Source organism: Budorcas taxicolor, chromosome 8 (genome assembly GCF_023091745.1).
Source record: "Budorcas taxicolor isolate Tak-1 chromosome 8, Takin1.1, whole genome shotgun sequence".
In the NCBI taxonomy this organism is placed as follows: Eukaryota; Metazoa; Chordata; class Mammalia; order Artiodactyla; family Bovidae; genus Budorcas; species Budorcas taxicolor.
The window spans coordinates 62775915-62877470 of record NC_068917.1 but is presented as its reverse complement, the minus strand read 5'-3'; the positions used below and the strand labels follow the sequence as shown (position 1 = coordinate 62877470).

Genomic DNA, 101556 nt, shown 5'->3' with positions numbered 1-101556 from the left:
ACAGATGAAGGAATTCACTTTACAGGAAAAGAATTATTTCCTCTTAGACTGCAGGGGAGGATGGCACAGTGGATTCAAGGATGGGTTTAGTGATAGATCAATGTAACTGTTGGTTGAGCATTGAACTCAGATGGGTATAAACACTCCCACCCACCCCATAAGAGTCTTCCTCTGTGCCTTGACATGTCTCACAACAGCACAAACAGATTCCACGTCTCTCTGCTCCATTTTAGTTTTGTGAAAGCTTGGTCCAACCCAACTCATTTAAACTCCAGTCTCAGATCCAACACAGATATCATGTCCTTCCCTCTTCCAGCCCAACCTGAGCCATGGCTGAAGGACCCTGAAGTAGAGAGCCTGTTCCCTCCTATGGCTTCTCCATCTCCTCTTCTACTTCTCTAGAAGGTTCTCTAGAAGGGGGTCTAGCTTCTAGGTAATTGTTACTGCAGACCACTGTTGGCTGTGGATAACAGGCCAGCCCAGCCTGTTGTTTGACAGACATCAAAATGCCAGACCTCTTATGGCACTTGTGAGATCTCTCCACTGAGTTGTGCCCCAGTGTAGACCATCCTGCCCCTTTAACCCTCTTAGCCTCTGTCCAGCAGGGAGCCTCTTGCATGGACTACCAGCAGAATGGCTCAAGTCCAGCTATCTTCCTCCATGTCCCCAGAACCACAAGAAACTCACATGCCCATGCTAAGACAAACAGAAGGAATGCAGGCTATTCTGCTGCTAAGCCCCTTCTCTGTCTTTCCACACTTAATTGCCTTTCTTCTTAGATAAATGCGGAGCTAAATAAGTCCATTGTCCAAACAGAGAGTCTAGCCAGGGAAACAGAAATTAGTCTCTTTCTGTAGACTCTCTTTGATACCCTCCTGCTTGGTCTGGGGGGCAGAGAGGGGAGGTATTGGCTGCTCGGCTCATGACTCCCTCCCTTGAGTCATCGAACACCTTACACAGACTGGAATCGAGGTGAGGTGATGACGTGATGAGGGATGGGTGGGGTTAGTGCTTGGAGGTACCAGGACCAGTTTGGCTACCTCGAGAGGGTGGCTGACCCAGGGCATTTGCACCTCTCACCAGGATGTGTGATGCTTAGTATTTCTTTGTCCTCATTTTTGACCCTAGTCACCAATTCCAGGGCAATAGGAACTCAATATCGTCTACAGAATGTTGAAGTGAAGGAAAAGTTATATGAAATAAAGAGCTCAACTGCATTCCAAAATGAAGATGCAGAGCTATCTTCTGAGTGAGGGAAAGAACTGGGAGTTGAAGGTTTAGGCAGAATAAAGAAAGAAGACAGAGATAGGCTGGGGGCAGAACACTGAATGAAAGCCACGGACACCTCTCCTCACCCCCACCCTCCCCAAAAAGGCACATATACATATTACACACAAAATTTTGCATGATCATTTTGGGGACGCATGGACCCAGGATCTTCTGAAACCCTTGAAGGCCAAAGGACCCCAGATTAACAAATCTTAAGCTAAGAGAAAGCGGTCAGGAAGAGACAGTTCACTGTTGTATATGTAGGATGAAGGAGTGGTATCTGTGCAGATAAAGCAAATCCTGGAAGGTCAGACATTTAGGGACGGGCATACACTCAGAAGCAGTCTGTGCTAGATGTCAGTTTTCTAAATGAAATGTTTAATCCAAACTATTCTGATTGCTTAACACTATTCAACTTATTTTTCAGTATCATGCCATGATATCCACATACATGCAGATTTTTTTTTTCAGTTATATTGGTACTACAGTACTACACAGTTGGTTGAAACCACAGATGAGGAACCACACATGGAGGGCCAACTATATAGTTATGCATGAATTTTAGACTGCCTGCAGGGTTGGCTCCCAAAAGCCCCGCATTATCCAAGGGTCAACTGTACATATATACATATTTGGATGAGAATAGGGCTCTAAAAACAACAGGTGTGCTTTATATGACTGCATAGACTTTATGTGAGTATATGAGACAGTCACTATCCTCAAACACCTGCTAGATCTGAGAGACAAAGATGGAGCAGTAATGTGATTCCAGTCTCTCCCACCAAACAGCAGCTGAGAACATGACCCACCAACTACCGAAAGTAACCAGACTGTCTATTAAAAAGGGCAAGAAGATGGTCCACCATCTGTGATTCAGAAGAAAACAAGAAGAGAACCCTGGTGTTTTTCTTTCAAACCTAAACTTTATGGTAATCTGACAGAGGACAAATAAACGGATTCCAGGATCCCCAGATTAAAACCTACTCATGATGAAAATAAATGTAAAAGTGTGTTGTAAGTTGTATAGGTTGGTATACATGTTCATTATTATGGTAATCATTACGGATATTTCCTACCCAAAGAAGAGGAACTAGACCCCAGCATCAGCAGTTTGAGGTCATATTCTGGAAAGGTGAAATCTTTGAAAAGAATGAGTCTGCTTGTTTTCATAACAAATGTGCAAAGGTTTTCAAAATTTTCATCTCCTCATTGAAAAGCCTATGAAAAGGAGCCAGTCAGTGATAACGTGACCAGGAGTTAGAAACTCTAGTTTAAATTTGGTTCAATATAACAAATATTTCATTGAGAGGTCTTCAGAGGACACAAAAATAAGTCAGAATATAGCTCCCTGCCTGACCCTCCTACCCTCCACAAGAAGTGTGCTAACTAGGAAGGACAAACACCAGTTGGTGTGGCAAAGTGCTGACATGCTCCTTCCTGCCCTACTCACCCCTTTGTCCTTGGCCTATTTCTTATCAGATCCACGCCGCTCCCTCTTCAGCAAGTCTGGCACTCACAGACTGAGCCCTTGGCTCCTGGAGTCCCTGCTGAATCCCGTCAGCGAAGGGCACTGGCAGAACAGAACTCAGTAGGAAGTGAGAGAGCGAGAGTATTTCCTTCCCTTCTCCTTCCACCTTGGCCAGCATCTTCTGCAGAAGCTGTGTGTTCCCTGTGGCTGCCGCTGCCCTCAGGTAGGTGCTCCCGAGTTCCAGCTTCTAACTCATCCTTGTTCCCCCAGCCTAGGGATGACAGAAGATTCCTGCTGTTGCTAATCTCTGGCTTGCCTTGCCTTCCCTTGAATAACATCCCAGGTCTTCCTTCACTTGTATAGCTAGTTCTCTGGATGAAATTCCCTCTAATTAAAACACTTACAGAAGTTTCTGTTCTCCTGGCTGAACATGACATGTGGCAGCTAAACCAAAAGTGAACTGACTGCTATTGAGAGCAAAGACCCTGATTTCACCATTGCTAAATTCAAAGCTCACTGCTATTGGTGTGGGTCCAGACTGAATTACACAGAGGAATGAAGAGATAGAATTGATTTTCCTCTTCTCCCAAAAGAACACACAAGAGTAAGAGAGAAAAAGAATTGGGGGAAAGAGAGAGGAAGAAGCATTATGGACTTACTACTTACCTGTCCTCAGGATAATTTGGGGAAAAGGCTGCTGACAAGGACAGGGAATATCTCCCTCGCTCCTAAAATTCCAATAAATTAAAGAGAATGGACCTGCACACAGCTAGCTTAGGGTCTTTAGAAACCCTAAACACTAAAATTTAGATTATGGTATTCCAACCTGCCAAAAGTCAATCCTTTATACTTATAATACAACACAATGTAAGTGTGAATATTAAGTACAATAAATTTGACTTTTTCCCATAGTAACTGCTTGCACATTAAAATATATATATATATGTATATATCTCAAAATCTTTTCCTCCAAATCTATTTGGGGGCCCTGCTTTGTCCTAAGCACACACTTCGCCCACTGGATCATCCAGTGATGGGCCTGGGCAGCCTGCCTTGTCCAGAGCTCCAGTGGCCAGCCTCTCAGGGACGGTGCATGTATTATTATGGGCGTGTGAGGTGCTGGAGGCTGAGTGTCCTGAGGACCCAGGAGTGTAGAGAATTCTTAAATTCATATGTGCCTGGGAAAACTGAAGGCTTTAGAAGGGAAAGTGAGCCGGAGCACTAACCCTAAGAGTCTCTGAAAGAGCGAGAGGATGCACAGGGTTCACCTGCCGGTGGTGAGGTGCACAGCGGATGTGTGTCCAAGAGGTTATCTATGAGCCCTCCATCAAACCACCACTGGCCATCATCTTCTTAGAATCAGCTATGGGTACTCAGCCGTAAAAAAGAATGAAATAATGCCATTTGCAGCAACATGGATGGACCCGGAGATTGTCATACTGAACGAAGTAGGTCAGACATAGAAAGACAAATATCATATAATATTGCTTATATGAGAAATCTAAAAAAAACTGTACACATGAACTACTTACAAAACAGAAATAGAGTCACAGATGTAGAAAACAAAGTTATGGTTACCAGGAGGGGAAAGGAGGGAGGAGAGATAAATTGGGAGATTGGGATTGACATATATACAACACTATTAATAGAACAGTATAATATAATACATTAATATATAAAGTATGTAACTAATAATGACATGGTATAACACAGAGAACTCTTCTCAATACGCTGTAATGAACTAAATGGGAAAAGAATCTAAAAAAGAGTAGACACAGGTGTAAACTGGTCCACTTTGCTCTATACCTGAAACTAACACAAGATTGTAAATCAACTATACTCCTATAAAAATTTTAAAAAGTGTACTACTATACTCAAACATTAAAATCCACACAGCCCACTAAACACCATTTCAGAGATGTATGATATCAAAATTGTTCACCATACATCATTACATGAAAACATAAAGTTGAAAAATGTATGGAATGAGCCCAGCTTCATTAAACATGCACACATATACATACCTACTAGAAACTTGGGATGAATAAATCAAAATGTTAAGGATGACTATTCTGGAGAGATACTATGTTATAATTTATAAATTTTATGTATAACTTAATTTTCAATGATTATCACTTTTGTAGTAAGAAAAAATTATATGACAAAAATTAATTTTCTTTAAAAAAAACAAAAGGTATCATAGGGATGCAAGGATACCAAAAGATGTTCTTTAAATGTCACTGAACTATGTCTGTAGTTTGCATTTAACCAATACACCAGTCAAAATTGATGGAGTTTTTAATTTACAAGTTAACCAGGAGATTTATTTATAAAGACATATGACTTGGGACTTCCCTGGGGGTGCAGTGGTCAAGACTCCGAGCTCTCAAAGCAGGGAGCCTGGGTTCGATCCCTGGTCAGGGAACTAGATCCCACATGCCACAGCTAAAGATCCTGCATGCCACAACTAAGACCTGGCACTGCCAATAAATAAGTAAAAATAACCTTTAAAAAAAAAAGACATATTACTTTAAGACACTTTCTGCCTCTTTTATACAACCCCACCGCAGTTAGTATGCAGCTCAATAAATACTTGTTGAATAGAACTGAATCATCTAGTGTAAAATTTTTATAGATGGTTGAGATGAGGAAGAGCCCAGTGAAGTTCATACTTTACAGATGACAGTGAGTTCCTCCATTCTACTTCAAACACACCTGGCACTGTCTGTCAGCATCACCTTCTTGTTAAATCTCTTACCATGGCTTCCATCGCAGCTCATCCTCCCAGTCATCCTTCCGTTTCGTTGTCCACTGATCACTCACGGTGGTGGGGATCCTCTTCCTCCTTGGAACTGTGCTCTTCCCCTCCATGCTACCCGCATGCCCTAGCCTGCCGCTTTCTGCATTCTTCTTCCCATAAATCATTTCCTCGGTGAGTTCATCCACAGTCATGGCGTTATCTATCACCTCAGTTTCAGGTGGAACATGACCTTGTTTCCCTGGGTGTGCTCTAGTGTGCTGCCATTGTTACATATACAAGGCATTTTGACATTGCACAACACTGATGATTAGAATTTTACAGTGTAACTCACCAAGGAAAAGACTGTTTGGAGGATCTGAAGAAGAGTTGTTGGCATCAACAGCTGTAAACTCCTTCCTCCATGCCATAAAGTAAACCAAATAACAATACACAAATAGAAAAAGTAAGCAAAGCATGTGTTTAAAACTCTCAGGTTAATGATATCATACTTTATTTGGAGCAGGAAGAAACTAAGTAAATGAAACAATTAGCCAACAAAATATTTTTTAAAGGCCTTAGATTCTGTATTTATAAAACTCACTTATTATAAAGTAAAATTTTTAAAAACTCACTTATATGAACAAAGTATATATTTTTATTAATCATAACTCTGGTTTTTATTTTTATGGTGGCTGGTCCTAGTTGGCTGACCACACTACTCTTATGGATTCAGCTTCAAAACAAATCTCCTTAACTGCCTTTGTCCCCTTCCAACCAGATTTCTTCCCTTAAGATTCTATATAGAGATTGTAAGCCACCACTGGGCTTATAGATTCATTATTTAGACCCAGAATATGTAGATCATAGGTCCTGAAATAAGCTAAGGGTTACAGGCATCCCTCAGACCCAGTGCATGGAACATAGAGATTATAGACTTTTGGAATAGGAGGATGGCAATTTGGGGCCAATTTTTGAATAATCCTGGCAGGAAAGAAAGCACATGATAGAAAGCGCCACAGAATACTACTACACAGGAAAAGTCATCAAAAGCCTTAAGGCCATGAGTAAGACTGAGCCCACCTAATCTTACACCTAAAGCAGTTAGAAAAAGCAGAACAACACCCCCCACAAAGATCAGAGCAGAAATAAATGAAAAGATAAATGAAGACTGGGCCCAGATACTAATCCAGATTAATAGATATAAAAGCCAAGTTTCACTGAAAGGTAGAACCACTTTAACATAATAAATATGTTTCAGTCAAGCAAAACAGAACAGAAGGAGATGACTGAGAATAGAACTATCAAGGCCCAGAGCCACCAGCACCCCCAGAGAGGGTAAAGGAAATATCTACATTACCTAGGCCCATAGAACTGGGCTGTGCTCTGTGGTGACTGCTCATTAGGGGTGCATAAGGAGGTACCTTCCAGGGCTGGCCAGCCAAGCAGAGGGGTTATTAGAAATATGTATATATGTACACACTGCTACATTTAAAATAGATTACCAACAGTACCTACTGTACAGCACAAGGAACTCTGCTCAGTATTAATAACCTAATGAGAAAAGAATTTGAAAAAGGATACATGTGTATGTATAACTGAATGCTGTACACTTGAAACTAATACAACATTGTTAGTCAACTATACTCCAATATAAAATAAATTTTTTTTAAAACAGAGAAGTATGTATATATGGAGGCTACTTCTCAGAAAGGGCAAGCTAGCTAAACTAAATTAAAGATCAAGAACCAAGGAGAGGACTTCACTGGTGCCTCAGTGGTAAAGAATCTGCCTGCCAATGCAGGAGACTCAGGTTTGATCCCAAATCTGGGAAGATCCCACATGTCACAGAGCAATTAAGCCTGTGTGCAAAATAAATAAATAAAATTATTTAAAAAAAAAAAGAATCAAGGGGAACCAACTGGGCATCAGGTCAGAGTGGTGAAGACAGAGAAAAAAAATGAGACTACAATTCTAGGAAGTGGTAAGAATGCAGCAAAATCTGTGGGAGGTCTTGGGTCCATAGACCAGGATTCACTCTGATTCTTCCGAACTTCTCACCAGGTTAAAGGCAGAGCCTTGAGAGGCACACACCTGTGTGGGAATGATTTCCTTCTTCTGAGTCCCTGCTATCTCCTGGAGTCCAGGTTTCTTCAGATTTGACAGGCAGAAGGCTGCCAGGTCACTAAGGTAGGCAAGGAGCTCCAGCTGTGCCCTTCTGGTCCTCTGTAGGTCACCTACCCCATCAGACATTATAGGTAGCCTCAGCACCATCACAAGTCCAGCCAAATGCTAACACGTCTCTAGAGTCATCTATAATAGCACACCTTCTGTGACACCACACTGCGAGCTTCTTCCAACTAACAGGCAGTTCTCTCCCAGTTTCTAACTGACTCTTTCTTCTCTTGGGTCGATTAGTGTTTCCTGAGGCTCTACTCTGATTTTCTCCACCCAATCCTCTGTCTACAATTATATCTATACTCATAACTCCAATGACCATTTCTACATGTTAAGGATGAATCACCAGTCCATTTCTGCCACATCTAAATTAACATATCCAGTTGTCTACTGGATCTCTTCACTTGATGGCCTTGCAAGCACTTTGAACTCTGATGTCCAAAACCTGACATGATTTCTTCACCAGATTCTTCCCACCAGAGTGTTCTTTTACTCAGTAAATGATACTACCATCCACTCACACGCTCAAACCAAAAACCCGAGTCATCATTGAATTCGCCACTTCCCTTACTTTCCACATCCATGTCTTGCTGGATATACCCTCACATATGTCCTCAAATCCATCCACTTCTCCATTGCTTCTACCCTATAGAGTCCAAACCACCATCATCTTTAATATGGACTGACGTAACAGCCCCTCAACTTGTCTCCCAGCATCTAGTGTTGATCCTCTCCAGCCCTCTGTGTGTAACACAGCCAAAATGCAGTGCTGGCAATGTCATTCCTCTGCGTAGAACAAGGATGAACAACAAACACCTACTCATGGACCTCACTGTGCACCATGATCTGACCTCTGCCTACCTCTTGAGCCTCATCTCACATCATATCCCTCCCCTCCCCGTCTAGACTCCAGATGCACTGAACTTTCATGCCTTTCGTATCTGTCACCGTTGCACATACTGTTCCCTCTTCCTGAAGCATTCTTCCCACCTCTCACCTGATCACCTCAGAATCACTCCTAAGATCACAGCGTAAACATCACTGCTTCCTTTGTAGACAAGATCCCCCCCCAAAAAATGTGTATTCCAGTAATGTCCTGTGCTTTCTCAGTAATATTTTCCAAACCTAATATTGCTCAAACTTTATTATAGTTACTTGTGCTTATTCCCTTATCTCTTACTAAAGGTTATATCCTCAGTGCCTAGCACACTGTATGGCATAAAAGACTCAGTTAATATTAGAATAAATGAGAAAATGAGTCAGTGACAAAATCTAAGTAATTTGGATATGACTCCTCAAAAAGTGGGCTCCTCAAGGTGAGTCAGATCAGATAAAAGGTAGATGCCAGTGGAAATAGCAGATCGCAGGAAGCTGTCCTCCCGTGTCTGACCAGGCTAGGTGAGTGGACGTGTTCCAGCTGTATGGTTCTTCCTTGGCGATGAGCGCACCAGTGCTGAGTCACTGGTGGTGCTGAGGCACGTGCACATGGGTAGGCATCTGAGCGCACAGAGCATCCATCCTAACCTACCTCAGATGGGCCCAATCAGCCCCTCATGGAAACATGTACACAGGCCTGCATCATCCCACAATCAGTCCCGCACTGCTCAGGCTTCCCCGGTGGCTCAGTGCTAAAGAATCCACCTGCCAATGCAGGAGACATGGGTTTGATTGGGAAGATCCCCTGGAGCAGATAATGGCACCCCACTCCAGTATTCTTGCCTGGTGGGCTACAGTCCATGGATTTGCAAAAGAGTCAGACACGACTTAGCAACTGAACAATAACAAAGATACTGCTGAGACTCTCTTGAATGAAAATATCTCCGTCTCTCACACAGTTGCCTCTCCCTGCTTCTTTAACCAGAGATGGATCTGGATGTTAGATGGGAAGGGGACTTCATAGCAGCAGGATAGAGTTGAGCAGGTGATCCTCCGGCTTCCTACATCTCTAGGACAATGTTCCTTTGCCCCTGTTTGCTGCATATTCTGCTGACTGGTGCAACTCTTGGGTCATTCTGAGCCTAGAAATAGCCTGAGTAGCACCCTCTGGCAGACTAAATTGCATTGTCTTTCCCAGCACTATCTTCCTGAGCCTGGTTGTAAAGCCTATCACAGTTCTCAGATACTTGTATTTTCAGCACAGATGCAACAGGAACCGTTCACAGTCTCTGTACCAACGGCTTCTCTGTTCCACATGGAGATGACCCACATCTTAACCTCCAGGGTCAAACATTTTCACTGAGCTTCTCTCCACTTAATGTCTACATTTTCCCCCTTATTATACAGTTCCAGTCCTACTGGGCTGTGTCCAGGCTCAGTAAGAATGAGGGCCACAATGGTCTAGACATCCACTATTGATAGATGAAGGCCACTGATGATACACATGGTGTGTGTGCTGGTCCTTAATCTCTCCTTTCTTGAATCCTTTAATCCAAATTAATCAACCCTCATTATTGATATCTGCCAAATTCCTACTTATCTTTCAGGTCTAGTTCAAGATTTGTTTCTTCTTTAAAGGTCAGCCTAAGCCACTGGTCACGTATGGTTGTGAGACCTGGACCGTAAAGAAGGCTGAGCACCAAAGAATTGATGCTTTTGAACTTTGGTGCTGGAGAAGAGTCCTGAGAGTCCCTTGGACAACAAGAAGATCAAACCAGTCAATCTTAAGGGAAATCAATCCTGCACACTCATCAGAAGGACTGATGCTGAAGCTACAGTGTTTTGGTCACCTGATGTGAACAGCCAACTCATTGGAAAAGTCCCTGATGCTGGGAAAGATTGAGGGCAGAAGAAGAAGGGGGTGTCAGAGGATGCAATGGCTGGATGGCATCACTGACGCAACGGACGTGAACTTGGGCAAACTTCGGGAGATGGTGAGGGACAGGGAGGCCTGGCGTGCTACAGTCCATGGAGTCGCAAAGAGTCAGACATGACTGTGTGACTAAACAACAACAAGCCAGAGTGATCTCATTCTGCTCTGAATTAATACCACGTCCTCTCTGGTTATCTAATGTTAGTGCTAGTTTATAAATGTTCATAGTAAGCGGTAATTATTACTGATGTTTGCAGTGGCTTGAACAATGGTGGAATAATTAACACAAATAAATTATGACTAGTTTTAAAGGACATATGAATGGTTAGTTATAGAAGATATCTGGCTCTCTGGCTATCAGGAAAGAGATTGAGGAGTTATTTGAAGATACAATTACTGAACTCTTTTGGCAAAGACATCAGAAGTAGGACTGGAGACAAAGATACTCCAAGATACTGTTCAGCTTAAACCAAGGCGGAGAACGTTAAGTGCAGTCACTATGCCTTAGTAGTAACAGGAGCGCGAGCCCGCTTACAAGTTTCCTTCCTGTGTTGCATTGTAGCAGGCTGTACACAGCCTGAGATTCCCTTTTCTCTACAGATCAGTGACCCTTTGTGGAAAGAGGTTCTTGCTCAATCATATAATAAGTATATTGCAAAGGATCTAATACTTGAGGAATCAGAGATGGAGGCAGTAATGTTTTCTTGACTTTGCCATGCACACAGTGGCTACTCACTAAAACATAGCCTCTCCCATTAATATGTGAACTCTGTGGAGCAAGGATGTCTAGTGTGTTTACTAATGTATCTCTAGTGCCTGATTCACACAGCAGGTGATGATACATATTTTACTAGTGAATAGTTAGTACACAATATTAGACGAAGACAAGACACAGAAGAAAAGTTTAATAATTCTGTCCTAGAGTATATCAGTTTTTGAGAGAGGTCTTTATTTTAGATTCTTCCTTTCCTACTGCATCTGCTGTGCAGTGAAGACAAAGTTAAGAAGTGACCAAAATGGATCATAAACATCAACAAACCCAAATGTGAAAGTTAAAACTATAAAACTTCTAGATACAGAGGAAAACACAGGAGAAAATCTTTGTGACTTTGGTATAAACAAAAAATTTTTATGCAAGGCACAAAAAGGACTAACTAGATAAGGAAAAAGTAAGAAATTAGACTTCATCAAAAATTTAAACTTCTCGTCTTCAAAAGATACCATAAAAAGGCAGGTCACTAACATGGGCAAATACTTTCAATTCATATACTCACAGAAGACTTGTATCCAAACTATTTTAAAACCTTTATAATAAAAAGAATATATAAAGAACTCTTGCAATGCAATAACAAGAAGCCAAACATTCCAATTCTTTAAATGGGCAAAAGATTTAAAAAGACTTCACCAAATTTAAGATAGGTGGCAACTAAACACATGAAAAGATGTTCAGTATCATTAGTCATTGAGAAAACGCAAACTAAAACCACAATGAGATACCACTACACACCTACTAAAATAATTTTTTTTAACTGACAATACCAAGTGCCGATGGAGATGCATAAACCTGGAATTTTCACAGAATGCTGGTAACTATAAAATCGTACAGCCACTTTGGAGAAATTTGGCAGTTTTTATCAAGTTAAACATTCATTTACCACAGGATCTAAGATTTCACTCCAAGTTCTGTCCAAGGAAAGTGCATACATATCCACAAAGACTTGTATGGGAATGTTCAAAACTGGAAGGTGGAAACAAATGTCCATCAACAGGTGAATGGATAAACTGTGGTATATTCAACAATGAAATACTACCCCACAACAGAAGGGATGAACTATTGATAAACACAGAAACATGGATGGATATCAAAAACATAACGCTGAATTAAAGAAGCCATACACGGGATACATACCATATGATTCCATTTATATGAAGCTCAACAGTAAGCAAAACTGATCTGCAGTGAAATCTGATCACTGGATGTCTGGGGTTGGGTGGAGACGATTGCAATGGGCAGAGGGAGATTTGGGGAGGGTGACAGAAATGTTCTACATATTGACTGCAGAGATGATTACACAGACGTAGATACCTGTCAAAACTCACTGATTACACATTTAAAATGGGTTCATCTTGTTTGAATTTTTCACAGATGCATATTACTTCTGCAGTTTAAAAAGATTTGTTGTCCTTTTAAAACTCTTCTAACTGGTCAGGCTTGGTTAGTGAGAGAAGCAGGTTTTTAAGATGCTTATATAAAAGGGATTACCGTGAGTAATTATATGAAGAAACTATAAGCACTGAAAGTTGGCTATGAGCCACCAGATATTACTAGCATGTTTTTCTCACAAAGTTAACAATACTTCTGTCAAACTCACCTGATAGACAGTTTAAAAAATTTTAAGCAAAAAAATAAAATTAAAAAAATAAATAAAAATGGGTGCATCTTGTATGTAAATTATATTTCAATAAAGTTGAAAAAATAATTATTTTACAACACTTAAGGAGTTAAGTCTTTTTTGTTATCAATAGTGGCTGGCCAACAAGTCATTACAAAAGTTAATCAGTCCATTGTAGCATAACGGTATCCTCGATCCATCAGCCTCTGAAACATACCAGAGGAACAGATTCTCTTACCAGCAGAAAATCAAGGAATTTGCTTTGCAATTCACAGAAGTTAGAGTGTGAATTTGTACGCCCTCCTGGGATTAACTGGAGTTGATTTTCAAAAAGTCAGGCCTGAGCTATGTTAAAGTGAAAGTGAAAGTCGCTCAGTCATATCCAGCTCTTTGCAACCCCCTGGACTATACAGTCCATGGAATTCTCAGGCCAGAATACTGGAGTGTAGCCTTTCCCCTCTCCAAGGGATCTTCCCAATCCAGGGATCGAACCCAGGTCTCCCGCATTGTGGGCAGATTCTTTACCAGCTGAGCCACCAGGGAAGCCCATGTTAAAAAGTGAAGAAAGGTATTTTTTATCAGGTTAATGCTTCAAAAGTAAAGAATCCCCACTGTGAGAAAAAATACTTCTGGCATATACTCTGACTGGCGCCTGGACCTTCCAAAGAGGGCAGCACACACACATGGCAGGCAGATGGACAGAAATGCCTCCCTGACCATACTCTATGTGGTTCACAGTGGAAGAATAGTTTCTCCATCAGAGGAGTAGGTTGTTAGAATAGCCAGAGGGATAAGGTTTTATTTGTAATTAGGCTCACAAATGTTTGTTATGATCTTTTAAAAAAAAACGAAAAACAAAAAACTGTCAGTCACTGAAAAGGCTTTCTCTGCAAGCACAGAAAGGGAAGAAAGCAAAGTAAATCTGCTAACTTCCCTCTCCACCTGCCTTACCTTACTCTTCTCCTTTCCCCCATCCTCTTAACTCATTACTCCTCCACTAGTAAAGGTTAAAACCACACCAGGGGGCTTGGTTGAACCTAAAGAAAAGGAAGGCCTAGGATCTGGATGTATTGATAGATAAGAAGTGGGGGAGGGTGACTGAATTCAATGAACTCTTGTCATTTCTAGTTTCAGCATCTTGCTGCTGCTGCTGCTGCTGCTGCTAAGTCACTTCAGTCGTGTCTGACTCTGTGCGACCCCAAGACGGCAGCCCACTAGGCTCCTCTGTCCCTGGGATTCGCCAGGCAAGAATACTGGAGTGGGTTGCCATTTCCTTCTCCAACGCATGAGAGTGAAAAGTGAAAGTGAAGTCGCTCAGTTATGTCCGACTCTTAGTGACCCCATGGACTGCAGCCCACCAGGCTTCTCCGTCCATGGGATTTTCCAGGCAAGAGTACTGGAGTGGGTTGCCATTGTGTAATAGTACACTAATGTCCTGTCCAGCAATTAACTCTTCTGCTCTGTACAAAGCCCTGTTGGGAGAATAAAATTAAATGTCTGTCCTCCCTTGACAGAAACCAAGGGATATGCTAGGGACTCCTTCCCCTAGACCCTTTCTCTCTCTATCCTGATAGAGATGGCCCTTGACTTAAGCTTGGCCAATCAAATAATCTCACGGAATTTTATTTCTTTGCAAGAAGCAAAGACATGGCTTGCAGTGGAGCCAGGCAAGACAACCAAGCAGTTTCTTTCTCTTGTCAGTTCCAAGCCTCGTTCCTTAGGTTTCCCATCCATCCTGTGAGGCTTTCCTCCGTGGTGAAATACATATTTTAAGTTTCCCACCTCCCTCCCCTACCCCTCATCCTTTTTTAATTCCCCCCCCCTCCAATCAGAGTTAATGTCTGTTACCAGTTGGGTGTTGTTGTTGTTATTGTTGTTCCAATTTCTATATATCCCTTTTTTGTTTTTAAAAAATGCATGTATGTGTCATATAAATTGGATTACATTATACATGTTGTTACACAACACGCTTTTCCTGGGCTGTGATCTTCTATTTCTTTTGTATCACCTCATCATTTCTGATTAAAGATGTACACAAAAATCATACCAAAGTTGGAGTCTATGGATAGGGTGGGACTCAGTTAATCTATTACATAGCCCATTTATTACTCATAAGAGAACGGGCTCAAGTTCATCTGGCTGAACAAGGATGCTAAAGAATGCCAACTACGTGTGAGGCTCTGAAGTTCTTACAGGAAACATAAGGGTTCTTGAGCAGAGAAATCTCATGATGAAGACAATGTTTCATGAAGAATAACACGGCAACAGCAAGTATAATAGACAAGAAGGAGGCCCCGGACAGCAGGGAGACTAGTTCAGTGGCTTATAGAGGAGTGGGTCTAAAGAAATAACTCTCTAGATTACAGTGGTGGTCAGAAAAACGGAGAGAAATTTTACTGAATTCTTAAGAAGGTAGACTAGTAGAGTGGAAAAAACAATGATTGGAATTAGAAGAGCTAGACTTGAGTTCCAAGACTGAAATTTATTAGCTGTGTGATATTTGGTAATATACTTTCGTGCTCCATATCTTTTTCTCTGTCAATAAAATGAAGAACCTCGAATAGCAGGGCTTTAAGTTTCAGGGTTTTTATTTCCCAGCAAAACCCCTGTTCCTCACATAGGGACAGGGTTCACAGCCCCAGCTCTCCTTAATTATACCTCCCAGCCACTTTGTTACACCTCTGAGGCATTCTTGAGAAATCAAGAGGACTAGGATACAAATTTGAGAAATCTTTAAAGGCTCTACTTAACTCTAATATTCAATGACTCAAGGGGGTAAGTTTGGCAGAGATGTCTAGAAAAACAGTAATGATTTTAATAGTTACCACAGAATCAAATTAGAAAGGATGAACTGACTGCTGATAAATCTACCTGTTTCTCTTTACATGCAAATCCAGCTTAACATCTACATCTTGTGCAAATGGTAATCCAACCTCTATGCGAGCATTACAGTCACAAACAATTCACTGCCTAACGATTCCGCTCACTCCCATTTGAGATCCTCTAACGGTTCAAATGTTCTTCCCTGTTAAATCAAAACTGGTTCCCCATCACTGTCATCTGAAATGAAGGTCCTTATTCCACCTCGTGAAGCTCAGTTCAGTTCAGTCGCTCAGTCGTGTCCGACTCTTTGCAACCCCATGAATTGCAGCACACCAGGCCTCCCTGTCCATCACCAACTCCCAGAGTTCACTCAAACTCACGTCCATCAAGTCGGTGATGCCATCCAGCCATCTCATCCTCTGTCGTCCCCTTCTCCTCCTGCCCCCAATCCCTCCCAAAATCAGAGTCTTTTCCAATGAGTCAACTCTTCACATGAGGTGGCCAAGGTACTAGAGTTTCAGCTTTAGCATCATTCCCTCCAAAGAAATCCCAGGGCTGATCTCCTTCAGAATGGACTGGTTGGATCTCCTTGCAGTCCAAGGGACTCTCAAGAGTCTTCTCCAACACCACAGTTCAAAAACATCAATTCTTTGGCACTCTGGCGCTCAGTCTTCTTCACAGTCCAACTCTCACTTCCATACATGACCACAGGAAAAACCATAGCCTTGACTAGACGGACCACTGTTGGCAAAGTAATGTCTCTGCTTTTGAATATGCTATCTAGGTTGGTCATAACTTTCCTTCCAAGGAGTGTCTTTTAATTTCATGGCTGCAATCACCATCTGGAGTGATTTTTGAGCCCCCCAAAATAAAGTCTGACACTGTCTATGCTCTCTTCTTGAGAAGAGCTCTCATGTCTACTTTATTCCCACCCCCCACCACCCCACTTATTCTCTCTTGTTCTGGCCTGCCAGGAATGTTCCACAAAGGTGGCTGGCTCCACTTCTGAATCAAATCAACATTTTCTAAGCATCTACCTAAAAGGAGATCTGCACTTCTTCAAGGCTTTAAAGAGTTAATCAAATCAGATGGTCTTCCTGGAAACAAATGACTAGCTCTATAATAAAGTGTAAATAGAACCTACATTCATTATCTGGAAACCATTATTTTCTTACTAAACTTAGAAGGAAAGTTATGACCAACCTAGACAGCATATTAAAAAGCAAAGACATTACTTTGTCAACAAACGTCCATCTAGTCAAGGCTATGGTTTTTCCAGTGGTCATGTACGGATGTGAGAGTTGGATTGTAAAGAAAGCTGGGCACGAAAGAATTGATGTTTTTGAACTGTGGTGTTGGAGAAGACTCCTGAGAGTCCATTGGATTGCAAGGAGATCCAATCAGTCCATCCTAAAGGAAATCAGTCCTGGGTGTTCATTGGAAAGACTGATGTTGAAGCTGAAACTCCAATATTTTGGCCACCTGATACGAAGAGCTGACTCATTTGAAAAGACCCTGATATTGGGAAAGATTGAAGGCAGGAGGAGAAGGGGATGACAGAGGATGAGATGGTTAAATGGCAACGCTGACTCAATGGACATGAGTTTGGGTGGACTCTGGGAGTTGGTGATGGACAGGGAGGCCTGGCATGCTGCGGTTCATGGGGTCATAAAGAGTCGGACACGACTGAGCGACTGAACTGAACTGAACTGAACTGAACCATTAGCTGGTCCCAGTATGTCAGAAGTAGATTGCTAAATCTTTTAACCCAAAGCAAATTGTGAAAACATCTAGCTAGGGATTCAAAAAGATCTAAGACTCAAGCTCCAAAGAAACAAGTATAAATAACATAAATAAATGGAAGCAGCCTGACTCCAAGCTTGTAATCTCATCAGTTCTCAGGGGAATGTAATTCTCACAGGTAACAAAATTTAATTATCACCAAGGTGACCTGGAATACCAATGTTAGTAAGAAAGCTTCATTCACAATTCTTCATCCAGCCATTCCATATTCTACCATGAGGTCTGCAAAATCAGGGTGTGTAGCTTAGGCCTGTGTTTCTTCCAGTCTGGGTAATCTGGGGATGGGGATTAGGAAGTAGGACTGAGTCCCTAAGGAGAAAGCAAGCTGGCATAGCCAGTCTGTGATGCCTGTGGGAGTGCTGAGACTTTATGGTTTCCTGTGCCCTGGTTGTCCTAGTAACCTGAGGCCTCCCTATTTGTGTTGGCATTGTGGGGCCAAGAGCGGAAGCAAAGCTGAAGTACCAGGAAGACTTGCAGGGAAAAAATGCGGGTAATGCAGCAGTTATGCCACAGAGGGTCAAGCCTAGGGCATAAGAATTACCAGACTTTGGGGAAAGGGGGTAGTATCTTATAAAAACCAGATTTCCAGATTCTACTTCTAGCGTTTCTGATTCAGGAGATATAGGAAGAGCTCACGAACCTGAAATTTTAAGAAGCTACCTCCTAAGACAAAGACCACACTTTTGAAAACTCGGGCTAAGCAAACACATCAGCAGTTGAGGAGAAAAAGTATCACCATTGATCAATTTCAGAAAGCTGATATTCTAGCATGGTAGTTCTGTATGTGGCGGGAGTGAGGGACAGAATTTCCCTCCAGGGAACACTTGGCAATGTCTGGAGATGCTTTAGGCTGTCACATCTGAGAAGGTACCTCTAACATGCAGTGGGTAGAGGCTAAGGATGCTGCTAAACATCCAACAGTATACAGAACTACCCCTGCAACAAAGGATTATCCAGACCAAAACAGCAATGCCATGGTTGAAAGGATATTCTGCCCCTCAACCCCGTCACCTCCCAATCCACAGAAATCAATGCTACCCACATATTCTTAGGTCATAGTACAGAGACTGATGAGACCCCCTGGAATCACTTGAGACCCCTAAATGGTTATTTTAAATAGCGATTTAAAAAGAATGCAGATGGGGAGGTGGGCTTCCCAGCTGGTGCCAGTGGTAAAGAACCCGCCTGTCAATGCAGGAGTCATAAGAGACACAGGTTTGTTTCCTGGGCCGGGAAGATCCCCTGGAGGAGGGCATGGCAACCCACTCCAGTATTCTTCCCTAGAGAATCCCATGGACAGAGGAGTCAGGCGGGCTACAGCCCATGGGGTCACACAGAGCTGGACATGACAGAAGCGACTTAGTACACATGCAGATAAGGAGGAGATGAAAATAACAGATGATAAAGAGAGGCAGGTATGGACAACAATGGTGAGCTAAGAGGGGAATCAAGGGAGGACAAGGCAGAGTGACCACAGCGGGAAACGAACGCTGCACTCCTGGTGGATGTAGGCCATGAAGACCAGGGAAGAGAAGATAAATCTATCAGAATATCATAGAAGCAAAAAGAAAGAAGATGAAGAAACTGTGAAGAAGTAGTTTTAGAATTTGCCAAGAATAGATCTGGAATGAAAACAAAATGTTAGAGACACTTCTTCTAAACAGTGATAAATAAGGATTTCTCAGCAATGATTAAAAAAAAAAAAAAGAGAGAGAGAGGACCCTTAGAAAGAAATCAGGAATTATGTGAAGAAAGGGAAAATATAATTATTTATGACCTTCTAGCCCTAATCACCCCCCAAGAAAGCTGGATGCAGAAAAAGTTCCCTGGCTTCACTGAGCAGAGACAATGAAAGGGAAGGGGAGCTGGAGGAAGTGCACGCCCAGGAACCCTTCTTCAAGGAGAAGGGGGCAAAGGTGGTGCTCTAGCAGCATGGAGGAGCAAGGTCAGAGAGGAGAAGGAAGGGGAAAGGTAAGTGAGAGGGACTTCAGGGGCTCTTGGGGACAGAGACTAAAGGAGGGATTTTTGTTTTCATTGTTGCTTTTGAAATATAGGAGATGAGATATAACCTTCCTCTTCTATCTCTTCTAAGCAACGTCCAGTAAAACTGACATTACTCATCAGGGCTTTGGGGTTGGGTTTGTGTTTCTTTTCCAGTTGTGACCACATGTAAGACTGGCCTCCAGACAGATAAAGAGCTCAGTTACACATGTTTTACTGTGTCTGAGGTGACCATAAGATTCCTGGAGCAGCCGAAAGACAGCCAGTCGTGTGACAGTGTACTAACTCGTGGAGTTTGGAACTACACTAACACAAGAGTCACATCTGGCCATTTAAATTTAAATTAACTAAAATTTAAAATTCCAGTCCTCAGTCACACTAGCCACATTTCAAGTGCTCAACAGGCACATGTGGCTTTGGCTACTGATTAGGCAGGACAGGTAGAGAACACTTCCAGCATAATAGAAAAGTTCTATTGAACTGTGCGAGAGTAAAGGAAAAAAGCGTAAATAGCTAACAAAAAACAAACTCTTTCAAATCTTTAAAGAGCTGCTGCATTGAAAAACTAGTCAATTTCCCCATACTGTTTCAAAGAGCAGAATTGTGGGAATGGATGAGATGCTAGCAAGGCAGACTTCGGCTGAACAACCCGCGAGTAACTTAAAGCTAGCTGACCACAGAATGGCCACTTCCACTACAGATGGCAGTAATCTGTTCCATTCAGTAGAGACAGTCAAGCAGAGACCTCCTTGGTCATATTTCAGAGATAATAAAGAAGCAGATGCCTTCTCAGTATCTAGTTTTGAGTCTATAACTTTAAGAAAAGAGCAATTCACAAGTGAGATTAAAATGAAAGTCATAAATGGAATTTCAAAGGTTACTATTATCACAAGTAGACTGTGGGGCAAGGTTGAAAAATTAAACCATCTAAATAGATAAGAAACTCAGAATTAATAGTGTTTAGCTGGGGGTTAATTATTAGTGGTGGAGGGTATCATTTACACAGCAATTCATAAGCAGAAAAAGTTAAAAAGAAAAATTTGGTAATAGTTCCAATGGTACAGCGACAACACAGGGCAATTTCAATATAGGTTATCAATGGAAACCTGCCTATGGTTGAAATTGGTACTACAACCAAAGAATCTTTATGAGTTGTCTGAGTACAGCAACTATTTATTCTTCAGACTCTGGTCCCTTCATCCCATCCTCTCGCCATTCACCACAGCCTTACAAGTCATGTCTCTCAACTCTTGAAACTCAGTCGCCTTCAAACTATCCCCTCCTCTCCAGAAGAATGATTCCTCTCCTCCTCATCTTAATATAGAATGGCAAAGGATATTGTCTCTTAAACTTCTATCCTAGCTATGAATCTACCCATGCTCACCTTCCACTCCCAAATGTATTTGGCTTGCTCATAATGTAAAATATACTGAATAGACATATTTATAGTCATATACTGACATATGGTTCTATTGTCTGTGTACTTTGGTATGTGCATGTATATGAGAACATTCATGCACACACACATGATAACACACCTGTTACTGGTAAGAATTTAGGAATCTGGCACCAGGCTAATGAAATGCACTATACACTGCCTAGCACAACACCAAGCTTAAGTGGTCACTCAAGGGACTTTCCAATAATAGCCCAGTCATGCTTCTGATGCAAAATGAGGGAAGATGAGACTGAAGTAGAAGTGAATTTGAAAACTTCTTTTGTCTTGTAGGAAATATAATGGGCGAAAAAAAGAATCTTGTTCTATATCTACTGGAAGAATGTTTAGTCACAAGGAGAAGGTTGAACCTGTGCTAAAAGTAAGCATAATAGAGTGTACAGAATTCAGAGTAAGAAAAAGATGATAGAAGAGGAAAGAAGACAGAAGTGGATCATGTAAATAAGGCCTAACCCTTTAAAAATCCCAGGTTTTACCGAAGAGAAAGGAAGAAAAAGATTTTCAATATGAGAGAGTTTAGAGTTTAAGATGGAAAAGAGCCAGAAAGGGCTGCAGACTTAAAAAAAAAAAAAAATCAATGAAGAAGCAGTGGTGTATGTTGGCAAAGAGAAGTGTAGAGTTGAGAGGAGGGAGAGAATTTATGGTAGAGGAAGTTGGTGTGAAGTTTTCCTCTAAAGATGCCCAGCAGAGCAAAGAAGGAATGAAGGTAAAAGCCACTGGGAATAAGGTAGGGCTGGGGTTGAAACAGCACGGGGGAGAGGAACAGAGCCCAAAGTAGGAAATTATTTTCTTTAAAAAAAATTAACTGACCCAGATTTCCTCGTTTGGGGCCAAAAGTAACTGGAATTTAAGGATCTTTAAAATAAATTACAACGATCCTAATCCTTGCAATTGCCTTTGACCCAGGATAAAATAAATTTAAAAGATCATGATAGAATTAGTGTAAGTTTCTGACACTGTAGAGTTGATTTTAGAAGAGAAATCAGACTAACAAATTGCTATGTTTATATAAATATTATTGATAACACAACTTTGGCTGTATCTCTTTTTATCAGCCACAAGGTAAATATAGAAACTTTATCGATACACACATGTCCACAGAAGATAATAAGTAACCTAACATATATGGTAAAGTTGTTACTTGTCTTTCTATACTGAATGCCAATGAAATGTTTTAATAGATTTAGGATATATAGTTGCAGGTTAAAGGGCTGCACAGACAAAAGTTAGAGTTAAAAATAAAGACCATAAGATGAGGAACAGGAAAAGAAGTTCTATGCCACTGACACAGAATTGAGGCATTAACAACACAAGAATTTCCAGTGACAGGAACGAGGCATGAAAGCAAGACACAGGATGCCAAGACACAAGACTCGATGCCATGTAACCAACCTTAGAGTTTTAAATCAAATACTGGATGAGATTCTTCAACTTTTCTATTTAAAAAAAAATCAAATAACTTAAGCTGTTTGACAAATGTAGCCATGCAATTTTAAATGACTATAAAAATTAGAGGATCAATGCTTAGCCCTTCGGCAAAGACCAAAGATGGTAGCAGTGCTAGACACAGATAACCTTGCCTCTAAGCTCCTCGTTATTACTTAAGAGACCATCGATTCTACCTAAGAGGCCAATCCGAACTCCTTATCGCCATGCCTTAATCAAGGTCTTTAACGACTTCGTCACAATGGGACCCTTGGAGCCCTAACTCCCGCTCCTCTCTAACCTGCTTCTCACTCTCGGGGTGCACCGGCACCTGGGGGGTGGCCATTTTCCCTTCCCACCTGGGGGTGGCGGGGTGGGGGAGGGTGGTCTTCCATCTAATGCTCTGGCGGCCCAAGCCTGCCCAGCCAACAGCGATCTCGCTCCACAGCCCCACACTCCTCGCTGCCCTTCCCGGCCTCTCCTCTTCGACTTTCGCAATTGCCCCTGGGCCCCTCTCCCTCGGTTTGAGTTCTCCCGAGGGTTCGGGAGCTGTCGGTGGGCGTCTGTTAGGTGTTCAAGCCCTGGGCGAAACCCAGACCCCGACCCCTCGTGGGCCCTCCCCCCAACTCTTTCTCGGCGCTTCCACGACCCTCCCCGGGCTCCTCACTCCCGGCCGCCCCTTGGGGCTCTGGCCCCCAGATCTCCCCACGGCCGCTGCCAGTCCCTCCTGTCCTGTCCGGCTGGGGCGTCGGAATGCGCTCACTTCCTCCCGGCGCGCACCTGCCTGCCGCGGTTGGAGCGCTGCCCGGCCGGGCCTCCGGCGGATGTTTTTCTGTCCCCGCGTAGGCAGCGCGAGCCAGCCGTCCCTCCCGGCCCGAAAGCCAACCGCCGCGCCCCCCACTACTGGCATCCCCGACAGCCATGCCCCAGGCACGCGCGCCCGCGCGCGCGCACACACACACACACACACACACACACACACACACACACACACACCAGCAAGGGTGGCCTTGGTCCTGAGAAGCTCCACAGGTGCACACATGAGCCCGCACAGCAGCAGGCTTGCAAGCAACCGGTTCAAGCACCACCACCCCGCCACACACCTACCCCGCAACTTCTTGGAGAGGGCTCCTGTCTCCGCCCCAGACTTCCTGCAGAAGCAGCCCCCTACTCCTGCCCCTGTGTGCCTACCTCCTCTTCACTACAGGCGGGAACTCTCACCCCTGTCCCATGACCTCACACACACCAATCCCCTCTGCCTACAGCATGACCACCACTCGCTTCAAGCTCTCGAGCTCTCTCACTAGTGTCTGGCCCCCATGGGGTTGGCGGCAGGTTGCAGGAGCAGAAGGAAGTCTATGGTCCAAGCATCAAGAGTGTCAGCTGCTGTCCCCACAAAGGCAGCAGCAGAGCTACTGGCCACTGACACGATTTCTGGGCCCTTGTGTTGGTCAAGCCTTTGAATCCACCTGCTCCAGCCCAGAGAATTCCAAGGCCATGCTCCCCACATGCCAGCCTACATCAGGGCACCCCGCTCCTGTTTTTTTTTTTTTCCTCTTGTTGCTCCTCTGAGATGGAAAGCATATCAGACCTGACTAGGGTGAAGGTGCGGTACAGTCTTCATCTCCGGCCATGTAAGCTGTCTTCTTGGAAAAGGATAGGGAGTTCGGAGGACTGATGAAGCTGTTTCTGAATGGTGACAAGGTGAGAGGGAGGGCAGTCCTCTAGAAGTCAGCCAGAAGTAGTTGGATTGGAACCACTGGGTTACAGGAGCGGGAGTCTAGAGGTAAATGGAATTGGAGACTTAGAAGGAAAATAGAATAAGTGCCAAAGTGCTGACCCTGTGGGTAGGAGAGTGATAGCTGGAACAGGGGTCTTCGGAGTGTGAAATAGCGAAAGTAATCCGGTGTGGCTGTGGCAATTAATACCAAAGGCCGGCATTAGACGCATGAGAAAGAACTTGAGAGTTTACAGGAGGATGGGAAGAAATAGTTCAGAAACCTTATGAGAAAAAGCAGGAGTCCCAAAGTTAGCTGGAAGGATGGAAAAAGGATATGTCTTCCCAGGAAGAAGTGAGGGGTCTTGACCTAGCAAAAGGAGGCTTATCAGCAACTCTGTTCTCAAAGTGGACATTTAGAGTTTCAAGGACACAAGGACCAAAACCATCCTGGAGGTAATTTTTGCAGGAACTGGTAGGATGAAAGGAGCATACATGTGCAAGCGAAAGAAGTCTATAGCAGCCCCAACAGAAGCCGTGGGCCATGCACACAGGGCTCCTCCGCATCATTCAAAGAATGGAACATCTAGCACCGACCACAGGAGCTTACTCTTTCTGGAGGGCTATGTGCCAGGCACAGCGCTAGGAGCATGACATGCATTATCTCATGGAATCCTCTTGATGATCCTATGAGCTGGTATCACTATCCCAATTTACAGACAAGGGAACAGGTTTAGAGAGGTGAACTAACTTGCTCAATATCACATAGCTTTTTAGTAGAATTAGGATCTAAATCCAGAGTCTGACTCTTAATCACCTATCTTCAGGTTCTCCAGAACCTACAGGAAATCCAAAAGAGGATGTCAGAGGATACGTTCCTAAATCCTCATTCCGTAACATACAGGAGGAAAGAAGGGCCTCTCTTGTGAAAACTGGAATGACCCATACGGTAAGGGCACTTAGAGATGTTCCTCTTTGAAAAGAACCATTCCCAGATATGGCAAGATCTTTTATTTGCTGTGTGTTTGGGGTGATGAACAATGGATAGTCTTATTGCCTGTAAGAAAAAAAGGAGACACCTGCCCCCAGCCCCTCACCCCTAACCTCTGAGGGCCAGCCATGTCTCTAGGACACTGCAAGGAGACCCTGCCCTAGGGTCTGAGAGAAACCTTCTCCACACTAGGTGCCTGTTTGCTCTCCTGGAGCCTCTGGCCGTCGCACCCTACTGCATCTCCTTGGTTTGGCTGGGGCACAGGATTAGCCATCCCCAGGAAATGCCTCCCTCCGGTCCAGGCAGGGATCCCAGCGTACACACCCCTGGAGAGTGTGTGTGTGTGTGTGTGTGTGTCTGTGTGTGTGTGTGTATTACGGGGCGGGGGGAGATGGTGGAATGCTTCCTTCTCTCCAGGCCAGGGAGAGTCCTGGGGACCACCTGGGGGCCCTCACCCCGCCCCCTCCTTGCTGGGGAAGTGCCCAGTCCAGCGCCCCTTCCCCGGCCACCCTCCTCCCCCTGGCTATGCGGGGGCATGAATCAGCTCTCACAGCTTATTAAAGCTAGACCTCTTGTTTTCATGCCCTCACCTCAGGAAACAGAGTTACGGCTTTTCCAGCTCCACTCAGCAGGGGGCCAGGGTCCTCACTTTATAAACATCCCCAAGCCTGTGAGAACAGAGGGCACAGAGATGGTGTAAGACAGGCGCCCAGGGGAGAGAGACCGAAGCTAAGGCTCAAGGAGAGGAACAGAGAAGAGCCAAGGAGACGAGGCCAGAGCAGCCTGAACGGAAGCCAAGAAGGGTCCGAAAGAGCTGCGCTGCCGGAATGGCCCCAAGGACACTCTGGGCGGGACAGGCTACGGGAACTCGGGGAGGCTGGGGGGTCATCTACTTGGTAGCATCTCTGCTCCTCCAGCACCCAGGAGTCCACAGCAAGTGCTACTTCCAAGCTCAAGGTAAAGCTGCGTGAGGCGTAAGGAAGGATGGGTGCAGAGGGCACTGGGAGGAAGGGCTCAGAGATGGTCCCGTGGCAGCAAACGCAGACTCCCTGGAGCTGGGACATAGGAGAGACCACACGCAGGGGCAGCATGCCCTTACTGCTCCGCTCTGGCTCTAACGTTTCCTGTTCTTCCCCAGCCCCCTGCCACTATGAAGGGAAGTATTTCACCCTGGGCGAGTCTTGGCTGCGCAAGGACTGCTTCCACTGCACCTGTCTGCATCCGGTCGGTGTGGGCTGCTGTGATACGTGAGTGACCAAAGGTGGCCAGAGAGAATGGCTCCGATGTGAGGGACTGAGCTGGCCAGGGTGTGACTAGATTGCTCTGACGTGAGAATGAACGGAGTAGCCGTAAGAGGCTGGCTGAACCTGACGATACCAACAAGAAGGTGTGAGAGGCTTCAGGTTACAGAGTGAAGGGAGTTAGGTGGATCTGGAGGGAAAATATTCCTGCTCTGAAATGAAAAAAATCCATATATGGCAGGCAAGAGAAATACTGCAGGGCCGGGGGCACTGGGGAGACATGGGAGGAGCGCCGGGGAGGGGATTCGGGTCAGGGATAGAGGTGGACCTTCACTGTCCTGACCCTTCCCCTGTCCTTCGGCTCCCCAGGTCCCAGCATCCTATCGACTTCCCTGCGGGCTGTGAGGTACGCCAGGAGGCAGGAACATGCCAGTTCTCCCTCGTGCAAAAATCTGACCCTCGGCTGCCCTGCAAAGGGGGAGGGCCCGACCCAGAGTGGGGCTCAGCTAACACCCCTGTGCCTGCGGCGCCTGCTCCCCACTCCAGCTAAACGCAACTGACTGCCCTTCTGCTGACCGCCCACTGCTGCTGCCACTTCCAGGGAAACCACTAGCAGCTGCCAATTTATTCTGAATAAATAAGTTAATGCTCAGCCGAAAGCCTGCCTCTCATTATCTGTGCCACTGGACCCCAGGTGGAAACAATGGGCCCTACTAGAGCCCACGGGCTGAGTTCTCAGGATCCTGAAGAAGGCTGTGCCACGTGGGGCAGTTTCAGATGGTTATAGTGCTGGTGCTGGGGCCGGGGGCCGCGTAGGAGGCCAGGGTAGGGCTTGTAGGCAGCACCTTGATGGGCAGGTCCCAGCTGAAGGTGTCCACAGGCACTTGCTCAGGCCCCGTCCAGGTGGCGGGCTCGGGCTGTTCCATGGGAGGTAGGAGCACCAAACCGGGTTCTCGGGAGGTGACAAACTCAAAATGCAAACGCCACTTCAAGGATACTGTGGTGGGGGGGGGTGGGGGGGGTGGGGAGAGATAAAGGCAGAAGCATTAGAGGCCAGGAGTAAAAGCCAATGACAGGATGTGGTTAGCAAATTAGAAAACAAAAACGAAACCCTATATTCAGGAAGAGCGGGAAGTCATGGGGCAGGGAGCCAGGATTGAGGATTTCGCTCAAGAAATCTAGTGTGTTGTCACTGGAAACATGACAATAAGGACAAGAGCATCAAGCACCTAAGAACCCAAGTGTGAGACAGTCAGGACTTGATAGCTTGAAGCAAATGCTCTGTGGAATCAGAGATAAGTGTACCACAGGGTCCCAGTGGGCAGGGGGAGAGGAGATTTGCACAGCTGTTAAGAATTTAGGGGTGCGTGCACCTAAGAAACAGGTTGAAGTTCTGAGGAAGTGTTAAGCGTCAGAGGTTGGATGTGGAAACTTCTGGGCATGTGTTAGGAACCAGGATCCATTATACTGTACCAAAGCACAGCATTTTACCCTGGGCTCCCCTCGCCCCCAACAAGGTCAGGGTCTCACCAATGGCTGTGCAGAAGCCTGGGGTGGAGCTGAGAGGGATGGGGAGAGAGAAGCTGGTTCTGGTCGTGTGTAGGCAGGACTCCTGGTGCCGGGCATGAGTGATGTGGGACACCGAGGGGGCACCTCCTGCCCCGCGGCGCCGCTGGTACTCAGGCTGCACACGCTCCTCCGTCTGTAAGCTCACTGAGAACTGCGATCAAGAAGACAAGGATGTGCAGGCAGGCACAGGGACGTGCTGACTCTGGACGGGAGGGCAGCCCAACCTCACGCTGTTTTCCCAGAGGGCCCTGGGTGACGCCCACTTCTCCATGCCACCTGTCTTTCTGCAGGCCCTCTCCTTCCACCCTAACCCTTCAGGCCCAGTTCCCCCAAAGTTCCTGCTCCTCTCTCACCTGCAAACAAGCTACAGTTCCTTCTCCTAAGTTTAAGGTCCCCACCACATCCTCGCCAAGTCTGTATACAGATTTGAAGATGCCAAATGTCCCAACTTTTCCTCGGCCATCACTGATGTTGTACAGATCTGGGGAGAGACGGACACAGTAAACCTGGGGTCCATACTGGGGAGTCCAAAAGGTGGGCCTGCCTTTATGATCATGAACTATCTGTGGGTCCTCAGAAGAATCTGGCAGTTAGGAGAGTCTGGCTCTGAGACAGGAGTACTACAGGGGAGGAAGGGGCGGGGCAATTCTGGAAGGATCCTCACGGAGGCTTCGGCAGGATGTGGCAGCCATGAGGCGCTCCCCAGCCAGCTCAGTGAGCCATGAATCCTTCTTCCCACCTTCATCCTCCTCTAGGAATGGACTGGATGGGGCTACAGCCTCATCCTGGGGAAACCGGACATCTTGAAGGCCTAGAGACAGTGTGGACAGGTGGTGGGAGAGAAGAGCAGTGGTTAGGGTTTTAGATGCCAACAGTCAGGGTTGAAGGTACAGGGCGCCACAACTGAGGGGTAGGCATCTCACCTGTGCTCCAGGACTTTCTCTCCCCAACTCCCTCACACCATGACTAAGATCAGGAAGCTTCCCTCCAGCCCCTTTCACAAACTCTCTAAAGAGCATTACTGCTTTGGTGAGGCTCTTCCCCAGCCCCTCCCTCCAGGAACCCTTGCTTACCAGTGAGCACAAGAACCCTCAGAGGGACCCTCAGTAAAGTGATGGGTGAGTTGACACGCTGGCAGCCAATGGTCAGTTTGTAGACATACTTGACTGACTGACCCCGAAATGAGGGTGGTCCCTCTACAGGCAGCACTTCGCTGTAGGAGTCTGGTTGGGAAGCAGTAGTCAGGGCAGCCAGAAGTAGCCGGAGAGGTCCTCCCTCCAGGAGCCGCAGAAGGCAATCCAGGGGCCCAGGGGCAGTCACTCACATGATTTGGACTCTCCAGGGTCTAGCCTCAGGTCACAGAAGAGGATTTTTGGTGGAGTGGAAAGGATACACTGACCCCTCTCACCTAAAAAATAGAAGACTGCAACTTAAAAACCTCATTGTCTAGCGCTGGAGAAGGCTAGCGCAGCAAGTGGGGACAGTAAGCACTGCCAACACGGGGCAAGCCACTCCTCTTTCCTCAAGGTGAGACAGGAACAGCTTTACGCCGCCTAGAGCAATAACTACACTCCACCACAACCCCAATAGGACAGAGACTGTAATGACCCACCAGAACAATCTGACAACTTCACCCTTGGGTAACAATGATTCCATCCCCTCTGAAGGCAAAAGCCCCATCTCTAACCTCGGTGTGGGAGAAAGACAGTCTGGCTCTCAGGCTGGACATCCGGCTGACTGGAGTCGGGGGGAGGAAGTGCCACTCGACTCTCACTGGCGTGGAACTGGCAGTGGATTTGGGCACTGGCCCAGGCCAGAGCCTCACTATGGGAGGAGGAAAAGAGGGCATCAGAGGAGCTCCTGACCTCACAAATGCTCTCCCAAACTCCCTACCACACTGAGAAGACCAACACAGAGAGGTGGCTGTCGTCCGGATCAGAGAATCCAGAACAGAGAAACCATTATACACAGAGAAGTATACCACAGGTAGCAGGGGGAGGAGAGAAGAAAGGCGAGCTGAGGGCTATGTCACCCACATCTTCTGTTAACTAGCCCTTCCCTACAATGAGAGCACAATGAACAAGGTGGTGGTGATGTAGCCACAGGACAGCCTGAGCTCTGGCTCAGCACTACAGATAGCAGGCTTCTTCCCAGAAGGGCCGTGTTCTTCAGTACCAGTGTCCCCACCTGGATGCAGAAGTGGCCGTGGGGGGCAGGGGATTGGTGACTGTAACCACACACTCCAGGGCCTCCCCTGCCAGAAACACAGGACCTCTGCTCAGCTCTGCTACCACTTCAATCATGGCAGCTCCGGGATCGGATCTAGAAGGAAACAAGGGGTATCAGAGGTCAGTACCACGGCAGGGAAGGGTGTCTCGGGCGAGCCTGGGGGTGAGGACCGAGGAAACGGGCGTTCAGTACCACGGTGTCAGAGGGAAGCGCCCAGGTTTGGAGTGCGGGAAGGCGGAAGGCAGGTACGGCGGCAGCTGACCGGGCACTGCAGAGGGAGACGGAGCCGCTTAGGGTCCCAGCCCGCCGCCCCTATCGGCGCCAGGTCATCCCCTCTCTTCCCCGCCGGGACCCCTAGGCCACCCCCGACCCCTTCCCTGGAGGTTCCACCTCCCAGCCCGGGGCCCCGGCCGCCCGGCACCTCGCAACCAAGCCCGGATACCCCTCAGATCGAAACAGGGGACCAGACTGAAACAGGGTACTCGGTGCCTCGAAGGCCTCGGCCGCCCGCCCCTCCGGGCCCGGGCCAAGTGCGTGGCTGCGGCCGCGGCAGAGGCGGGACTTCCCTCCGAGTCCCTTCCGGCCGGAAGCGCCGGGCCGGCTAGGCCGGAAGGGGCTCGGGTGGGCCGGCCGCCCTGGGTCACCTTCCCACGGGCTGGTACCCGGGCGCGGGCGCCGCCCCGGACACCGGCCGGCGGGACCCGGCGCCCACCGCGGGGGGGGGCCTGGTGCCGCGGCCCGGGGACGGGGCCTGGGCTGCGGCGAACTCCCAGGCCGGTCCCGGGGGCGGTGCCTGGAGGGCCGGCCCAGGGGGCTCCTCCCCTCTCCGCGGGCCCAGTCGCCCTTTGGCCGGGCCAGCTAATCACCGCGGCCCAATGACGTCGAGACCCGATCCTTCCCGCCCAGGTCCCAGAGAGACAACCGAGGGTGAGACCGTGGCGGCTTTATTGCTGTCGCCGCCGCCGCCGCAGCAACAGCTACCTGGTTGCACAGAGACACCGGCTCGCCTCAGCTTTCCCCAGTGGCCCGCTTTCCGAGACAACACCTAAAAACCATCCACGTCCACATCTGGGCTTGGCTGGCCAGATACTTGGTACCAGAAAGCTCGGGAACTGAAACCACCGAGGTCCTGGAGACCGAGGATCCAGGGAATATGGGAACCGGAGTCCCAGCCTCGGAGCAGACCAGCTGTGCCAAAGGGGATCCACAGGCTTCTTGCCCTGAAAATGGCACGGAGGCTGTGCAGGTTACAGACTGTCCAATCCCTGAGGACAGTCAACCCCAGCATGAACAGGGTTACAGCAGTGCGGAGGACTCTGGGCAGCTGATGGCTTCCTACGAGGGGAAAGCTAAGGGCTACCAGGTGCCTCCCTTTGGCTGGCGCATCTGCCTGGCTCACGAGTTTGCAGAGAAGAGGAAACCCTTTAATGCCAATGACATCTCGCTGAGCAACCTGATAAAGCACTTGGGCATGGGCTTGAGGTGAGTCGATCCCATTGCCTAGAGGACCTTGTGCCTCACTTTGTTCCAGCAGAGGCAGGAAAGGGTAAGAAAGCAGGAGGGTGCCTTGTCCTGGTCAGGTGGCCCCTATCTATACCCAACATCATCTAAGCCCATAGTTTTGGAGGGTGAGACCAAGTCAGGTCTCTTTGCAACCCACTTCCTTCCAGTAACTTGTCTTTTTAGCAAGAAAGGGCATTTGAGCCTTGTAGTAAGCCTTACACATCTAGGCTCCCTCTCAGGTGCTCTCTCTCCTCTGAAGACTGCCCTTTGGGATTAGTTATACTTTGTGACAAGGTAGAAAAGATACTCTGGCTGTTTCGGTATTGATACAATGTTGTCTTCTTGGAGGGGAGGGTTCTCAACTCCAGATCCCCCTAAGCAACTGGAGTATTCACTGAACCTCACTCACTTAGGCACAGCATTTTATAGTCCCAACACCCTTTGGCTTCTTTCCTCAAACTCTGGCTCCAGGGAGTGGTTGAGAACTTGCCTGCTCTCAACCCTAAGGAGAGGGTGATGAAAGGTAATATTCACTCTATTCTGGAATAGATGGCCCCTGATATAAAAAGCAAAGAAGACCTTTGACCAGAATGGCCCTCCCTTAGGTGTTCCTAGAGATTAGTTATAATCTTCCAGAGCATTTCCTGGTCCCCTGCCCCAGCAAAGGGTTGCAGACAGGCTGAGAGCTTATCCTGGGCTGTAGGACTCCTCCGGATCCTCACTGAGTGTTGGGACCAAGACCCAGTAACAGAGACAGGTGCCTGTGAGGACAGAAAGCATCACCCTGAGGTCATCCTGAGTCAGTTGCCACAGTAAACACAAAACTGTGGAGGGAGGCTTCAAGTATGGGAAACCTAGCTTTGACAGCCTCTTAAGTAGAGGTTCCTTCTCTTCTGCAGTCAGTGCTGTGGGGTTGGGGTGGAGAGCCCATGGACCTAACCCAAGCCCTCGGCAGTGGGGAGGGCCTGTTGCTGCCTGGGTGTCTGACTCCTTTGACAGTTCCTCTGGGTGGCCTGTACTAGAGCACAGTAATTCCTCCAGGCTGCTTCTGAAACTGACTTGGCTAGTTTTGACCCTAAAAGGCTTTGGGTCAAAACAGGATCTGGGGCCAGGGTACTGAGAGAAGCACCTTGGGGTGCATGTGGTGGGAACACTGAGGTCAAGAACCTGTCCATGAGCATCTTAGCCCCTCCATCCCTAAGTGTAAGCTGAATCACAGATGCCTGAAGCTGTCCTCACCCCCTGGACTCAGATCCCCATCCTAGGACAGGGTGGGGGATCACTGACACAGGGGTTTTGAGATGAGATGAGGTCCTGCACTGAGGAGAATGCAGGGGTGAGACAAGAATTCTGAATGATTAAGTTGAGGTTGAAACCATGGAAAAGGACAAATAGATCAGGAATAGCCAGCTGCTCAATGGTGTGAGAGAAACATAGGCCCTAAGAGGGAGCTGAATTGGGGGTACACTGATCAGGAGCCCCAGTAAGACAGAGTTCTCTTGGCCTCAGAATGGTAAGAACTCAATTTTGGTTGCTCTCCCTTTCAGCCCGAATCCATTCATTCAGTAAATATGTACTGAGTGCTTGTTCTGTGCTAGACACACCTTTGTTCTGCTACCTTCACATCTTGCATTTCTCCCTCACCACCCTAATCGGAGCTGTGCCCTCCCTCCATTTGGCAATCCTTTCTGGCCACCAGTTTCAAAGTCCAGTTTCCTCTAAACTGGCAAAGAAGAGCTGCCTTCCCACTGTTCGTCTTCCCTCCATCTCCCCTCACTCCCAGAATGTACCCTCCTGTTCTTTAATCATATTTCTCCTTCACTTGCTCCTGTCCTTGTTTATTTCTCTTATGTTCCACTGTTTGTACATATGTTCTTTATAAACCCAGCAAATATCTGTTGACTGCAGACCAGGTGCCCTGCCCTGTGCTTGAAGCTGTGGGTAATAAGCAACAAGTCTTTGTCGCTGTCCCTTTCCCCAGGGAACTGAAAAGTATGTCAGACTCACATGAGGAACACTAAAGTAACAGGACAGTGTCTGATTGGGAGCTGAGATAGTGTACGTACAAGTAATGATGATATGTGACATAGATATTCCACTTTGTAGCTTTCCTATCTATTGTGTCATTTGTGACCTTAGAAGGGCACAAATGTGCCAATAGAAGGTTATCTATTGTGCCCTTCCAACCATCCCTTGAGGTAGGAAGGGCAAGAGTATCCCCATAGATTCAGCAGGGTTACTTACCCCATTACATAGCTATAAGCAGTGTGCTTGAACAATGGGGATAAATGAACGAACTGCCGAGGGAGGAGAGTGGAATTGGGAGAGAGTCCAGCAGGAAAGGGTTGCTTAGTGAGGACCCACTCTGAATGGAAACTGTAGAAGTATTAGGCTGGGGCTTTCCTGGTGGCTCAGATGGTAAAGGATCTGCCTGCAATGCCTGGGTGGGAAGATACCTTGGAGAAGGAAATGGCAACCCACTCCACTATTCTTGCCTGGAGAATCCCATCGACAGAGTGCCTGAAGAGCTACAGTCCGTGGGGTCACAAAGAGTCAGACACAACTGAGCGACTAACACACACACACACACACACACACACACACACACACACAGCTGAGACAGAGGTCAAAGCCTTGAATCCCAAACAGACACACACACACACACACACAGAAACACACACAGACACACACACATGCACAGACACACACAGACACAGACACAGACACACACACGCAGACACACACACACACACACACACACACACACACACACACACACGGCTGAGACAGAGGTCAAAGCCTTGAATCCCAAACAGAATCATTTGCCTATTGGATACAGAGCTGTGATAAGACCAGGATATATTGGGGTTTTTAGAAGGCTTTCCTGGGATATAATAAGAGAACAAATTAGAAAGCTTACAGTTTAAATGCTGAACTTAAAAAGAGAGACAGAAAAAGGAAAAAAAAAAGAAAAAGACCTAAAAGAAGATGGCCCAAAATGTATATGGGTGGGAATTTTTTCACCTTCCACTTAGTGCATTCTCCAGATTTTCAACCTTTCATAATCAGAAGAAAAATCTTTTAAAAAAGAAGGAAGCTATTGCAGCAGCCTATGCCTGTTTATGGGGTGGGGATGATTATAAGTCAGGAAACTAACTGGCCCTTTCAGCACCTCAGACAGAAGCTCCTGGAATAAATTAAACCAGTGGTGGAGTCAGAGGTGAGGAAAGATCAGAGAGCTCCTTCTAAGGACAGTAGAGAGGAGAAACAAAGATAGTCCCATGCCATGACCGGGGGTGACTGGGAAGATGAGAAGACCTTGAACTACAGAAAAGTCAAGAGAAGAAGTTTGGAAGTGAAGGCAATGGGTCCTTGGAATAGTTAAACATGGGAAGTCACGGCTGGGTGTCCAAAGAGAGAGGTGATTGCAGCCCCTTGCCCTGACCCACAGCACCCCTTGCTCCTCAGGTACTTGCAGTGGTGGTACCGGAAGACCCAGGTGGAAAAGAAGAAACCTTTCATTGACCTCATCAACTCTGTGCCCCTGAGACAGATCTACGGTGAGCCTCACTCCAGCCCTGCTCAGTCAGAGAGGGCAGCATCCAGGCCCACGTGGAGCTAGGCAAAGAAGCCTTCAGCTTCTTTAAATTGCACTGACCCATTCCCTAGGGTTTCCCCCCACCCCAGCTTTATTGAGATATAACTAACATAGAACACTGTGTAAGTTTAAAGTGCACAATGTGTGAATTTGATATTCTCCCCCGACCCCCCATCCCAGGTTTAGGGGAACCCATCTCTATAGTCTAGAAAGTGATAAATGGGCTATTTTTCATCTCCCATGCCCCTCTGACATCCTAATTCTTTCTCTAGGTTGTCCCTTGGGTGGCATTGGGGGAGGCACTATCACCAGAGGCTGGAGAGGCCAGTTCTGTCGTTGGCAGCTTAATCCTGGAATGTACCAGCACCAGACAGTCATCGCTAACCAAGTAAGAGCCAGGAGGTAGAGCAGAGGTCCCGGACAATACTTCCCAGGCAAGAAGGGTCTCTTGGCTAGTGTAGGATGTGGCGATTAGAGATGTACATGATTCCATCTAGTATTTTCAGGATGTTTTCTGTGTGCCAAGCCCTGTGCTGGGGTGTACTATAGGAATGAGACACTCAGAGTTCATGTTCCTTGAAAGGAAAAAGGTACCCCTATGCCCTTTATTTCTCTAGTAAATGCCTCCTACCTGCCTTGCTGCCCCAGCTCCACTGGTTGAGCCTGTCCCCAGCCACAGAGAGTCAGACAATTCCGGGATCACTTAACCTGCTTGAAAGATCAGAAGGGAAAACAAACCAAAAGTCTGCAAATGCACAGGAAAACATGCATGCACAGAGCACCCACTGCTTGCCCTGATTTGCCAGCCATCAGCCACTTCGTCACTGCTAGGCCTTTGATTGCCAGAGGCATGTGGGCTACCTTTCATCATCACTCTCTAGTGCCCTCCCATGTTGAGTTGTCCACCAAGTTCCTATTTCCTGTCTGAGGGAGGCCTCCAGCTCATCTTCAAAGGAGAAATGACTAGCAGACCTTGAATTCTATTAATGACACTGCCTTTCCTAGTTCAGGTTCACCAGCCCTGTCCAAGGCCCCAGGCTTCCTCTCTGGCTCATCCCTGAGGTATCCTGAGGCAAATGCCTTCCAGAATCATGACTCTTTTTTTGTATAATATTTAATATGTAAAGATAGTTCTATAAGGGAAGTACCATTATTATGCCCGTTTTACACATGAGGCAACTAAGTACCATGCCCAAGGTCACATGGTTGGTAAATGGAAGCACTGGGATTCAGAACCAGTTTTCTCTGTGGTTATAAGCCTGTAATGTTAACCATTACCTACTATTCCAACAACATAAAAAAAAAATACTTGATGTATACATTAAAGATATTAGGCGTACTTTGAACCGAGAGAGGAGATATTAACCCCTCACAGCCCGTACCCTCCAGAGCAGTCAGGGAGTCAGAACGTAAACACATTATCACATGCTGGACTGGAAGGGTAGGGGGACACACAGGAGAATGGCTCACTGCTTGAGGGGAGAGATGGCATTTGATCTAGGCCTTGAAGCATGAGGGGTTTTACCAAAAGGAGAATAAACACATGCAAAAGCATGGAGAAGGAAATGTACTGTGCTCAAGGAACAGTATTTGATACGACCAGAATATAAGGGCTTGAACAAGTAATGAGTCTGATGGGCAGGGAGAGGCCACCTCAAGAATGAAACTTTGAAAGCCAGATAGGTGAGTTTAGATTTTAGCCTGAGGGCCACAGAAGTCACTGAAATATTATAAACACAGACTAACGTATCTTGAGTTCTCTGTAAGAAAGATCAGTCTGAAATCCAGATGGGGTGGGGCAGAGATGGTGTGGGGCTGTCTTAGGGCAGTTAAGACCAGAGCAGTGAGAAGGGAGAGCAAGCAGGGAGAAAGATAGAGAAGGCATGATTTGCAGTGATTCATTGAGTGTAGGCGGAAGGCCTGGGGGAGATGGAGTTAAGCTGTGGGGCGCGGGTCACCACTGCAGGGTCTGCAGGGGAGAAGCTACTCTGAGGAGAAGGGGTCTCATTTGAGATACCTGTTACCCCATTCCAGCCCACGTGCCTTCTTGGTTTAGTTCACAGTGTGTTTGCGCCGGAGAGGACAGACGGTGTACCAGCAAGTCCTGTCGGTGGAGCGCCCAAGTGTCCTGCGCAGCTGGAACTGGGGTCTGTGTGGGTACTTTGCATTCTACCACGCCCTCTATCCCAGAGCCTGGACTGTCTATCAGCTTCCTGGCCAGAACATCACCCTCACCTGCCGCCAGATCACACCCATCTTGCCCCATGACTACCAGGTGAGGCTCCCTCTTGGTTTCCTCTGTGCTCTCCCTTCCCCAGGATCTCTCTCTCCTGGAAGTGTGCAAGACAGGGGGTGGGGCGTGAACTTCACGCTGGTTTCCTAGGACCACCACCCGATTGGTCTTCTGGCTCCTAGTAGACAGCTTGCCAGGCAATGTGGGGAGATGCAAGTGGAAGACACTATATTAGCGGGTATCTGAGTCAGCTCCTTGGTGCCAAGGACTGATCCTGGGAAGTGGGGCCAAAGGGCTACACAGGGACCCTCTGAGTCTGACCTTCTGCTCCCAGGACAGCAGCCTGCCTGTAGGAGTCTTTGTATGGGATGTGGAAAATGAAGGGGACGAAGCCCTGGAAGTGTCCATCATGTTCTCCATGCGGAATGGACTTGGTGGTGAAGACGACGCCCCCGGGGGGTTGTGGAATGAGCCCTTCTGTCTGGAGCGTGATGGAGAGACGGTTCAGGGGCTGCTGCTGCATCATCCAACCCCCCCAAACCCCTACACCATGGCTGTGGCTGCACGACTCTCGGTATGGGGGTGCCTGCCCTATAGCACTGCCCTGAAGCCCTGCTGTCAGCCTGACCCGAGCCCAATCCCATACCACTGTGGTCTCTTCACTTCCTCAGCTCCTGAGTCCTACCCTCACCATAGCCCTTGAGCCAGTGGAACTTGGAGGTGGGAAGATGTAGAGGGGAGTTAGTCAGGAGCCACACACCTATGGAGTTTCTCCTCACAAAGTCTTTGACCCCTTCACAGGCAGACACAACGGTAACCCACCTTACAGCCTTTGACCCTGACAGCGCCGGGCAGCAGGTGTGGCAGGATCTACTTCTGGATGGACAGCTGGACTCCCTCGCTGGTGATGGGGGGTCTCACGGGGAGGTGGAGGGAAGAGAGAATGTCCCTGTCTTCAGAGCAGGGCTGGGAGGCCTGGTAACCAACAGGCCTTCTTCCTATGTCAGGGATCTCTGATGGCCAAAGTGGGTACTCACTCATTTTGTGCTTCTCTCAGGAAAAAGTCCCCCTTCGCAGAAAGGAGTGGGCATCGCTGGGGCTGTGTGTGTTTCGGGCAAGCTGCCACCGCGAGGCCGGCAGCGCTTAGAGTTCTCACTGGCTTGGGACATGCCCAGAATCATGTTTGGAGCAAAGGGCCGGGTCTACTACAGGTGACGGGAATGGGAGTGTGCACAGATCATGGTGCTGGGGCTCTGAGTAGAGCCCATGTTCTCATGCCTCCCCTTCTGCCCACCTAGGCGGTACACGAGGTTCTTTGGCCCAGATGGTGATGCAGCACCCGCCCTCAGCCACTATGCCCTGAGCCACTATGCCGACTGGGAAGAGAAGATCTCGGCTTGGCAGAGCCCAGTGTTGGAGGACAGGTGCCAGTGGAGCCCGTTTCTTGCCTTTCTCCCAGACCCTCACACTTTCACTAAGACTCCCTGATTCACTCTCCACCACCAAAGTCAACAGAGGTGGTCTGGGATTCACTTGGGACCCCTACTTCACTGAACCCCAGAATCCTTCCTTTCCTGAAGTGCCACCTCATGAGACCATTACCTCCTCCTGCCTCTCCAGATCCTTGCCTGCCTGGTACAAATCTGCACTGTTCAATGAACTCTACTTCCTGGCTGACGGGGGCACAGTATGGCTGGAAGTTCCTGAAGACTCCCTGCCAGAGGCGCTGGTGGGCAGCATGGGTCAGCTCCGCCCCCTCCTGCAGGAGTATGGCCGGTTTGCCTACCTTGAAGGTACAAGCTGCCAAGGGGCGTGGTTTGTGTCCATGAGGCCAGTTAGTGCCCTGCTCCACGGCAGGAGGATGGGTTTGGCTATCCCAGGGTACTGGCTAGAACATGAAGCGTGATGGTGCCCTACACCCCAGTTCTAGAGGTGTGGCTAGGTAGGGCAATATGAAGAAGCAACAGGAATCCTGGCAACGTGTTATCTCCTTCATTTCTCCAGGCCAGGAATACCGCATGTACAACACATACGATGTCCACTTTTATGCTTCCTTCGCCCTCGTCATGCTCTGGCCGAAACTTGAGCTTAGCCTGCAGTATGACATGGGTGAGAGTCCCTTTTGTGCCCCTTCTGCTTCTCAGTTCCCCACAGCCCTGAACCTTGGTGGTCCCTGACTTCTCTTCCACTGACATATGTGGATCCTGCTCACCAGTTCCCCTCGAGTCACACACACAGTTCTGTGTGCGACCCAAGCCTACCCACTCCCTGCCCCGCACCCCCCCTTGTGTATCTGCTCCCCCAGCTCTGGCCACTCTCAGGGAGGACCTGACACAGCGGCGGTTCCTGATGAGTGGGGTAACAGCGCCTGTGAAGAGGAGGAACGTCATCCCCCATGATGTTGGGGACCCAGGTACAAGTCCCTCCAGCACAAGGGCACGTCGCTCCCTCCATTTCTGCACCCTCCACCTGAGCCCGCAGTGCAGATGACCACATTTCCTCCCCTCCCCAGATGACGAGCCATGGCTCCGGGTCAATGCGTACGAGATCCATGACACCGGAGACTGGAAGGACCTGAACCTGAAGTTTGTGCTGCAGGTCTATCGGGACTATTACCTGACGGGTGACCAGTGTTTCTTGAGGGACATGTGGCCTGTGTGTCTGGTAAGGGACACGTGTGCAGTGGTCTGTGTACCAGGGGCATGTTTCTGGGTGTCTGGGGAAAGCCCAGCTGGCTACTGTTGTCTTTTCTTAGTATCTTGGTCTTCAGTATCTTGATCCCTCTCTAGGCCGTGATGGAGTCTGAAATGAAGTTTGACAAGGACCATGATGGACTCATCGAGAATGGAGGCTATGCAGACCAAACCTATGATGGATGGGTCACCACAGGCCCCAGGTTGGGGGGTAGGGATTTCCAGGCCCTAAAGTGGGGAACTGGGCATCAAGGAATTGTGGGCTCAGTGTGCCTATTATACTGTATAAGAGTGGCTGGAGCTGCCAGGCTGATTCCCCCAATCTGTGTCCCTCATCAGTGCTTACTGCGGAGGACTGTGGCTGGCGGCCGTGGCTGTGATGGTCCAGATGGCTGCTCTGTGTGGGGCACAGGAGGCCCAGAATAAGTTTTCTTCCATCCTTAGCCGGGGCCAGGAAGCCTATGATCGGCTGCTGTGGAATGGTGAGTTGGGGGATCCTAAAGAATCTCAAGGCAGCTCTGGGAGGCAGGAGACTTACTTTGTCCTCCCTCTCCAGGCCGCTACTACAACTACGACTGCAGCTCTCAGCCTCAGTCCTATAGCATCATGTCTGACCAGTGTGCTGGCCAGTGGTTCCTAAGGGCCAGTGGCCTAGGAGAAGGAGACAGTGAGGTGAGAGACTAGTAGGAGAAATCCTAGAGAAAACTAAGGGTTTTTCCTGGGGGTGGGAAGCAAGTATAAAAGACCGTGTTTCTTCCCTGTCCCTCTAGGTGTTTCCTACCCAACAGGTGGTCCGTGCTCTCCAAACAATCTTTGAGTTCAATGTCCAGGCCTTTGCAGGAGGGGCCATGGGGGCCGTGAATGGCATGCAGCCCCATGGTGTCCCTGACACATCCAGCGTCCAGTCTGATGAAGTCTGGGTGGGCGTGGTCTACGGGCTGGCAGCCACCATGATCCAGGAGGTAATTCACTCCCTTCCCCGGCTCTCCGCCATCTGTACCTTGGCTATCAGACTCCTAATAACCTAATTCAATGCCATCTTATCCATCCAGAGAGCCTCCCCTCTTCCTTGGCATTCATTCTATTGCCTGTCTTTAGGCTTCTGCCTGTGAGCCAAATTTATCTCCCCCACTAGCCAGGAACTCCCTGAGGGCAGAGACCCTATTATCTCCATCTGTCCAGCTGAAATAGCTATTCAAGGGTTGCCAAGTAATGACTTCCCTCTCTCCCCTACAGGGCCTGACTTGGGAGGGCTTCCGGACAGCTGAAGGCTGCTATCGTACTGTGTGGGAGCGCCTGGGCCTGGCCTTCCAGACCCCTGAGGCGTACTGCCAGCGGCGGGTGTTCCGCTCACTGGCCTACATGCGGCCACTGAGCATCTGGGCCATGCAGCTGGCCCTGCAGCAGCAGCAGCAACATATAAAGGCCTCTGGGCCAATATCCAAACGGGGCACAGGACTACGCACCAGGCCCAAACACGGACCAAAGGAAGCCATGGCAAACCCGAGCCCAGAGTGAGTCGTGTGAACCGTGGAAGGAGGCGCTCACAGCCCAGCCTTTAGCCTGACCTTTCCTCTGCCACCACCCCACCCCCAGTCTCCTGCAACCCTGAGCCACCAGGACAATCATGCCCTCCCTTCTACCTACCCACCGTGCCAGTAAAGAGGGGTTGAGGGTGAACCATGTATCAGAATCACTTATTTATTTCTTTCTTCACCCCATCCCCTCACTGCATGACGTGTTCAGGGAGGTCATCTGATTCTCCTAGGCCCTTTCATGGGGTGACAGACATACACAGGTTCAAATAAAAGACCCAGAAAACCAGTGAGTGTGGTGTGTTTGAGTCCTCAGGCTTCCTGACAGGGCACAGGACCTGAGGCTAGCCCTCTCCCATTCCCTTTCCTCCACACACAGACTAGGGGGCACGAGACACTGACAGAGGGCCCCCACATCCTCACATCTAGCCTGAGTATCTGCCCTGCAAGATAACAGATGTGGGCCTGGGAATAGGGAGCCATCCTTCCTCTCTTGTGAGATTCGCATGCAGGGGAGAAATGGACTCTGGGCAGGAGCACTCTGAGAAACTATCAGGCAGTGGCAGTTGCAGGGGAGGCTCTGCTCTAGGAGCCTGGGGCATGAGAAGGAAGAGGCAGCAAGAGTTGCTAGCAGCCTGGAGCTCATGGTCCAAGCTGTCCTTTGGTACCTCTGACTGCAGGGCAGGTGGCTCCAGCTGTGGGGGGTCCTCGCTGGGGAGGGCACGAAGCTGACGGGACAACACTGAGGAGACAAAGCCTGTTCAGGGGCAGGCTGGGGCTCTCCCCTAGCCCCTCCTTAGTAGTATCCTCAAGGTGCTCTCACCTCTGTGCTCAGCCGGCAGGCTCCCTCTTGTGTCCGAGGAGTACATAGCAGGTACGAGGAGGAGACAGAAGGAGAACAGTAGAACCTGGAGCACAGGAGAAAAGAGAGGAAGAAGGGCTCTGCGTTGCACCCCTCTCCCTGCCACCTGAGAAAAGAATATCTCCTTCCATCACCATCCTCACCAAGACACAGGTGCTGCCGCTGCTGGCTTTGTTTGCTGTCTGAATCACCATGGCCTGGAGTCTCCTCAGCTGATCCAAAAGGGACCTGAAGAGGGGACAGTGAGCACCCCCAGCCTGGCACCTTGCCATACAACAAAACCCTCCTGTTAAGGCCATCCCCTCCATGTGTGCACTGGATCCTCTCTTACTTTTTGCAAGTGATCCCTTCTGTGACCAAAATACCAGACCTCATGAACACAAACACACACGTCTCTGCCCTGACTTAAACTTCTTTTGCAAACCCTTCAGTGGTTCTCCACTGCCTGATCAACTCTGTATACAATCCTCACCAGGGATTATATTCTCTATCTTCTGGCCCAACTCACCTATTTTAGGGTTCCAGCCAGACTGGACTAGGCTGTGTCCTCTCTGCCTAGAATGCTCCCCACCCCCATCCCAGAATCATATCTTCTATCAAATGCCATCTGCCACATGAGGTCTTACTCCCTCTCTTCCTTCTTGATACTTATACTTGTGAATTTATTCCCCATTACTGTGAGCTTCATGGAATCAGAGACCCACTAAAGACCAAGCATCAGACATATGTGAGAGATGCCTGGTGACAAATCAAATATGGAGCAGGAGAAAGACTGAGACAGTATTAAGTGGGAGGGATGAGAAAACCCTGATGTGAAAGAGCTGCTTACAGATTCTGTTCCTCCAGGAGCTGTACTTTGTTCTGTAGCTCCAGATTCTGGGCTGTGTATTTCAGGACCCTGGAGGAATAACAGGGATGTGGGGACATGGCCTGTATCCTTCCCTTCAAAAACCTCACACTTCCAATTACTTGTTTCTCCCACCCCCAAGTCCAGCTCCCTTTCATACCTGCTTTCTAAACCCCCCACATACACCTTCTTCTTCCTACGGCTCTCTTGAGCAGACTTTTTGTTTCGAATCTTCCTCCGCACTCGTTTCAGGACTTGTTCCTCCATCTGGGAGAAGACAGGAAAAGGGATCCCATCAGAGGAACATTAGACCAAACAGTTTGAAGGCAACCGAGTTCAATCTTCTCAAAGCAGAGATTCCTTCTACAATTTCCCTGACCAATAGGCACTCTGCTTCTGTCTGAATGCTTCTGTCCTCACAAGCCAAACCATTGTAACAATTTTGTTAGATAATAATTTTTTTTAAAAAACCTTCCTTATGAGCCAACATCTCCCTCTGTTATTTCTACCTGTTGGACTTACCTAGCACCTAATCTCTGGGGCCATAATAGAACAAAGGTCTTCAGCTATTTTAAAGCACTTGACATTTCTTCAGAGTTTAAAAAAAAAAACTGGGCAAAAATTTTAACTCATCATCTTATCTCTTCTCAGGATGGACTGCATCTTCTTAATATCTGTCAAAGATAATAGGCTCAAAACTTAAGAAGCTTTTTGGCCAATGTAAAAGAAAACAAGATAGTTACTGCCCTTCTAGTGGCAACACTATTAGATAACTGGTATCTGATGATACAACTGGGCTTCCCCAGTGCCTCAGCAGTAAAGAATCTGCCTACAATGCAGGCGACTCAGGAAATACAGGTTCCATCCCTGGGTCGGGATGATCCCCTGGAGAAGGAAATTGCAACGTACTCCAGTATTCTTGTCTGGGAAATCCCATGGACAGAGGAGTTTGGGGGCCATAGTCCATGGAATTGCAAAGAGCTGGACACGACTTAGCGACCAAACAACAACAACTAAATCTGATGATACAGCTTCTAAACCCCATTCTCTTCCTTAGTAGCCATATCACACCGTTGACTCAACTTGTACTTTTTTTTGGCCACACCTCGCACTTGTGGGATCTCAGTTCCCAGACCAGGGGATTGCACCCTGGTGCAGACCAGGATTGCACCCTGACCCTGAGCAGTGAAAGCACAGAGTCCTAACCACTGGATTGCCAGGGGATTGCCTCAACTTATATTTTTGAGAAATTGAAATTGTTAACCTTTCTGTTAACAGACATTGATTTCATCATAGTATCACAATACCGTGCATGTGAAGCTGCCACTCATTGCTTGAAACTCCAAATTTTACATTTACTCTTGTTATACTACTTAATTGTTATACTACTTGTTATACTACTCTAATACTTGATTTACTATTCAGCTACAAGTAAATTAGCATGAAACCAGTGAAATATAAGTATCAGAGCCCCGCGCTTGTACAGTACTTTCCAAATCCCTTTACTAATATTACCCTGATAATTTTGAATTAAGTTAAAAAGAACACCAAAATTTATAAAAGCACTACAAACCAGGATCTGTCCTTGCAAGCAGTATACTAACCACATGCCCCAGCTTCCTACTCAAAAATGTGCTAATCTCTCACCTCAATTCTTTTTCAAGTTACTGATACAAAATTAACAGAACTGGCCTACTTGGAACTCACAACCCCCGTCCCCACAATGGGAGACTTACCTTAGTGAGTGGAAGCATCCCAGGCAAAGTAAGCCCCTCCTTCTCCAACAGCCTTTTCTCCTCCTCAGTCAGTATCAGCCTAGCAATCTCCTGCGGTTCCGGAGAGATGGGCAGCAGAGTTGCAAAGGGATTTCAGAAAGTAACGCGGAATACTGCCCCGACCCGCGCAATATGGAAATAACCATCCTATAAATCAGGTCAAGTACCTGATCTGCCGGCTCCTCCACACACAGTGGAGTCATCTGAGTCCCCTCTTTTCCATAGCTCTCATTATCTGCAAAAGGGAAAATATGAGTAGTCAGGCCTCGGAGTCCTCTCCTTTCCCAAACTTCACTTATTTCAGGCTTACCTAGATCTATGGAGACATGCTCTTGTGAGAGAGAATAGGTGTGGTCATGCTGGACAAGACAGGAGTTAGAGCTGCTGAAAACGTTCAACGATGATGGGGGACTCGGCAGGCAGCTGAGGAAATCCTCCACGTCCCAATCGCTCAGAGACTGCACAGGGTTCAAATTAACAGGCTTTGACCATCACCACCCCCTGCCTCAGGGACACCCCCACCCCGCCCACAAACCCGCCTCACGCCTCCCCGACTCAGAGCCCCCCAACTCGCCTCAGAAAGTGGCAGCTCCCAATCCGGCGGAGACGCCAAGGCCTCGTCGGGCGCCGCACCCAAACCACCGCTTTCCTCTAGCAGAAAGCCTAGCAGGTCACGGTCACCCGGGTCCAACGCCAGCTCCATATGAGACATTTATGGAAAAGATGCGCAGAAACACAGGAGTTCACCTCGCCACCCTGACCCTATCCCCAACCAGGCGTAACCGCGACGGACTGTCAGTCGGCCCCACCTATCGGCTCTCCAGCGGCGTTTTCCTCCTAGCTGCTGGCGAAGGCTCTGAAACCGGGACACGCCTTCCAGACTCCACTCCCCGCTAGACTTCCAACAGAACACAAGTGACGCACCTACCCGCGAGGCATGCCGGGAGTTGGAGTCCCGCACCCCACCCCGACGCGGAGGCTGCCGCTGTACGCGCCACGTCCAGGGCGCGATGCAAATAGAGGGGACGTGCCTTCCGCCCCCGCAGTCCCTGAGGGCGGGCATTCTGAGGAAGCGGCTCCGCCCCGGGCTAGAAAAAGGAAGGATTAGAGCCTAAAAGGGAACTAGGGCGCAGTTCTGGCGCTTCCTCGGGACTGCACCGCACCCTCGCTTCCGGCTGGGGAGGGGCTGCCGGTCGTCAGCGGGCTCCCGAGCATCGAGAGCTGGGGCCAGAGCAGCTTCCTGCAGTGCCCGCGACCATAGAGCGCGGGCCCAGGGCGCCGCCCGCGGGTGGGGGACGTTCCCGGGACGGAAGTGGCCGAGAGTGTCGAAGGGAGGGCGAGGCCGCAGCCCGAGAGCCACCGGGAGAACGAACGGGTTAGCGGGCCGGCGGGCGGGGCACAGAGCCGGGCTGCGCAGGTAGGCCGGACCGGGCGAACTGGGGCCTCAGGGTGGGGCCGCGACACCAGGCCTGGGAGGCGGGCGGGCAGGGCCCCTGACTTCTGCGTCTGTTTCGGGTCATGTCGGAGAGGTTCGCGTCCGGTGTATCTCTGCTTGTGCTCTGAGTTAAATAGGCCGTTTTTCGGCAACCAGGCCTTTCCTGGAGCAGTCCTCGGCCTAGGATAGTTTTGAGGGAGGGTGAGGAGTGGGTGGCAGTGTGACGCAGGGCGGGGATCGGCTTTGAGGTTAGCTGATAGCGGGTACGTGAGCAGGAACGGGTGAGTTGGAGATTAAGTGGAGTTGGGTTTTAGGAGTTAAGGTTAGCTTTAGGAGTGTACAGCTGGGGTTAAAATTTAGATTTATTAGTGTGAGGTGCGTTTTGTGTAGGTGAAGTTTGGATTAAAGGCATTATTTTGTTTTCTATAACGACCAACGTTAGAGTTCAGGTTAACGTATGTCAGAGTTCAGGTTAAGGGTCAACAACAGAAACTAAGTTAGAAGTCCAGTTTTAGGGATTAGAGAAGGTTAGCATAGCCAGTACAGGAGATAAACAAGAAAGGGGTGAATCAGGAATCAAGTGACAAATGAACTTTAGGTTTAGGGATGAAGATTCAGGGTTAAAGGTCCAGAGTTGATGCTACAGGTAAAAATTAGATCAAAATTAGGGATCAGGGATTGGATTCAGGTATGTGGTAGGACAGGGATGCCTGTCAAATCCAGTACTGGGAATCAGGAGACAAATTATGGTCAGCATTAATGTTAGAAATTTCAGGCAGTTTTCTGTGCTCTAGTTGAGGTCAGGGTAGTTGACCTCAGGCCGGTGAAATTTAAGAGACTGGCAGTAGGTAGATGCCCTTGTTTTGTGGGGAAGGCTTCTTTGGCCCAGGGAAATGACAGACTAATTTCAGGCTAGGGTTCTGGGCTAGCTGGAATTGCTGGCATCAGGGATTCCAGCTTAATTCTATTCTCTAAGCCTCAGGCTCTTGCTGTGACCACCACAGTTGAGGGGGAGGGTTCTTGGATCCTGTTGTTTACAAGGTAGGAGTTAGAAAAGAGTTAGGGACCCAGGACATGTACAGGGCTTAGTAATCGTGGTGGACTGCCTAGGGGAGAAGGGACTGGTGATTAAGGGGGAAGCAGACCAAGGACACTGTTCCCATGCAAGAAGAGGATGGCTTAATTCTCTGAAAGTTCAGCCCTACTACCTCCATTTTCCCTCAGTCTCTTGAAATTAAGCCTTCCTCTCCAACTCTTCTCCCTGGCCCTGCATTTCACACCCTCAGGCATACCCACTGACAGAATACTTCCCTTGCCTTTAGCTTTCCCATGCGGTTCATGTTACCTTCTCAGCCTCAGTTCTGCCTCCCTTCCCACCTCTTAATCCACACATCCCACCTTCATTTACCCTCATCCACATCTGAGCTTTCCCATCATTTTAAAGCACTCTCCCACCATATATTTACCTGCTCATTCACCTACATATCTCCTGTTTATCTGCTAAATACCCCGCCACCAGCTCAACACTACTGCCAAGCCCTCACAGTCCCTGCTATATACCATTCCCTGATTCTAAGCCTCCTAATTTCTTGGTCCAGTTATAGATCCCCTTCCCCCACTCCCCCAACAGAAAAGAGGAAATGAGACCCAAAGAGGAAACTGGGTCTTGCTGATTCCACGCCCAACCAGGCCACTGACCACACCCCCTTTCACTCCCAGCCTGACCCTGCCACTGACCACAACACTGTCCCCTACCCAGTTTGACCCAGCCACTGGCGTCAGCCCATCCCCCTAAACTCCATTTTTACTTAGACACTGCCAGCGTCTCTTCCCTGTCCCCCTGTTCCACTCATTTAACCTGATTTAGCCACTGACCACACATCTCTTCTCAACCTCCTACCGCCTGACCTGGCCTCTGACCTCATTCCCTGTCTTAGCCTGGATTCACGGAATTGTTCTTCCTCTTCCCCCAGGCTGATTCAGTAACTTATTATATCCATATTTTTCCTACTGTTATCTTCCCTAGCTTGTCCTTGCATTTTTCTCTTCCCCCATTTCCAGTCTGGTAATAGTCACTAAGCCCATCCTTTCTGCCCCTACCTGACTGCTAACTGCCTCCCCTAAGGCAGCCTCATGTTTGCATTCTTACCTCCTCCTGTCCTTTCTTTCCCCTCTCCCCAGTACCTTACCTAAATTCAGGCACTTTGAAGCACCTGCTGATGACTGGAGGCTGTGGGCTTCCAGCCTCACTTTGGGCCCTGGTTCCTGAGTTAAGCTTGTCATCAGATCCTGTTGGTTCTACCTCTTCAAATTTCTGATGAGTGGCATCCTCTTCTCCATTCTAATTCTGGCTTCGTTACCTCCGACTTGTGCCAGTGCAGGGTCTTTATAACTAACCTCCCAGGTAGCTGCCAGAGTGAGTTTCCTGAAGTCTAGTTCTGGTTGTGCCCCTTTTCTGATCATCGCCTCCCTTGGCCTCCTGTTGCCCTCTTGTAGGTGAAATCCCGCATCTTGCTCCTGAGTCCACCCCTGCCTTTCCATCCTAACCTTGACTTCCCCATCACTGCTTACTTGCAGGTACCCTGTGCTTCAACCAGCCTGCTCCTCACTTCCCTGAATGCTCCTCCGTGATTTCCTGCTTTTCCACCTTTGCTTATGCTATTCTCTCTGCCTGGAATGCCACCCCTGACTCATCTCCGGCTGGCTGGAATAGTGGAGAGAGCTTGGGCTTTGGAGTCAGAAAGACCTGGGTTTGGATCCTGGCTTCACAACTTATTAGCTGTGTGACTTTGGACAAGCACCTTGAGCAAGTGTTTAACTTCTTTGAGCCTGAGTTTCCTAATCTGTAAAAATGGAAATAACGACACCTACCTTGCAGGGTTGTTGTAAGGATTAAATGAAATTGTGTACACAAAGCAATTGACATATCGTCAATAAAAGATAGATCATTGTTTTTTCTTATTATCTTTTTTTGTTTAAATCTTAACTTCAAATGACACTTTTCATGGAGACATTTTAGTCCCCTTTGCTTGACCTGAAAGGGATCTCTCCTATGAGCGTGTACTGTTTGGTTCTTACCTCATCCTGCCTTCTATTATAACTCTGTATGTAGCTATCCACTCTGCTGAGGGCAGACGTGAGTGCTTACCCTTCTTGGTTCCCAGCCACTGAGAACCAGGGCCTTCCCCACAACAGACCCTCAGAACTGCTCACTGGAAGACTGGAAGGAGAAAGCCCACAAGAGAGACATTGGGGCTGAGTGTTGTGTGCTTGACGACAGAGGTGGAGTCTTTATGGGAAGATAACGTTGTGATGGAGCTGTGTAGGGGCTGTTTGCTTGAGATAATGTGTATGTATGTAGAGACTATAAGTAACTTTGTAAGAAAGAGCTCAATGCATAGGCTGGGGTACATTTAGGGAGAATGAATATGCATGGATCAGGATGGAGGTAGGCAAGGGTTATGCTGGGGGAGGTCAGGTCCAGCCCTTCAGCTGCCCAGTCCAGCCCTAAATGAGCCTGCCGCAGCCTGAGGCCGGATATGTCAGTCTCACCCACAGCCCTCCCCTCCTCCCCGCGGTTACAGACTCAGAGGCCAAATTTGGTAACACACTTGAGTGTTACTCCCCCCAACCCTCTTACATTCTGTCTTCAGCTTTCTCTCTCCCTGTCCCTCTCTGTAACTCCCTGTCTCTCGGCAGCTCCCTCTGTAGGTATCTGCTCTGACTATATTCTCTATGTCCCCCAAATTCCTTACCCCCAGTACACTTACATTCCATTCCTTGCTGGGATTTGACCTCTGTCCTCTATCCCCCCCCCACCCCCCCCCAATTGCCCAACTCCTCTGGAATGCATCTCAGGAATGTCTTGAGGGAGGAGGAGCTCTCTGGGAGGGGGACATGGTGGGGGGGGAATTCTTGCTGTTCCATAAAACATGACAGAAAGTAGAAAGGGGAGCAAAGTTCTCCAGCCGGAACAGGAACTGGATAGCTTCTCCCCTTACTTCCAGGGGCCCGCTTCTGTGCTCTCATTGCCCCCAACTCATTTGATTCCATTTGCTCCTTCACCCACTTGTAGCTGTGTGGGTGTCCACTCAGGACCAGCTTGAAAGTGATGGTAGCCATGAGTCAACTCCCTTATCGGGGGCTCAACAGAGGTTTCCGTGCTTAAGGAGGAAGGGGGGTGTCCATATATCCGGAGGAAATTGGGGGAGATGTGCAGTTTCAGCTGAGGGTGGAAGGTCTTTTCAGTGTGTCCTTGGCTTGACAGACCTTCCAGCCTTCCAGCGACCCTACAGCCAGGTCTGTCCAGCTCTCAGGAGAGGTGTGCCAGGGATGGGGAGGAGGGCAGAGACCTAGAACTGGGGAGAGTGGGAGGGTCCCCTCTTGTTGGGAGTAAGGATTGAGGGCGAGCTATGGTTTCTTCTTTTTGGAGACTCGAGATTATTTATAAGGTCAGAAATTGTCTGTCAGACTCCTGATCCAGACCTTTGCCACATCTGCCTCCTGTCTCCTCTTTCTACCTAGATTTTCAATCTCTCCTCATCTCTTCACCCTCCAAAAACACACCCCTCCCCAGCTTCCCTGGTTCTCAGCTGCTGCCTCTGTTTCCCACCTTCTGCTTCTAAGACCCCAACCTCCGCTTCCAAGCGTCCCTCTAGCTGTGCTTTCTCCCCCTTGGGGCTAGCAGTTTGCAGAGAGGGGAATGGGCTGCCTGGGTGTGCGCACCTCTCTTAGGTAGGAGGCACCAATCCCTGGATGGAGCTGGTCACATCATCAGCTGCCAGGCAGACTTGTTGTGTGGTGCTCTGTGCGCCACCTGCCACCTCCATGGAGGGTGGAGCCTGGAGGGCGGGGGAAGGCTGGGTGGGACTAAGACACTGTCAGGAGAGGCAGCTGAGCTGGAGGGCAGTGTTTGAGAAGGACTTACCGAAGAGGACAGAGTATAGGAGGAGTTATGGTGAGAACTGGGTATTAACCTGCTATCTTAGAAGGAGCAAGGCCTGAGGAGTTAAGAGGGACTGGGCTCTCTCTCTGAGCTGCCTTGAAACACACACATATCCAGTCTGATTCCCCTTCTGCAAAATTAAAGAGTTGGCTAGATCACTTTTGAGATTCCTTTGGATTAGAAAAACCATGATTCTGGCTTGACTGCTGGGGGAGCCAAATGTGGACCGAGCTGCTCCGGGAGGCCCCCAGCATGTCAAGTTACTGGAGAGCTGAGACACGTAAGCCAGGATGGCTTGAACAGCAGTGTTGGGCCTCCCTGCCAGACTAGCTCAAGTCAGTGTTTGCAGGGCTCAAGAGCCCTTGGGGATTATCTAATATAATGTCTTCATTCTGCAGAGAAGGAGAATAAAGCTGTGAGAGGAAAGATCACATGATGAGTCAGGGCAGCGCTCTGGAAATCCCAGACAGGGAGAAGTCAGAAGGATATAGTAAGAGACAAAGAGAAAAAGACTGAACCAGGAAGGGTGAAAATAGGGCAGAGACAGGACTGGGAAAGGAGGTGAGCAGGGACAAGGGTAAGAGAGAAACACTTGGAAGAAGGAACGGAGGCCCAGATTCCAGTGCTGAGGGTGGGGTGGTGTCCTCAGGTAACACTTTCAGACCTGCCTTTGTGCCTTGCAGACCAACCTCTCCTTCAGAGGTCTCAGACACCTAAGACTAGTCCTTTTGATACAGCTTATCTTTCACTCTTTAATATCATTAAATAAAACAAGAACACGCTCACTGTTTTCTGCTTTGGTGACTCCCTTTCCCGGTTCTCCATGTGGGGGGCCTCCTCTACTCCAGTGAGGGTGTATTCTAATGCCCTGATGCCATGGGCCAGGTATAGCCAGGCTGGAGAGAAGAAGCCGCCACCATGGTTGCGCTTTCGCTGAAGATCAGCATTGGGAATGTGGTGAAGACGATGCAATTCGAGCCGTCTACCATGGTGTATGACGCCTGTCGGATCATCCGTGAACGGATCCCAGAGGCCCTGTCTGGCCCTCGTGAGTCTGACTGCCCAGGTGGCTGGGGCGGGAGCCCTGGTCCCTTCTTATTCCCAGGCTCTTGGCCTTGGGAGATGACTCTGTTGGCCCCAAGGCCTCTCATCTCTCAGGTCTGTGTTCCCTGGGCCCCGCCCTCCTCTTTAGGCCCAGGATCACTGGGAAGATAATAAGAGGTAGTGGAGTAGCCATTCAGCTACACTGGGGTTTTTCTTTAAGCCTAAGCTGACCCATCTTCTCTTTCAGCCAGCGACTTTGGGCTGTTTCTGTCAGATGATGACCCCAAAAAGGGTATATGGCTAGAGGCCGGGAAGGCTTTGGATTACTACATGCTCCGAAATGGGGTAAGTATCACTTCACAAGGACCACCAACATCCTCTGCCATCACTTCCCTCCTTCCGCCTCCTATTCAGCACCCATATCTGTTGTCTTTGAGCTCTCCCATGCTTTCTAATAATAGGCAGTCATAATACCCTGTTTTCACACAGTCTTCCTTTTAGTAATCTACTTTCCTTCCCTCTCTGGCTGCCTAAAAAGAAAGTAATATCTTTAGCTTAAAGTGGGCCTCTCCTGTTCCTGACCCAATAGGACACCATGGAGTACAGGAAGAAACAGAGGCCCTTGAAGATCCGCATGCTGGACGGCACCGTGAAGACTGTCATGGTGGACGACTCGAAGACTGTCACCGACATGCTCATGACCATCTGTGCCCGCATTGGTAAGGGGCATGCAGGGCTGGGGGCTCAGAAGGAGGCCTAAAAACTCTGCTGGGGATGCTACCAACCCACCCCCTCCCCCAGGCATCACCAACCACGATGAATATTCACTGGTTCGAGAGATTATGGAAGAGAAGAAGGAGGAGGTGACAGGGACCTTACGAAAGGACAAGACACTGCTGCGAGACGAAAAGAAGATGGAGAAACTGAAGCAGAAGTTGCACACAGATGACGAGTGTAAGCAGAAGGGGACTGGCGAGGGCATTTGAAACAACTGGGGTGTCGGGGGCAGCCATTTCTGCGTTATTTTCTGAGTTTTCTTTTGCAAGGTACTGTTTAAACACTGGGGCTGCATCTGTGGTAAAACAAAGTCCTATGCTCATGGAATGGAACGTATTACTGAGAGGGTGGGACGTGAAGAAACAAAAAATCAAAGACTGACGGTGTAAGGGCTACAGGGACTTGGCACTGAGGGGACCCTCTGTGCCCCAGTGAACTGGCTGGACCATGGCCGGACCCTGAGGGAGCAGGGAGTGGAGGAGCATGAAACGCTTCTGCTCCGGAGGAAGTTTTTCTACTCAGACCAGAACGTGGACTCCCGGGACCCCGTCCAGCTGAACCTTCTCTACGTGCAGGTAGGGAGAGGATGGGCTGGGTGGTAGGCGGCAGGGAGAGAAGCAGGAGTGCGGTGGGGCGTCCCTGCTCCCCACACAGCATTTGTTTCCTCTCTCTGTGCTTCCAGGCACGAGATGACATCCTGAATGGCTCCCACCCCGTCTCCTTCGACAAGGCCTGTGAGTTTGCTGGCTTCCAGTGCCAGATCCAGTTCGGGCCCCACAATGAGCAGAAGCACAAGGCCGGCTTCCTTGAGTGAGTGACCTCGTCCCATACCTGTCAGGGCCCAGGACTCCCTGCCACTGCGGCCCTAGCATAGTGCGCCTGTCTCCGTCCCAGGCCTTCTCCCCTGCTTCCTCTTCTGAGTTCCCAGGGCCTGACCCCCACGGGGGCCTTTTCAGCCTCCGTCCTCCACGTGTCTCTTTCCATGTGGAATGTGAAAGTGGTCCAGACCCTGCCCCTGCCCCCTACCTCTGAAGCAAGCATGTCACTTTTTTGAGAGTCTCTGAAGAATTGTGCTGCAATAGCCAGAGGCAAACAGGGTACATTTTTGTCACAGGAAACATCAGATTTCAGAAGTCTCATAGGTCTCATCCACTGATGTTTCTCAAAATATATAGAGTTTGATGTGGCTTTCTCAGCTTCCTACAAGCATGGTCATCCTTCTAGTGAGCCCCTTCTGCTCTTGTGTCCCTAAAATTGTGATCTAGTCTTTATTTTCCCCAGGAAATGAGCCTCCAACTCAAGTTCCCTCAGTCTCTTTCCCTGCAGAGAGAGATGCAGGCTGCATTCAAGAGTTAGTACTAAGTCACTTCAATTTCGGGGACAATCTAGACTCTCATGCCTTGAATCTTCCTTCTCCCCAAAGATAACACTCTCCTAGACATCTCCTCACACCCCCAGGCCCACAGTCCATGGCCCACATAGCCCTGATGCTGTCCACTACATGCTGACCCTCCCTTTTCTGGTGTAGCCTGAAGGACTTCCTGCCCAAGGAGTATGTGAAGCAGAAGGGAGAGCGTAAGATCTTCCAGGTGAATGGGGGCAAGGGACATGTTTGGGATGACCTGGGAGCTTTGCTGCCTAATCCTACTGACTGAATGGACCCCCTCCTCGTCACCCCTACCCTGCTTCCGCCCACCAAGCTGTTCTCCTACCTCTCCTGTGCCAAGAAAGCAAAAGACCTGGGCTTCTGGCCTGCGCTGCATCACTGCATCTGCTGTGGAACTCAGTTCAATAATCTTGTCTCCTTTCCTTTCCCCCTAACATGGGATAGCTGTCTCCCCTGAAGAGGACTGATAGGGAATCACTGTGAAGAGTAGATCTTTGTACAGACGGAAGGTGTTATCTCTGCTCTTTGAATCCTCAGCCCAAAAGGCCTTCTGTTTGACCTTCTACTTCCTAACTATCCCTTCACATCTATAGAACATGTCCAAGTCCCTTAACTGTATCCTTCGCTTCTTGAACCATCGCTTCAGCATATTCTATATCAGCCCATCCCCTCACCTTCTCATTTCTCATAGCCTGCATCCCCTAACTTTTTCTGTGTTCCCATAATACTCTCCTACCATAGTTCACATCCCAACTTAACTTCTAGTCTGCAATGTCATCTTACTCAGATTTTGCTAAAAGTTTCCCCATTTCATACTCGAAGGCACACAAGAACTGTGGACAGATGAGTGAGATTGAGGCCAAAGTACGCTACGTGAAGCTGGCCCGTTCCCTCAAGACATATGGCGTCTCCTTCTTCCTGGTCAAGGTGGGTTACTGACCTTTCTCCCTGCCCACCCTTATCTCTGCTCTTACCCTTTCCTCTCTCAGTCTCTTGCCCTTCCCTGAGTCACATTTTCTGCCATTCCCCAAGTTTCATTTTGTTCCTTGTGAAAACTTGCCCCCTTGTCAGCACATCCCTCCCTGCCCTGCGTTTTTCCTCCCTTTCCCTTTATCCTAATGTAGCCTTGTCCAGGTCCATCCATAGACAACCCAGTTTAGCTCCCCTGCCACCATCAGCACCCCTTTGTGGTCTGGATCTGATCTCCTGACTAATAACATCCACGACCTCTGCCTCATAGGAAAAGATGAAAGGAAAGAACAAGTTGGTGCCCAGGCTTCTGGGCATCACTAAGGAGTGTGTGATGCGAGTGGATGAGAAGACCAAGGAGGTGATCCAGGAATGGAACCTCACCAACATCAAACGCTGGGCTGCGTCTCCCAAGAGCTTCACCCTGGTGAGCTGGGGTCTTGGGGGAGAAAGAGCTGTGTAGTTTTCAAAGAAGGGGCAGCCGCAGGGTCTCCCCAACCCCTCTGCAGAGGTAGGTACCCTGAAAATGATTCCAGAAAAAAGGAGAACTTTGGAGCTACTGCAGGAACTTGGAGTTTAGAATAGAAGAGAAACTCTGTATTGGAGAATGAGAGAAGCTAAAATGAAACATTTGAAAATCAGCAGAACCAAACTGTAACCAGCAAGCTGAGATCACAGGCCACTTGGAGTGAGGGAAGAAAAAGATGATAGAAAAACAAGCCTCCCTTCTTTCAGCAGCAACTCCTTACAGTAGCCCACCTCTAGCTTTGTGTTTCGGCATTATCCCACCTTGAGGAAGTGCCCCACTGAGAAGGGAAATTAGTAAAGGCGATTTTTCCATTTTGGATATTAGTGCTCATCCTTAACTCTGGTCATTTAATGATGAACGTGTCCTCCCAATTTTATCATCAGGGTGACAGAAGAGAGACTTCCTAAATGCCATGTATTTGAAAATGTGTAGTGTAAAGGATACTCCTTAGAAATAAAGTATTTCCCTCCAAGGGAAATAGAGAACTAGGAGACGAAGAAAAGCTGTTGTCCCAGAGGCTGCTCGCACGGGAGGGCACCCTCAACCGCTTGGCCTTGGGCTCTTGCCCCACCAGTTCCTGTCCCAGGTTGTCTCAGGCTTCCCCACTGAGCCCCTTCCCCATTGTCCCCCTAGGATTTCGGGGACTACCAGGATGGCTACTACTCGGTGCAGACGACTGAGGGGGAGCAGATCGCTCAGCTCATCGCTGGCTACATCGACATCATCCTTAAGAAGGTGAACACTGGCTCCCCGACCCGCACCTCCTCCGTCTCTTCCTGTGCCTTGCCCGCATGCAGGTCCCTTAGAAACTGAGACCAGGTTCTGGGAGATGGCTGACTGGGGAAAGATTAGAGGCCGCCTTTTCCACTTCCCTCTTCTTTGATGCTTGTTCCTTTTTTCTCCTACAGAAAAAAAGCAAGGATCACTTCGGGCTGGAGGGAGACGAGGAGTCTACTATGCTGGAAGACTCAGTGTCCCCCAAAAAGTATGAAGGAACCTGGGCCCATTCCTCGGGCAGGGAAGGCATGGCATGACCCCAAGGACTGGAAGGGTGGGGGGTCCTTAGGATGTCTCTCTGTCAAGTCTCAGGCTGTGATGGGGCCTCACGCACCCCCCAGAGCGCAGGACAAGCAGAGGCAGTAGAGCAGGTAGGAAGGGGATGAGAGGAGGAGGTCCTCGACATGCTCCCTGATCGTCTCCTCTTCAGGTCCACTGTGCTTCAGCAGCAGTATAACCGGGTGGGGAAGGTGGAGCATGGCTCCGTGGCCCTGCCCGCCATCATGCGCTCCGGAGCCTCGGGTCCTGAAAATTTCCAGGTGGGCAGCATGCCACCTGCCCAGCAGCAGATTACCAGTGGCCAGATGCACCGAGGACACATGCCACCTTTGGTAAGAGTGCCCCTACTGCTGCCGTGACTCTGCTGGGCCCAGCTGGGAGTTAGGTAGCTATTCATATTCCTCTCCTTGGCCTCAGGCTCTCCTTTATCTTTTCCCTGTAAATGTTCCCTGTTACTCCTCCTTGTCTTGTAGACGTCAGCCCAGCAGGCGCTCACTGGGACCATCAACTCCAGCATGCAGGCTGTGCAGGCTGCCCAGGCCACACTGGATGACTTTGACACTCTGCCCCCTCTGGGCCAGGACGCTGTGAGTGTGGGACGGAGGCGGGCCAGTGGTGCTGAAGCTGGAACTCCAAGGACCAGGGTTGGGGTGAACTGGAGCAGAGCCAATCCTGAGGTTGGTTTCTCTTCCCCTCAGGCCTCAAAGGCCTGGCGTAAGAACAAGATGGATGAATCCAAGCATGAAATCCACTCCCAGGTAGACGCCATCACCGCTGGCACCGCCTCTGTGGTGAACCTGACTGCAGGTAGGCTGGATGCCCAGCTCTCTGGACAATGGGGGTGGGAGGGTGGGTGTGTGCAAGCAGGAATGTGACTGCACCTTGACTCACGGAAGGGACTGTGTGTGCGCCTCCCTCAGCGGGGGGGTGGGTGGGTGTGTGTGTGTGTGTGTGTGTGTGTGTGTGTGAGACTAACTGCCTGTGACTGATCTCATCTTCCTCCTCCCGCAAGGGGACCCTGCTGAGACAGACTACACGGCAGTGGGCTGTGCAGTCACCACCATCTCCTCCAACCTGACGGAGATGTCCCGTGGCGTGAAGCTGCTTGCCGCCCTGCTGGAGGATGAAGGCGGCAGCGGCCGGCCCCTGCTGCAGGCGGCCAAGGGCCTGGCGGGGGCGGTGTCAGAGCTGCTGCGCAGCGCCCAGCCAGCCAGTGCCGAGGTCAGGGGCCAGGGTCCCAGCCCAGGGATCGCAGGGTGGAAACGGAACCATGGGTGTGTAGGACCCCTGGACATCTTGGTGGAGACTGGGCAGCTTCTGACCGGTGTTCACTCTCCACAGCCCCGTCAGAACCTGCTGCAAGCAGCTGGGAACGTGGGCCAGGCCAGTGGGGAGCTGTTGCAACAAATTGGGGAAAGTGATACTGACCCCCACTTCCAGGTTGGTGACTCCCCCAGCCCCCAGAACCCCAGCTTCTAGGAGGTGACCTCTGATCCTGAATCCAGCTCTAGTCCAGCTACTATAAACTGACCCCTCAGAACCAACCTGAGCCTCTTTCCAGGAATCACACTGGGAACCCCCTCCCAGTCCCTTTCTGGGGGGCTAAGAATTCAGAACCCCTGAATCCCAACTTAACCTATTAGTTCACCCTTGGCCCTTATTGGTGATATTTTTTTTTTTTGGCCACTATCATCTTTCCCAGGCCTCCCCATATGTAGCCCTCACCCCAACTTGAGGGCCTCTTGACCCCCCTTCTAATCCTTTAACCTCATACCCAGAGGATGCTGCCCCCTCCCCACCCCATGCCAGTTTCCTCAGCTGACTTGTCATCCTGGATTTCCCATGCAGATCTGTGCACCCAGCGGGGCTGGGTTTCCATCTCCCCCCGACCCCCCCACGGTAATGGCCTCTGGCCTGGGCCTTCCCAACTTTGTCCTCTCTGAGCCGCATACACTCGCTCTGCCCCCTGCCCTGGCCTCCGGGGAGCAGAGCACGACGGGAGCTGGGGAGGCGTGGCACAGGCAGGACCTGAGAAAATGGGATCCAGAGGGTCATAAAGGGACTTGCTCCCGAGACTCCAGGGTGACTGCTTCCAACCAAAGGCGGAGAAGAAATAGAGAAAAAATGCTGGGGGTGGGAGGGATCCCCCCCACCATCCTATTGTAAAGGCACTGCCCGCCCGCCCTCCCTCCCCATTGCCGTCCGGGTGTATCCGCCTCCCTTCGGTGTACACTGTTTCTCTCGGTGTGGGTTTGTTCTTTGGTGGGGGTTCTGTCGTACTTGGTGCTCGAGGCAGGGGCTTGGGTAGGTTCTGGTTGCTTCTGCACACTGTTCTGTGATTGGAGGCAGTGGGACTAATGAAACAGCTTACGCCTCTGAGAAGGGCCCTTGGACCCCAAGCTGGATCTCGGGCCACGCTGACCGCTGGTTTCTCACAGGACGTGCTCATGCAGCTAGCCAAGGCCGTGGCAAGCGCTGCAGCTGCCCTGGTCCTCAAGGCCAAGAGTGTGGCCCAGCGAACAGAGGACTCAGGGCTTCAGACCCAGGTCATCGCTGCGGCAACACAGTGTGCCCTGTCCACCTCCCAGCTGGTGGCCTGCACCAAGGTGAGCCCCAACGGTGCACCAGCCTGCGCCAAGAGGTGATGCTTCCACACACAAGAGCATCTCATCTAGTCTCTTTGGCCCCCAAGGCCTCATTGTCCAACCTCACCACTGTTGTGAATACCGCAGAACCACAGACCACACCTCATGACTCCTTTCCCTCGCCTGCCTCTCTGACACTCACTTTGCCCACAGGTGGTGGCTCCTACCATCAGCTCCCCAGTCTGCCAAGAACAGCTGGTGGAGGCTGGGCGACTGGTGGCCAAGGCTGTGGAGGGCTGTGTGTCCGCCTCCCAGGCCGCCACAGAGGATGCACAGCTGTTGCGGGGGGTAGGTGCGGCGGCCACAGCTGTCACCCAGGCCCTGAATGAGCTGCTGCAGCACGTGAGGGCCCATGCCACAGGGGCTGGGCCTGCTGGCCGCTACGACCAGGCCACTGACACCATCCTCACTGTCACTGAGAACATCTTCAGCTCCATGGGTGATGCTGGTAAGGACACCCCCCGGGAAGACAAAGAACCCCGATGAGGTTCTCTGAGCCTGCTGGACTCTTTCTTGCAGACCTGCCACCACACCCCTGAGCACTCAGCACAGGGCTGAGTGTTCAGTCTTTGAAATCGCCAGTTCCCCATTTGTTAGGCAAGAATAGAATCACTGCCCTGCCTTCCTTGGTGCAGTTAAAGAGCATACGAAAGTATACACAAAAATAGATGGAAAGTGGCATTATTAAGAGATAGCTGTCCCACCTCCACTTCGTCACTCCCAAAATCCTTCACAAAGAGCCTCTTCCGCTTAAGACTGCGGAAAATACTCATTGGAGACTGTCTTCCCACTGTCACCCCACCCCCGTCACCCCTGCCCCCATCAAAACCCACCAAGAGATCTGTCCCTTTCCAAGATCCTGAACCCAGAAAACAATAACTTCAGGGAAATCAAGAACTTTTGAGTCTGCTTACTGCCCCTAAAAGCCTCATCTACCTTGTCTGCATCTCTCTCCCCACCCTGACACCCTCTCAGCATCTCTGGCTCTGTTTGCTGACTGTGCCCATGCTCTCAGGTGAGATGGTGCGACAGGCCCGCATCCTTGCCCAAGCCACCTCTGACCTGGTGAACGCCATCAAGGCTGATGCCGAGGGGGAGAGTGATCTGGAGAATTCCCGCAAGCTCTTAAGTGCCGCCAAGATCCTGGCTGATGCCACAGCCAAAATGGTGGAGGCCGCCAAGGTAGGGAGCCTTCTGTGCAGACTCCCAGACTGGGCCCTGAGAAGGGTCCAGATAATCACTCATCTATGGGAGCAACCTGGGAAAAGCGGAAGATACAAGAGAGCAAATACAGGAGCACTGAGGAAGTAGACGCACCCCTTGGCAGTGAGCGGATGGCACCAGACTTTCAGCCAGTGTGACTCGCAGAGTTCTTACTGACAGACAGGAGACCATGCCCCTCTGCTTCCTCTAAGTCTAGGGTCCGTGGTTCCAGCTGTTCCCTACTATGTGGCTACTGCTTGCCTGCTCCCTGAATGCTTGCACATGGGCATTCAGTCCCAGGGGGTCCGTTGCTAGCAGCACAGAGAAGGACCAGGCAGTGGGACACAGAAACACCAGGTGTAGAAGGCAGCAGGAAGAAGCCAAAAGATTCTTGGGTCCCTGGACACTGGGCTCTTCACTTTGCAGAGTAACCAGGGCCCCTGCTCTGGTGTTCTGAGATCCCTGCTCTAAACTGTGTCCTCCTTGTCCCCAAGAGCCCCTCACTCCCCTTTGCTGGTGGCATTTTGTGGGGAGTGGGGAAAGAAAGAAGGCTACTTCCCTGGAGGGGAAGCAGAAACAGTCCTGCCTAAGGAAGGGCTTTCAGCATCCCAGAAGGAAGCCAGGGCCCACACGACTCCCCATTTACCCACCTGAGGGAGCTTGTCTCAGCCATGATTACCTTTCAGCAGGAATGGTTAGAAGTGACTTTAAGAAAAGAAGTGTGAGTATGGAGACATAGAGAAGTGCTTACTTAGGATTCACAGGGATTCTGGGTGGTCACTGTCTCTGTCACCACCTCTCAGGGAGCAGCCGCCAATCCTGACAGTGAGGAGCAACAGCAGCGGCTGCGGGAGGCAGCAGAGGGTCTCCGCATGGCAACTAATGCCGCTGCACAGAATGCCATCAAGAAAAAGCTGGTGCAGCGCCTTGAGGTAAGGCTGGGAAACTGGCATGTGTAGGTGCTATGGGAGGAATGGAATCAGGAAGCATGTGCGGGGACATGCTTGTGTCCTTGGTGCATGTTGGCATCCTCAGTGCCAACGGTTATTTCCTCAGGGAATAGCAGGGGCAGGGTAAGCCAGGGACTGGGAACAGGAACGTCTGAGCCTTGTCCTTACTGTTCTGTCCTTAAAGCATGCAGCCAAACAAGCTGCAGCCTCGGCTACACAGACCATCGCAGCAGCCCAACATGCAACCTCCACCCCCAAGGCCTCTGCTGGCCCCCAGCCCCTGCTGGTGCAGAGCTGCAAGGTGAGACGCCAGGAAGCACATGGGGGCCGGAGGAGGCACGGGAGGTGGGGACTTTCCCCCAGCCTGTGGGAAGGTGGTGCTCATGACATTTTTACCCACAGGCTGTGGCAGAGCAGATTCCACTGCTGGTGCAGGGTGTCCGAGGGAGCCAAGCACAGCCTGACAGCCCCAGTGCTCAGCTAGCCCTCATCGCCGCCAGCCAAAGCTTCCTGCAGGCAAGGCCCCCTTGTTGACCACTCAGACCACACCCTTCCCACTCATCTTAGGGCCTCTAGATCTCATCAGTTTAAGTCTCTGCCCTTAGCCTCTCTCCCTGTACTGAACCCTAGTGCTCACCACATCCTGACCCTCATCCATCCCTGTACCCAAGCCCAGAGGGCATATGGTGTGCTTCATCTGCCCACCTATTCCCCAACAGCCAGGTGGGAAGATGGTGGCCGCCGCAAAGGCCTCCGTGCCAACAATTCAGGACCAGGCATCGGCCATGCAGCTGAGTCAGTGTGCTAAAAACCTTGGCACCGCATTGGCTGAACTCCGTACTGCTGCCCAGAAGGTATGGAAGCTGGCTGTATTTTTGGAAGATGAAGGGGGTATCCTGGGATGATGGAGAATCTGTTCAGGCTATCCTAAAATGGATAACTGTAACCTGAGCCACAAGTGAGACCCTGTGTACCTCCTACCCCTCGAACTCTCCCCCTTCACCCCATGTGTTTGTAGGCTCAGGAAGCGTGTGGGCCTTTGGAAATGGATTCTGCTCTGAGTGTGGTGCAGAATCTGGAGAGAGACCTGCAGGAAGTGAAGGCAGCTGCTCGAGACGGCAAGCTGAAGCCCTTGCCTGGGGAGACGGTAAGTACTTGTGAGATCTGAAGTCTCCTCACCTGTGTCCCAGAGCTGCCCTGAACCTTTGTTGAAACTGCCTGCTGACTCTCAGTAGCTTCTCAAGCTCTCTCTTCCCTGTTTCTCCTGTGGCTGAGTCCGAGTCTGCTTGTCATCCCTAGATGGAGAAATGTGCCCAGGACCTGGGCAACAGCACCAAAGCCGTGAGCTCCGCCATTGCCCAGCTGCTGGGAGAGGTTGCCCAGGGCAATGAGAATTACGCAGGTACGCGGTTAGGGCCAGGATGGGGCCTGTAGGGAGAAGGAGGGGGAATGGGAGCTGTAGGAGGCGTGGGGTGACACAGGAAGCCCCCAGCATCAGGGCTTGGCAGTGAAGGTACCTTTTGTCCTCCTTTCTCTCTCGTTGTCTCCCCAGGCATTGCAGCTCGGGATGTGGCAGGTGGGCTGCGGTCACTGGCCCAAGCTGCTAGGGGCGTAGCTGCCCTGACGTCAGATCCTGCAGTGCAAGCCATTGTGCTCGACACAGCCAGCGATGTCCTGGACAAGGCCAGCAGCCTCATCGAGGAGGCGAAGAAAGCAGCCGGCCATCCAGGGGACCCTGAGAGCCAGCAGCGGCTTGCCCAGGTTCGGTTTTGGGCCGAGGCTGCTTCCTCCCTCTCCCCCGACCCCCTCAGAAGGCTGCCTCGAGGGGGTGTCTCATCGGCACTGTGGCTCCTCTCTGGATTCCACCCTTCCTTCTCAGTCTGAGTAGAAGAGTCTCAGCGAAAGCGGGTCCTGGGCCTAGCCAAACACCACATTTGGGGAAGTTTGATACCCTAACTCGATACTCTGGCTGTTCAGCTATAGCACCCCCTTTCTGCTTTCACTTTCAGAGGCTCCCATGGGTGGAGGCGGGGATCTTGCAGTTGTTTCTGCTTTGGCAACCCCTGTCTCCCTTCCCACCTCAGGTGGCTAAAGCTGTGACCCAGGCCCTGAACCGCTGCGTCAGCTGCCTACCTGGCCAGCGTGATGTGGACAATGCCCTGAGGGCAGTGGGAGATGCCAGCAAGCGACTCCTGAGTGACTCGGTAGGAGGACAGGGGTGTGAGGGGACATGGGGACAAAGGACTCCAAGTATCTACCTCTAGACCTATCCATCACCCTAACTCCCCAGATGCACCCCCTCCCCTCACTGCTCCCCCAGGCCTGTGCCCACCTCCCCAAGCTCCTTCACCAGGCTCCCTCTCATGTCATCTCCCATCCTTGCTGCTGACTCTCTCTCTGATCCTGCAGCTTCCCCCCAGCACTGGGACCTTTCAGGAGGCTCAGAGCCGGCTGAATGAAGCCGCTGCTGGGCTGAATCAGGCAGCCACAGAGCTGGTGCAGGCCTCTCGGGGAACCCCTCAGGACCTGGCCCGAGCCTCAGGTCGATTTGGACAGGACTTTAGCACCTTCCTGGAAGCTGGCGTGGAGATGGCAGGCCAGGCTCCGGTATGAAGGGGAGCTGGGTACGGTTCAAGGGTCAGGGGTGTCTCTGTGACCAAGGAGTCCTGACCTGCTCCTGGCCCCCTCCCCTCCCCAGTCTCTAGCAGTACTTGGGTGTCTGAGACAGAGAATCCCTTTTAGAGACAGACAAGAAAAGATTGAACAATGCCTTGGCCTTCTTGCCCTCAACAGAGCCAGGAGGATCGTGCCCAGGTTGTGTCCAACTTGAAGGGCATCTCCATGTCTTCAAGCAAACTTCTTCTCGCTGCCAAGGCCCTGTCCACAGACCCTGCAGCCCCAACCCTCAAGAGTCAGCTGGCTGCAGCTGCCCGGTAAGTGGGAGCTGGGAAACCAAGCCCTTGCATGTTAAGCAGACTGGGGAGGGGACGTTTCGTAAGAAGTCTCTGGCTCAGGAATTGTTCCAGACAAAAAAGAAATGGCTAGAGACTTGCTATGTGAGCAGGATGTAGAAGTGATGACCTCTGCACTCATTCACTCAACTTCCTGTTCCTCCCAGGGCAGTGACTGACAGCATCAACCAGCTCATCAGCATGTGCACCCAGCAGGCGCCAGGCCAGAAGGAGTGTGACAATGCCCTGCGGGAATTGGAGGTGGGCCTTGGCAGGCTAAATGGGGTTGAAGTTGAGGAAAGGGTTCTTGGCTAAAGGGCAGTGATGGGGCGTCTTGGATCTCAATTCACCACCAACTGCACCCCCTTCCCCCACCCGACAGACTGTCCGGGAACTCCTTGAGAACCCAGTCCAACCCATCAATGACATGTCCTACTTCGGCTGTCTGGACAGCGTCATGGAAAACTCAAAGGTAGGTGTACCCAGTCCCCTCCCAAGGAGGGGAGAGGGTAGGAAAATGAGCCAGCCAGGGGCTGCCCTCTCCCTCTGAGGACAAGATCTGACTCTCCCTATACCCTCTGTTCCCCAGGTGCTGGGTGAGGCCATGACCGGCATCTCCCAAAATGCCAAGAACGGAAACCTGCCAGAGTTTGGGGAGGCTGTCGCCACAGCCTCCAAGGCCCTCTGCGGCTTCACCGAGGCAGCTGCACAGGTTATCCTCCTGGGATGGTCCCTGGAACTCCCCTGTTGTCTCTAGCCCACCTCCTCGCACTCTGACCCACATGCACAGAGGACAAAGTTATAAAGCCAGCTGTGTGGAAGATGGGGATCTTTCCCCACCTAAAGTAGAGGTGTTTGTCAGCAAGCATAGAACACCAACAATTCTGATCACTGTCACCGCTGAGCCCTGGTGCTTTCAGTTGTGATTACACTGAACAACCACTGAATCTGGCCCCAGCTTGCCTGGTATATTCTGCCTAGCATATGCAAATTATTTTCATATAATTAGTACTTTTTTTTTTTCTTTTGCTGAGCCACACGGCAAGCTGGCTCTTAGTTTCGTGATCAGGGATCAAACTCATGCACCCTGAGTTTGGAAGTGCTATCTCAACCACTGGACCCCCAGGGAAGTCCACACATAATTATTACACTAAATTCCCAGTTACGTGAGTCACCACCTAACTTGCCTTTTTCTGCATTATGAAGTATAAAACGATCCATTGGCTCAGAGTATTTTGCTTTTATTTATGAATCCTTAAAACAAACTGACTTGAGAGCTCATCCTTTCAGCCTGTTTCCTTCAATCTCCCTGCTTCCCTGTGCCCTGTTCTGTTGGGTGGCCTGCTGAATACGGTTTGACGTATTTCTGGAAAAGCATGAGGAAGAAAATGCAAAGCTATCATGTGTTGGGTGAAGTAAGAATCAAACCTTACGATGATCTTCCAAGCAGAAACAGTTTTTGGCAACCATCCCTTCCCTCTTTCTAAATCTCTGAAGCTTGGAGGCGTTATGTGTTAATTAGCCTAACACCACCCACAGTTTTATTAGCCTCTAAAAGAGGCTGTGTGTGTGTGTGTGTGTGTGTCTTTCAAACTTTTTTTTTACCAGCACTTAGAATAAGCACTACTTTTTACCTCAAGACCCAACATACAAAAACAGGTGAACTGAATTTTGATAAAAAGCTTACTGTGCTGCTGCTTTTTTTTTTTCATTTTTTAATCTGAGATGTTTGAACACATTTAACAAAACAGGAGAGGTTTTTCCCTCTTTTATACTATAATTGCAGTTTGCTAATGTATCTCCACTCACGTAGAACCCTGGCCACTGAACTTACCCCTGCTCCCCTTTGTCCCCACTGTGGCTATTCCAGTCCTACCTCAGGAATATTCCTTATTCCTCACCCCACTCTTCTCTCTCTACAGGCTGCATACCTGGTTGGCGTGTCTGACCCCAACAGCCAAGCTGGACAACAAGGGCTGGTGGAGCCCACACAGTTTGCCCGAGCAAACCAGGCAATTCAGATGGCCTGTCAGAGTTTGGGGGAGCCTGGCTGCACCCAGGCCCAGGTAACTCAGGGGTGCAGTCACTGTGAGCAAGCCTGGGAAAGGCTGCTGAGCCAGGACAGGCCGCCCCCGTGGTGGGAGAAGGTGCAGGACGTGCAGCGCTGGGTGGCGCCCCAGTGCTGGCCTCCTGCCCATAGCTTCTCTGGGCCACTGTCTTCTCTGGCTGTGTTTCTCATCATTCCTTCCGTTACTGCCTTTACTTCCATGACTTCTCTATGGAGGTTTGCGTTCTCTCTCCTCCTGAGCCTGTGAGCGATTTCTCCATTAGTGTGCCGGCTTTTCATTTTCCTTTCTCCTACACCCTGCGCATCTTTGGGTATCTGTCTCCCAGATCTTGACTTTCAGGTGACTCTGTCTTTCTTAATGAGGCTTCCAAAGGATTGCTGTCCATCCCCCAAGCTGAAGGGGCTGCTCCCCGGTGTAGACACGGCCCTCCTGCCTTCACATGGCTCTTCCACATCTCTGCCTCCTCAGGTGCTCTCTGCAGCCACCATTGTGGCCAAACACACGTCTGCACTGTGTAACAGCTGCCGCCTAGCTTCTGCCCGAACCAGCAATCCCACCGCCAAGCGCCAGTTTGTACAATCAGCCAAGGAGGTGGCCAACAGCACGGCCAATCTTGTCAAGACCATCAAGGTTCCCAGTGTTTGAATTCTCAACCTCTCCCTGACCTGTCCAGTCTTCTCTCCCCTGACCCCTAAACCCCGTCATTCCCTGAGGCCTTCACCCAGTCCCACCTGCCTAAGCCCAAGGTCTTTCCTGTCTGCACTGGTCACCACCAGCCCCTCCCCATGCCCTTTGAGCTCAGGAGGGAGACCTGGGCTTCACTGCCTTTGTCTGCAGTCCATCCTGAGCTCCTCCTTGTCACTCCCACTTCAGGCGCTGGATGGGGCCTTCACAGAGGAGAACCGTGCCCAGTGCCGAGCAGCAACAGCTCCTTTGCTGGAGGCTGTGGACAATCTGAGCGCCTTTGCATCCAACCCTGAGTTCTCCAGTGTTCCTGCCCAAATCAGCCCTGAGGTGAGGCAGGGTGAAGGCATGAACTGCTGGCCACCTCATCTTGTTTCCAGGAGTCTTGAGACTCACCCCTCGGCCTCCCCTCTCCCCAGGGCCGGGCTGCCATGGAGCCCATTGTGATCTCTGCCAAGACAATGTTGGAGAGTGCTGGGGGCCTCATCCAGACAGCCCGAGCCCTGGCGGTCAATCCGCGGGACCCACCACGCTGGTCCGTGCTGGCTGGCCACTCCCGTACTGTCTCGGACTCCATCAAGAAGCTGATTACAAGCATGAGGTAGGAGGCAGGGTGGAAAACCTTGTGCCTGGGGGATGCACATCCCTCTGACAGAACAGAGGGATGGGCACTGTGGTGCGGTGAGATGGGCCAGTGTTGGAGGGCAGCTGTGGTCCAAGATTTGGGGTACAGGGAAAGGTGGGCCAGCCTTGTGCTCAAGAGGTGTACTTGATGTTGGAGACTGTGATATGTCTGCAGGGACAAGGCTCCAGGGCAGTTGGAGTGTGAGACAGCCATTGCAGCTCTGAACAGCTGTCTGCGGGACCTTGACCAGGCTTCTCTGGCTGCAGTCAGCCAGCAGCTCGCTCCCCGTGAAGGGATCTCTCAGGAGGTAAGGGGAGGAGGGAGGGCAGGCTTAGGAAGGTGGGGGATCTGGGAGTGAGCTCATAGACACATAGAGGGTATGGAACATGCTGGGTACTGGGTCGGTTGGGTGTGGAAGGAAGAGTGGGGTCCTGTGCAGGTCACAGTCAGGGCTAAAGTCCACTTCCTCCCCAGGCCTTGCACACCCAGATGCTCACTGCGGTGCAGGAAATCTCCCATCTTATTGAGCCGCTGGCCAGCGCTGCCCGGGCTGAAGCCTCCCAGCTGGGACACAAGGTACCTGGGGCGACACATGGGCTTGGGTAGGTTGAACCAGGGTACCTGGCCAGGCTGACCCCCATCCTAACCCCTTGTCGCAGGTGTCCCAGATGGCCCAGTACTTTGAGCCACTCACTCTGGCTGCCGTGGGTGCTGCCTCCAAAACCCTGAGCCACCCACAGCAGATGGCGCTCCTGGACCAGACCAAAACCTTGGCCGAGTCTGCCCTGCAGCTGCTGTACACAGCCAAGGAAGCTGGCGGTAACCCCAAGGTACTGAGCTAAGGCGCTGCTACTATAGTAAGAGAAGCAGGAACCACTACTCCCTCCCCAGCTCACTTGCTCTGCCCCACAGCAAGCAGCTCACACCCAGGAAGCCCTGGAGGAGGCTGTGCAGATGATGACAGAGGCCGTGGAGGACCTGACAACCACCCTCAACGAGGCAGCCAGTGCTGCCGGGGTCGTCGGTGGCATGGTGGACTCCATCACCCAGGCCATCAACCAGGTTGGAGTCTTGGGAAGTGTGTGGATGGAGGTGCCTGTGGACAGAGGTGCCTGTGGACCAGTGTCCCTGAGCCCAGTCTTTCCCCTTCTGCCATTCTCCCCCCTCAGCTAGATGAAGGACCAATGGGTGAACCAGAGGGTTCCTTCGTGGATTATCAGACCACCATGGTGCGGACAGCCAAGGCCATTGCTGTCACCGTTCAGGAGATGGTGAGATTGGGAGCATACAAGAGGCCTGCTCTTGGAGAGTTCGGACATTGAGTTTGGATATCAATTCACTTCCTCCTATCACCAGGTAACCAAGTCAAACACCAGCCCTGAGGAGCTGGGCCCTCTCGCTAACCAGCTGACTAGTGACTATGGTCGTCTCGCCTCCCAGGCCAAGCCTGCAGCTGTGGCTGCTGAAAATGAAGAGGTAACTTCCCCTGCCCCTGACAGAAAACTCAAGGCGTGCCCCTTGTCCCATGATGTCAGCTCTGAGGCTGTCCCACCCTCAGCCACTCGGGTCTTTCATAGAAAGGGGAACTCATCCTCAGGGCCGCTCCATGAAAGAGTGATCAGGGCTCCATAAAGGGTGGGATAAAAGCCTCCATCACAGGGATAAGGAGTAGCCCAGGGTCTAGAGATTGCCTGGGCTGCCACTATTGGCCCTGCTGGCCCTGATTGCCTGTGGCTGCTTCTCTGCTGTGCTGCAAGCCTTTCTTCCCTTCCTAGTTCTTCCATGTTGCAAAGCCCTGAAGCGCTTCCTTCCCTAAGCTCCTGGCTTTCCAAGAAAGCAAGTAATTGGATCTTAGCATGACACACCTAATCCCCAGCCCAAACCCCTCCACAGCCACACACGCCAAACTGTAAGCCGTGGCCTCTGCTTCAGATACCCCAGCGTGAGGGCTTCTCCCCCTCCTCCTCGCTGTGCTTATTAGCACGGTCCTCACAGCTGGTGCCCACAGGCTAGTATTTTCCATGTGTGGGAGGAGACTTCCTGACTAAAGGCTGTGAAACAGGACAAGTCTGTGCAGAGTACTTCTCACTACCTATTTAGTGCTCAGTGAGTGTTTTTTTAGGTCCTTAGTGCCTCCTCCAAGTGCAGTGGACATCCCTGAATCCTCTTGTAAAATCCATCTCCCTGTTTCATCTACTCACAGATAGGCGCCCACATCAAGCACCGGGTTCAGGAGCTGGGACACGGCTGCGCAGCTCTGGTCACCAAGGCAGGTGCTCTGCAGTGCAGCCCCAGTGACGCCTACACCAAGAAGGAGCTCATAGAGTGTGCCCGGAGAGTCTCTGAAAAGGTAACTGAGCCCGTCCCCATGGCCTGGGGGCTGCGCTCCTCAGCCCTTTCCTCTGTCCCTTCTCCCAGACCCAGGACCTATCCTCTTACGGGGGCCCTACCACAGTCACCACCTGACTCTCCTCCCGCAGGTCTCCCACGTGCTGGCTGCGCTCCAGGCTGGGAATCGTGGCACCCAGGCCTGCATCACAGCCGCCAGCGCCGTGTCCGGCATCATCGCCGACCTGGACACCACCATCATGTTCGCCACTGCCGGCACGCTCAACCGTGAGGGGGCTGAAACCTTCGCTGACCACCGGTGAGGAGGGAACTGGGCCTTGTGCTGTGGGGGGCCAGAGGGGTTGGGGGAGGCCTGAGAAGAGCTGACTGGGCTGGGCTGTCCCCCAGGGAGGGCATTCTGAAGACTGCCAAGGTGCTGGTGGAAGACACCAAGGTCCTGGTGCAGAATGCAGCTGGCAGCCAGGAGAAGTTGGCACAGGCAGCCCAGTCCTCCGTGGCCACCATCACCCGCCTTGCCGATGTGGTCAAGCTGGGTGCAGCCAGCCTGGGAGCTGAGGACCCAGAGACCCAGGTATCTGCCCCACACGCCTCACTTTGGCCAGAACCACTTCCTGATCCCCCCTTTCCTCCCACAGACCAGAGCCTCTGCTCTCGCACACAGGTGGTGCTGATCAATGCAGTTAAAGATGTGGCCAAGGCCCTGGGAGACCTCATCAGTGCCACCAAGGCTGCAGCTGGCAAAGTCGGTGACGACCCTGCTGTGTGGCAGCTCAAGAACTCTGCCAAGGTGGGAGGAAAAGAGAGAAGCTCCCCAGGTGGGGAGTAGACCAGTGTGCTTCTGCCCGCCCCGTAAAATGATGCTGCCCTCCCTCCTCTGATGCCCACAGGTGATGGTAACCAATGTGACATCACTGCTCAAGACCGTGAAAGCGGTGGAGGATGAGGCCACCAAAGGCACGCGCGCCCTGGAGGCCACCACGGAGCATATTCGGCAGGAGCTGGCGGTGAGCCTGTCTGTGCAGCGGGGCCTGGGCTGGAGAGCGGGGTCTGGGTGGATTGTGAATGTGCGCCGCCCACACATGCACAAAGACGCTGACGCTCAGCCTCCTCCCCCTGCCAGACTTCCTGTGCATGCTGCGCTGTCTCCCCTTCCTCACCTGTTTCCTCCTTGGCGTTTGACACCTACCCTCTTCATCCCCGCCTCTACTTTCTCTGGCCTCTCAGTTGCCACATTCAGGGGTCACTTCTTAGCCTTCACCTTCTTCAGTCATTTCCAAAACAGCGGACCCCCTAACAAGCCTCTCTTTGAAAGCCTTTCTTCCTTTGGCCTTTTTGACACTCGCTTTTCTGTTGCCCCCCACATCTCCTCTATAGTTGCACTCACCTTCAACCAGATAAATCTTAGAGGCCTTCCTGAAACTGCACCGATCGCCTTCGTACTCCTCTTTGGCAGGTTCAACCCTCTCATCATTGTTCTCTGACAAGCAGACTTCCAGTTCTGCGCTTAGTCATCTGCAGCCTCCTGGTTGACCTTAGCACCGAGCCACAGTGCCTTCCCACCAGCTACTCTTCCTACTAAGCATGGCCACAGCCTGCCGTTGCAGCAGGCTCCCTCCCCGTCGCCTGTGGCTTCACAGCCTCGCTCACAACCTGCAGGCCATCACCAGGTCCTGTGCTGCCCTCCTCCAGTGTCTCCCTCTCCTTCCTTCCCTCCCAGCCCACAGGCAGCACTCCCCCTCACTGTGACTGCTGTGCCAGGTTTTGACCTGGTCTCCTTGCCTTCAGTCTTTGTCATGTTCTTCTTTTTTTTTTTTTGACTTATTTTTTGGCTACACTGGGTCTTCTTTGCTGCACGTGGGCCTTCTCCAGTTGTGGCGAGCCAGGGCTACCCTTCCTTGCGCTGCACAGGCTTCTCACTGCAGTGGCATGTCTTGCTGTGGGGCACGGGCTCTAGGTGCGTGGGCTTCGCTTATGCTCACTGCAGTGGCGTGTCTTGCTGTGGGGCATGGGCTCTAGGCGCGTGGGCTTCGCTTATGCTCACTGCAGTGGCGTGTCTTGCTGTGGGGCACGGGCTTTAGGCACGTGGGCTTCACTTACGCTCATTGCAGTGGCGTCTCTTGCTGTGGGGCACAGGCTCTAGGCATGTGGGCTTCGCTTATGCTCACTGCAGTGGCGTCTCTTGCTGTGGGGCACGGGCTCTAGGCGCCTGGGCTTCAGTTATGCTCACTGCAGTGGCGGTCTCTTGTGGCGCACGGGCTCTAGGCGCCTGGGCTTCAGTTATGCTCACTGCAGTGGCGTCTCTTGTGGGGCATGGGCTCTAGGCGTGTGGGCTTCACTTATGCTCAGAAGTTGTGTGCACAGACTTAGTTCCTCCCCCACATATGGGATCTTCCCAGACCAGGGATCAAACCTGTGTTCCACTGGCAGGCAGATTCTTAACCACTGGACCACAGGGGCAGTCCCCATCTTTCTAACTTCTAAATTTATCTTTCTCATCCTCTGTTTTCACTTCTCCTCAGAGATGTTCAAATTGAAATTCCTTTCTACTTACCAAACTTGATCATTCATTCCCTCCTCTTTCCCATATCACTAAATAGCACCTTTCAGTAACTCAGTTCCTAAAGCCAGAAACTCCGTTTTAACATCTTTCTCTCATTGTTCCCCACATCTGAGCTCATCAGCAGTTCTTTTAGTGGTCCCTCCAAATAGACCTCAATTTCTCATTTCCCATCTCTGCTACCAGCACCTTGTCAAAACCATCATCAGGCCGTAGCTGTGTTTATGTGACAGCATCTGTATAAACTCCCTGCTTCTCCACTTACCTCCCCCTCCCCAGTCAATCCTCTCAACACAGAGGATAATTTTTTGGGGGGTGGGGGGGCGCCTCACCATGCAGCTTGTGGGATCTTAGCTCTTCAACCAGGGATTCAACCCAGGGCCATGGCAGTGAAAGTGCTGAGTCCTAACCTCTGGACCACCAGGGAATTCCCAGAATAATCTCTTAAAAATATAAATCAGGTTATGTCACTTCAGTGCTTACAATCCTCCAGTGACTGCCCTGGCATCTTTGGTAAAGTCCGCTCTCCACACCAGGGCCTTCCAGGCTCCAGAGCCCCTGCTGCCTTCCCCAGTCTCTCCTCACCCTTCTCTCCTCTGGGCCAGGGGCCAGGCCCCTGCAGTCTCAGCTCCACCCACTGCAGACCCCTGTTCTTGCTCTTTACCAGTTTTTTGAACATCTGGCCCCTTCTGATCCTTCAGGCGTCAGCTTAAACATCCCCTCCGCCAGAGGCTTCCTTGACCACCTTTCTAAAAAAGAACTTCCTTTTTCTTTCTCATCACAGCACCCTTTTTCCCCTTCACAGTGTAGTTTCCCTGCTCGTTCACCTATTTATCATTTGTACCCAAAACCAGAATGTAAGGTCCATGAGGACAGGACCTTGTCTAGCTTATTCCCCGCTGCACCCTCAGCACCTCACGTAGTCTCCCACCTAGCTGATCTTTAGTGGGATTGAATTTGTTGGGTGAACACATACAGCAAAATATTTTTATGACTTTTACATACTGTGTAAAATTCTAAGTTCCTTGTTCTGATATCCAAGGTCCCAACAGCCTTTGCTCTGCCATCCCTGTGCTCTAGAACATTTCTTAATACTCTCTCACACTTGACATCCTGGTTATTTGTGCTCTGCCATTATGTCAGTGCACTCCTGTTATCTGTATTCTTAAGACCCAGCTCCTTACCCACCTTCACCACTTGCCACATTAAGACTTCTCTTTAGGAATGAAAAGCCAGCACAAAGGTACTTGCTTAATTTCAAATACACTTTCCCCAATCACTTTAGTCAGAAATGAGGACCAACTGCCTTCTCTTGTATTAGCTGTGAACATGTGAAAGCCTCCTAGCGCTGATCTACAGTAACTACTCAGTGGCTGCCTGTTGACTGAGTACGCAGATGAATGAACCAGTCACACAAGTGCTGCTCCATCTCACAGCCTCCCTCACCGTGGAGTTTTTCTTCTTGCTCTACCCCAACAGGTCTTCTGCTCCCCAGAGCCACCTGCCAAGACCTCTACCCCTGAAGATTTCATCCGCATGACCAAGGGTATCACCATGGCAACCGCCAAGGCCGTTGCCGCTGGGAACTCCTGTCGCCAGGAGGATGTCATTGCCACAGCCAATCTGAGTCGCCGTGCTATTGCAGATATGCTCCGAGCTTGCAAGGTAGAAATCCCGGCGGTGAGGCAGGAGTTTAAGGCAGCTTGAGGGCAGCACATGGTAGGGGAGAACCTGCAGGGACTTGGGAGCTCTTTGGGATCCTAAGGCTAATGTATACTCTGTGCTACAGGAAGCCGCCTACCACCCGGAAGTGGCTCCAGACGTGCGGCTCCGAGCCCTACACTTTGGCCAGGAATGTGCCAATGGCTACCTGGAACTGCTGGACCACGTGCTGCTGGTAAGGCGGGAGGTGTCTGTTCCTCACAGCGGCCTCCCTGAATACACAGGCCTCAGGCCTGCACTCTAATCTTTGGTTCAGATCTCCTCCCCACCCCCGATCTGTTCCCCGAGTGTGTCCTTGTTTCCACATCTCCCTTCCTCTGGGGCTCCATCAGTTTGAGCATCTTTGGTTCTCCCACTCACCTCCTCCTCTTTCTCTTGTCTCCTCTCTTCCCGCCTGCCCTCCCCCTCCTCTACCTCCTCATCTCTTCTTTCTTCTCATTTCATCCTTCTCCTGGCTCCTTGTCAGCCGGTGAGTGACACATAGCTTCACTGTCTTCACCATGCATGCAATGTGATGTCTGGCGTGCTCCTGGATAGACTGTGTACTGTTTCAGGCTGTGGTGTGGAGCGGCCTGGGGTAGGGGTGGCGGGAGGGGGCGGGCTCTCCCCTGTTTCAAGGGTCAAGGTAGAAGCTGAGATCTGATGCTCTCTGCCCCCTGCCCCCTCTTCCCCAGACCCTGCAGAAGCCAAGCCCAGAATTGAAGCAGCAATTGACGGTGCACTCAAAGCGTGTGGCTGGATCAGTCACTGAACTCATCCAGGCTGCTGAGGCCATGAAGGGTAAGGGGTGACCAGGGGCAGGGAGGGAAGGGAAACCCTTGTTCTGGGGAGAACTCTGCTTCCAGGAGGCTGCTCAGAGATGGCCTCTGCAGAGTCTTCACAGATGCCAGGGCCTGGTGACAGTAAGCACACTGCCTGGTGCTCCTGATCTCCCTGCTCTGCCTTAGACCCTTCCCTCCTTGCTTTGTCCACCAGGAACAGAATGGGTGGACCCAGAGGACCCCACAGTCATTGCTGAGAATGAACTCCTGGGAGCCGCGGCCGCCATTGAGGCTGCGGCCAAGAAGCTGGAGCAGCTGAAGCCCCGAGCCAAACCCAAGGTCAGCCCTGCTCCCTTCTTCTCCCCTCCGCTCAGAGTGTCTGCACCTTCAGCCTCCCCTTACCCTGCATCTCTCTCTGCCACTTCTGTCTCTTTTTTGCAGGAGGCGGACGAGTCCTTGAACTTTGAGGAGCAGATACTGGAAGCTGCCAAGTCCATCGCAGCAGCCACCAGCGCCCTGGTGAAGGCTGCCTCAGCTGCGCAGAGGGAACTGGTGGCCCAGGGGAAGGTAAGGACTTGGATACCAGCAGCTTTGCCTTCCACATGGCATAATGGTCTCCTCCGGGAGGCTCTCAGGAGGGCACGAGTCTGAGCAGACTCCTGCCCTCCTCCACAGGTGGGCGCCATTCCAGCCAACGCACTGGATGATGGACAGTGGTCCCAGGGCCTCATCTCTGCTGTGAGTGTACAACTGCCCCTGTGCCCCTCTGCACTTCAGGGACTTGAGAGGCTGGAGAGGGGATGGACCAGGGCAGGAGGCACGTTCTAACCTAATCTCCCTGCTTCAGGCCCGGATGGTGGCCGCGGCCACCAACAACCTGTGTGAGGCAGCCAATGCAGCTGTCCAAGGCCACGCCAGCCAGGAGAAGCTCATCTCATCGGCCAAGCAGGTCGCCGCCTCCACAGCCCAGCTCCTCGTAGCCTGCAAGGTCAAGGCCGACCAGGACTCTGAGGCAATGAAGAGGCTTCAGGTGAGGCCCCCTGGCCCATCTCATGTGCCTTGAGCTGAGCTGCTTTCAACTGTCACCCCTGACATGCTTTCTGCGAGGGAGACGGGGGCCTTGCTCAGCTGGGACCTTCCCAAGTTCTCATCTCACACTGCCTGCTCTCTCTCTCTGCCAAGGCTGCCGGCAACGCAGTGAAGCGAGCCTCAGACAACCTGGTGAAGGCAGCCCAGAAGGCTGCAGCCTTTGAAGAACAGGAGAATGAGACCGTGGTGGTGAAGGAGAAGATGGTCGGGGGCATTGCCCAGGTAAGCTCTGAGGGACATCAGCGGGGCAGTCACGATGCCTGCGCTCGTTCCCACTCCCCCAGACCTTGATGTACATACTCACTGACTGAGTCCCTGATCTCTGTCCCTCAGATCATTGCCGCCCAGGAAGAGATGCTTCGGAAGGAACGAGAGCTGGAGGAGGCACGGAAGAAGCTGGCGCAGATCCGGCAGCAGCAGTACAAGTTCTTACCTTCAGAGCTTCGAGACGAGCACTAGGGCAGCCGCTTGTGTGTATCACAGACCCAGCCCAGAGACTGTGCCTCACTACCAAAGCCTCCTGGGCTGTCGGGCCCAGCCTGCCCAACCCCAGCACCCCCAAGTGCCTGCCAAACCCTGGGCCTGGTCCTGCCGCACGTTCCCTGGCCCTTCCCGGACTCCAAGTGCCTTCATGCCCTAGGGCCCCCTAAGTGCCTGCCCCTCCCCAGAATATTAACGTTCCCGGAGTATTATTAACGCTGCTGTACCTCAGTCTGAACCTGCCAGGGCCCCAGCCCGCTCCACCCTGCCAGCAGCTTCCAGCCAGTCCCCACAGCCTCCGCTCTACTCATCCTTTTTTATACTATCCACCCCCCACCCCCAACTACCTGTGGGGGCCGGGGGTGTAAGCCCCAAACAGGTCATGCTCCAATAAAGGTGATTCTGCCTGCAGCCTCAGCCTGGCTTCATGAGGAGATACCCGCCCCGAGGGCAGGTGGGTAGAGAATGGGATGGAGTACTGTGGCCCAGCTTGATGGGCTCAGAAGTCTGCCCCGAGGCCCCTTGCTCCCACTACACGCAGAGCCCTAAGTCATCCTAGTCAGGAAGCTGTCCCTGAGCAGGCATGCTGCTGCTGTCCCTTGCCTCTCCGGCCAGCGCCCACGCCACACCAAGTGTCATTCTTCTGTTCCTGGGACAGCAGCTGCCAGTGCTCTTTGTGGCTACCAGGGACACACTCTGTTCTTCATCACCACTCATGTGAACAAACCTAGTCCCTCACCAAGTCCGAGTTTCCAAGAAGCAGCTTTGCTGAAACAAGCCTATGGATACAAGTATCTGAGCCTAAGAGAACTACGGCCAGATTTGGTTGAGGCAGTTAACAAGCCAAAAATCCAGCCTGAGGCTGCCTCAGGTAGGCTCAACTGTTGACTGGGTTGGGCACTTCCAGCCCCTCCCTGGCCTTGCTGCCACTCCTGCCCAGAACAGCACTAGAAGAGAAGCAACTGAAAAAGCCAGACCCAAGCGTGAGGCCGCATCGTCAGGGGCCAGAGCTCCCCTAATGGCCAGGCGGGTGCTGGGAGCCCTGTGCCAGCTGCCCCGCTCACTTGAAGGTTGAGTGGGGGAGGTGGGGATTGCCATGTGCTTCCACTTCCTCCCACATCTGCCCACATGGCCCACGTTGCCTGGACCACCTGGCAGCCCTCTCAGATCTGCCACTTTTTTCATGTATGATTCTTCAACCAGCCCTATTGCTCAGTATGTTACTTCCTTGCTTCTCCCTCCAAGTAGAACACAAACACCACCCAATCTGCTGCTACTCTTGTCACCTCCTGTCACCTCCTTAAAGGCATGACATCTTCTACTCCTACCCCATTAAAGTAGGTTTAATGTAGAATGACTTTGTCCTCCCCAGGGCAGCCCATCAGGGGAGGTGCCAGCTTCCTGCTATCACTCGTGTCACCTGTGATTAATTCATTCAATATTTACTAAGCCAGGCCCAGGCTAAGCACTGGAAAACAGATGTATTATCACCTCTCTGACGCAGACTGGGAACTGCAGTCCATGTGGCTCTGGCCCCCTAACCCCAGATTCCATGTCCTGGCATCGTTGAAGACCTTAGAGATCAAATCCCTTTTACCACTTCCCCAACAAGTGGTAGCCCAGACCGTTTGAACTCCAGCTATGAGCCCAGACAGCTGCTGACCCCTGCTACCACTTCCCTGCCATATCCTCAGGAACTGTGACCAATCACGTTCCTCTTGATACTGATGCCTCAGGGAGTCTTCTGGGGAGAGACTCAAATACCTATTAGACCAGCAGTTCTTACAATGCAGTTGACGCTCAGGCCTCTAGGGGTGCCCAGGATCCTTGCAGGGGTCCATAAGGTCAAGATTATTTTCATATGGGTTTCCCTGGTGGCTCAGTGGTGAAGAGTCTGCCGGCCAATGCAGGTGACACAGGTTCGAGCCCTGGTCAGGGAAGATCCCACATGCTGCAGAGCACCTAAGCCCCTGCACCACAACGGTTAAGCCTGTGCCCTGGAGTCCACAAGCCACAGCCACTGAGCCCACACATCACAACTAATGAAGCCCATCACCCTAGAGCCCACGCTCCACAACAGGAGAAGCCACTGACTGCAGTGAGCAGCCTACACACTGCAAGGAAGAGCAGCCCTCGCTCGCCACAGCTAAAGAAAAGCCACGCAGCAATGGAGACCCAGCACAGCCAAAAATAAACAGAAAAAAGACTACTTTCATAGTAATACTAAGACACTATTTTCCTTTTTCAGAGTATCAGCATTTGCACTGACAGTGAAAGAACATTTGGCGGGTAAGCTGCCTTAGTGCAAATCAAGTCAGTAGCCCAAACTGCACTGTAGTCACTGTACGCTTCACCACCATCCACTAACTGTACGATACAAATGCTGGCTTCTTCCTGAAGAATGTCCTTGATGAAGCAGCAAAAATTATTCGTTTTGTTAACTCTTAGTCCTGTAGTAAGTAACAAGTGTTTCAATATTCCTTGTGATGAACTGGGGAGTGTGTGTAGAACTTTTCTGGTGCACACCAAAGTATGATGGTGTCTCAAGGAACGCACCTAGACAGTTCTTTGAGCTGAACTAGCTGCTTTTTTCATAGACCACATTTACCTGCAGGAATGACTGACAGACAAACCACAGTTATCAGACTTGGGTAGCTGGCAGATTTTTTTCTCAAAAACAGAAAGTGTCACTTCAAGGAAAAACCTGCCAATACTTGTTGCCAATGATACAATTCAAGGTTTCAAGTGACAACTAAAATTTTAGAAAACTTGTATCTGCCACCATGAGCTTTAGGGCTTCCCCAAACTTAAAACAAGCTTTTCTGTTGAAACCATGACTTTTTAAATAATATATAATGAAATATGTTGACATTTGGAACACCTGCTCAGTGAATCATTTTCCAAATGACCAATGCATGCATGCTTACAAAATTATCCCTGAGTAAAAAAAAATGATCCAACCAAAGTCAATACAGACCAATGGATTTTACTGAAACATTGTACAGGAAGGTTATTGATATGGTCAGGTTCTTCCCTGCAGCTAACCTTTAAGAGAATAGTCAAGTGTTGATGTAGTATCAAAGAAGAATATCCACAACTGCCCCCAAAAAGCTACACATGCCATTGACACTTGAACAACATGGGTTGTTACATTTGTATGGGGATCAATAGATATTTACAGTACTACATGATCAGTGGTTAGTTGAATCCAGGGATGCAGAATCATGCATATGGAGGAAGCAAGCAGAGGGTTAAGCTATGGATTTTCAACTCCACAGACCCCTGTCACGTTCAAGGGTCAGTGAATTATATTCTTTTTTCCAACTACGTATCTGTGCGAGACTAGATTTTCTTCATAAAGAGTACTTCAAACAACCAGCACATAGCAACAGACAGAAAGCACAAGTAGGTTTTGAGAATCCAGCTGTCTATTATGGCAGATATTAAAGAGACTTGCAAAAATGTAAAACAACTGCCATGCTCTAATTTGGGGATGTGAATATAGTTATTTTTCATTAAAAGTATGTTAACACAGTAATGTGTAATGGGTTTGTTTTATTTTTAATGAATTAATAAACACTGAATTTTGTTTTAACATGATAAGTATTGTTAGATATAACCTACTCCAACAAAAGCTTTTTGAATCTTCAAACCCCACTCTCAATTTTTAAGAGTATATAGGGTTCTAAAATGAAAAGGTTTGAGAATTGCCCCACTAGACCATGACTTATCCACAAAGTATCTGCATGTATTCTGAACCTGGTGCACAAAAAATTCACCTGGCAAATGTTTATCAGTGCCAACTTTATGCCTGATGCTATGCTACAGTGGGCATTCAGAACTGAAACAGAGTCCCTTCTCTGGAGGGTTCACAGACTGGTGGAGAAGCAAACAGGTACAAGAACAGTACCCTTATACTTAAGGGGGACTATGATGAGAATGTTAGTTAGGAGCCTGCAGGAAAAACACGCACCTATGAGGTGGAGAGGGTGGGAAGGAGGAGTTGATAGAGAAGGCTTCTCAGAAAAGCTGACACCTGGTATGTCTTTACAGCCACCAGGAATCAGCCAAGGGAAGGGAGGGAGAACAGAACGCATAAAAGGCGGAAGCTTTAAGAAAAGTATGGTGATGTCCTGCTCCGGCACTGAGCTCAGTATGAGTGCTACACCAGTACAAGTCTGCGTACTGGGGGTGAGTTTGGAAGTGCAAGAAGGTAGGCGAGAGCTGAAGCAGGCAGGCGCCAAAGCAAAGGGCCTTGTATACCATACTAAGAGATGTGGATTCTTAACATCAAAACAGGGAGAGCTAAGGGAGGCATTGGCAAGGATTTTAGGGTCTCACTCGCATCAACTTTAAAAAAGATTTTTCTGTCAAGGAGAGTTGGGGAACGAGGAGCAAGACCACAACAGACTCAGGCAGGAGGTAATATAAGGAACTGCCCAAGGCAACCCCAGAGAAGTTTGAGAAGTCTTCCTTATCTGGAGGAAGTACCTCCTACAGGATTAAGGGGATGTGGGGAGTGAGGGACAGGGGAGCTATTAATGACTCCCCTGGATTTGACCCTGGCTACAGGGTGGCTACAAGCGACTTTTTAAGAGTTTGGGGGAAACGGAGTCAGTTTTGTCCATATGTAGCACCAGTCGGCTAAGCAGATCTATACATTTCCCCGCCCCCTACCTCCCCGCCCTGACCTCGCCCAAGCCGAGGACCCAGGATTCCCACGGTTTCCACCCCACCAGCAAAAGCCAGGCCTCCCACCCGCCTGCCCCTCGGGAACAAGGCTTCCTCCGCCTGCTCTCCCCTTCCCCCCTCCAAGGCAGCTCTCCGCTTCCTCTCCACCCCCCCCCCCCACCCCAACCCGAGGAAAAAACGAAAACAAAAACAAACAGCTTCACGCCCGTGCCCCAGATTTCCCGACCCTGGGCCCCGGCTCCCAGAGCCGTTCGTGGCGCCCGCGGTCAGGGGGGACACCTCCCCCGCCCCTCAGCCCAGCAGCTCAGAACTCTTACCCTTGCCCCTGCCTTCCTCGCCCCAGCCTGGCCCCGCCTCCCCACGGGAAACATCCCAAAAAAGGGCAGAAAAGAAATTTCAGCGTAAAGTTGGCTCATAAGGGAAGAGAGGAGAGTCCGCCGGGAGAAGGGGAGGAGAAAAGAGGGCGGCCGGGGAAGCTAGGGGAAAACGGGGGTGGGTGGGGGTGAGCGGAGGGCGGTGGGGGTGGGGGAGTCCCGAGGAGGGACGGGGAAGGGACCGTAGGGACGCGTCCCGGTGGAGGTGGGGATGGGGGTAGGGAAGGCGCAGCGTCCTGCCTGGCAGAAGCCACGTGGAAAATATGCGGGGCACGTGGGGGGCGGGGCGGGCGGGCGCGGAGCTGGGATCCGAGGCTGGTCGGCAGTAGAGGAGGGGCCCTGGCTCCGGGGGTAGGGGATGGAAGCGGGGAGCGAGGGGAAGAGAGGTCAGGCCCGCCCTCGGGGGCAGCGAACCCGGCCTCGATCTGCACTGCGACCGGGCTTCTGGGCTCCCCTCCTGCCTCAGTTTCCCCAAGTCACTGGCGAGACTCATCGTTTTCACTGCCATGTCGGTAACGCAAAGCCAGAGTCTGGAACTCAGGGTAAACTGAGGCACTAAAGCGGCAGACGAGCCCCGCCTCCCAAGAGACATTTAATCCGAGGGGATTTACAGGAAACTTCTAAATTAAGGGCAGCGGCTGCTGCAGTTGAGGGGGGGACACTCTGCCCTCTGGTCCTTGTGCCCGGGCAGCTGCCGTGAGCTCAAGCCCCGAAATAGCCCCAGGGGCCCCAGCCGCAGCTGCCACAGGGCCGCGCTGTCACTCAGGAGAAGTGCGGAGCCCCCAGCCCCAGGGTCCCCTCCCCTCCGCGGCGCTAGTTTTTCCAGCCGACTATCCATCTACTTTCCCTTCCGACGGCTGCGGGCGGGGTGGGGGTGGGATGGAGAGGGGTGGGATAGAGGGGAGAGGCGGGGCCCTGAGGGGGCGGTCCCGAGGGGGTGGGCGCAGGGGGTGGCCGCGCCCCCCGACCCTGCAGTTCTTCTGCCCCTACAAGGTTTGGGACGCAGTGGGGGAGGGTCTTGGCCCCCGGCTCCGCCCGGTCCCTCCCCGCCTTTTAGGCGCCCACGCGGCAGGGACATCCCAGTCCCGCTTGGTGCTCCTCGCCCGCCACCCGTGCGCCCAGTCCGCGAGGCCAGCCCAGTTCTCCCGGTCCGCACTGCCCGCCGGCCGGCCCGTCCCCCACCGCAACCATGGACGCCATCAAGAAGAAGATGCAGATGTTAAAACTGGACAAGGAGAATGCCATCGACCGCGCAGAGCAGGCCGAGGCCGACAAGAAGCAAGCTGAGGACCGCTGCAAGCAGGTGGGGGGGTCCCAGGCCCGGCGCAGCCCCCGCCCCACCCCACAATGAGGGCAGGGTCGGCCCTGCCCTGTGCCCCTCAGCCACTGGCCTGCTCTCCAATGCTCTCTACCGTCCAGTGTGGGGGCTGCTGGGCCTTCACAGTACCCTGGAGGGTCCGTCACCAGAGCCACACTTCATTCCACCCACCTTAGCCTGGGGAGCCCCAGTCCCCAGATTTCCACTCCTGCCCTTGCAGAGCCATGATGGGCCTTCTCCTTGGGGCTGGGAACTTTCTCTCTACTCCCACCAGATCCCTACACACCCCTAGCTGCACTGTCCCCCACTGTCCTTGGATGTCCCTCCTCCTCCCTAACAGCCTCTAAATATCTCAGTACCCCTTCACACCCCCCCCCCCCCCCCCGACTCTGGCCTGGGCCTGGGCCTGGCTGACTGAGGTTTTTCTCTCCCAGCTGGAAGAGGAGCAGCAGGCCCTCCAGAAGAAGCTAAAAGGGACGGAGGACGAGGTGGAAAAGTATTCTGAATCAGTGAAGGATGCCCAGGAGAAACTGGAGCAGGCTGAGAAGAAAGCCACTGACGTGAGTGTGGACCTGGGGGTGTGGGAGAATTAGTGCACTGGAAGGGATCCCAGATGGGGATGGAGGGGACCTTCTTCACCAGGACTAAAAGGGTTTCCTTGCAGGAACCCAGGCTAGAGCAAGCTGGCACAAATAATTCAAGACAGTGGGTAAATCAAAACCACTTACCACTTCCCCCAGAGGACATAGCATTGCAATTCCATTGGGTTCCAGCTCTTAGAATGTACAGTGATCAAACAATGAGTCATCGTGGGGGTGGGTAGTACAAGAATTTACCCTCCACCTCAACTAATCCTCCAGTTGAAAATGCAGAGAAGACTGCAGCTACATTCTGGGGAGTGTGGGCTGTGGCTGTAGGTGCTGTGGGCAGCGGGAGAGAAAACGAATCCAAAGATGGTCCCTGACTTGAGTTACACCCGTGGGGTCCATTAGAAATTCCCTGGCCTTGACCTCTGGCTCCAGTGGCCCTGCTGTGCACTAGGGCCCCAGCTCAGGTTCTGTCGGTCCCGTATTTACCCTCATTAAGCTGTCAGCCTTGAGACCATGCCAGGACACAAATGCCAGGGCAGCCACCTTGGCAAGTCCTGCTCACTCTGAGATTTCTCTGCCCACCCCACACCTCCTAACCAGACATCTCCACCTCCTGCCAGTCCCAACCCCCACCCTGAGGTAGGAGAATGGCCATAAGACTTTGGACTTGGTACTTTCTCTGCCTCCTGTTCCCTATTTGCCTTCCACCCAGGATTAAGTTTAAAATGAGGCTTCAACTTGGATGGATGGGGGGATTAGCATAAGCATGGTCTGAACATCCGAGATCAGAGATGACATTACTGTTTGGGTTGACCATTATCCATGTTCCCCATCCCCCTCGGCCACCAAGGTTGGTTTCTCTGACCTCCAGTCTTTGGTTTTGGTTCTTCACCCGCCCTGGCACTTGGAAGGGAACTGACCTGCAGCTGCTGGTGAAGGCGACCCTGGGCATCTGACACTCTATAAATAACTGCAGCCCAGTGCAGCTGGAGGCAGGCCTGGAAACCCAAGGAGCTGGGTGGGGGCTGAAGAGGAGGAGGGGAGGACAGGGACAGAGCTGGGGAAGCGGGGCAGCAGAGTAGAGAGGGAGTAGAGAGGAAGCACTGCCCAGACTTCTTGTATGACCTTGAACACAGCACTTAACTCACGCACTGCCTCAGTCTCTCCTTCTTCTCTTGCTTCCCGTTTGTGCAATGGGGACAGCACCGTCTGTCCCGTGGTTAAGAGAGCACCATCCATAACTGGGAAAAACTTGAGAAGCACAAAACGGCAAAAGTCAGTCCTGTGATGCAGGCCCCAGGACTTCTAGGTTCTCCAGAGTCACTTGTTACCCTATGAGCATGAAGAGAGGTTCCCTTTTACAGAGTCTCACCTCTCTCCAGACCTCCAGGATTCCTGAGTCATTCTTCCCAACCCCCAGTGCGGTCCCCAGAACCCTTCCACGTGGAGTCACCCAGCCCTGCACCCAGGATGGGTTCCTGTCACTGTAGGTGGCCTTCAGCACCTGGAGTGTACAGGCAACACTGCTTTCTACACATGGTGCTGTTTCCCCTGTCCTACCCCCAGCGCTGCTCCCTGTCTCTCCCCTCTCCCTCTCTTCTTCCCCTGCACTGGTCCCTTCTCCTTTCCAGTCCTGAACCTCAGGGTCTGTATGTTTTGTCTTTGAGGGAGAGACAAGGGATGAGCTAATGTTTATGGGATGGGGACTCTGCAGGCAAATGCTCAAGTGCTTTGTGTGTGTTATTTTACTATTTCCCAAGATTGCTTATCATCAGAATCCCTGAGTGAATGAGTGATACTCGCTCAGTCATGTCTGACTCTGCAACCTCCTGCCAGGCTCCTCAGAATCCCGTGAAAGCTTAAAAAAGAATAAAAAAAAAAGAAGAATTTCCAAGCCCCTGCCCTGGAGATCTCAGTTCAGTGGCTCCAGCATGGAGCTAAAGAACCTGGATTTTTGTTTGTTTGTTTTACCTCCCTGATGGTCTGTTATTAATCCAGCATTAGAAGCACTGCATTATCTCAGAACATTCTACAAAGGAAGAACCAAGGCTTAGAGAAACTAAATAAGTTACCCAAGGTCACACAAGTATCTCAAAGACAGCAGTCTCACTCAGAGTGGATGCTCTTAACACCAAATTGCACTGCTTCTCTGCTTTGCCTTTTTGGGATCTTTCTTGCTCCGTCCTCTTTTTCTAAAGGTATCATCCCTTTCTATGGACCATCTCCAAAACCTCCATGATTTTGCCTCTATATTGCAGGATCAGTGGCGGATCTGCCACTTAGACTGCGCTTGTACTGCCCCCACTTGCATCCAGCACTGGCAGAGAGCCTCTTGCTACAGCCGTGGGTCCCTTAGCCTGGCTTGCCGCCTAAGCCTCCTGCTATGAGTCTGCCTGGCTGCCAATGACATCACAGAGCTTGATTCTGTGATTGGCGGATTTTCGCAGCACAGTGGCCTGGTTGGCCTGATTCTTTCCCACCCCTTGCCTGAGCCAGACTCTGCCAAGGAGTCAGGGCTACCTCAGACCTGATCCCAGCAGTAGGAGTGCTCTCAGACAGGACGGGGTGGAGGTGGCGGGGGTGGCGGGGCGATTTGTGTGCAGATATCCACTGGAGACTCTGCACAGTGCTAGAAGAGGCCCCGCAGCAGGGGAATGGAGCTTGTCCAAGAGTGCATGTTTTGGGCTGGAACAGAGAATCTGCGAAGAAGGTGGTTTAGTGAAAAAAAAAAAAAAAAAGGTTGAATGTCTGGAGGCCAGAAAGCTTAGCTTTGTTCTGACAAGCATCTTAACCATCCTCTGATGCCTCTCTGATCCTCATCCAAGGCAGACACAGCCTTTCTGACCTCTGACCTTTGACTCACAGGCTGAGGCAGATGTGGCCTCCCTGAACCGCCGCATTCAGCTGGTAGAGGAGGAGCTGGACCGAGCACAGGAGCGTCTGGCTACAGCCCTGCAGAAGCTGGAGGAGGCTGAGAAGGCAGCTGATGAGAGCGAGAGGTGGGCAGGGGGTTCCTCAGAGGATGGGGCGGGGAGGGAGCCGGGAGCCTGTCCCTGCTGGGCCTAACCCCACCCCCACCACTCGCCCTGCCTCTCAGAGGAATGAAGGTCATCGAAAACCGAGCTATGAAGGATGAGGAAAAGATGGAGCTGCAGGAGATGCAGCTGAAGGAGGCCAAGCACATCGCCGAGGATTCAGACCGCAAATATGAGGAGGTGACAGCCCTGCTCCACTATGTTCTCATACCTGAACCCCAGGCACCCCCAATCATTCACCATGAATCTCCTCCTCGCTCCCCCATCCCCACAGGTGGCCAGGAAGCTGGTGATCCTGGAAGGAGAGCTGGAGCGCTCAGAAGAGAGAGCTGAGGTGGCTGAGAGGTAAGGACACCCCAGGGTAGCAAGTGAACCTCGGCCTGAGCCCATGGCTGTGGGGCACTCCGTGCAGTGGGGAGGTGCTTCCCCAGGCAGGGGACCCCAGGGACAGGTCCTGCCTCTGACCCCTACCTGCTGCCCCCAGCCGAGCCAGGCAGCTGGAGGAGGAGCTTCGAACCATGGATCAGGCCCTCAAGTCCCTGATGGCCTCAGAGGAGGAGGTAGTCACCTCTCCGGACCTTTCTGGCCAATGGCACCTTGTCTCAGCTCACCCTCCCCTCCACCTCAGGCTGCCCTCTCTCACCCTGCTGGGGGTCGGGAGGGGCCTGGGGCTTCCAGTCTCTGGCTGCGGTCACTCTCACAACTTTGCTCTTCTCTTCTCTCCTCCACCCCTTCCCCACTGTGCCACCTCCACTGTCTCCCCCACTGTGCCCTCACATCCCACCCTGCCACACACCCCCCTGCAGTAAATGTGGGGACCTAGAGGAGGAGCTGAAAATTGTTACCAACAACTTGAAATCCCTGGAAGCCCAAGCGGACAAGGTAGAGGGGGGCAGAGGGGCAGTGAGGATGGGTTCCTTCAGGGAGGGAGGCGATGGGCCCAGGCAGGGCGGGGTGCAGTGTTTGATGGAGACAAAATCAGGAGTAGCCTGTGGGGCTCCGTGAAGAAATGAAGGTTTTGTCGGGGTGGTGAACTGATGACCTGTGTCTGTCCCTAAAAGTATTCCACCAAAGAAGATAAATATGAAGAGGAGATCAAACTGCTGGAGGAGAAGCTAAAGGAGGTGAGAGTCCTTCCAGTCCGAATGACCCTCAAGCCCCACAGTCCCTACCAGAGACCTCCTGTGGCAGGGAATTGGGAACGGGGGCAGAACAGAAGGTTGACTTAAGTGATAGTGTCTGGGAGGGCCTAAATTTTTGTTATTTTTCCCCATCTTGCCTTTACACCCAGGCTGAGACCCGAGCAGAGTTTGCTGAAAGGTCGGTGGCAAAGTTGGAGAAAACCATCGATGACCTGGAAGGTAAAAAGGATATTCCTCTGTACCCCCGAGACTTTCGAAATAGATCTGTACGACGCATGACTTATCTTCCTATCCCATGAGACTTGCCAGCGGTAAATTAGGACTGGGTCCCCTAGGACTCCACAGGTTTTGGCAGTCTCTGCCTCCCGTCCAAGTAGATAGATGATGTAGCCCCATCAACCCCAGTGCTTCGCAAACTTGAGAACCCCCTCAGAGAGTTTTTAAAAATACAAATTCCTGGGTCCTGCTCTGAAGTGACTGCTGACTTTGGACTGAATCTGTGTCTAACAAGCGCCCTGACAGTGCAGATGCTGCTGGTCCTCAGACCAGACTCTGAGTAGCACTGATCTGATAACACTGTCTCCAAGTACAGCACCCTCTTTATTAAATAGAGAGCTGTTTGCTTTAATATCTAGGTTTTCATGAAAACATTAATGGAAAATACTATTCTAAGCTAGATTTGATGAAAACAAATATCCAGGTATTTGCTAGTCTGTAGCTACTTCTCACTCTTATCAACAACGTTGTGCCTAAAACTGTCTTTCCCTTTTATTTCACTTTCATAACTCCCACATCTCTTGCTTCCAGCCCTCTCAGGCAAGCCTCAATTTTCTCTCCAACTTTAGACCTTTCTAGCTTGAGTGTCCTCCCCTTGCAGCAAGCACTTCTGCTTAGGCAAACCACTGTGCCCCCAGGTCCCTGGGGGGAGGCAGGAGCTCCTGGGGAAGCACCAACTTGGGGTACAGAGAAGGATAAAAGACGTAGGGGTACAGAGAGGAGACGAGGGGCCCCTGATGGCTGTCCAGCCTGTTCTCTGGCCTGTCTCCCTCATTCCATCTTCATCCACCTCTCTCTGATTCTTGTTCTCTCTATTACCCTCTCTCCTTCCACTCCTCTTTCCCTCCATTCCTTCTCCCCACACTCCTACCTGGCCCCCCTCTCCTGGACCCCCCACCAGATGAAGTCTATGCACAGAAGATGAAGTACAAGGCCATCAGTGAGGAGCTGGACAACGCACTCAATGACATCACCTCCCTCTGAGCCCCTTACCAGTGTGGCCCTCGGCCCCCTCTCTCTTCTCCTTTCCATTTTCTCTATGGGAAGCAGGGCCAGCAGGAGGAGCAGAAATTGCCAACACTGCACAGCCAGGCTGGGTGCAGCCTAGGAGAGCCCCCGCCACATCCGCTGCCCATCCTGGCACTTGCTTCATCCTTCTATATCCATCCACTCCTCCCTCTACCCACCGGCCTCCACCACTCTCTGCTGCTTAATAAACTCCATTTGGTCTCCATGCTGTTTTCCTGCCCTCTAAAGAGCACTGCCATCACCCCCACAGAGCACTGGTTCACTGCTGAGATCCCGGCTCCTATGGGCACCCCTAATCTTGTGACTCCCTCCCCCACTGAGCTCACCCACAGGACACTGAGGCCCACCCCAGAACCCCCTCTGCATGACTCTCTCTGCCGCATGTGGGCACGTATGACTGTGTCATTCACCACAGGCCCTCTGGTGCCTCTGAGATACACGCCCTTCTGCAAACCCAGGCATGTCACTGCCCTTGGAGCGCTCAGCTGAGATTCCAGGATATAAAGGAATGACTGGAAGGGGAGTGGGCTGGTAAGGTGTAGGGGAGGGGTACAAGGTTGTTAAAGGTCCAGGATGACGTTTGGAATGACACTGGATGCCAGCAACGTGGGGGCTTTCACTGCAGGTCTGTTTTCTGCCTCGAGTTTGTCTATCTGTCTGACACTCCCTTTCCTGGCTCAGTCTTTGTCTTTCCTCCTGTTTCCAACTCTCTTGAACCTTCTAAAGAAGGAGGGTAAATTAGTTTATGACTTGGGCCTTGCCATACACCTCCATGGCCCCGAAGCCTTGAGTGAGGCATCCCTGTCTTGGTCAGTCTATCTGTCTGTCCCACCCAAGGGGTCCTCAGATCCTTGAATGTTTGTGTCTTTGTATGCCTCCAACCCACTCCGTGTCTGTTTGTTACACCCCCTGTCCATGCCTCCCCACCCCACCCCTGCTCACGGGTTGCTTCCCCTCACAGAGACCTTGGCCAGTGCCAAGGAGGAGAACGTGGAGATCCACCAGACCCTCGACCAGACACTGCTGGAGCTCAACAACCTCTGAGGGCTGGCCCTGCCCCCAGCCAGGCTAGCTGCCACCCCAACCAATAAAACGGATGTTACCAGCATTATGGGGCCCGTTAAGCCTTTCTTGGGTATTGGCAGTGGTGGTGGTAATTTTCCAAAGTGGAGAAGGCGGAGAGGATGCCTCAGGGGAAGAGCAGAGTTGGAAGGAGCTCTGAGTGAGCCAGAGGGATGGGGGCACTAGGGTCACCAAGGAGGGGTTGTGAATGGGCTGTGTGGAGCAGAGAAGCCTGGCAGGGCTGGAGGAGCATTCTGGCCCTTATTACCCACAGGGCATAAGAACTGCTGTCAGCGGCACTGCCCCATTCCAGCAAGTGGCTGGGCACAACACAACTGGAAGGCAAAACCACAAAACTACATGGGTTTCACTTGAGCAGGGTGAAAGCCCAAAAGCCTCACTGATTTTAAGCCTAGAGACTGAGCCTGCCCTATAGACAGAGGGACAGACACACACACAGTCATTCCAACACTATAGACAGACACAGACACACACACACGGTCATTCTAACACTATAGGTCATTTCTGCCCGCTTAGTGTCAGACATCTATGTTAGGCACACTCCTGCTGCCTCATCAAAGATGTCCACATCCTAATCCTATGAAATGTCACCTTACATGGGAAAAGGGACTTTGCAGTCACGTTAAGGATTCTGAGATGGCGAGATTATTCTAGTTTATCTGCGTGGGCCCAACATAATCACAAGAGCCCTTTCAACGCAGTTGTAGGTGATGTGACAATGGAAGCAAGAGATTGGAGTGATGCAGGGAAGGGGCCACAAGCCAAGGAATGCTTGGCTTCTAGAAGCTGAAAAAGGCAGGAAAATATTCTCTCCTCAAGAGTGTCCAGAGGGAACCATCCCTGACGACACCCTGACTTTAGCCCATAGGATTCATTTTGGACATCTGACCTCTAGAACTCTTAAGAGAATAAATTTCCATTACCATTAAGTTTGTGGTAGTTTGTTACAGCAGTGATAGGAAATGAATGCACCATCCTTTTGATTTAGGAGACAAGGATTTGCTTTCCACAGGTTTTATTAGAAATATTTATTTTTAAAAATATCTTTGGAGGTTTAAAAGGAAGTGGTGTAATGAACAGAACAGTCTTCAGCTGCCCCTCGGATTCCTCTGACCAGCTTCTCTAAGTATTCTCCAAGTGGCAGGCCTCTAGGCAACAGTCTCTGTGACCTCTGCTGGGTGGTAGCTAACACTCCCTTTGGTCTCACTTGGGTGTCTACACAACAGGGAAGCCTAATCAGAAATCTCACCAGGGATGAGCTCATTTGCATGCAATTTGCATGGAGCTGCTCTGGACTCGGGGATGTGGGGACTGGGCCTGAGGGAGAGGGTCAGTATAATACCTTTGCTGCCTTCTCATTTGCACAAGGAAGGCGATGCTGGTAACAGCAAAGAGGAGGCCAAAAACCAGGGCCAGGATGTCGCCTGGAGGGAGGAAGAAAGAGACTGCTTCAGGGAGTGAAGAGGAGCCTGTAGGATTCCCTCAGAGCTGCTTCCACCTGCACCCCACCCCACCAGCTCCGTCCGAAGTTCTGCCACTCCCTGCGTCTCCAGCAGGGGCCAGCTAAGGGAAGGGGGTGGGTACACAAGGAGGGGTAAGATAAGCACCCTTTTGCTTCTTAAAGACAAAAGAGGTGGCTTGGGAAGGAGGATTGGAGGAGTTTTTTTGAGCTTCATTCTGACCAACTCTTGCTCTGGGGATGACAGGGTAAGCCCCACCTTGATCCAACACTATCCTATTGGGCTTGGAGTCTGTTCTACAGAAACGCAGAGGTAGCAATGGTGGTCCTGACTAGCCCCTGGCTGAACAGTGCCAAGGGTGGGGGCACAGACTCACCAGCAGCGAGACAGGAATTCAGGTGGACTGAAGAGAAAAAGCAGATGTTAGAGCTGAGGACTGTGACCACCACTGACAGACAAGTGAGGACACAAGAGAGGATGAGGGCCCTGTGGCTGGAGAGGGGGTCCCAGCATCAGCAGACAAAGTGTCACCTGGTTCAACAGTCCTAGGGCTGCCATCCACGCCAGCAGGGAAGGAGGCCTCAATTATTCGCCCATTCAAAGGCTGCGTAGCCCGGAAGTTCATCTGCAACCGGGAGTCATCAGGTCCCCACAGGGAGTCAGAGAGGGTGTGGAGCTGGGGAGGACAGCAGAGAGTGGGGGGTGGGCTCAACACAGAAGCGAAAGGGTCAGAGGCTTACAGCCAGTACCTCAGGGCTCCACTGTCCACGTCCGCCACTTCCCCCACACGGCCCCTTCATCTCTTTCTGCCTCCTCATCCCCAGTGTCACCTGCTTAGCACTCAGCTTTACTGTCTGGTTGAACACAGTCCAGATGACCCCTTGGGCACAGGGGGGTGTGGTGAGAGACCCCTCGTATCGGAAGTAGCGGCTGAGGTCAGAGGGCAGCAGTGCAGATACATCCAGTCCTGGGACCCAAGTCTCAGAGTCTGTGGAGAGGATGTGTGCTGAAGTCTAAACTTTCTTGACCTCCCCTCATACACACACCAAAGCTCAGGGGTAGAGGGATACATTTTTAAATCCCAGAAACCAAGTTGACCCAACTCCCTCAGACTATTTATTCACTGAGTGTATCCCTTCCCATAACTCAGCACAGGACATGACTCAGTAGAAAGTAAAAGGTTTTGGGGCTCACAGAGTAAGAGAACTGCTACCCTGGCCCTTCTTCTGGGTCTTCACTCTTACTTTGCATACTGTGATAACATGCTGGAATGCAGATGTAAGCCCAGAGTGAATCAAAAGAGAAAATGAGTAATTTTCTGAATAGCTTGTAATTTGAATAATTTGTAAGTAAATACCTATAACTGTAAAAGACACAAAAACTCAAAAAGCATAGTTCTCTTCAGTTTAGCAAAATGTAGGATCCAGCTGGGTGAGGTTTAAAATGACCTAGAGTGACTAAGAAGGAAAAGAAGATTTCCAACATTATTTACAAATTTAAAATATCTGATGCTGGGCTTCCTGGTGGCTCAGTGGTAAAAGAATGCCTGCCAATGCAGAGGACATAGGTTCAATCCCTTGCCGGGGAAAGATCCCACATGCTGCGGAGCAACGAAGCCCGTGCACCACAACTACTGAGCCTGTGCTCTAGAGCCTGGAACCGCAACTGCTGAACCTGCGCACTGCAAATACTGAAGCCCACATGCCCTAGAGCCTGTGCTCCACAACAAGAGAAGCCACTGCAATGAGAAGACTGCATAGTGCAGCTACAGAAGAGCCCCCACTTGCTGCAACTAGAAAAAGCCTGCACAGTAGTGAAGACCCAGCACAGCCAAAAATAAATAAAATTATTATTTTTTTAAAGTCAAATATTTGATGCTTTGAAGGAGTAATAGTTCTCAGAAAAATTTTAGCTCTCCAGACTCAACCCCTGGAGTTCCAAACACTGTTTTTTGGTTTTATTTGGTTTTCATCTTATCTTGGTTTCTGTTTGGTTTTTAAACAAAAAATCTGTGGGCAGCAGTTTGCTTTGCCTGTTTGCTGTGTTCAGCTTCATAGTTATTATCAAGGTCACAGTAAGCCAGTTCACACTGCAATCCCCTTCTCTGTGGGAGGGAGCCCTTCTCCATCCTCCGACCTGAGGCTCCCCAAGGATGGTTCTTTATGACAAGGGTATCAAGGGTAGGAGCCAGACCAACAAACTGACCTTCCTCAGTGATTTCTCCCAAACGTGACAGCAGCTGTTCATAGGCACTGTTTTCTTCTGGGCCTTCCTAGGAGATGACCATGCAAGACAGATGAATACATGTATCTAGAGTCATGCCTGGCAGCCTGTAGGTGATGTGGATTCCCATAATCCTCCCCCATTCCCCACCTCTGAGAATGCTGGGGAAACACAAAATCTTACGTATTATTACTCAAGGTCCATTTACTTCTTCTTTGCAAACTGACCTAACTAGGTGGACTCATTTTCAGTGGCAAATTGGAGGAAGAGGAGGATGCTGGGCCATTTTACTAGCATACAAGGCTCTCAACAATGGGCTCTACTTACTTTTCCAGGCTCACTTATCACTAACTCTGTACATATTCCATGGTCCTGCCACAGACAACCCCAATAACCTTTGTATCCATGGTACCTCTGCATTCACCTTAATAATTTATGAGTTTGACTTTTGGATCCAGGACATGCTATTTCCAAGGTACTTCTCTGCAGTGCTGTGAGGCTGGTGTTAATGAGTCAGGGAGGCAGTGAGTCTAACAGGTGTTTCACCATCCACAGGTGTCTCACCACCCTTCCTTCCTATTAGCCTCTTCTAATCATTGTGTTTGTCCAAAGAAGTCAAATGCTTCTCTAGACTCAGTGCATTTTGCAAAGGGGAAATTATGGGTTATAAAAGTATTAGAGAAATGACTCTTCCTTTTGACCATTCCGCACACCTTCCATCCCCCAAATGGGCCATATTCTGAGTCTTTGCGTGTACTGTTCGCTCTGCATGGAATATCTCTTTTTCTTTCCCACTAGCAAAGGCTTCAAGTTTTACCTCCTCTGTGAGGCCTTCCCTGACTACCTCTTTGACTATGTGTCCTGTGTATATGTCTACCCTGTCAGCCTCCCTCACTGGCTGTGGGGAGACAGGATCAACTGTTTTGGGATCTTTTTTTGTGGCCCAGAGCCTGGCTCACAGTGGGCGTTAACGAAAGAACTGAATGAAGATGACAGTCAGGTGCGGGGATGGGAGTTTCTGGGGCAAGATACTCTGAGCCCGAGGGCGTAAGAAAGCAGAGGTGGGGGGTGTCCAGGGCTGGTACCTGCAGAAAGGCGGCCAAGACGGCCAAGCCCCCTGGGCGCCCCAAGGCCTCGTCAAATTCCTCAAATGCAGTGCTGAGGTGAACCACGTGAATCTGGAGAAGACACGGTAGGAGTGGGCGAGGTCCCTTACCCGGCACTCCACTTTGACACTTCGCGGACAGCTGCGCGCTCACCTCGGCAGGAAAACGGTGACCATCAACCGTGTGTTCCGAGCCCGGGCGACCCGCGGCCCCCCAGTGCAAATGTAACTGCAGGGCCCGGTACTCCTGTCCAGGACCCAAGGCCATCTTCAGCCCGGAAGGCAGACTCAGCTGCACTGTGTGGTGAGAGGCAGGTGAGCCGGGGCCCGCCCCACCCTCAGCCTAACTTCCAATGACCGTCCCCTCATCTCCAGGTAGACTCCGCCCCTTCCCTGAGGCTCCGCCCCGAGACCGCCTCACCGGTGTGGCCATTGTTGCACAGGCGCAGTTTTGGTTGTGGCGGGAGCTCAAAGCCAAGGAGTTCCAGGGGTCGCAGGGCTGGACAAAACGCAGTGAGCTCCGGGCGGATGTCTACCGGGGATTGAAAGCGGCCAGCGCAGGCTGGGGACACCTGGGGCCATGGCGGAGCGCCTGGAGTGGGCAGGTGTGTACAGGAAGTTTGAAGACAAGATCAGGAACTTTTAGGGAAGCGGAGTAGAAAAAGTGATGCGGTCGAGTCAGGAGGGATCCGGCAGGGAAACAGAGGTAAAGGATGCGGGGGTCGGGGTTGGGGGGGGACTGGCAGACGTGGATGCGGGGTGAGAGGGATGCGTGTGCGGGCATCAGCAGAGCCGGGTGCCCAGATTGGGTCTCTGTAGGGGGTGGGTGTCTCACCTCCATAACGCCAATGACTGTGGCCATCCCCTGCATAAACGAGAAGAATGAAGAGGCTGATCTTTGAGCCCAGTTCCTCCCCAGCGGCCAAAAAGAGGTGGGTCATCCTCACTAGCAGCGTTCACAAACTCAAGAGTCTTACAAAAGCATAGCAGGTAACAGAAACACCACAAACAGGCACAATAGGTTGCAGCCAAATAAAACGCCACAGCTTGATGGGCCACACAAAGATTCTGCTAGCCCCGCTTGCAACCTCTGTCTTAGGGTCTGTAAAGTGGGTGGAGACCTCAGTTCCCAGGCCCAGGTTAGTAGACCATCTTTCTCCTTTAGAAATCCCTCCTCCCCACTCTCCCTGATTCCTTTCTGATCTCCATCTCCTTTTCCAAAGTTCCTGGCTTGAGGGTCAAGATACCAGGTTCCTCTTCCTGCTGTTTCCCTCTTCCTAGGTCTCACTTTCCTCATCTGTAGACTGAAGGGGCAGTGATTTCTACAAACCCTTCCTGCTCTTGCTTTGGTACCAGCCCCCTTCCTTCCTCTCCTGTCTCTTCATACTTTGCTCTCCACATTCCGATCTCTTTCTCCTCTCCAACCTCCCCCTTTCTTTTCTGTCTCTTCCTGCTTACCTCTCTCCGTGTCCCTTTTTTTCGTCTCTTCGTCTAGCTCTGAAAGAGGGTAAGGGGCTAGTGGCAAGGGAGCTCCTGGGGTTGGGAAAAATCACTGTCAGAGCACAGGCTCCTCTTCTTCCCTGAATAATCCCTCCCTGGGCTGGGGTTTAATGTGGGGGAAGCACCAACCTCCTGGAGCCTAGGTTTGCAGAGCTGATGACCACTTACCTTTTTCGTCTCTGTGGGCGTTATTCTGGGGGCCTTCAGTGTCCCTGGGTGCCTCAATAGTTGGTAGATCCTCTAACTTCAGAGAATTCTCTTCTCCTAGGTCCGTCTTCAATCCAGGTAGGTCCTCTTCTCCAGGTGAGTCCTCCTCTTCAGGTATATCCTCTTCACTGGGCAGGTCCTCCTCACCAAGTGGATCATCTTCCCCAGATGAATCTCCTCCTGTGGTGGGAGCACCCTGCATCCAGAGCAGGCTCTGGGGATGGGCAGGCACCAGAAGGAGCAGTAACAGCAGCAATTGCACAGCCGGGCCTGGGACAGGGGCCGGAATCCACAGAGGGAGCCGGGGGCTGGGGCACAGGGGAGCCATGCGGCTGACTGTGGGGTGTCCTGGGACACGGTGTGTACGGGCTGGGGCTGTACGTGCATCGGAAACAGGAGGTGGGTGGGGGAGGAGCATGCCTGGAGGGGAGCAGGCTGACTCACAGAAGGCCCTTTTGGAGATGGAGCCAAAGTCCTGTGGGTCTAACTGGCCCTGTGCCCCCTCTCCGATAGCAAGGTGGGAATGGGGTGGAGTGAGGGGCAGGTATGTGCCTAGCCAGAAGGTTATCGGGGTCATGGGCTCAGCCTGGAACCCAAGGCACCACCTGGCACTATACAGGTTCTCCCTGGCACCGCCCGACTGCTAGTCAGCCAGCTTCAGCTAACCCTGGCCTGCTTCCCAGCCCCAGGCAGCTGGGGCCCCCACATCCTCCGGCTGAGAGGGGAAGCTGCCCATATATACATCCCTGGCTGGGCCAGGGAGCAGGTAAAGGGGTAGGGAAAGCTCCTGGGGGAGTCTGGGGGTGGGAGAGTGGATGGATGAATAGGTGGGATGTGAATTTGAATATGAATGGACAGCTGCATATATTCATGAGTCTCTGATGGGTTAAAACTGAATGTAATATTCATCATATTACACCTCTGCTCAAAAACCTACACTGGCTTCCCACACTCTGCAAAGTATCTTCCATCTGCCTATCTTCTCTCTCCAGATGACTTCAAGTCCCTTAAAAATCTTACCCAAGAGACTTTTCCATCTTATCTCCTACTACTCTCCCTCATATTCTAGCCAAATTAAACTATTCGTTTTTATCCAAACCTTTGTTCATCTATTTCTTTCTTTCACTCTTCTGTTTATTTAGCATCTACCATATGTCAGGCTAGAGGTATGGAAACAAGACACAGTCCCTGTCCTGAGGAGCTCAGTCTGGTGAGTGAGGGCAAAACTATCATAATATTTGGAGGAGAGAGATGAATTCTTCCTCAGAAAGTAACACAGAAGTTGGCAATATCTGGTCAGGGTTTAAAGAAGTAGCAGTTCAATTGGTTAAAAAAAAAAAAGTGGGGGAAATGGGATCCTGGGCAAAAGAGAGATATCAAATACTTTGAGCAGGAGAGTGACAGAATCTGTATCTCACACTAGGTTATGTTGAGGGGTGGTGTGGAGCACGGATTGGAGGGGGAAAGTGGGTGCAAAGAGGTGAAGAGTGAGAGGACCCCAAGAATGGGCTGGGGGTTCCCAGTCTGCCTATTCACTTAACATTTGGTGAGCCCCCTCCAGTCTTCCAGGCATGGTTCTAGGCCGTAGGGACGCAGCGCTCACCTGGAGAACAGCCTCTGCTGTTCTGTAGCTCACATTCTAGGAAGGCCCCAGTGGCTTCGACAAACCAGAAGACAGTAAGGCCATCTCAGGAGATTCTTCTCTGGGGCTCATATTCAGTAGGTATGTACACCATTATGGTTGTATAGGCTAATTAAATATGTTGAACATTTATAATCTGGTTTGTAACTAGCCCCTAACTCCAGGGTGCTCCTGCTGCCCCACTCCCCTCTGGGGACCCTCCTAGCCTTATGACCTCTTATCTAAAGAAGTAATGCTTGGCACAACACAGGCTCTGGACACCACTTGAGTGTCCCATCCAGTTTCCACTCTGGATCAGTATTTATATACCCATTACCGTGTTATATAGTTTTATTATCTCCTCTGTGTAAATCCCTTTTATTATTCAAGACTCAGCTCATACAACCACTATGGAGAACAGTATGGAGCTTCCTTAAAAAACTAAATAGAACCATCATATGATCCAGCAGTCCCACACCTGAGCATATGTCTGGAGAAAACCATAATTCAAAAAGATATATGCACCACCCCAATGTTCACTGAAGCACTATTTACAATAGCCAAGACATGGAAGCAACCCAAATATCCATTGATAGATGAGTAGATAAAGAAGATGTGGGGGGTGTGTGTGTGTGTGTGTAATACTACACAGCCATAAAAAAGAATGCAACAATAACATTTGCAGCAACATGGGTGGATCTAGAGATTGTCATAGTTAAGTAAGTCAGAGAAATAAATACCATGATATCATTTATATGTGGAATCCAAAAAAAAAAAAAGATACAAATGAACTTATTTACAAAACAGAAACAGATTCACAGAATTAGAAAAGACACTTATGGTTACCAAAGGGGAAAGGTAGAGGTGAGGGATAAAATAGGAGGTTGGGATTAACATATGAACACTACTATATGGAAAAGGATGGATATATGTGTATATATATAACTGATTCACTTTGCTGTACATCTGAAACTAACAAAACATTGTATATCAGCTATACTCCAAATATTAAAAAAAAGACTCACCTCAAAGGCTATCTCCAGGAAGTCTTGCTTGACCAACTCTACACCACAGGAAGAGATATCTGGTGACTCTGAACCACCACAGTTCTTTGCCTGCCCTAATAATCTTGCTTACCATCCAATTCATATTAAGGTGATTTATGACATTATATCTGCTCTAATAGCCTCGAGGTTCATAAGGACAGGGTCCAGTATTTGACTGAGTCCATCTTATATTCAACTGTCTTTTATTATGGATCATTTTTCTCTTTTCAGATCACTGTGCCAGGGCTTAAGAAAAACCAGACTAAGATAGCTTCCCTGCCTTCAGGGAGCCCATTGACAATGACCTGTGTATGTCAAACCATAATTATTCCAGGAGCAGGGCATCACATTTATACAGCACCCTAAACTGTGTGCCTTGTCAGAGTGACTGTCATACTGTAGGCCAAAACTTGTATGGTTCAACAACAGCTGTGCTCCAAGCAGTCATCTTAGGAGTCAGTCAGTCTACCAATCTAGGTTGCCATTTCTGAAGCTAAATTAAGAGCCATCCATGGCAATTCAAGCAGGCACTCCTGATGGTCAGCTCATTGCCTTGGGCAGCTGTGTTGTTAGAACCTTGGTTGGACCCAGACACATGGAAGGTACATGATAATATCTAAGTTGGATAGGCCTGGATAAGACAGAAGGGGATAATGACTAATCTAATTGAGATGGGGGAGGTCATGGGAAGGACAGAAAACAGGAACACCATGCTACCTGAAGTCTGGAGTTTGCATGTCCAGAACTTTCTCCAACACCAATCCTAGCTTTATTCCATATTCCCTTTCCAAACGTTTTGAATGTTTCCATCTTTTCCTGTTGTAGATCTCTGTCAGGGTCTCCTTGAACACTTCTCTGTGGTGTTTGCACACGTCTCCCCTCTGTCTCTGCTGCTTTTCCTCAGTATTTCAGAGTCCAGATCTACATCGAGGTGCAGCTCTGTGCTCCGGCTTCCTAATTTCCCAAGTGCCATTCTCCATGGGTGCTGTCTCTTGAGCTCTCCGTCTCTGTGTGACTATGTCTCTGGTCTGGGTGGGGAATGTGGACTCTGATCTGGCCTTTGCAACTGGGAGTCTGCCAAACTCTAGAACAGGTTTGAGCTCCCAGAGTCTTGTTTCCTGGGTCTCCCTAGGTTGGGACAGAGTGTACTCAGGGCTAATTGACTAGGTCAACCCCTTCTCCTGTCTTGGCCTGGCACACACTTCTCTGTGGTTGCTTAGGGCCAAGACTTTTGTCATTAGGGTCTGTGTCTTAAGACATCGAGAGCCATGTCTCTTGCTTATCCCATGGCTGCAGAGAAGGGAGCTATGTACCAGGGAAGCAGAAGAAAAATCCCCCTATTCCCCAGACATGGACCGGAAGCAAAGACAAATCACAGCCCTTCTGGGGTGCTGGGGACTGCCCTGTAGTTCGAGCCCACCTCACCATCTATATTATTTTCCTAGGACTGCTGTAACAAATTTCCACAAACTG

At 50.7% G+C, this 101556-nt stretch overlaps 7 protein-coding genes across 11 annotated transcripts; 4 read left to right on the top strand and 3 right to left on the bottom strand.

Moving 5' to 3' along the window:
* Window positions 1-24037: 24037 nt before the first annotated feature.
* RGP1 (RGP1 homolog, RAB6A GEF complex partner 1) lies at window positions 24038-30654 on the bottom strand. 4 transcript variants are annotated; one of them, XR_008199846.1, is made up of 12 exons: window positions 30531-30654; window positions 30302-30377; window positions 30068-30202; window positions 29568-29704; window positions 29205-29288; window positions 28954-29103; window positions 28545-28691; window positions 28234-28361; window positions 27842-28031; window positions 27157-27308; window positions 25661-25738; window positions 24038-24142 (listed from the first exon to the last, which is right to left on the bottom strand). XR_008199846.1 is itself a non-coding variant. In XM_052645388.1 (11 exons), the coding sequence occupies exons 3-11, from the start codon at window positions 30181-30183 to the stop codon at window positions 25721-25723; spliced, it is 1122 nt and encodes a 373-aa protein (XP_052501348.1). In that variant the 5' UTR covers window positions 30184-30202; window positions 30302-30377; window positions 30531-30654; the 3' UTR covers window positions 25083-25720. The 4 variants fall into 4 exon arrangements, 3 of the variants coding, with proteins under 3 accessions (XP_052501348.1, XP_052501346.1, XP_052501347.1); XM_052645388.1 differs by lacking the exon at window positions 24038-24142 and having other exon boundaries at window positions 25083-25738; XM_052645386.1 differs by lacking the exons at window positions 24038-24142; window positions 25661-25738 and having other exon boundaries at window positions 26907-27308.
* Window positions 25680-26961, top strand: MSMP (microseminoprotein, prostate associated). Its single transcript, XM_052645389.1, has 3 exons — window positions 25680-26027; window positions 26209-26317; window positions 26681-26961. The coding sequence occupies exons 1-3, from the start codon at window positions 25898-25900 to the stop codon at window positions 26859-26861; spliced, it is 420 nt and encodes a 139-aa protein (XP_052501349.1). The 5' UTR covers window positions 25680-25897; the 3' UTR covers window positions 26862-26961.
* Window positions 30655-30847: 193 nt separating the features above from the next.
* Window positions 30848-41960, top strand: GBA2 (glucosylceramidase beta 2). The gene is made up of 17 exons (XM_052644698.1): window positions 30848-31591; window positions 35081-35172; window positions 35483-35598; window positions 37267-37485; window positions 37778-38017; window positions 38245-38347; window positions 38501-38654; window positions 38742-38867; window positions 39064-39236; window positions 39448-39552; window positions 39749-39856; window positions 39956-40107; window positions 40233-40339; window positions 40476-40618; window positions 40693-40808; window positions 40907-41098; window positions 41373-41960. The coding sequence occupies exons 1-17, from the start codon at window positions 31263-31265 to the stop codon at window positions 41652-41654; spliced, it is 2757 nt and encodes a 918-aa protein (XP_052500658.1). The 5' UTR covers window positions 30848-31262; the 3' UTR covers window positions 41655-41960.
* CREB3 (cAMP responsive element binding protein 3) lies at window positions 41822-46116 on the bottom strand. 2 transcript variants are annotated; one of them, XM_052644700.1, is made up of 9 exons: window positions 45730-46102; window positions 45466-45613; window positions 45323-45390; window positions 45117-45206; window positions 43541-43647; window positions 43363-43431; window positions 42677-42761; window positions 42495-42579; window positions 41822-42413 (listed from the first exon to the last, which is right to left on the bottom strand). In XM_052644700.1, the coding sequence occupies exons 1-9, from the start codon at window positions 45865-45867 to the stop codon at window positions 42097-42099; spliced, it is 1107 nt and encodes a 368-aa protein (XP_052500660.1). In that variant the 5' UTR covers window positions 45868-46102; the 3' UTR covers window positions 41822-42096. The 2 variants fall into 2 exon arrangements, with proteins under 2 accessions (XP_052500660.1, XP_052500659.1); XM_052644699.1 differs by having other exon boundaries at window positions 45323-45613; window positions 45730-46116.
* A 272-nt stretch (window positions 46117-46388) lies between these two features.
* Window positions 46389-77793, top strand: TLN1 (talin 1). The gene is made up of 57 exons (XM_052644697.1): window positions 46389-46572; window positions 52421-52583; window positions 52827-52924; window positions 53169-53298; window positions 53381-53533; window positions 53789-53931; window positions 54039-54166; window positions 54885-54945; window positions 55566-55670; window positions 55984-56139; window positions 56875-56976; window positions 57150-57226; window positions 57449-57629; window positions 57771-57884; window positions 57996-58104; window positions 58310-58518; window positions 58639-58737; window positions 59736-59903; window positions 60096-60390; window positions 60958-61124; window positions 61949-62077; window positions 62280-62396; window positions 62498-62611; window positions 62815-62949; window positions 63114-63242; window positions 63395-63497; window positions 63648-63856; window positions 64180-64299; window positions 64505-64702; window positions 64889-65028; window positions 65214-65307; window positions 65429-65518; window positions 65636-65758; window positions 66969-67112; window positions 67584-67745; window positions 67989-68129; window positions 68219-68400; window positions 68599-68731; window positions 68899-69000; window positions 69084-69254; window positions 69337-69486; window positions 69594-69695; window positions 69781-69900; window positions 70628-70774; window positions 70905-71071; window positions 71161-71344; window positions 71435-71560; window positions 71661-71777; window positions 74810-74995; window positions 75120-75227; window positions 75727-75832; window positions 76028-76152; window positions 76255-76380; window positions 76489-76551; window positions 76661-76843; window positions 76996-77124; window positions 77236-77793. The coding sequence occupies exons 2-57, from the start codon at window positions 52454-52456 to the stop codon at window positions 77359-77361; spliced, it is 7626 nt and encodes a 2541-aa protein (XP_052500657.1). The 5' UTR covers window positions 46389-46572; window positions 52421-52453; the 3' UTR covers window positions 77362-77793.
* Window positions 77794-83511: 5718 nt separating this feature from the next.
* TPM2 (tropomyosin 2) lies at window positions 83512-90043 on the top strand. Its single transcript, XM_052645054.1, has 9 exons — window positions 83512-83751; window positions 84201-84326; window positions 87222-87355; window positions 87454-87571; window positions 87666-87736; window positions 88198-88273; window positions 88453-88515; window positions 88683-88752; window positions 89711-90043. The coding sequence occupies exons 1-9, from the start codon at window positions 83638-83640 to the stop codon at window positions 89791-89793; spliced, it is 855 nt and encodes a 284-aa protein (XP_052501014.1). The 5' UTR covers window positions 83512-83637; the 3' UTR covers window positions 89794-90043.
* Window positions 90044-91998: 1955 nt separating this feature from the next.
* Window positions 91999-97744, bottom strand: CA9 (carbonic anhydrase 9). Its single transcript, XM_052645333.1, has 11 exons — window positions 97378-97744; window positions 96545-96574; window positions 96131-96301; window positions 95864-96006; window positions 95690-95782; window positions 94587-94653; window positions 93212-93369; window positions 92913-93057; window positions 92758-92784; window positions 92264-92345; window positions 91999-92136 (listed from the first exon to the last, which is right to left on the bottom strand). The coding sequence occupies exons 1-11, from the start codon at window positions 97742-97744 to the stop codon at window positions 92070-92072; spliced, it is 1350 nt and encodes a 449-aa protein (XP_052501293.1). The 3' UTR covers window positions 91999-92069.
* Window positions 97745-101556: the final 3812 nt, after the last annotated feature.

Excerpts from the sequence above, each read along its gene's own strand:
- RGP1 (XM_052645386.1), bottom strand. The coding sequence starts at position 30,183 with ATGATTGAAGTGGTAGCAGAGCTGAGCAGAGGTCCTGTGTTTCTGGCA. Across the intron at positions 28,362-28,544 it reads CACATCCTGCCGAAGCCTCC|ATCTGTACAACATCAGTGAT; the intron begins GTGAGGATCCTT and ends GTCTCTCCCCAG. Across the intron at positions 27,309-27,841 it reads AGGCTTCTGCACAGCCATTG|TATCCTTGAAGTGGCGTTTG; the intron begins GTGAGACCCTGA and ends CCCCCACCACAG.
- GBA2 (XM_052644698.1), top strand. The coding sequence starts at position 31,263 with ATGGGAACCGGAGTCCCAGCCTCGGAGCAGACCAGCTGTGCCAAAGGG. Across the intron at positions 38,018-38,244 it reads CTGTGGCTGCACGACTCTCG|GCAGACACAACGGTAACCCA; the intron begins GTATGGGGGTGC and ends ACCCCTTCACAG. Across the intron at positions 40,809-40,906 it reads TAGGAGAAGGAGACAGTGAG|GTGTTTCCTACCCAACAGGT; the intron begins GTGAGAGACTAG and ends CTGTCCCTCTAG.
- TLN1 (XM_052644697.1), top strand. The coding sequence starts at position 52,454 with ATGGTTGCGCTTTCGCTGAAGATCAGCATTGGGAATGTGGTGAAGACG. Across the intron at positions 58,519-58,638 it reads CCCAGCCAGCCAGTGCCGAG|CCCCGTCAGAACCTGCTGCA; the intron begins GTCAGGGGCCAG and ends CACTCTCCACAG. Across the intron at positions 63,857-64,179 it reads GCCAGCAGCGGCTTGCCCAG|GTGGCTAAAGCTGTGACCCA; the intron begins GTTCGGTTTTGG and ends TTCCCACCTCAG.
- MSMP (XM_052645389.1), top strand. The coding sequence starts at position 25,898 with ATGGCCCCAAGGACACTCTGGGCGGGACAGGCTACGGGAACTCGGGGA. Across the intron at positions 26,028-26,208 it reads GTGCTACTTCCAAGCTCAAG|CCCCCTGCCACTATGAAGGG; the intron begins GTAAAGCTGCGT and ends GTTCTTCCCCAG. Across the intron at positions 26,318-26,680 it reads GGTGTGGGCTGCTGTGATAC|GTCCCAGCATCCTATCGACT; the intron begins GTGAGTGACCAA and ends TCGGCTCCCCAG.
- CA9 (XM_052645333.1), bottom strand. The coding sequence starts at position 97,744 with ATGGCTCCCCTGTGCCCCAGCCCCCGGCTCCCTCTGTGGATTCCGGCC. Across the intron at positions 92,346-92,757 it reads GAATTCCTGTCTCGCTGCTG|GCGACATCCTGGCCCTGGTT; the intron begins GTGAGTCTGTGC and ends TCCTCCCTCCAG. Across the intron at positions 92,137-92,263 it reads CAAATGAGAAGGCAGCAAAG|ACACCCAAGTGAGACCAAAG; the intron begins GTATTATACTGA and ends CCTGTTGTGTAG.
- CREB3 (XM_052644699.1), bottom strand. The coding sequence starts at position 45,867 with ATGTCTCATATGGAGCTGGCGTTGGACCCGGGTGACCGTGACCTGCTA. Across the intron at positions 45,207-45,322 it reads TGGAGGAGCCGGCAGATCAG|GAGATTGCTAGGCTGATACT; the intron begins GTACTTGACCTG and ends CCGGAACCGCAG. Across the intron at positions 42,414-42,494 it reads CCTGCCGGCTGAGCACAGAG|TGTTGTCCCGTCAGCTTCGT; the intron begins GTGAGAGCACCT and ends TTGTCTCCTCAG.
- TPM2 (XM_052645054.1), top strand. The coding sequence starts at position 83,638 with ATGGACGCCATCAAGAAGAAGATGCAGATGTTAAAACTGGACAAGGAG. Across the intron at positions 87,737-88,197 it reads AGAGCTGAGGTGGCTGAGAG|TAAATGTGGGGACCTAGAGG; the intron begins GTAAGGACACCC and ends ACCCCCCTGCAG. Across the intron at positions 88,753-89,710 it reads AACCATCGATGACCTGGAAG|ATGAAGTCTATGCACAGAAG; the intron begins GTAAAAAGGATA and ends ACCCCCCACCAG.